At 45.7% G+C, this 144,179-nt stretch overlaps 2 protein-coding genes across 9 annotated transcripts in view; one reads left to right on the top strand and one right to left on the bottom strand.

The window, feature by feature from the left end:
• Positions 1-2,937: 2,937 nt before the first annotated feature.
• On the bottom strand, positions 2,938-99,451 carry LOC128702563 (longitudinals lacking protein, isoforms H/M/V). 8 transcript variants are annotated; one of them, XM_070105393.1, is made up of 6 exons: positions 99,329-99,451; positions 91,923-92,028; positions 88,363-89,328; positions 84,278-84,412; positions 21,078-21,714; positions 5,130-5,270 (listed from the first exon to the last, which is right to left on the bottom strand). In XM_070105393.1, exons 2-5 carry the CDS (start codon positions 92,001-92,003, stop codon positions 21,094-21,096), a joined length of 1,803 nt encoding a protein of 600 aa, XP_069961494.1. In that variant the 5' UTR covers positions 92,004-92,028; positions 99,329-99,451; the 3' UTR covers positions 5,130-5,270; positions 21,078-21,093. The 8 variants fall into 8 exon arrangements, with proteins under 8 accessions (XP_069961496.1, XP_069961494.1, XP_069961495.1 ...); XM_070105394.1 differs by having other exon boundaries at positions 99,232-99,421; XM_070105396.1 differs by lacking the exon at positions 21,078-21,714 and adding an exon at positions 50,397-50,663 and having other exon boundaries at positions 5,132-5,270.
• A 12,327-nt stretch (positions 99,452-111,778) lies between these two features.
• The window catches only part of LOC128702539 (lysine ketoglutarate reductase/saccharopine dehydrogenase), a 68,060-nt gene continuing 35,659 nt past the window's right edge, over positions 111,779-144,179 (top strand). The window contains exon 1 of the mRNA XM_070105416.1: positions 111,779-111,904. The gene's annotated coding sequence lies outside the window, so the exon portion shown is untranslated. The remainder of the gene's footprint in view (positions 111,905-144,179) is intronic.

A 144,179-nucleotide genomic window follows, 5' to 3' on the forward strand; every position in this document is an offset into this window, starting at 1 on the left:
TTGTATTACCATTGTCATCCTTGTATTACCATAGTTGTCCTTGTATTACCATTGTGGTCCTTGTATTACCATAGATGTCCTTGTATTACCATTGTCATCCTTGTATTACCATTGTGGTCCTTGTATTACCATTGTGGTTTTAGTACATGTATTACCATTGTGATCTTTGTATTACCATAGTCATCCTTGTATTACCATTGTGGTCCTTGTATTACCATTGTGGTCCTTGTATTACCATAGTCGTCCTTGTATTACCATTGTGGTCCTTGCATTACCATAGACGTCCTTGTATTACCATTGTGGTCCTTGTATTACCATAGCCATCCTTGTATTACCATAGATGTCCTTGTATTACCATTGTCATCCTTGTATTACCATTGTGGTTCTTGTATTACCATTGTGGTTTTAGTACATGTATTACCATTGTGATCTTTGTATTACCATAGTCATCATTGTATTACCATTGTGGTCCTTGTATTACCATAGTCATCCTTGTATTACCATTGTGGTCCTTGTGTTACCATAGACGTCCTTGTATTACCATAGTCATCCTTGTATTACCATTGTGGTCCTTGTATTACCATAGTCATCCTTGTATTAACATTGTGGTCCTTGTATTACCATAGTATCCTTGTATTACCATTGTGGTCCTTTGTATTACCATTGTGGTCCTTGTATTACCATAGTCGTCCTTGTATTACCATTGTGGTCCTTGTATTACCATAGTTGTCCTTGTATTAACATTGTGGTCCTTGTATTACCATAGTATCCTTGTATTACCATTGTGGTCCTTTGTATTACCATTGTGATCTTTGTATTACCACAGTCATCCTTGTATTACCATTGTGGTCCTTGTATTACCACAGTCATCCTTGTATTACCATAGTCGTCCTTGTATTACCATAGTCATCCTTGTATTACCATAGTCGTCCTTGTATTACCCTAGTCATCCTTGTATTACCATAGTCGTCCTTGTATTACCATAGTCATCCTTGTATTACCATAGTCATCCTTGTATTACCATTGTGGTCCTTGTATTACCATAGTCATCCTTGTATTACAATAGTTGTCCTTGTATTACCATAGTCGTCCTTTTATTACCATTGTGGTCCTTGTATTACCATTGTGGTCCTTGTATTACCATAGTCGTCCTTGTATTACCATAGTTGTCCTTGTATTACCATAGTCATCCTTGTATTACCATAGTCGTCCTTGTATTACCATTGTGGTCCTTGTATTACCATAGTCATCCTTGTATTACCATAGTCGTCCTTGTATTACCATAGTCATCCTTGTATTACCATAGTCGTCCTTGTATTACCATTGTGGTCCTTGTATTATCATAGTCGTCCTTGTATTACCACAGTCATCCTTGTATTACCATAGTCATCCTTGTATTACCATAGTCGTCCTTGCATTACCATAGTCGTCCTTGTATTACCATAGTCATCCTTGTATTACCATAGTTGTCCTTGTATTACCACTGTGGTCCTTGTATTACCATAGTCATCCTTGTATTACCATAGATGTCCTTGTATTACCATTGTGGTCCTTGTATTACCATTGTGGTCCTTGTATTACCATTGTGGTCCTTGTATTACCATTGTGGTCCTTGTATTACCATTGTGGTCCTTGTATTACCATTGTGGTCCTTGTATTACCATTGTGGTCCTTGTATTACCATTGTGGTCCTTGTATTACCATTGTGGTCCTTGTATTACCATTGTGGTCCTTGTATTACCATTGTGGTCCTTGTTCAGTACCAACAGATAAATGAACTAGCAAGTGTAACACCTAAATAACTAATCTGAAGTTATCTTACAAGTCAGTGGCCTTTTCAGTGCAATGCAGAATTCACTGCTGGTTGGGAAAAATATCTTTAAAACAAAGATTCCCAGATATTGCACTTGCGTCTGATGGCTGGTTGGTTGATTAATGGGGTTTAAAGTCTATCAACTACACTAGGCTCATTAACCGTTAAACTGTCCAGGCAGATCTACGTTTACATGCGTAGTGCGCCAAAAGTAGATCTATGTTTTTTAACATATTTTCAAATACTACAGTGGACCCCCGGTTAACGATATTTTTTCACTCCATAAGTATGTTCAGGTGCCAGTACTGACCGAATTTATTCCCATAAGAAATATTGTGAAGTAGATTATTCCTTTCAGACCCCCAAACATACACGTACAAACGCACTTACATAAATACACTCACATAATTGGTCGCATTCGGAGGTGATCGTTATGCGGGGGTCCACTGTATAACAAAAAAAAAAAAATAACGTAAATCAAAGTTTTTTTTACACTTTTTCAAATGTAAAAAAAAGAAAAGAAGATCTACTTTTTTTACATACTTTCAAATGTTGAAAAAACGTAGATCTACGTTTGGACAGTTTAAGGGTTAAAAAACCCAATGGAAACGAGTCACTTTGACATTTTTGGGTTATCCTGGTGGGTAATCTACACATACACTGCCATGTATGATTATGTATTTATGTGTACCTGTACCCATATAAACTTACTTAAGGCTGGATCTAACATTATAACCACCAGACAATAATACAGTGGGCCCCCGGATAACGATCAGCTCCCAACTCGACCAATTATGTAAGTGTATTTTTGTAAGTACTTTTGTAGGTGTATTTTTAGGGGTCTGAAATGGACTAATCTAATTCACAATATTTCTTATGGGAACAAATTCGGTCTATAACGGCACCTAAACAGACTTCTGGATTGAAATAATATCGTTATGCGGGGGTCCACTGTATTTTAATACCTAAAATTATGATTAGACTCTCAGTATATACATGCTGAGAGACTTACGGTACACGTCTCCGTGTATATATCCTGTTTATGACGTGTTTACAATCCTTCACAAAAATCCTATGGTTTCCTGTAGATAAAGATAATAAAACATAAATATGTTTTCATATATTTATTGATGAATGAAGTAAGTGAAAAGATTACAAAATGTGAGGATAAAAGTTAAGAATGTAAATGATACATGAGATATTGTGAACTTATAAACAGAGATCAACTTACAATTGGCTATGAAAAAATATATAAAGATTTATCTGTTAAATAAGAAACTTGGTAAGTTAGATTATAAACATGTACAACTGTGCTATAACAGCACACAATTATAGTTTCTATATTATTATTAACCAACCTTAAAATATTCCAGAATTGTTAACGTCCAACTGTCAACAATATTACTTGTGTAGTACGCTTAGAGATTTGCTAGCAACATTATAGGCAGGCTACCTGGCCACGCTGACGTCACGTCACCCCTGCAGGTAGGCCATCACTCTTAGGCCTCCCTCTCGGAATTCGACTAGGCATAGGAGTGAGCATAGTGTGAGCAGGTTCAGGCAGCAAGATGTTTGATGTGGGAAGGATAGAGATGTCGAGAGAAACTCTACTACTGAGATGTCTTATCTGTGGCCCAGGTGATTCAGTCTTTATTGACTGATGTGGCTTATCACAGGTGACACATCTGTGGCCCAGGTGATTCAGTCTTTATTGACTGATGTGGCTTACCACAGGTGACACATCTGTGGCCCAGGTGATTCAGTCTTTATTGACTGATGTGGCTTATCACAGGTGACACATCTGTGGCCCAGGTGATTCAGTCTTTATTGACTGATGTGGCTTATCACAGGTGACACATCTGTGGCCCAGGTGATTCAGTCTTTATTGACTGATGTGGCTTACCACATCCTGGTTATCCTGGCTGGCTAACCCTCCCTACCCTGGGTTATCCTGGCTGGCTAACACTCCCTGCCCTGGGTTATCCTGAGTGGCTAACACTCCCTACCCTGGGTTATCCTGGCTGGCTAACACTCCCTACCCTGGATTATCCTGGCTGGCTAACACTCCCTACCCTGGGTTATCCTGGCTGGCTAACACTCCCTACCCTGGGTTATCCTGAGTGGCTAACACTCCCTACCCTGGGTTATCCTGGGTGGCTAACACTCCCTACCCTGGGTTATCCTGGGTGGCTAACACTCCCTACCCTGGGTTATCCTGGCTGGCTAACACTCCCTACCCTGGGTTATCCTGGCTGGCTAACACTCCCTACCCTGGGTTATCCTGGCTGGCTAACACTCCCTACCCTGGGTTATCCAGAGTGGCTAACACTCCCTACCCTGGGTTATCCTGGGTGGCTAACACTCCCTACCCTGGGTTATCCTGGGTGGCTAACACTCCCTACCCTGGGTTATCCTGAGTGGCTAACACTCCCTACCCTGGGTTATCCTGGGTGGCTAACACTCCCTACCCTGGGTTATCCTGGGTGGCTAACACTCCCTACCCTGGGTTATCCTGGCTGGCTAACACTCCCTACCCTGGGTTATCCTGAGTGGCTAACACTCCCTACCCTGGGTTATCCTGGCTGGCTAACACTCCCTACCCTGGGTTATCCTGAGTGGCTAACACTCCCTACCCTGGGTTATCCTGGCTGGCTAACACTCCCTACCCTGGGTTATCCTGGCTGGCTAACACTCCCTACCCTGGGTTATCCTGGCTGGCTAACACTCCCCATCCTGAATTATCCTAAGTGGCCAGCCCTCCAGGTTAAAAATCCGAAAAAACCTTTAATCTTATACGGTGACGCTCCCAAAAATGTATCATTATAAGAGGGTTTACTGTAGCCTTGCCTTGCACCGTGCATACATATTAACCAGTTAGTGTAAAAGATTACTTTAATGTATCAGTTTTAACATATTAACATAACCGCTGGCAGAAAATTACAATTTAAAATGTAATTGATAAGTTATATACAGTCATTTTCACCTATGTTTTGAGTTCAATAATTTATCGCTTTGTACTCTTCAAAAATAACCTCCAACACATTAATGGTCGGTTCCGTCCCTTTTGCCTCCACAAACGTTAATAAATAATTACAAACTATGATCTGGACTTGTTAACTGCAATATAAACATTAGTTAATGCTACACTGGTAGTGATGACTCGTTACTTCGGAGTCGACTACGGGTTGTTAGGTTGGTTAGAGACATTGGTGGCAGCGGCAGTTGACACGTTTGGAAGATTGAAGATCTCGGCAAATTGGCGTGCGTGTTTGAATTTGACGTGTCTGATGACGGGGTCCTTCCTGGAGGCTCGGTACGGGCAGAAGGGGCACTGGAAGGGCTTCTCACCGGTGTGGATCAGTAAGTGACGATCTCTCTTGTAGCGGTCGGTGAAGAGACGAAAGCAGTGCGGGCACTGATGACTCTCCATACTGCTCTTCCAACTGTTGCCAACATCCTGCGGTGCAAACAACCAAACATGACTATGTGGTAGCTAGTACACTACTATAACAATCAAACATGACTATGTGGTAGCTAGTACACTACTATAACAATCAAACATGACTATGTGGTAGCTAGTACACTACTATAACAAACATGACTATGTGGTAGCTAGTAGAGTACTACAACAACCAAACATGACTATGTGGTAGCTAGTACAGTACTACAACAACCAAACATGACTATGTGGTAGCTAGTACACTACTATAACAAACATGACTATGTGGTAGCTAGTACAGTACTACAACAACCAAACATGACTATGTGGTAGCTAGTACACTACTATAACAAACATGACTATGTGGTAGCTAGTACAGTACTACAACAACCAAACATGACTATGTGGTAGCTAGTACAGTACTACAACAACCAAACATGACTATGTGGTAGCTAGTACAGTACTACAACAACCAAACATGACTATGTGGTAGCTAGTACAGTACTACAACAACCAAACATAACTATGTGGTAGCTAGTACAGTACTACAACAACCAAACATGACCTTGTGGTAGCTAGTACAGTACTACAACAACCAAACATGACTATGTGGTAGCTAGTACAGTACTACAACAACCAAACATGACTATGTGGTAGCTAGTACAGTACTACAACAACCAAACATGACTATGTGGTAGCTAGTACAGTACTACAACAACCAAACATGACTATGTGGTAGCTAGTACAGTACTACAACAATCAAACATAACTATGTGGTAGCTAGTACAGTACTACAACAACCAAACATGACTATGTGGTAGCTAGTACAGTACTACAACAACCAAACATAACTATGTGGTAGCTAGTACAGTACTACAACAACCAAACATGACTATGTGGTAGCTAGTACAGTACTACAACAACCAAACATGACTATGTGGTAGCTAGTACAGTACTACAACAACCAAACATGACTATGTGGTAGCTAGTACAGTACTACAACAACCAAACATGACTATGTGGTAGCTAGTACAGTACTACAACAACCAAACATGACTATGTGGTAGCTAGTACAGTACTACAACAACAAACATGAATGTGGTAGCTAGTACAGTACTACAACAACCAAACATGACTATGTGGTAGCTAGTACAGTACTACAACAACCAAACATGACTATGTGGTAGCTAGTACAGTACTACAACAACCAAACATGACTATGTGGTAGCTAGTACAGTACTACAACAACCAAACATGACTATGTGGTAGCTAGTACAGTACTACAACAACCAAACATGACTATGTGGTAGCTAGTACAGTACTACAACAACCAAACATGACTATGTGGTAGCTAGTACAGTACTACAACAACCAAACATGACCTTGTGGTAGCTAGTACAGTACTACAACAACCAAACATGACTATGTGGTAGCTAGTACAGTACTACAACAACCAAACATGACCTTGTGGTAGCTAGTACAGTACTACAACAACCAAACATGACTATGTGGTAGCTAGTACAGTACTACAACAACCAAACATGACCTTGTGGTAGCTAGTACAGTACTACAACAACCAAACATGACCTTGTGGTAGCTAGTACAGTACTACAACAACCAAACATGACTATGTGGTAGCTAGTACAGTACTACAACAACCAAACATGACCTTGTGGTAGCTAGTACAGTACTACAACAACCAAACATGACTATGTGGTAGCTAGTACAGTACTACAACAACCAAACATGACTATGTGGTAGCTAGTACAGTACTACAACAACCAAACATGACTATGTGGTAGCTAGTACAGTACTACAACAACCAAACATGACCTTGTGGTAGCTAGTACAGTACTACAACAACCAAACATGACTATGTGGTAGCTAGTACAGTACTACAACAACCATTAATATGTGGTAGCTAGTAGAGCACATTATTATTATTAGTGTTATTATAAAATTGTATTATCAAAATTATTATATTTCTCTGCCTTAACAGCTCTCTCACCTAGGTACGATGACCGTCCACAAAGTACACATTCACCAATAGCTGTCTTGTCAGAAGAGTGCTGTCAGTCAATAGCTGTCAGTCAATAGCTGTCTTGTCAGAAGAGTGCTGTCAGTCAATAGCTGTCTTGTCAGAAGAGTGCTGTCAGTCAATAGCTGTCTTGTCAGAAGAGTGCTGTCAGTCAATAGCTGTCTTGTCAGAAGAGTGCTGTCAGTCAATAGCTGTCTTGTCAGAAGAGTGCTGTCAGTCAATAGCTGTCTTGTCAGAAGAGTGCTGTCAGTCAATAGCTGTCTTGTCAGAAGAGTGCTGTCAGTCAATAGCTGTCTTGTCAGAAGAGTGCTGTCAGTCAATAGGTGTCTTGTCAGAAGAGTGCTGTCAGTCAATAGCTGTCTTGTCAGAAGAGTGCTGTCAGTCAATAGCTGTCTTGTCAGAAGAGTGCTGTCAGTCAATAGCTGTCTTGTCAGAAGAGTGCTGTCAGTCAATAGCTGTCAGTCAATAGCTGTCTTGTCAGAAGAGTGCTGTCAGTCAATAGCTGTCTTGTCAGAAGAGTGCTGTCAGTCAATAGCTGTCTTGTCAGAAGAGTGCTGTCAGTCAATAGCTGTCTTGTCAGAAGAGTGCTGTCAGTCAATAGCTGTCTTGTCAGAAGAGTGCTGTCAGTCAATAGCTGTCTTGTCAGAAGAGTGCTGTCAGTCAATAGCTGTCTTGTCAGAAGAGTGCTGTCAGTCAATAGCTGTCTTGTCAGAAGAGTGCTGTCAGTCAATAGCTGTCTTGTCAGAAGAGTGCTGTCAGTCAATAGCTGTCTTGTCAGAAGAGTGCTGTCAGTCAATAGCTGTCTTGTCAGAAGAGTGCTGTCAGTCAATAGCTGTCTTGTCAGAAGAGTGCTGTCAGTCAATAGCTGTCTTGTCAGAAGAGTGCTGTCAGTCAATAGCTGTCTTGTCAGAAGAGTGCTGTCAGTCAATAGCTGTCTTGTCAGAAGAGTGCTGTCAGTCAATAGCTGTCTTGTCAGAAGAGTGCTGTCAGTCAATAGCTGTCTTGTCAGAAGAGTGCTGTCAGTCAATAGCTGTCTTGTCAGAAGAGTGCTGTCAGTCAATAGCTGTCTTGTCAGAAGAGTGCTGTCAGTCAATAGCTGTCTTGTCAGAAGAGTGCTGTCAGTCAATAGCTGTCTTGTCAGAAGAGTGCTGTCAGTCAATAGCTGTCTTGTCAGAAGAGTGCTGTCAGTCAATAGCTGTCTTGTCAGAAGAGTGCTGTCAGTCAATAGCTGTCTTGTCAGAAGAGTGCTGTCAGTCAATAGCTGTCTTGTCAGAAGAGTGCTGTCAGTCAATAGCTGTCTTGTCAGAAGAGTGCTGTCAGTCAATAGCTGTCTTGTCAGAAGAGTGCTGTCAGTCAATAGCTGTCTTGTCAGAAGAGTGCTGTCAGTCAATAGCTGTCAGTCAATAGCTGTCTTGTCAGAAGAGAGTAGCTGTCAGTCAATAGCTGTCTTGTCAGAAGAGTGCTGTCAGTCAATAGCTGTCTTGTCAGAAGAGTGCTGTCAGTCAATAGCTGTCTTGTCAGAAGAGTGCTGTCAGTCAATAGCTGTCTTGTCAGAAGAGTGCTGTCAGACAATAGCTGTCAGTCAGAAGAGTGTCTGTCAGAAGAGCTGTCAGTCAATAGCTGTCTTGTCAGAAGAGTGCTGTCAGTCAATAGCTGTCTTGTCAGAAGAGTGCTGTCAGTCAATAGCTGTCTTGTCAGAAGAGTGCTGTCAGTCAATAGTGCTGTCAGTCAATAGCTGTCTTGTCAGAAGAGTGCTGTCAGTCAATAGCTGTCTTGTCAGAAGAGTGCTGTCAGTCAATAGCTGTCTTGTCAGAAGAGTGCTGTCAGTCAATAGCTGTCTTGTCAGAAGAGTGCTGTCAGTCAATAGCTGTCTTGTCAGAAGAGTGCTGTCAGTCAATAGCTGTCTTGTCAGAAGAGTGCTGTCAGTCAATAGCTGTCTTGTCAGAAGAGTGCTGTCAGTCAATAGCTGTCTTGTCAGAAGAGTGCTGTCAGTCAATAGCTGTCTTGTCAGAAGAGTGCTGTCAGTCAATAGCTGTCTTGTCAGAAGAGTGCTGTCAGTCAATAGCTGTCTTGTCAGAAGAGTGCTGTCAGTCAATAGGTGTCTTGTCAGAAGAGTGCTGTCAGTCAATAGCTGTCTTGTCAGAAGAGTGCTGTCAGTCAATAGCTGTCTTGTCAGAAGAGTGCTGTCAGTCAATAGGTGTCTTGTCAGAAGAGTGCTGTCAGTCAATAGCTGTCTTGTCAGAAGAGTGCTGTCAGTCAATAGCTGTCTTGTCAGAAGAGTGCTGATGTCACAAATGCGATTAACTCTTGACTACAACATAACCGCCTCTCCAAACAAATGTCGGCACTGTACTTCCCACCTCCAGGACTCAAGTCCAGTTAACTGATTTCCCCAAATCTCTACAAAATAGTTACTGTGCTCGCACTCCGACAGCACGTCCATTATAAACCACTTGTCTCCACTCACTCCTACGTAACACACACAAGTCTGCTGCTCTAAATCTGCATGTTGTGGAGCACCAGGGATTCCAGTAGAACCCCTATATCAATGGTTTCCTGTAGCTTTAAAATAAGCCTTAATTTTGCTTAATAGTGACCCCAAAATGCAAGAGAATTGATGTTGGAAGGTGTTCCGAGCCTAAGACAAGCCATGAAGCGCTTCCCATCAGTGAAAAAGTGTTAAATCTCAACTTACTGTGTATAATTTATCAAATAAACTTTACATAGGTATGCATATCAACAAAAAGTAACTTATAGTACATATGGCTTGCTACTATATGCGGTCCCTGGTATCCTCGGTATGTCTTGGAAGGTGTCACCTGCAGATACCAGGGAACTACTGTATGTATATGTGAAAGTGATACACCCATCAGGTGTAGCACTTTACTTTTAAAAACATCACTGGGGACCTCACAGTACCTGTAGCCCAGGGACCTCACAGTACCTGTAGCCCAGGGACCTCACAGTACCTGTAGCCCAGGGACCTCACAGTACCTGTAGCCCAGGGACCTCACAGTACCTGTAGCCCAGGGACCTCACAGTACGTGTAGCCCAGGGACCTCACAGTACCTGTAGCCCAGGGGCCTCACAGTACCTGTAGCCCAGGGACCTCACAGTACCTGTAGCCCAGGGACCTCACAGTACCTGTAGCCCAGGGACCTCAAAGTACATGCAGCCCAGGGACCTCACAGTACGTGTAGCCCAGGGACCTCACAGTACCTGTAGCCCAGGGACCTCACAGTACCTGTAGCCCAGGGACCTCAAAGTACCTGTAGCCCAGGGACCTCACAGTACCTGTAGCCCAGGGACCTCACAGTACCTGTAGCCCAGGGACCTCACAGTACCTGTAGCCCAGGGACCTCAGTACCTGTAGCCCAGGGACCTCACAGTACCTGTAGCCCAGGGACCTCAGTACCTGTAGCCCAGGGACCTCACAGTACATGTAGCCCAGGGGCCTCACAGTACATGTAGCCAAGGGGCCTCACAGTACCTGTAGCCCAGGGGCCTCACAGTACCTGTAGCCCAGGGACCTCACAGTACATGCAGCCCAGGGACCTCAGTACCTGTAGCCCAGGGGCCTCACAGTACCTGTAGCCCAGGTACCTCACAGTACCTGTAGCCCAGGGGCCTCACAGTACCTGTAGCCCAGGGACCTCACAGTACCTGTAGCCCAGGGACCTCACAGTACCTGCAGCCCAGGGACCTCACAGTACCTGTAGCCAAGGGACCTCAGTACCTGTAGCCCAGGGACCTCACAGTACCTGTAGCCCAGAGGCCTCACAGTACCTGTAGCCCAGGGGCCTCACAGTACCTGTAGCCCAGGGACCTCACAGTACATGCAGCCCAGGGACCTCAGTACCTGTAGCCCAGGGGCCTCACAGTACCTGTAGCCCAGGGACCTCACAGTACATGCAGCCCAGGGACCTCAGTACCTGTAGCCCAGGGGCCTCACAGTACCTGTAACCCAGGGGCCTCACAGTACCTGTAGCCCAGGGACCTCACAGTACCTGTAGCCCAAGGACCTCACAGTACATGTAGCCCAGGGACCTCACAGTACCTGTAGCCCAGGGACATCACAGTACCTGTAGCCCAGGGACCTCACAGTACCTGTAGCCCAGGGACCTCACAATACCTGTAGCCCAGGGGCCTCACAGTACCTGTAGCCCAGGGACCTCACAGTACACGTAGCCCAGGGACCTCAGTACCTGTAGCCCAGGGACCTCACAGTACATGTAGCCCAGGGACCTCAGTACCTGTAGCCCAGGGGCCTCACACTACCTGTAGCCCAGGGACCTCACAGTACCTGTAGCCCAGGGGCCTCACAGTACCTGTAGCCCAGGGACCTCACAGTACATGTAGCCCAGGGACCTCACAGTACCTGTAGCCCAGGGACATCACAGTACCTGTAGCCAAGGGGCCTCACAGTACCTGTAGCCCAGGGACCTCACAGTACCTGTAGCCCAGGGACCTCACAGTACCTGTAGCCCAGGGGCCTCACAGTACCTGTAGCCCAGGGACCTCACAGTACCTGCAGCCCAGGGGCCTCACAGTACCTGTAGCCCAGGGACCTCACAGTACCTGTAGCCCAGGGACCTCACAGTACCTGTAGCCCAGGGGCCTCACAGTACCTGTAGCCCAGGGACCTCACAGTACCTGCAGCCCAGGGACCTCACAGTACCTGTAGCCCAGGGACCTCACAGTACCTGCAGCCCAGGGACCTCAGTACCTGTAGCCCAGGGACCTCACAGTACCTGTAGCCCAGGGACCTCACAGTACCTGTAGCCCAGGGGCCTCCCAGTACCTGTAGCCCAGGGACCTCACAGTACCTGTAGCCCAGGGACCTCACAGTACCTGTAGCGCAGAGACCTCACAGTACCTGCAGCCAAGGGACCTCACAGTACCTGTAGCCCAGGGGCCTCACAGTACCTGTAGCCCAAGGACCTCACAGTACCTGTAGCCCAGGGGCCTCACAGTACCTGTAGCCCAGGGACCTCACAGTATCTGGAGCCCAGGGGCCTCACAGTACCTGTAGCCCAGGGGCCTCACAGTACCTGTAGCCCAGGGACCTCACAGCACATGTAGCCCAGGGGCCTCACAGTACATGTAGCCCAGGGACCTCACAGCACATGTAGCCCAGGGGCCTCACAGTACATGTAGCCCAGGGACCTCACAGCACATGTAGCCCAGGGGCCTCACAGTACCTGTAGCCCAGGGACCTCACAGTACATGTAGCCCAGGGGCCTCACAGTACATGTAGCCCAGGGACCTCACAGCACATGTAGCCCAGGGGCCTCACAGCACATGTAGCCCAGGGACCTCACAGCACATGTAGCCCAGGGACCTCACAGTACATGTAGCCCAGGGACCTCACAATACATGTAGCCCAGGGACCTCACAGCACATGTAGCCCAGGGACCTCACAGCACATGTAGCCCAGGGACCTCACAGCACATGTAGCCCAGGGGCCTCACAGTACATGTAGCCCAGGGACCTCACAGCACATGTAGCCCAGGGACCTCACAATACATGTAGCCCAGGGACCTCACAGCACATGTAGCCCAGGGACCTCACAGCACATGTAGCCCAGGGGCCTCACAGTACATGTAGCCCAGGGACCTCACAGCACATGTAGCCCAGGGGCCTCACAGCACATGTAGCCCAGGGACCTCACAGCACATGTAGCCCAGGGACCTCACAGTACATGTAGCCCAGGGACCTCACAGCACATGAAGCCCAGGGACCTCACAGCACATGTAGCCCAGGGACCTCACAGCACATGTAGCCCAGGGGCCTCACAGCACATGTAGCCCAAGGGCCTCACAGCACATGTAGCCCAGGGACCTCACAGCACATGTAGCCCAGGGACCTCACAGTACATGTAGCCCAGGGACCTCACAGCACATGTAGCCCAGGGACCTCACAGCACATGTAGCCCAGGGACCTCACAGCACATGTAGCCCAGGGGCCTCACAGCACATGTAGCCCAGGGACCTCACAGTACATGTAGCCCAGGGACCTCACAGCACATGTAGCCCAGGGGCCTCACAGCACATGTAGCCCAGGGGCCTCACAGCACAGGTAGCCCAGGGACCATGTAGCCCCGGGACCTCACACCACATGTAGCCCAGGGACCTCACAGCACATGTAGCCCAGGGACCTCACAGCACATGTAGCCCAGGGACCTCACAGCACATGTAGCCCAGGGACCTCACAGTACATGTAGCCCAGGGACCTCACAGCACATGTAGCCCAGGGACCTCACAGCACATGTAGCCCAGGGACCTCACAGCACATGTAGCCCAGGGACCTCACAGCACATGTAGCCCAGGGACCTCACAGCACATGTAGCCCAGGGACCTCACAGCACATGTAGCCCAGGGACCTCACAGCACATGTAGCCCAGGGACCTCACAGCACATGTAGCCCAGGGACCTCACAGCACATGTAGCCCAGGGGCCTCACAGCACATGTAGCCCAGGGACCTCACAGCACATGTAGCCCAGGGACCTCACAGCACATGTAGCCCAGGGACCTCACAGCACATGTAGCCCAGGGACCTCACAGCACATGTAGCCCAGGGACCTCACAGCACATGTAGCCCAGGGACCTCACAGCACATGTAGCCCAGGGACCTCACAGCACATGTAGCCCAGGGGCCTCACAGCACATGTAGCCCAGGGACCTCACAGCACATGTAGCCCAGGGGCCTACAAAATATTAATCCAGCTCTGGTAACCACCGCTAAAGAAAATTTTAACATCTAAATTAGTAATTAAAACAATTATCAGTGTACTATTGTGTGTCTGGAAAATAAATTATTATAATTATTATGATACACTGAAAAATACATTCATACACACACATACACAGGACCAGGAGCTGTGACTTGACCCCTGCAACCACATAGAGGTGAGGACACACACATACACAGGGCCAGGAGCTGTGACTTGACCCCTGCAACCACACAGAGGTGAGGACACACATACACAGGGCCAGGAACTGTGACTTGACCCCTGCAACTACATAGAGGTGAGGACACATACACAGGGCCAGGAGCTGTGACTTGACCCCTGCAACTACATAGAGGTGAGGACACATACACAGGGCCAGGAGCTGTGACTTGACCCCTGCAACCACATAGAGGTGAGGACACACATACACAGGGCCAGGAGCTGTGACTTGACCCCTGCAACTACATAGAGGTGAGGACACATACACAGGGCCAGGAGCTGTGACTTGACCCCTGCAACCACACAGAGGTGAGGACACATACCCAGGGCCAGGAGCTGTGACTTGACCCCTGCAACCACACAGAGGTGAGGACACACACATACACAGGGCCAGGAGCTGTGACTTGACCCCTGCAACCACACAGAGGTGAGGACACACATACACAGGGCCAGGAGCTGTGACTTGACCCCTGCAACCACACAGAGGTGAGGACACACATACACAGGGCCAGGAGCTGTGACTTGACCCCTGCAACCACACAGAGGTGAGGACACATACACAGGGCCAGGAGCTGTGACTTGACCCCTGCAACCACATATAGGTGAGTACACACACACACACACACACACACAGCTGTTACATTCAAGGGGAAGCTCTAAACCCGCAAGGCTGATACTGTGACTGGGAAGATGGAGGTATAGTAATCAATTTTGATCCAAGAGACAGCAGCTACTATCCCTTGGATCAAGAGCCCTTCCCCAACACCACAGCACTGAGAGGTGTGAACGTATATCTGAATGTGAGCACACGTGTGTACCTCTTTGTGTGTACACTGTGACCTTATATCACAGTGTATATACACTGTGACCTTATATCACAGTGTATATACACTGTGACCTTATATCACAGTGTATATACACTGAGACCTTATATCACAGTGTATATACACTGTGACCTTATATCACAGTATATACACTGAGACCTTATATCTCAGTGTATATACACTGTGACCTTATATCACAGTATATACAGTGAGACCTTATATCACAGTATATACACTGAGACCTTATATCACAGTGTATATACACTGTGACCTTATATCACAGTATATACAGTGAGACCTTATATCACAGTGTATATACACTGTGACCTTATATCACAGTATATACAGTGAGACCTTATATCACAGTATATACACTGAGACCTTATATCACAGTATATACACTGAGACCTTATATCACAGTATATACACTGAGACCTTATATCTCAGTGTATATACACTGAGAGGTGTATATCTCAGTGTATATACACTGAGAGGTGTATATCTCAGTGTATATACACTGAGAGGTGTATATCTCAGTGTATATACACTGAGAGGTGTATATCTCAGTGTATATACACTGAGAGGTGTATATCTCAGTGTATATACACTGAGAGGTGTATATCTCAGTGTATATACACTGAGAGGTGTATATCTCAGTGTATATACACTGAGAGGTGTATATCTCAGTGTATATACACTGAGAGGTGTATATCTCAGTGTATATACACTGAGAGGTGTATATCTCAGTGTATATACACTGAGAGGTGTATATCTCAGTATACATACACTGAGAGGTGTATATCTCAGTGTATATACACTGAGAGGTGTATATCTCAGTGTATATACACTGAGAGGTGTATATCTCAGTGTATATACACTGAGAGGTGTATATCTCAGTGTATATACACTGAGAGGTGTATATCTCAGTGTATATACACTGAGAGGTGTATATCTCAGTGTATATACACTGAGAGGTGTATATCTCAGTGTATACACTGAGAGGTGTATATCTCAGTGTATATACACTGAGAGGTGTATATCTCAGTGTATATACACTGAGAGGTGTATATCTCAGTGTATACACTGAGAGGTGTATATCTCAGTGTATATACACTGAGAGGTGTATATCTCAGTGTATATACACTGAGAGGTGTATATCTCAGTGTATATACACTGAGAGGTGTATATCTCAGTGTATATACACTGAGAGGTGTATATCTCAGTGTATATACACTGAGAGGTGTATATCACAGTGTATATACACTGAGAGGTGTATATCTCAGTGTATATACACTGAGAGGTGTATATCTCAGTGTATATACATTGGTAGTTTAAATTAATCAGTATTTTAGGTATTAAAGTATTCTTGACTGGTGGTGACCAGGTGACCTGCAGCCTTAATGACCCTGGTGTAGTAGATAGACTTTAAACCCCATTAACCAACCAACCAGTCTTAATGACCCTGGTGTAGTAGACTTTAAACCCCATTAACCAACCAACCAGTCTTAATGACCCTGGTGTAGTAGATAGACTTTAAACCCCATTAACCAACCAACCAGTCTTAATGACCCTGGTGTAGTAGATAGACTTTAAACCCCATTAACCAACCAACCAGTCTTAATGACCCTGGTGCAGTAGATAGACTTTAAACCCCATTAACCAACCAACCAGTCTTAATGAGCCTGGTGTAGTAGATAGACTTTAAACCCCATTAACCAACCAACCAGTCTTAATGACCCTGGTGTAGTAGATAGACTTTAAACCCCATTAACCAACCAACCAGTCTTAATGACCCTGGTGTAGTAGATAGACTTTAAACCCCATTAACCAACCAACCAGTCTTAATGACCCTGGTGTAGTAGATAGACTTTAAACCCCATTAACCAGCCAACCAGTCTTAATGACCCTGGTGTAGTAGATAGACTTTAAACCCCATTAACCAACCAACCAGTCTTAATGACCCTGGTGTAGTAGATAGACTTTAAACCCCATTAACCAACCAACCAGCCTTAATGACCCTGGTGTAGTAGATAGACTTTAAACCCCATTAACCAACCAACCAGTCTTAATGACCCTGGTGTAGTAGACTTTAAACCCCATTAACCAACCAACCAGTCTTAATGACCCTGGTGTAGTAGATAGACTATAAACCCCATTAACCAACCAACCAGTCTTAATGACCCTGGTGTAGTAGATAGACTTTAAACCCCATTAACCAACCAACCAGCCTTAATGACCCTGGTGTAGTAGATAGACTTTAAACCCCATTAACCAACCAACCAGCCTTAATGACCCTGGTGTAGTAGATAGACTTTAAACCCCATTAACCAACCAACCAGTCTTAATGACCCTGGTGTAGTAGACTTTAAACCCCATTAACCAACCAACCAGTCTTAATGACCCTGGTGTAGTAGATAGACTTTAAACCCCATTAACCAACCAACCAGTCTTAATGACCCTGGTGTAGTAGATAGACTTTAAACCCCATTAACCAATCAACCAATCTTAATGACCCTGGTGTAGTAGATAGACTTTAAACCCCATTAACCAACCAACCAGTCTTAATGACCTGCATAGTAGATAGACTTTAAACTCCATTAACCAACCAATTAGCCTTAATGACCCTCATGTAGTAGACTCTGAACCCCATTAACCAACCAACCAGTCTTAATGACCCTGGTGTAGCAGATAGACTTTAAACCCCATTAACCAACCAACCAGTCTTAATGACCCTGGTGTAGTAGATAGATTTTAAACCCCATTAACCAACAAACCAGTCTTAATGACCCTGGTGTAGTAGATAGACTTTAAACCCCATTAACCAATCAACCAATCTTAATGACCCTGGTGTAGTAGATAGACTTTAAACCCCATTAACCAACCAACCAGTCTTAATGACCTGCATAGTAGATAGACTTTAAACCCCATTAACCAACCAATTAGCCTTAATGACCCTCATGTAGTAGACTCTGAACCCCATTAACCAACCAACCAGTCTTAATGACCCTGGTGTAGCAGATAGACTTTAAACCCCATTAACCAACCAACCAGTCTTAATGACCCTGGTGTAGTAGATAGATTTTAAACCCCATTAACCAACAAACCAGTCTTAATGACCCTGGTGTAGTAGATAGACTTTAAACCCCATTAACCAACCAACCAGTCTTAATGACCCTGGTGTAGTAGATAGACTTTAAACCCCATTAACCAACCACAGAATAAACTTTAAACATAGCTAAGATAGGCTTTAAACCTGACAAACTATCCACAAGATAGGCTTCAAACCCAGCTAAGCACAGTGTTACAGCTATAATCCTAGGCCTTTGCACTACAGGCCTACTAGTTTTGTTAGTCTGCAACTCCCTACAATGAACAAATGATTTTGTGGTCCCTTTAAGTACAATATGTCTACAGCCTATTGTCATCTTAGATGGTATCAAGACACTATCCTTGAAGCAATCTTAGATGGTATCAAGACACTATCCTTGAAGCAATCTTAGATGGTATCAAGACACTATCCTTGAAGCAATCTTAGATGGTATCAAGACACTATCCTTGAAGCAATCTTAGATGGTATCAAGACACTATCCTTGAAGCAATCTTAGATGGTATCAAGACACTATCCTTGAAGCAATCTTAGATGGTATCAAGACACTATCCTTGAAGCAATCTTAGATGGTATCAAGACACTATCCTTGAAGCAATCTTAGATGGTATCAAGACACTATCCTTGAAGCAATCTTAGATGGTATCAAGACACTATCCTTGAAGCAATCTTAGATGGTATCAAGACACTATCCTTGAAGCAATCTTAGATGGTATCAAGACTATCCTTGAAGCAATCTTAGATGGTATCAAGACACTATCCTTGAAGCAATCTTAGATGGTATCAAGACACTATCCTTGAAGCAATCTTAGATGGTATCAAGACTATCCTTGAAGCAATCTTAGATGGTATCAAGACACTATCCTTGAAGCAATCTTAGATGGTATCAAGACACTATCCTTGAAGCAATCTTAGATGGTATCAAGACACTATCCTTGAAGCAATCTTATTTGGTATCAAGACTATCCTTGAAGCAATCTTAGATGGTATCAAGACACTATCCTTGAAGCAATGACACTATCCTTGAAGCAATCTTAGATGGTATCAAGACACTATTCTTGAAGCAATCTTAGATGGTATCAAGACACTATCCTTGAAGCAATCTTAGATGGTATCAAGACACTATCCTTGAAGCAATCTTAGATGGTATCAAGACACTATCCTTGAAGCAATCTTAGATGGTATCAAGACACTATCCTTGAAGCAATCTTAGATGGTATCAAGACACTATCCTTGAAGCAATCTTAGATGGTATCAAGACACTATCCTTGAAGCAATCTTAGATGGTATCAAGACACTATCCTTGAAGCAATCTTAGATGGTATCAAGACACTATCCTTGAAGCAATCTTAGATGGTATCAAGACACTATCCTTGAAGCAATCTTAGATGGTATCAAGACACTATCCTTGAAGCAATCTTAGATGGTATCAAGACACTATCCTTGAAGCAATCTTAGATATTATCAAGACACTATCCTTGAAGCAATCTTAGATGGTATCAAGACACTATCCTTGAAGCAATCTTAGATGGTATCAAGACACTATCCTTGAAGCAATCTTAGATGGTATCAAGACACTATCCTTGAAGAAATCTTAGATGGTATCAAGACACTATCCTTGAAGCAATCTTAGATGGTATCAAGACACTATCCTTGAAGCAATCTTAGATGGTATCAAGACACTATCCTTGAAGCAATCTTAGATGGTATCAAGACACTATCCTTGAAGCAATCTTAGATGGTATCAAGACACTATCCTTGAAGCAATCTTAGATGGTATCAAGACACTATCCTTGACGTAATCTTAGATGGTATCAAGACACTATCCTTGAAGCAATCTTAGATGGTATCAAGACACTATCCTTGAAGCAATCTTAGATGGTATCAAGACACTATCCTTGACGTAATCTTAGATGGTATCAAGACACTATCCTTGAAGCAATCTTAGATGGTATCAAGACACTATCCTTGAAGCAATCTTAGATGGTATCAAGACACTATCCTTGAAGCAATCTTAGATGGTATCAAGACACTCTCCTTGAAGCAATCTTAGATGGTATTAAGGCACTCTCTTTGAAGCAATCTTAGATGGTATCAAGACACTATCTTTGAAGCATCAAGACACTCTCCTTGAAGAGGCCTTTTTTAAAGGCAAGGTAGAAACTTGGTTTATGCTGCCATGAACTTTCAGAGATGAGCCCAAGATAAACATAATGAACAACTGTCAATGAACAATCAGAAGACTGGCTGAAGACTTGAACCGTCGTACAGGTCGACCATCACTAATCCGGCAACCAGCAATCTGGTTCCATCACTAATCCGGCAACCAGTTATCTGGTTCCATCACTAATCCGGCAACCAGCAATCTGGTTCCATCACTAATCCGGCAACCAGCAATCTGGTTCCATCACTAATCCGGCAACCAGTTATCTGGTTCCATCACTAATCCGGCAACCAGTTATCTGGTTCCATCACTAATCCGGCAACCTGTTATCTGGTTCCATCACTAATCCGGCACTAATTTCGGCTAGCATAATTTCAAATTTCATCATTACACTGACTCAGAAATTGTGCAGATGGTTGTAAACCCACAGCAACAAGCGAGTGGAGGAGAAAGCAGTGATGAAAATGAGGAAGATGTAGCAGAAAGTCTCTGTTGACAGGTTAATTAAGTGTATTCTAACCTAACCACTCTGTACTCCGGCAAACTCACTAATCCGCCACACTACAGGTCCCAATGATGCCGGATTAGTGATGGCCGACCTGTACTGGAAATGTCACAGGACCAGCACTGTACCACTTTAAGCTCTATGGCTGAGTAGTTACAATGTTGAACCCATTGAATGCTTGGACTTTGGTCAAGTCCCAGTTCATTCTTCTGTTTATTCGTAGAATGAATATATTTACACGGTTCAAGAGGGTTTTATTCCTGGTGTGAGGTCGGGGATAGGTGGGACGTCCCGTGCGGCGAAGATAGATGGGACGCCCCATGTGGCGAAGATAGATGGGATGCCCCATGTGGCGAAGATAGATGGGACGTTCCGTGTGGTGAAGATAGATGGGATGCCCCATGCGACGAAGACAAATGGGACACCACATGTGGGGAAGATAGATGGGATGTCCCGTGTGGTGAGGATAAGTGGGTAGTCCCATGTGGTGAGGATAAGTGGGACTCCCCATGGTCAGTATCCATCATAACTAAGTGCATCAAGCCCTGGTTGTGTACAGAGGAGGAGGAGGAGGAGGAGGAGATGGAGGCATCAGCTGTAGCAGCAGCAGGAGGAGGAGGCATTATCAGCGCTCCTTCAGTCCTGGGCTGCAGCTGTGGGTTATGTAGTTTCATGTGGCGAGCGACGTGGTATTTATAAGCCGAGCGGTAGTCACAGCTGGGGCACTCGTAGGGTTTCTCGCCAGTGTGAGTGCGCAGGTGGCGCTTGAGGATGGATTGGAACATGAAGGACTGTGGACAGTATGGACAGTGGTGGTGCGCCGCTACCTCCCGTGCCATTAACACCCCCGCCGACACGCCGCAGCCGTTTGTCGCCTAGAATGAGAATATCAGAACTGTCAGATATCTGCTCGCAAACTATGGCGCCACCTCCACCTCCTCTTAACTACTACTGATGGTGTTTTGTGTCTGTACAAGTGTCTCCTGACACAGGTATTGTTGGTAGTGTTTAGTGTGTCAGGACACAAGTGTCCCCTAACACAAGACAAGTGTCTCCTGACACAAGACAAGTGTCTCCTGACACAAGACAAGTGTCTTCTGACATGGGTATTGTTGGTAGTGTTTAGTGTGTCAGGACACAAGACAAGTGCCTCCTGACACAAGATAAGTGTCTCCTGACACAAGACAAGTGTCTTCTGAGGTATTGTTGGTAGTGTTTAGTGTCAGTACACAAGACAGTTAAAGATGCAACAACTAGCAGGTCACCACTGGTCTACTAGAGTTATCACTAACATATAAAAAAAATCGCTAGAGAGTGAATGGATTTGTAAGAAGATTTAGGATAGATACAACTCTCAATTACACCTACATAACAGTACCTGTACTGTCGTGCCTAAGCACACCTTTACCTAACTACACCACCTGACTCAGTTTAAACGCATGTGCGTGTGTGTGTACTCACCTATTTGTGGTTGCAAGGGTCGAGTCATAGCTCCTGGCCCTGCCTCTTCACTGACTGCTACTAGGTCCTCTCTCTCCCTGCTCCACGAGCTTTAGCAAATCTCGTCTTAAAACTATGTAAGGTTCCTGCCTCCACTACATCACTTTCTAGGTTATTCCACTTCCTGACAACTCTGTGACTGAAGAAATACTTCCCTTTGACTTTGTGTGTGTGTGTGCGTGTGTGTGTGCGTGTGTGTGTGCATGTGTGTGTGTGTGTGTGTGTACTCACCTAATTGTACTCACCTAATTGTGGTTGCAGGGGTCGAGACTCAGCTCCTGGCCCCGCCTCTTCACTGATCGCTACTGGGTTCTCTCTCTCTCTGCTTCCTGAGCTTTGTCATACCTCTTCTTAAAACTATGTATGGTTCCTGCCTCCACTACTTCACTTGCTAGGCTATTCCACTTGCTGTGTGTGTGTGTGCGCGCGCGTGCGCGCACGCAGATTTCCCGTTGTCTGTCCGATCACTTCACTCTTCTAGCTCCGGTCTTTTCAGGGGGAACTAAACAAATACAACACTTAAACCTTTATACATTTTCCACTCAATTCCAGTAAGAGTAACAACATTAACGAGCAAAAATGTCAACGAACAAACACAAATACAGCAACAAATGCAGGAGAGGAATTAACTCTAACACTTACAATAAAACTTAAGATTTAGCAAACAAAATGGGGATGATGAAGAAAGTCTGGAAACGAAGAACAAAGTTCAAACAACATGTGCAATATCTGGGTATCTTTACTGTAGACGTTTCGCCATCCAGTGGCTTTATCAATACAAATTCTAGGACATAACTTGAGTAGGTGCGAAGAGCACTAGTGCTCTTCGCACCTACTCCAAGGTTGAGGGACTGATTACCTCATCTTCTGTATATAGTTCTACTGTCTTCAAGTTATGTCCTGGAATTTGTATTGATAAAGCCACTGGATGGCGAAACGTCTACAATAAAGATACCAGATGTTGCACATGTGTCTTAATTTCATCTTGTCAGTATTATATACCATTCTTACACATGATCGATATCATTAACAGGATTTAACCCTTTCAATGTCCATCAGGCAGAACTCCATCACTGAGGTCAGGGTCCCTCACATAGTTCTATGTCATCATGAGAACTCCATCACTGACATCAGGGTCCCTCACATAGTTCTAGTCATCATGAGAACTCCATCACTGAGGTCAGGGTCCCTCACATAGTTCCATGTCATCATGAGAACTCCATCACTGAGGTCAGGGTCTCTCACATTGTTCTATGTCATCATGAGAACTCCATCACTGAGGTCAGGGTCCCTCACATAGTTCTATATCATGAGGTCAGCTCACTCAGATAAGCTGTGAGTGGTAAATTTTGGCCTAAATATGAGGGAAATGGGTCTATGCAGTGAGTGTGCACAGTATAAAAAAAAGTCGTGCCCCCAGTGCATAATGGGAAAACAAAACTGCGAATGTGTGTGTGGTTTAAAACAGCGACTTTGTGGTATCTTATTGGATTTTTTTTTATGGTTTTACTGATTGTTTCTTGGTATCGTACAACAGAAGACATATTACTGAAACAGATATGATGTTGACTGGTTTTAGGACTGGAGGTAGCTCGAAATTGAACTCAAAATAGCGGAAATATTTTTGTCGATATTCCGGAGGATAGGTAAGGCCCCGACAACCCCGACTTCCTTTTATGAAAATCAAAATGTTTATTTCCTTGCAAAGCTTACAATGTGTGGTTTACATATCATAAAATATAAATTACAAATTAGGCCACTAGCAGGCCTAGGCATTTTGAGCAGACTAATACTAATTCTTACTCTATACTGACATAAGTTATAGCCTCTCCTCAATGACACAATATAGCCTCTCCTCAATGACACAATATAGCCTCTCCTCAATGACACAATATAGCCTCTCCTCAATGACACAATATAGCCTCTCCTCACTTAATGACACAATACAGCCTCTCCTCACTTAATGACACAATACAGCCTCTCCTCACTTAATGACACAATATAGCCTCTCCTCAATGACACAATATAGCCTCTCCTCAATGACACAATATAGCCTCTCCTCAATGACACAATATAGCCTCTCCTCAATGACACAATATAGCCTCTCCTCAATGACACAATACAGCCTCTCCTCACTTAACCCTTTGACTGTCACAACCCCCAATCCTGAGGTGTCTCCTGGTGTCGCAAAATTTAAAAAAAAAAAAAAAATTATTTTTTCTTATGAAATGATAGAGAATCTTTTCCCGATTGTAATGGCACAAAAAAAAACGAAATTTGATGGAAAACTGACGGAATTATGCTCTCGCGAAGTTAGTGACCTCGGTGATATTTACAAATCGGCGATTTCGCCCACTTTGAGCCTTATTTTCGGCTAATTCCATTGTTCCAGTCGACCAAACTCATAGCTATTTCTTTAGAACTCCATTTTTTCTATCGATTGAGTACAAGAAACTGCCCATTTACCGATTTAATTTGCAACTTGGTCAATTTCACAAAAATTAAAAAATATGACAATTTCAAAATAAGGTCCAGAATGAACAATGCAGACATTCCTGGCTCTAAAATAACATTTTCTTTGTTCATCAGTCATGTCTCCAGGCCCCTCTGATATTACTCTTGCTTTCTATTTTGAATTTTTATTCAAACAAAAAATAGAAGACTTACTATTATGCAGACTACTGCAATACTGTAATAATTGTATAAATAACATCAACCCATTCATGACTGCATATTAGAATGGCTAGTTGGACATTTATTGGACAATGACATCATTTGTTAACTTTTGAACATCGGCAAAAATCAAACACTTCCCCTACTTTGAGCTCCATTTCTAGGTTCTTTTTATAGTAAAATCAATCAAAATCACCTCTATTTCTATAATATGTTTTCCATTCTATCAAATGAGACCAAGAAAACGAGAATACAACCATAAATACTATACGAAAATAGACCACAAAGTCGGCATTTTAATTAAAAAAAATGATCGGAGTTTTTTTTTTCTCATTATGCACTGCGTGCTCCAGGATTTTTTTTATATGGTGCACACTGACCACACAGACCCATTCTCTCACATGTGGGCCTACCAGCTTTCTCCTGCTTGATTTGAAGCCGCTAGAATTTATGAGTATATATACGTCAAACACGGTACCTCGTAAGACGTATATATACGGCCATGACAGTCAAAGGGTTAATGACACAATACAGCCTCTCCTCACTTAGTGACAGAGTTCTGTTCCTAAGACCTCGTTGGTAAACAAATTCACCGCTAAGTGAGGAGCGTACTATAATGGTAGTGGGTTTATGTCAACCATCTTTTATATTGTTTTAATGTCACCTTTACGCCATCTATAACATTTCTGGTATACAGTGGACCCCCGGTTAACGAATTTTTTTAATTCCAGTAGTATGTTCAGGTGCCAGTACTGACCGAATTTTTTCCCATAAGGAATATTGTGAAGTAGATTAGTCCATTTCAGACCCCCAAACATACACGTACAAACGCACTTACATAAATACACTTACATAATTGGTCGCATTTGGAGGTGATCGTTAAGCGGGGGTCCACTGTATTTTTAATTGTTTATACAGTAGTGCACTGTATATTGTAATAACCAGAACAGAGGAAATCAGCTCTAATATACGTACATTATTTAGGTATGCATACTGGTCAGAGAGCCCGTCGTACGTCCGAGTCGTAGGTAAACAAGTACGTCATTGAGGAGAGGCTGTATACATTATGGGTTTTTAATAGTTCAGATTCAATTACTACTGCGATGCTGTACACCATGAATCCCTCCAGGTTATATATTATCCGGAAAATAGAGTAAATCTTTAATTTTTGTGTAATTAAAAATTCAAGATGGAAGGCAAGTGTAATATGGGAGAGGCCTGAGGACATGACTAATGAACAGGGGAAATATTATTTTAGTGCCGCCAATGTTTACATTGTTTATTATGCACCCTATATTTAAATTGGTATTTAATTTTATCATTATTATAATCATGGGGGGAGAGCTAAACCAATTGGGATTATATAGCACCTGTGGGGGGGATGGATGGACCCCAATGGAAATAAGTCCCTCTGTCTGACTTTTTTGGGTTATCCCAGGTTCTCTACACATATGCTGCTATGTATGATAATTCTATGTAACTGTATTTGTGTATACCTGAATAAACTTACTTACTTATGGAAGACATTCAGGCTTAATTCAAGGAACTGGAGCACAGATCCAGTTCCCTAGATCAAGAGCCCCTCACCAGCATCAAGGAACCTCCCTTGAGAGGAGCTTAATTTTGTATAAAACTGGACAAATTACCATCTTCTGTGGAATTTATAGGGTAGTTGAAAGGATGGTTTCTTGTGCTCGACTGATGGAACGGAATGCATACTAGTGAAACAGCAAAGAATTTGGTCAAATGGAGCAATGGAAGTGCTTAAAATAGGACTCCAAGCAGGCAAAATAGGACTCCAAGTGGGTTAGACTCCAAGAGCGCTAAATGGGACTCCAAGTGGGTTAAATAGGACTCTAAGAGGGCTAATAGGACTGCAAGTGGGCTAAATAGACTCCAAGTGAGCAAAATAGAACTCCAAGTGGGCTAATCGCTGCTGACAATTCCACGCAGACTGCCAACTTTGCATCAGCGTAATTCTGTAAGCTTTCCATCAAATTTTGTACTTCTAGTGTCATTATCTTCAGTAAAAAGATCCTCTACCATTTCAGAAGTACTTTTTTTTAATTTATGGACACTGAGAGTACAGTGGTACCTTGAGTTACGAACTTTATTTGTTCCAGAAAGCTGTTTGAGTGCCGTTACCAAACAAATTTGTTCCCATAAGGAATAATGTAAATTAAATTAGTTCATTTCGGACCCCCAAAAATACACTTACAAAAATACTCTTACAAAAATACACTTACATAATTGTTCGAGTTGGGAGATGTTCGAAATTCGAGGTACCACTGTGTTTTCATTTCATGGGTCTGGATGGTGGAAGAATTAACCAAACAATATCATTAAGAGGGTTTAAATAACCAATATCATTAAGGGAAATTAACCACACAATGAGTATTGTCTTACATCCAGGTCCCACTGTACAGTGCCCAACACAGGTGTTGCATTAACCAGCACCATCACCTGAGGTTCAGCAACTGATTACTTTATCTTTCACTGTCTTGTGTGTATAGTTCTACAAGACTGAGGGACTGATTACCTATATATAGTTCTACAGTCTTCACATTATGTCCTTGTATTCCACTGATAAAGTCACCGTCCAGTGACTTTATCAGTGACTGTTCTTGTCTTCCTGTCGTATATATACTGGCTCCCCTACCTTCATGTGTCAGTGTGTAACTAGTTTATGGTCTACGTTGGACTGAAACAATGCCATAAGTTTCTCTCTCCTATGTACAAGTTATTCTTGTACGGACGGTCTGAAGTTCTACAAGACTGAGGGACTGATTACCTATATACAGTGGACCCCCGGTTAACGATATTTTTTCACTCCAGAAGTATGTTCAGGTGCCAGTACTGACCGAATTTGTTCCCATAAGGAATATTGTGAAGTAGATTAGTCCATTTCAGACCCCCAAACATACACGTACAAACGCACTTACATAATTGGTCACATTCGGAGGTGATCGTTATGCGGGGGTCCACTGTATAGTTCTACAGTCTTCACATTATGTCCTTGTATTGCACTGATAAAGTCACCGTCCAGTGACTTTATCAGTGATGGTTCTTGTCTTCCTGTTGTATATATACTGGCTCCCCTACCTTCATGTGTCAGTGTGTAACTAGTTTATGGTCTACATCGGACCGAAACAATGTCGTAAGTTTCTCTCTCCTATGTGCAAGTTATTCATGTACGGACGGTCTGAAGTGCAAGTGTATACCTGGAGAGTGTTTCAGGGATCAACGCCCCCGTGACCCCGTCTGTGACCAGGCCTCATAGTGGATCAGGGCCTGATCAACCAGGCTGTTCCTCATCAGCCTCATGACCCGTAGCCTGATCGCTAGTGCACTCGGCTCACACACAGGTCCAGAGATCGAATCACCGGTACGGCTGGAAAACATTAGGACGTGTTTCCTTAAGACACCCGTCCCAGTTCACCCGTCAGTATAAAATGGGTACCTGGGTGTTAGTGGACTGGTGTGGGTCACATCCTGGGTGTTAGTGGACTGGTGGTGTGGGTCACATCCTGGGTGGTAGTGGACTGGTGGTGTGGGTCACATCCTGGGTGTTAGTGGACTGGTGTGGGTCATCCTGGGTGTTAGTGGACTGGTGGTGTGGGTCACATCCTGGGTGGTAGTGGACTGGTGTGGGTCACATCCTGGGTGGTAGTGGACTGGTGTGGGTGGCATGCTGGGTGTCAGTGGACTGGCATGGGTGGCATTCTGGGTGTTAGTGGACTGGTGTGGGTGGCATCCTGGGTGTTAGTGGACTGGTGGTTTGGGTCACATCCTGGGTGTTAGTGGACTGGTGTGGGTCATCCTGGGTGTTAGTGGACTGGTGGTGTGGGTCACATCCTGGGTGGTAGTGGACTGGTGTGGGTCACATCCTGGGTGGTAGTGGACTGGTGTGGGTGGCATGCTGGGTGTCAGTGGACTGGCATGGGTGGCATCTTGGGTGTTAGTGGACTGGTGTGGGTGGCATCCTGGGTGTTAGTGGACTGGTGGTGTGGGTCACATCCTGGGTGTTAGTGGACTGGTGGTGTGGGTCACATCCTGGGTGTTAGTGGACTGGTGTGGGTCATCCTGGGTGTTAGTGGACTGGTGGTGTGGGTCACATCCTGGGTGGTAGTGGACTGGTGTGGGTCACATCCTGGGTGGTAGTGGACTGGTGTGGGTGGCATGCTGGGTGTCAGTGGACTGGCATGGGTGGCATTCTGGGTATTAGTGGACTGGTGTGGGTGGCATCCTGGGTGTTAGTGGACTGGTATGAGTCACATCCTGGGTGTTAGTGGACTGGTGTGGGTGGCATCCTGGGACAAAACTGACCTAATTTTTCCAAAATGTTCTGCGTAACAAGCGGCTTTCTATATAGCAGTACGTACGTTACTGATGTCAGCTATGACCTGTATACCTCGTACACGTACTTATAGAAGCAAATATTTTTGAAAAGAAAAAGAAAAATAGGCCGTATTTGTTAATTTGTTGAAGAAACAGGTGTTCAAGGACGATAAATTACCGTAGATTCTTCCTCGTCTTTCTTATATAATTTTGGGTTAAGTAAAACAGATATATACTGTATTTCTAAATAATTTATATAAAATAATGAGGATAAGACCTTACATAAAATATGGTTTGTGTTGACAATCAAGTACATACCAGGCGGTGGCTCTCTCCTTGCGCTCCAAACAACATGCATCATCACTATATACACTCATGTTATTATACAAGATTGATCTTATTTACAATACTAAATGTATGGTGTATGGAACATCATTATCTCTCACACACATTTATCACACACAAACAAGCACATACACACACACACACACACACACATAGAGGCCAGGAGCTGTGACTTGACCCCTGCAACTACAAAGAGGTGAGAACACATACATGTGCACACACATACACATACACACACACACACGTATAGGAGTACACACATACATATATATAGGTGAGGTGAGTAAACGCACACACTCACTCTCTTCTCTCACTCAACCTAATGTACGGTATGTGGGTGGAAGTTGTACTACAAGAACACTAACCTCCACACCACAACTGCTCCTCTATACACCTTGTACTAGACCCATTACAAAAAATAATAGTCTTGGTACTAGTTTGGCCAAAATGGGATTACTAATACAGTGGACCCCCGCCTAACGATCTGCTCCCAACTCGACCAATTATGTAAGTGTATTTATGTAAGTGTGTTTGTATGTGTATGTTTGGGGGTCTGAAATGGACTAATTTAATTCACAATATTTCTTATGGGAACAAATTCGGTCTATAACAGCACCCATACAGACTTCTGGATTGAAATAATATCGTTAGGCGGGGGTCCAATGTATTTTGCAACAATTTAAAATAAAAATTTTTAAGTTGAATCCAACAAGTCTGACATGGCAATGATGCCTCTCATTGCCAGGTAAATTTAAGTGGTTCACAATGTATTATATTTGCTTTCATGCATAGATAATGGAGGAAATCTCTTGAATCCCATGATCCACATGACAATCATGACACAATACAGCCTCTCCTCACTGAACGATGGAATTTCGTTCCTAAGACCACGTCGGTAAACAAACTTGTGGCTAAGTGAGGAGCATATTATAATGTCAACCACCTTTAATATTGTTTAAATGTATATTTTTAAAATGTTTATACAGTAGTGCACTGTATATTGTAATAAACAGAATAGAGGAAATCAGCTCTTAATATAGTATATTATTTAGGTATGCATACTGGTCAGGGAGCCTGTCGTAAATCCCAGGCATCAGTAAACGAGTACGTCGCTAAGTGAGGAGATGCTGTATACAGGTGGTCCTTGACTTACGATGAGGTTACGTTCTGATGAATCCATCATAAGCCAAGAATATCATAAGTCAACTATGATATGCTAAATAAATAAGTCAATAAATAACTACTGCCACTGAATAAGTAAGTAAAGAATTATTGTAACTAAATACCAATACTGAAAAGTAAATACAGTGGACCCCCGCTTAACGATCACCTCCAAACGCGACCAATTATGTAAGTGTATTTATGTAAGTGCGTTTGTACGTGTATGTTTGGGGGTCTGAAATGGACTAATCTACTTCACAATATTCCTTATGGGAACAAATTCGGTCAGTACTGGCACCTGAACATACTACTGGAATGAAAAAAGTTCGTTAACCGGGGGTCCACTGTAAATGAATACAAGTTAGGGACTTGTTGCCTTCAAGTTGGGTAATTATCTCAAGTTTCATCTCCACCGTAAAGTTAAAATATCCTAAGTCGAGGAGCACCTATATTGCCACCCATAACTTGACTTTTCTCACCCAAAAAATATAACACAGTCTTGTAAGTGTATCCCATAACTTTTTCCTTTAAAAGTCAACAAAATATTTAAAAATACTGCACAAATAACCCACACATAGGAGAAAGAAATTTATGACGATGTTTCGGTCCGACTTGGACCGAATGTCAGTGTGTGACTAGTTAACGGTCCATTTGGGACTGAAACATCATAAATTTCTGTCTCCTGTGTGTGGGTTATTTGTGTAATGTTCCAGTCACGGTATTGTGCCCTTTTTGTTATTTAAAAATACTCCGAACAACATTTTCAGGTGAATCCTGAAACGGCAAACTGTCGAACCACGATGACTTTGCCAGACTAACAATGAATTCAGCTAAAACAGAGCTGCAAATGCATATGTACAATCATGTTTGAATAAAAGCCAGTGAGAGCTTCCAGAGCGGTTAAAGTCATCATCAACGCCCATCACTGAGTACCTGGAACCAGCTTGGAGCCCAACATTGGTCAAGCATGTCATGCAGCTTGGAATGATCCAAATGTCTGCAAGCATGATTGTATGAGCTGGGAGATGAATGAATTATTAGAACTCAACCAGGATAGTATGAGCTGTGAGAATGAATAATGAGAACTCAACCAGGATAGTATGAGCTGTGAGAATGAATAATGAGAACTCAACCAGGATAGTATGAACTGTGAGAATGAATAATGAGAACTCAACCAGGATAGTATGAGCTGTGAGAATGAATAATGAGAACTCAACCAGGATAGTATGAGCTGTGAGAATGAATAATGAGAACTCAACCAGGATAGTATGAACTGTGAGAATGAATAATGAGAACTCAACCAGGATAGTATGAGCTGTGAGAATGAATAATGAGAACTCAACCAGGATAGTATGAACTGTGAGAATGAATAATGAGAACTCAACCAGCATAGTATGAGCTGTGAGAATGAATAATGAGAACTCAACCAGGATAGTATGAACTGTGAGAATGAATAATGAGAACTCAACCATGATAGTATGAGCTGTGAGAATGAATAATGAGAACTCAACCAGCATAGTATGAGCTGTGAGAATGAATAATGAGAACTCAACCAGGAGAGTATGAGCTGTGAGAATGAATAATGAGAACTCAACCAGGATAGTATGAACTGTGAGAATGAATAATGAGAACTCAACGAGGATAGTATGAACTGTGAGAATGAATAATGAGAACTCAACCAGGATAGTATGAACTGTGAGAATGAATAATGAGAACTCAACCAGCATAGTATGAACTGTGAGAATGAATAATGAGAACTCAACCAGGATAGTATGAGCTGTGAGAATGAATAATGAGAACTCAACCAGGATAGTATGAACTGTGAGAATGAATAATGAGAACTCAACCAGGATAGTATGAACTGTGAGAATGAATAATGAGAACTCAACCAGGATAGTATGAACTGTGAGAATGAATAATGAGAACTCAACCAGGATAGTATGAGCTGTGAGAATGAATAATGAGAACTCAACCAGGATAGTATGAGCTGTGAGAATGAATAATGAGAACTCAACCAGGATAGTATGAACTGTGAGAATGAATAATGAGAACTCAACCAGGATAGTATGAGCTGTGAGAATGAATAATGAGAACTCAACCAGGATAGTATGAACTGTGAGAATGAATAATGAGAACTCAACCAGGATAGTATGAGCTGTGAGAATGAATAATGAGAACTCAACCAGGATAGTATGAGCTGTGAGAATGAATAATGAGAACTCAACCAGGATAGTATGAGCTGTGAGAATAAATAAACAATGAAGGTTGAAGAAACTCAACCAGGATAGTATGAATCAATCATGATGATGCAAGATGAATGAACAATGAGGAAGGTCTGAAGACACCAAACTTGACATTCTTGTTAGTGTTCTTGAGGGCCCAAGAGCTAAGTTGCCAGAAGATCACTTCAACTTATCCTGCTTGATAAACATTGCTCTAAGTTTAAAATTTCAGCATCTATAAACTTTACGTCCCTCTTTCACATCAACATTATTAAAATTTGGTTTGTTAAATAAATACACAAAATATTTCCTAAGTCGAATTAACTTAAAATTGACTAAAAACAAATTTGATGAACGTCCTCGATTCAGCACAAAGTATAAATAACATCAAACAAGTGTAAACTAAATAACACGATGAACAAACTTACTACCACCAGAGTGAACAGCTCTCAGGAGAACGTTATTTGACTTACTCTCTCACGAGAACAAAAACAAACACACACAGCCAGGAGCTGTGACGTGACCCCGACAACCACAACTAGGCGAGTGCACACACACACACACACACACATTCCTACTCCCAGGCTTGTCTTCACCAGTGTCATTAAAGACCATAAAGCCCACAAGTAGACTAATATACTGACACTTACAGCAGAGTGCACTATCACACAGTATTTACCCTCGAGGGTAAAGTTTCTCAAAATTTGAAAAGCTCAAAATGTCCGATTACAAGTGATGCTGTTGTAAGTGTATAATGTCTTTGTAACGCACATCCCCGGTTTATCACAAAGACACTGCATCTGGTCGTCTATACAGGCGCTCATCAACTTACAATGGCATACATTCTGACAAACCCATCATAAGTCAAAAATATTGTGAGTGAAAAATATCGTGTCAAAAAATGTCGTAAGTCGTAATCTTGTAAATAAAAAATTTCGTAAGACGAAATGTGAATACAAGATAAATAAATAAGGAAATAAACAACTACTGCCACTGAATAAGTAAACAAATAATTAATGTAACTAACTAAATACAGTGGACCCTCGCCTAACAAAAGCATCGCATAACGTTAAATTCGCCAAACGATACATTTTAACACTAACATTTTGCCTCGGCTAACGCTAAAAAACTCGCCTAATGATATTCGTTCTCGGGTACCAATTAATATCATTAGGTGAGGGTCCACTGTACCAGTAATGAAAAGTCAATAAATGAATAAAAGTTAGGGATTTAATGCCTTCATGTTGGGTAATTATCTCGGGTTTCATCTCCAAATTGCTTTTGCACCATTGTAAAGTTGCAATATCCTGAGTTGAGGAGCACCTGTGTACAGTATACCATCACCTGTGTACAGTATACCATCACCTGTGTACAGTATACCAGCACCTGTGTACAGTATACCATCACCTGTGTACAGTATACCAGCACCTGTGTACAGTATACCAGCACCTGTATACAGTATACCAGCACCTGTGTTCAGTATACCAGCACCTGTATACAGCACCTACAGTATACCAGCCCCTGTGTACAGTATACCAGCACCTGTATAAAGTATACAGTATACCAGCACCTGTGTACAGTATAACAGCACCTGTGTACAGTATACCAGCACCTGTGTACAGTATACCAGCACCTGTGTACAGTATACCAGCACCTGTATACAGTATACCAGCACCTGTGTACAGTATACCAGCACCTGTGTACAGTATACCAGCACCTGTGTACAGTATACCAGCACCTGTATACAGTATACCAGCACCTGTATACAGTATACCAGCACCTGTATACAGTATACCAGCACCTGTATACAGTATACCAGCACCTGTATATAGTATACCAGCACCTGTATATAGTATACCAGCACCTGTATACAGTATACCAGCACCTGTGTACAGTATACCAGCACCTGTATACAGTATACCAGCACCTGTATACAGTATACCAGCACCTGTATACAGTATACCAGCACCTGTATACCAGCACCTGTGTACAGTATACCAGCACCTGTATACAGTATACCAGCACCTGTATACAGTATACCAGCACCTGTATACAGTATACCAGCACCTGTGTACAGTATACCAGCACCTGTATACAGTATACCAGCACCTGTATACAGTATATCAGCACCTGTATACAGTATACCAGCACCTGTATACAGTATACCAGCACCAAAACGTCTACCAGACTTATCTTACAAGATAAAAGTCATTATTTATTTCTGTGACAGTAAAGGCCCCTCATGGAAGGTTCTTTGATACTGGTGAGGGGCTCTTGATCTAGGGAATTGGATCTGTGCTTCAGTTCCCTAAATTGAGCCTGAATACCTTCCATCCCTCCCCCTCCCACAGGTGCTGTATAATTCCTATGGGTTTAGTGCTCCCCCATAACAATAATATGACTGAAGAAGTGTCGACTTAGGTACAACTCTGCTGGCACACCAGTGACCACACACTCCGAACACACTTTCTTCGGTAGAAAAACAAAACCTTCGTGATCTAACACACTCATACAAGGCTGCTGGATGTTCAAGTCCCTAGTGATAAAACCACCTCTACCCCAGACCTTCCTGGGGTGACCTCCACCCCAGACCTTCCAGGGGTGACCTCCACCCAGACCTTCCTGGGGTGACCTCCACCCCAGACCTTCCTGGAGTGACCTCCACCCCAGACCTTCCTGGGGTGACTTCCACCCCAGACCTTCCTGGGGTGACCTCCACCCCAGACCTTCCTGGGGTGACTTCCACCCCAGACCTTCCTGGGGTGACTTCCACCCCAGACCTTCCTGGGGTGACTTCCACCCCAGACCTTCCTGGAGTGACCTCCACCCCAGACCTTCCTGGGGTGACCTCCACCCCAGACCTTCCTGGGGTGACTTCCACCCCAGACCTTCCTGGGGTGACTTCCACCCCAGACCTTCCTGGGGTGACTTCCACCCCAGACCTTCCTGGGGTGACCTCCACCCCAGACTGAGACAATTATTACAATAATAATCAGTTACGTGCATCTGTCCGTCCTCACTAGTGGTAAAAAATTTAACAAGATATTCGCACATACACGATACCTTCAAAAAACTTTCTTCAGACTGATGAAGGGATCTTGATTCAAGGAATTGGAGATATTTTTCACCTTCCTAAGATCCCGCTGGATCACCTGCCAATTTCCAAGCATTGTATTACCCTTCGTGTTCTACAACTTCCTCTATCAATGGAATAATTGTCTCCCAAACCAAAGGTGCTTAACGACCCTAATAAGTTTAGTGCCGTAAGTCACAAAACTGTAATTTCGTGACTGTTTGAACCCATGGCATTCAAATTCCACCCATTCCATTGACTGTTCTTCACAGTGTATCTGTCAGTAATATGTACTCTTGTATTGACCTGTATGTGGGCCCTTCTTGTCCGGTACTCTATTATCACTACAGTAACAGACAGGGAAGACCCATATACAACTGAATACAGTAAATCCTCAACTTACTAACACATTGGGGGCTTCCTGGATTGTGTATAATATTACTAATACAGAAGTCTTCAAGTTATGAACACGTTGAGGACCTGTATTGTGTATAATATTACTAATACAGAAGCCTTCAAGTTATGAACACGTTGAGGACCTGTATTGTGTATAATATTACTAATACAGAAGCCTTCAAGTTATGAACACGTTGAGGACCTGTATTGTGTATAATATTACTAATACAGAAGTCTTCAAGTTATGAACACGTTGATGACCTGTATTGTGTATAATATTACTAATACAGAAGTCTTCAAGTTATGAACACGTTGAGGACCTGTATTGTGTATAATATTACTAATACAGAAGTCTTCAAGTTATGAACACGTTGAGGACCTGTATTGTGTATAATATTACTAATACAGAAGTCTTCAAGTTATGAACACGTTGAGGACCTGTATTGTGTATAATATTACTAATACAGAAGTCTTCAAGTTATGAACACGTTGATGACCTGTATTGTGTATAATATTACCAATACAGAAGTCTTCAAGTTATGAACACGTTGAGGACCTGTATTGTGTATAATATTACTAATACAGAAGTCTTCAAGTTATGAACACGTTGAGGACCTGTATTGTGTATAATATTACTAATACAGAAGTCTTCAAGTTATGAACACGTTGATGACCTGTATTGTGTATAATATTACTAATACAGAAGTCTTCAAGTTATGAACACGTTGAGGACCTGTATTGTGTATAATATTACTAATACAGAAGTCTTCAAGTTATGAACACGTTGAGGACCTGTATTGTGTATAATATTACTAATACAGAAGTCTTCAAGTTATGAACACGTTGATGACCTGTATTGTGTATAATATTACTAATACAGAAGTCTTCAAGTTATGAACACGTTGAGGACCTGTATTGTGTATAATATTACTAATACAGAAGTCTTCAAGTTATGAACACGTTGAGGACCTGTATTGTGTATAATATTACTAATACAGAAGTCTTCAAGTTATGAACACGTTGATGACCTGTATTGTGTATAATATTACTAATACAGAAGTCTTCAAGTTATGAACACGTTGAGGACCTGTATTGTGTATAATATTACTAATACAGAAGTCTTCAAGTTATGAACACGTTGATGACCTGTTTTGTGTATAATAATGATATTATACACAACAGAAAAGATTTTCAATATGTAAGTTGCGGACTTACTGTACATACGGAGTACATATTACTGATATACTGTTGTTACTACTACTATTACTACTACTATCATCTCTCCCCTCTTTCAAGAACTGTCTTCTGGCCTTCTTTGGGGTTTCTCACTCAGTTGTGACTTGACAATGGTGCAGGGTGGACTGAAATAATAGTTACACTTTCTTCTCTAAGTTCTCATTATATGTGAGTTATTCCACTTCTGCTTTGTAAAGTAAAAGGACACAAGTGCAACTAATGTGACATTTATTGTGGCAACGTTTCGCTCTCCAGGAGCTTTATCAAGCCATTACAAACAATACACGGACACAGAGGGTATATAAAGGCTCAGAGTGAGGTGAATACTAGTGAGGTACCATTTCGATGTTCACTAGTGGTAGTAGTAGTAGTAGTAGTAGTAGTAGTAGTGACAAAAGCAATTAATTCGTACATGAGTAAAAGCTATTACTTGGGTAACATAAAAATATTTTTATGTTACCCAAGTAATAGCTTTTATATCCTTTTACTCATGTACGAATTAACTGCTTTTGTCACTACCACTACTACTACTACTACTACTACTACTACTACCACTAGTGAACATCGAAATGGTACCTCACTAGTATTCACCTCACTCTGAGCCTTTATATACCCTCTGTGTCCGTGTATTGTTTGTAATGGCTTGATAAAGCTCCTGGAGAGCGAAACGTTGCCACAATAAATGTCACATTAGTTGCACTTGTGTCCTTTTACTTTACATGTTGTCGGTAATTCTACCAACTTTATTACACTTCTGCTTTCATGAAAATAATGATAATAATAATAATACCACTAATAATAATAATAATATCACAACTATTACTGCTACTACTGCTATTACTAATAATAATTGTAATAACATTGAGGTTGGGGTACAAGTTAAGAACTCTGGAAACTGGTCGTAGGTATATCAGAGGTCACACAGTGACCCACCAAGGTAGTGTCAACCAAAAAAAAAAAAGCATTCACCATCATTCACTCAACTGTCTTACCCGAGGTTCATGAATATCACAATTCAGATGATTCCATGAGCACTAACTTAGTAATATTTAACACACTGGCTGCCCCTCGTCTAGGCTGGGTGACCCAAAAAAAGAAGAAAACACTTTCACCATTACTCACTCCATATTATTATTTGTAAAGTGTTAAAACAGTTTTTGATGTACAAATGAGTGTTTAAGGTTCAAAGTTCCTCCAGTGTTCACTAATGTGGTTAATGACTATCCCCACCTCCCCACCACCTCCCACCCCACCCACCTACCCCACCCTACCTCCCCCCCACCCCACCTCCCACCTCCCCACCTCCCCACCCCACCACCTCCCACCTCCCACCTCCCCACTCCCCACCCCACCCACCCCTCCACCCACCCCACCCCACCTCCCACCACCTCCCTACCTCCCCACCTCCCACCACCCACCTCCCCACCCCACCCACCTCCCACCTCACCCACCCCACCTCACCCATCCCTACCCCACCACCCACTCCCACTTCATCCCCACCACCTCCCCACCCCTCCACCCACCTCCACCCCACCACCCACCCTCCCCCCCACCCACCTCCACCCACTCACCCACCACCTCCTCCCCCACCTCCCACCACCTCCCACCCCACCACCTCCCTCCCCACCTCCCCACCCCACCTCCCACCCCACCCCACTCCCCACTACACCACTCCTCCCCACCCCACCCACCTCCCCACCCCACCTCCCCACCCCACCCTCCACCTCCCACACCCACCTCCCCATCTCACCCACTCTCCCATACCCCACCACCTCACCCCACTCCACCTCCCACCCCACCACCTCCCCACCCCACCCACCACCTCCCCACCCCACCACTCCACCTCCATCCCACTCCCACCTCCCCACCCCACCCACTCCCACCTCCCTCCCACCCCACCCACCTCATCCACCCACCCTACCTCCCCACCCACTCCACCTCCCCACCCCACCCTACCACCCCTCCCCATCCCACCCCACCACCTCCCACCCCACCCCACCTCCCACCCCACCACCACCTCCCACCCCACCCCACCACCTCCTCACCCCACCCCTCACCTCCCCACCTCCACCCCACCTCCCCACCCACCTCCCACCTCCCCACCCCACCTCCCACCACCTCCCCACCCCACCCACCACCTCCCCACCTCCCACCACCTCCCACCCCACCCCACTCCCACCTCCCCACCTCACCCACCTCCTCCCCCACCCCACCCCACTCCCACCTCCCACCCCACCCACCTCCCACCTCCCATCCCACCCACCTCCCCACCCCACCACCCACCTCCCACCCACCTCCCCACCCACCTCCCCACCCCACCCACCTCCCTCCCCACCCCACCCACCCACCTCCTCCCCACCCCACCACTCCACCTCCCCTACCCCACCCACCTCCCCACCCCACCACCTCCCCACCCCACCCACCTCCTCACCACCACCTCCCCACCCCACCCACTCCTCCCCCCCCACCCCACCTCCTCCCCACCCACCACCTCCCCTCCCCACCCCACCACCTCCACCCCCCCCACCCACCCCACCTCCCACCCCACCCACCTCCCTACCCCACCACCTCCCACCTCACCCACTCTCCCACCCCACCCCACCTCCCACCTCACCTACCTCCCCACCCCACCACCTCCCCACCCCACCCCAACCCTCACTCACTCCCACTCCCTACCCCACCCACCACTCCCACCCCTACCACCCACCTCCCACCTCACCCCTACCTCACTCACTCTCCCTACCTCACTCACTCACTCTCCCTACCTCACTCACTCACTCTCCCTACCTCACTCACTCTCCCTACCTCACTCACTCACTCTCCCTACCTCACTCACTCTCCCTACCTCACTCACTCACTCTCCCTACCTCACTCACTCTCCCTACCTCACTCACTCTCCCTACCTCACTCACTCTCCCTACCTCACTCACTCTCCCTACCTCACTCACTCTCCCTACCTCACTCACTCTCCCTACCTCACTCACTCACTCTCCCTACCTCACTCACTCACTCTCCCTACCTCACTCACTCTCCCTACCTCACTCACTCACTCTCCCTACCTCACTCACTCTACCAACCTCACTCACTCACTCTCCCAACCTCACTCACTCTCCCTACCTCACTCACTCTCCCAACCTCTCACTCACTCACTCTCCCAACCTCACTCACTCTCCCTACCTCACTCACTCTCCCAACCTCTCACTCACTCACTCTCCCAACCTCACTCACTCACTCTCCCAACCTCACTCACTCTCCCAACCTCACTCACTCACTCTCCCAACCTCACTCACTCACTCTCCCAACCTCACTCACTCACTCTCCCAACCTCACTCACTCTCCCAACCTCACTCACTCACTCTCCCAACCTCACTCACTCACTCTCCCAACCTCACTCACTCACTCTCCCAACCTCACTCACTCACTCTCCCAACCTCACTCACTCACTCTCCCAACCTCATTCACTCTCCCAACCTCACTCACTCACTCTCCCCTCACTCACTCACTCTCCCAACCTCTCACTCACTCTCCCAACCTCACTCACTCCCTCTCCCAACCTCACTCACTCCCTCTCCCAACCTCACTCACTCACTCTCCCAACCTCACTCACTCTCCCAACCTCACTCACTCCCAACCTCACTCACTCACTCTCCCAACCTCACTCACTCACTCTCCCAACCTTATTCACTCACTCTCCCAACCTCACTCACTCTCCCAACCTCACTCACTCTCCCAACCTCACTCACTCTCCCAACCTCACTCACTCACTCACCCAACCTCACTCACTCACCCAACCTCACTCACTCTCCCAACCTCACTCACTCACCCAACCTCACTCACTCTCCCAACCTCACTCACTCACTCACCCAACCTCACTCACTCTCCCAACCTCACTCACTCACTCACCCAACCTCACTCACTCTCCCAACCTCACTCACTCACCCAACCTCACTCACTCTCCCAACCTCACTCACTCACTCACCCAACCTCACTCACTCTCCCAACCTCACTCACTCACTCACCCAACCTCACTCACTCTCCCAACCTCACTCACTCACCCAACCTCACTCACTCTCCCAACCTCACTCACTCACTCACCCAACCTTATTCACTCACTCTCCCAACCTCACTCACTCACTCTCCCAACCTTATTCACTCACTCTCCCAACCTCACTCTCCCAACCTCACTCACTCTCCCAACCTCACTCACTCTCCCAACCTCACTCACTCACTCTCCCAACCTCACTTGCTCTCCCAACCTCACTCACTCACTCTCCCAACCTCACTTGCTCTCCCAACCTCACTCACTCTCCCAACCTCACTCACTCTCCCAACCTCACTCACTCACTCTCCCAACCTCACTCACTCTCCCAACCTCACTCACTCTCCCAACCTCACTCACTCTCCCAACCTCACTCACTCACTCTCCCAACCTCACTCACTCTCCCAACCTCACTCACTCACTCTCCCAACCTCACTCACTCTCCCAACCTCACTCACTCACCCAACCTCACTCACTCTCCCAACCTCACTCACTCACTCACCCAACCTCACTCACTCACTCACCCAACCTCACTCACTCACTCTCCCAACCTCACTCACTCTCCCAACCTCACTCACTCACTCTCCCAACCTCACTCACTCTCCCAACCTCACTCACTCACCCAACCTCACTCACTCACCCAACCTCACTCACTCACTCTCCCAACCTCACTCACTCACTCTCCCAACCTCACTCACTCACTCACCCAACCTCACTCACTCACTCTCCCAACCTCACTCACTCACTCTCCCAACCTCACTCACTCACTCTCCCAACCTCACTCACTCACTCTCCCAACCTCACTCACTCACTCTCCCAACCTCACTCACTCTCCCAACCTCACTCACTCACTTTCATAAATTTTATTAAAATTTCCTACAATGACTTCTACTACTGTTGTTACTACTACTAATGGTGCTACTACTACTACTATTACTACTGCTACTACTGCTGCTGCTGCTACTACTACTAGTTACTACTACTACTATTGCTACTACTACTACTACTACTACTACTACTACTACTACTGTTGCTGCTGCTACTACTGTTGCTGCTGCTACTACTACTGCTACTACTGTTGCTGCTGCTACTACTACTACTACTACTGTTGCTGCTGCTACTACTACTGCTACTACTGTTGCTGCTGCTACTACTACTACTACTACTGTTGCTGCTGCTACTACTACTGCTACTACTGTTGCTGCTGCTACTACTACTACTACTACTGTTGCTGCTGCTACTACTGTTGCTGCTGCTACTACTACTGCTACTACTGTTGCTGCTACTACTACTGCTACTACTGTTGCTGCTGCTGCTGCTGCTACTACTGTTGCTGTTGCTGCTGCTGCTACTACTGTTGCTGTTGCTGCTGCTGCTACTACTACTGCTACTACTGTTGCTGCTACTACTACTGCTACTACTGTTGCTGCTGCTGCTGCTGCTACTACTGTTGCTGCTACTACTACTGCTACTACTGTTGCCGCTACTACTACTGTTGCTGTTGCTGCTGCTGCTACTACTGTTGCTGCTGCTGCTGCTGCTACTACTACTGCTACTACTACTACTACCACCATCTATACTACACTACCAGACCATACCCCGGCCGGGATTGAACCCGGGGTCATAGTCTCAAAACTCCAGCCCGTCGTGTCATTACGATTTCGTGAGTCATGTACACTACCAGAGAACTAAAAATGAATTTCACTTTGGGTAACTATTATATTCTCAACAGAATAATTTAAGGTGATCATAAATCTGTCAAAGATGACCACTCCAAGAATGTTATCATACATGAAGCACACAGTAACTAGAAATTAATTCCATGGGGAGGGAGGATGTTTCCCAATGTATATTTTCTTAAAATACTAGAGCATTCTGCAGTTCCCATATATCAGACTGCAGTACAGCTCTATATTCTGCAGTATCCATATATCACACTGCAGTACAGCTCTATATTCTGCAGTTCCCATATATCAGACTGCAGTACAGCTCTATATTCTGCAGTTCCCATACATCAGACTGCAGTACAGCTCTATATTCTGCAGTTCCCATATATCACACTGCAGTACAACTCTATATTCTGCAGTTCCCATATATCACACTGCAGTACAACTCTATATTCTGCAGTATCCATATATCACACTGCAGTACAACTCTATATTCTGCAGTATCCATATATCACACTGCAGTACAGCTCTATATTCTGCAGTATCCATATATCACACTGCAGTACAACTCTATATTCTGCAGTATCCATATATCACACTGCAGTACAGCTCTATATTCTGCAGTATCCATATATCACACTGCAGTACAGCTCTATATTCTGCAGTATCCATATATCACACTGCAGTACAGCTCTATATTCTGCAGTATCCATATATCACACTGCAGTACAGCTCTATATTCTGCAGTATCCATATATCACACTGCAGTACAGCTCTATATTCTGCAGTATCCATATATCACACTGCAGTACAGCTCTATATTCTGCAGTATCCATATATCACACTGCAGTACAGCTCTATATTCTGCAGTATCCATATATCACACTGCAGTACAGCTCTATATTCTGCAGTATCCATATATCACACTGCAGTGCAGCTCTATATTCTGCAGTATCCATATATCACACTGCAGTACAGCTCTATATTCTGCAGTATCCATATATCACACTGCAGTACAGCTCTATATTCTGCAGTTCCCATATATCACACTGCAGTACAGCTCTATATTCTGCAGTATCCATATATCACACTGCAGTACAGCTCTATATTCTGCAGTTCCCATATATCACACTGCAGTACAACTCTATATTCTGCAGTATCCATATATCACACTGTACTGCAGTGTGATATATGGGAACTGCAGAATATAGAGTTGTACTGCAACTCTATATTCTGCAGTATCCATATATCACACTGCAGTACAGCTCTATATTCTGCAGTATCCATATATCACACTGCAGTACAACTCTATATTCTGCAGTATCCATATATCAGACTGCAGTACAACTCTATATTCATTTCATGGGTAAGAGGATACGTCAGCTATATAATTTTACAAAGATACATCACTCTTGTGCGTTTACGATAAATTTCACTGTGGCAGATCACATCAAATTTGTTCCCCTGGGGGAAGGCTTTTCCAAATGTACATTTTATTACAATGGTAGACTATTCTGTGTGTTTAACCCTTAAACTGTCCAAACGTAGATCTATGTTCACATGAGTAGCGCTCCGAACGTAGATCCACGTTTTATTTTACATGTTTTCAAATGTAGAAAAAAAGTAGATCTATGTTTGGAGCGCTACGCACGTGAACGTAGATCTACGTTTGGACAGTTTAAGGGCTAATGTGTGGCAGATCACTTCAAATTTGTTCCCTGGGGAAAGGCTTTCCTAGATGTACATTTTTTTATAATGGTAGATCATTCTATATGTTCAATGTGTGGCAGATCACTTCAGGTTTATTTCCTGGTAAAGACTCTTCCAAATGCACATTAATTTAAAATGCTAGACAACTAGTAGTATATATTTTTCAATGCATATCACTGGGGCAGACTGCTACAAATCTATTTAACTGGGAAGATCATTGTAAAGTGACATTACTTGACAATGCTAGACCACTCTGTATTGTTCAATACATCTCACTGGGGCAGACCACCCCATATCTGGTGTTTCATTTTAGTGTGCCTAACAACGGAGTGTTTGGTGCTGGCTCGGAAGTCGCAGAGCGAGCAAAAGTACGGCTTCTCTCCGGTATGTATACGCAGGTGTCGCAGCCACTTGCTCTCGTACTGATCCACCCGGGGGCAATATGGACAGCGGTAGAGGCCAGTTTGATCAGGCACGCCACCCTATAATGGAACAAATCGTGTCAGATTCGTCAGATCTTTGAGACGTGAGCAGTGTTAAAAGTCTTATTCATTAAAAGCTAAACTTGAAATTTTTGTCAACATGGCAAGATATAATCTATATACAGGAGGACCTGACATACACATCACCACCTTTTCGCTGTTCCACATTTTCGTTGGTATCAAATTGAGCCACTGTTCAATATGTTCTACCTGCCTGAGATAGCAGCGGACAGAACAACGGCTCAATTAAAAGCCAATGAAAACGTATAACAATGAAAACAGGTGGTGTACATGCAGGGACTTCCTGTATTGAAAGATAAGAACAAGTTAACTTGTGGATGAGTGAGGAAGCTATGGCAGATGGCAGTCTGAATCGACCAGTGTGTCAGTCTTAGCATCTGCCCGAGATACAATGTTTCGCAGAGTGGTCAATCAATGGATTCAGCTCCTAGAGGAGGTAGTGTAGTGAGTGCTACAATCACTGCAAACTTTAATATATTTTATAATAGACTACCATTAGCAGGGGTGCCTTGAGTATTTTTATACAGGAGGAACTTAGGGTCGGACTCTGCTTGAAGGGCACTAGAGACCTTATTATTATCATTATTATTATTATTATATTGGGGAGTCTGATAAAGATTATGGGGGCTGCAGCCCCCTTGTTGCTGCCACTTTTCGTTACATTCACAACCTTGGCTCAACCCCCGTAACTACAAACAGGTCGTCACACTCGTTACAAAATACACAACAGCAAAGATGACACACAACGATCTTGGCTCGACCCCTATAACTACAAACAGGTCATCACACTCTCACTACTCGTAGTGTTAATATAACTGCATATTCATGGACAAGCACTAAACCTGTAGGGGGTCACACAGCACCTTGGGCACTAGAGGGTAATCATGTTTTAGAAATGCAACTCCAATTCCTTGAGTCAAGAACCCTTCACCAACATCAAGGAACCTGCCCGAGAGATTTCTTTAGCGAAATATTGTAAATCCCACACTGTGAGGTTGTAAATCTCCAATAAATCCCACACTGTAAGGTTGTAAATCTCCAATAAATCCCACAATGTAAGGTTGTAAATCTCCAATAAATCCCACACTGTAAGGTTGTAAATCTCCAATAAATCCCACAATGTAAGGTTGTAAATCTCCAATAAATCCCACAATGTAAGGTTGTAAATCTCCAATAAATCCCACACTGTCAGGTTGTAAATCTCCAATAAATCCCACACTGTCAGGTTGTAAATCTCCAATAAATCCCACACTGTAAGGTTGTAAATCTCCAATAAATCCCACAATGTAAGGTTGTAAATCTCCAATAAATCCCACACTGTAAGGTTGTAAATCTCCAATAAATCCCACAATGTAAGGTTGTAAATCTCCAATAAATCCCACAATGTAAGGTTGTAAATCTCCAATAAATCCCACACTGTAAGGTTGTAAATCTCCAATAAATCCCACAATGTAAGGTTGTAAATCTCCAATAAATCCCACAATGTAAGGTTGTAAATCTCCAATAAATCCCACACTGTCAGGTTGTAAATCTCCAATAAATCCCACACTGTCAGGTTGTAAATCTCCAATAAATCCAACACTGTCAGGTTGTAAATAAGACACCTGTGTAACACCAGGTTATCATTATTGATGAATAAGACACCTGTGTAACACCTGGATATCTTATTGATGAATAAGACACCTATGTAACACCTGGGTATCTTTATTGATGAATAAAACACCTGTGTAACACCTGGGTATCTTTATTGATAAATACTACTATCCACGGTAGGCCTTGGAAGGTACCTCCCGCGGATATCAGGCAACTATTTTAATGTTTGAGTTTATCTGATGTACCTGGAGGGTGTTCTGGGGGTCAACACCTCCTGCGGATATTTTGTAAATCCTCGCATATTACGTGTAGTGTGTAAATGGTCCTAGTGGGACCTACACATCATCGTAAGCTTCTCTTTCCTATGCGCGGGTTATATGTGTATTGTTCGTCATGATATTGTGCCTTTTTGTTTATTATGTATTGAGGTTGTGTAAAAGGCCAGGCTTCCAGGGTTGAAAAGGCCTGGAAATCAACAGTGCGTATATCGGTGTTTAAGGTATATGTCGAGAACCGCACCACACTGACCGAACCTCTCACACCATGCCTGGATGCAAGTAATTAATCTTTCATGAACAATGGGTCATTTGTAACCGTAGTAGCCTTGATATTGTGGGTTATTAGTAACTGTAGCAGCCTTGATATTGTGGGTTATTAGTAACTGTAGTAGCCTTGATATTGTGGGTTATTAGTAACTGTAGCAGCCTTGATATTGTGGGTTATTAGTAACTGTAGTAGCCTTGATATTGTGGATTATTAGTAACTGTAGCAGCCTTGATATTGTGGGTTATTAGTAACTGTAGTAGCCTTGATATTGTGGGTTATTAGTAACTGTAGTAGCCTTGATATTGTGGGTTATTAGTAACTGTAGCAGCCTTGATATTGTGGGTTATTAGTAACTGTAGCAGCCTTGATATTGTGGGTTATTAGTAACTGTAGCAGCCTTGATATTGTGGATTATTAGTAACTGTAGCAGCCTTGATATTGTGGGTTATTAGTAACTGTAGTAGCCTTGATATTGTGGGTTATTAGTAACTGTAGTAGCCTTGATATTGTGGGTTATTAGTAACTGTAGCAGCCTTGATATTGTGGGTTATTAGTAACTGTAGTAGCCTTGATATTGTGGGTTATTAGTAACTGTAGTAGCCTTGATATTGTGGGTTATTAGTAACTGTAGCAGCCTTGATATTGTGGGTTATTAGTAACTGTAGCAGCCTTGATATTGTGGGTCATTTGTAACTGTAGCAGCCTTGATATTGTGGGTTATTTGTAACTGTAGCAGCCTTGATATTGTGGGTTATTTATGAATTGTTGCAGCCTTGATATTGTGGGTTATTTATAAATTGTACCAGCCTTGATATTGTGGGTTATTTATAAATTGTAGCAGCCTTGATATTGTGGGTTATTCTTCAGTTCTCATACTGTCAATCCTTATCAATCCTACGGTCACGGCAAGTCTTATGTCCAGCCCTTTTCCCAGTCCCACTAAGGGGTTTACCATTCATTGAACCCTTAAGCAAACAGATCTCAACTTAAAATATTTGGTAAGCACAGGGACCAATCCACTAGAACAGCAATTCAGACAACACTGACCACAGTATACATCAATTGTAGAAGTGTTTGTCATTGTTACAATCGGGTATAATCTCGTCTCTTTCCACCACAATCGCCACTATCACTCACCCAATATTAGTTCACTGTATCAAGTGTTCACTGTACGGTTGTTTATAAGTCATCCACGGGGTTGATTTTCATTTCAATGGTAATGCTTGACCCTTTTTAGTGACTGGGGATTCACCCAGAAGCCAGGAGCTTGGACTCGACCCCTGCAAATAGGTGAGTACTGACTGATAACTGTATAGGTGCTTCTCAACTTATGATGGCGTTAAATTCTGACAAACCCATAGTTACCTGGGGTTTACCTGGGGAGAGTTCCGGGGGTCAACGCCCCCGCGGCCCGATCTGTGACCAGGCCTCCTGGTGGATCAGAGCCTGATCAACCAGGCTGTTGCTGCTGGCTGCACGCAAACCAACGTACGAGCCACAGCCCGGCTGGTCAGGAACCGACTTTAGGTGCTTGTCCAGTGTCAGCTTGAAGACTGCCAAGGGTCTGTTGGTAATCCCCCTTATGTATGCTGGGAGGCAGTTTAACAGTCTCGGGCCCCTGACACTTATTGTATGGTCTCTTACCGTGCTAGTGACACCCCTGCTTTTCATTGGGGGGATGGTGCATCGTCTGCCAAGTCTTTTGCTTTCGTAGTGAGTGATTTTCGTGTGCAAGTTCAGTACTAGTCCCTCTAGGATTTTCCAGGTGTATATAATCATGTATCTCTCCCGCCTGCGTTCCAGGGAATACAGGTTTAGAAACCTCAAGCACTCCCAGTAATTGAGGTGTTTTATCTCCGTTATGCGCGCCGTGAAAGTTCTCTGTACATTTTCTAGGTCGGCAATTTCACCTGCCTTGAAAGGTGCTGTTAGTGTGCAGCAATATTCCAGCCTAGATAGAACAAGTGACCTGAAGAGTGTCATATGAATATGAATATGAATAAGAATATGAATATGAATACGTGCTAAATAAATAAGTCAATAAATAACTACTGCCACTGAATAAGTAAACAAATAATTACTTTAACTAAATACCAGTACGATACAAGTTATGGACTTGTTGCCTTCATGTTGGGTAATTATCTTAAGTTTCATCTCCAAAGTAATTGCTGCCGCACCATAGTAAAGTTGAAACGTCGTCAATTGAGCCATCATAAGTCAAGAATCACCTGCGTAGCAGTAACTGGGTTATGCTTCTTGCTTTTCGTAAGTCATCTTTGGGCAGTCAGAAATTAAACTAAAAAATCCTCCTTACATGTGAAAAATGCCTCGCCTAACCAAAAATGCCTCACCTAACCAAAAATGCCTCACCTAACCAAAAATGCCTCGCCTAACCAAAAATGCCTCACCTAACCAAAAATGCCTTGCCTAACCAAGAACTTTTCACTTAACAAAAAACATAATTTGTCAACTAAAACTCTAGCGAAGAAGGGAGCTTAACTGTTTATCAAGTTTGTAACTGCACAAATCACATTGAGAAATATAAATAACTGCACCGAAGTCGAGTAGGGTTCGCCGTGGAGCATCTCCTAGAGTGCAACGCCCTCGACAGAATGTCTGAACTTGTCGTGTCGCACGACGGCATGTTTGGTAGTTGCGCGGTAAGGGCATTTGGTGCACTGGTAGGGCTTTTCGCCTGTGTGAGTGCGCAGATGTCGCCGCCACTTGCTCTTGTCGGAGTCAATGCGCGGACAGTAGAAGCAGCGGTAGCACAAGCGACCCTGCTCGTCCCGTATCACCGGCCCCTCGGTCATCACCAGTCCCTAAAATACAAGGGAAAACAGTTACTACTACTGGCCAATCACCAAGCGACGTTGCCATGCACACAAACTGCCCCGACAACGACTAGCGCAATATATACAGGTGCTCATTGATTTATGATGGTCTGACTTAAGATATTTCGACTTTACGATGGTGCGATAAAACTGTAAAACTTTTTTGTACCGTACAGTACAGTCGGGGACCCGCTTTATGGCATTTCGCTAATATGGACATTTCAAATTATACCCAAAAACTCATTTGTACGGCTCCTGATTCGCCATTACGGTATCCGCGTGATAGTGTTTATATCCTCCGTGAGCTCCGCGTCTCTCTCGATTACGTCTGGAAACTTTCCAAAGTAAGCATTTTAAAGGTACTGCATATTTTACATATACTCGTCTTATGTTACAATGACATCTCAGGGAAGTTGTGACGAAAGAGGAGCCGTAAGGCTCTTACTTTAAATGTAAGTTAAAAATAATTAAACTCAGTGGGCAGAGTATGTCGATGGCTGAGACAGCACTGAGATATATATGATAATTGTACTTATGTGTACCTGTACCTAAATATACTTACACACTGTGCTGGCTTGTGGCTACATTAAAATCACTATCTGAAGATGCAATAATAATAATAATAATAATAATAATAATAATAATAATAATAATAATAATAATAATAATAATCACGGGTGCTTTAAATGTCATTTATTACATTATTATACAGTCATATAGACATTTTCATTAATCCATCTATGACATTTTTTCAAAATTATATAAGAAACGTGCTACATATCATATAGACATAATATAAACAACCATACTAGAACAAATTAACGTAACTCTGAGGTGTGGTAGCAAGATGATGATCTCTCTCTTAGTACAACACCACCAGAGAAAATGTATAAAGTACACTGGGGATAACTGCAGAAAAACATTCCTTTTGCATGCTTTAACTCATAAATAGAGTCACTCCCTCTCAAAAAGCTGTGTTGCATGAGAATGGGAGTGTTGCTGTTGTATGTATTCTACTGCACCAACGTGAAGACAACTTGTACACAATGTACGGTGTTTGTATTGTGGGGAAAATACTTCACAATCGCATGCATAATGCCAGATGAACACGTATCAACCGACAGTGAACACGTATCAAATAGCACGTATAAATCTGGCCGCCCACCCAAAATACTAACACCACATACATGATATTTTATAATAGTAATAATAATCTTTAATTCTACAAGTGAAAAGTGAATCTGGGTGTGTTGCCATGAGCTCTGCATCTCTCAGTTCCATCTGCGAACTTTCCAAAGTTTTAAGTGTTTTAAAGTTACTACGTATATTATACATACTATTTTTGTGTTACAATAACATCTAAGGAGAAAATGTTGTAGGAAATTTAAGAGTGCTACACCAGTGAACACTAAAGTTACAAGAAAATATGATAACCTTATTGCTGACGTGGAAAACTTTTACTGGTGTGGACCGAAGATCAAACATATAGCCAAGAAAGTCTAGAAAACAGCAGGTAATCTTTCCAAGATACAGTACTGTGTACCCTTAATGGCACTCCTTGCACTATATCACACTATAATCTAACCTTACCTCACCTATGGTATTTGTATCTGGGGATCTACTACAACCAATATATATATATAGAATATTAAACTCCAATATAAACCTTCCTCTCAAACTTCTCCTTGATAGTTACAACAGAACAAGCAGGCACAACACGAGGCATAAAATTCTCTTCGGCATCCCTTGTGTCCGTCTCACTCTATGCAAAAATACAATGCATATAAAGGGCCCCAAGATCTGGAATTCATTGCTTGAACCAGCAAAAGGTACCCTGTCATCCAATCAAATTGGAGCTATAAATGAAAATCATCTTATCTCCCAAACTTAACAATACCAACACGGTTCAATGTTTGAAATCAATTAACCAGTCTGGAACTACAAGAAATCCCACTTAACTTATGGCCACTAAATCGGTCTACAATATTAATAGACACTTAAAATTGCTCTGTTGTAATATTGTAAATTACAGTGGTACCTTGAATTTCAAACATCTCCCAACTTGAACAATTATACAGTGGACCCCCGCATAACGATTACCTCCGAATGTGACCAATTATGTAAGTGTATTTATGTAAGTGCGTTTGTACGTGTATGTTTGGGGGTCTGAAATGGACTAATCTACTTCACAATATTCCTTATGGGAACAAATTCGGTCAGTACTGGCACCTGAACATACTTCTGGAGTGAAAAAATATCGTTAACCAGGGGTCCACTGTATAAGTGTATTTTTATAAGTGTTATCGTAAGTGTATTTTTGTAAGTGTATTTTTGGGGGTCTGAAATGGACTAATCTAATTTACATTATTCCTTATGGGAACAAATTCGTTCGGTAACAGCATTTGAACAGCCTTCTGGAACAAATTTCGGCCGAAATTCGAGGTACCACCGTATACCAATTGTAATATTTTTTCTCTCTATTATAAATCGTATTAACCTTTTGCTACCTCTCTTTTATAATTATTAAAAAATGTATAATTACAATTTACCACTCCTTGATCTATGTCTAGTTTTAACACCTAAACTGTCCAAATGTAGATCTACGTTTGCTCGCGTAGTGCTCCAAACGTAGATCTACGTTTGCTCGCGTAGTGCTCCAAGCGTAGATCTACGTTTGCTCGCGTAGTGCTCCAAACGTAGATCTACGTTTGCTCACGTAGCGCTCCGAACGTAGATCTACGTTTGCTCGCATAGCGCTCCGAACGTAGATCTACATTTGCTCGCATAGCTCTCCAAACGTAGATCTACGTTTGCTTGTGTAGCGCTCCAAATGTACATCTACGTTTTTTTACATGCTTTCAAATGGGGAAAAATCAAGGTTGGAGCACTACGCGCGTAAACATAGATCTATGTTTGGACAGTTTAAGGGTTAAGTAGTGTGTAAACATTAGTATTAGTCTGAGGGAAATACTCGGGCAAGTTAGTGCCTGTCTTTGTACTTAACAATATCTTATAAAATGTAAATCTCATATTGTTTATTATGCAAAGGAATAAATATAGCCTGTCCTCACTTAACGATGGAGTTGTGGTCCTAAGACCACTTCAGAAAATGAATCTGTCACTAAGTGAGGAGCATACTATAATGGTAGTGGGTTTGTGTCAACCATCTTTGATATTGTTTTAATGTCACTTTTGGACCATTTATAACATTTCTGGTATATTTTTAAATGTTTATACAGTAGTGTACTGTATATTGTAATAAACAGAATAGAGGAAATCAGCTCTAATATACATTATTTAGGTATACATACTGGTCAGAGAGCCCATTGTAAGTCCGAGCCGTCGGTAAACGAGTACGTCACTAAGTGAGGAGAGGTTGTAGCAGTGTTGTTCAATTATCAAAAGTAATACGTAATTCTAACAACAAGGAATATAAAAGTGAGGATGACTTCTATGCTTTTGAATATTTAGTGACAAAGTGACACTCAGGAAATATTGATGGAAACCCTGATGACCCTTGACCTGATGACCCTTGACCTGATGACCCTTGACCATCTACTTCTTGGGTTGGTCTGTCCAGCTTTACAACGCCATGCATAAATAAGTGTGTAGGTTTATTTAGGCACAGGTACACAAAAATACAATTATTATACATAGTGTAAACTACCCCACCAGGATAATCCAAAATAAGTCACTTTGACTTATTTAGGTTATCTTGGTGGGTAAGTTACACTCTGTATGATAATTGTACCTTTGTGTACCTGTGCCTATATAAACTTGGAAATAAATGGTATAAAATACTGACACAATGGAAATATAAACACATATGCAGTTTAATGTGATCCTTTATTGACAATGTTTCGCCCACACAGTGGGCTTTTTCAAGTCACAAACAGATCTACCTGGGGTGGAAGGTACGGGAGTATTTATAGTCAGGTTCAGAATGTTGAGGTCAGGTGGAGAATGCAGATCATCAGATGCAGCATTCTCCACCTGACCTCAACATTCTGAACCTGACTATAAATACTCGCATACCTTCCACCCCAGGTAGATCTGTTTGTGACTTGAAAAAGCCCACTGTGTGGGCGAAACGTTGTCAATAAAGGATTACATTAAACCGCATATGTGTTTATATTGCCTATATAAACTTACTGACTTACAGTATTGTATTATTATTATAAAGGGGGAAGTGCTAAACCCGTAGGATTAAACAGCGCCTGTGGGGTTATGTGGAAGATATTCAGGCATAATTCAGGGAACTGAAGCACAGATCCAATTCCCTAGATCGAGAGCTCCTCACCAGCGTCAATGAACCTTCCTTGAGGGGTTACAGCATTGTAAAGCTAAACATGTTCCAGACGGACCGTTCGAGAAATGGATGGTTGAGGCTCATCAGATTTTACATCAATATTTCCAATATCCTTAGAATTACTTTCAGTCCTTAAATGTTCAAAACCAGAGAACTGATCGTCATTTCCATATTCCTTGTTGTTAGAACTATCACTTGGGAAGAGATGATTCCCAATTCGCCTGCGAGTGAGATTTTGCCAACCATGAGGCATGGTAAATAGAGGGTACAATAAAAATACCCAGATGTTGCACGTGTGTCGAATTCTTTATCTTGTGGTACTGTATACCATACATGAACAACTTGTCAGACACAGCAACATCATGGAATCTTGGTTCAGAGGACATCTCCACATCCTACTTAGCTACTACTGACCCGTCCCTCGGGTATGACCTACTTCCACTGGGGTATCCCACCTACCTGTGGCAGTGTCTTCGTCTGCTACAACTCCTTCACCTGACGCCAGTATATAAGCACCAATCTTCATGCCTGTGCTTCAGATTCTTCACGGCTACGGTACTCTTCACCGACTCCAAGGCTGAGGGACTGAGTACCTCATCTTTTGCATATAGTTCTACTGTCTTGTATTGATAAGACCACTGGATGGCGAAACGCCTACAATAAAGAAACCCAGATGTTGCACATGTATCTAATTCTTTACAGAGGGTACCGAGTATGGTGTTGCCACAATGCAATCCAGGTGCCCCGATTTTGTGTATAATGCGCACACTGACCATGCAGACCCATTCTCTTATATGTAGGCCTACCAGCCTTCTTGTTTTAAATTTGAAGCCAGTAGAATTTGCTTGTAGTGCTATGGCATGGACCTGAAAAGGGTTACCAACAATCACAATACAAGTCTGTCAGCTCTCAGTTAACACTGGATGTTTTAACATCACAAGACTGTCAGCTCTCAGTTAATACTGGATGTTTTAACATCACAAGACTGTCAGCTCTCAGTTAACACTGGATGTTTTAACATCACAAGTCTGTCAGCTCTCAGTTAACACTGGATGTTTTAACATCACAAGACTGTCAGCTCTCAGTTAACACTGGATGTTTTAACATCACAAGTCTGTCAGCTCTCAGTTAACACTGGATGTTTTAACATCACAAGACTGTCAGCTCTCAGTTAATACTGGATGTTTTAACATCACAAGACTGTCAGCTCTCAGTTAACACTGGATGTTTTAACATCACAAGACTGTCAGCTCTCAGTTAATACTGGATGTTTTAACATCACAAGACTGTCAGCTCTCAGTTAACACTGGATGTTTTAACATCACAAGTCTGTCAGCTCTCAGTTAACACTGGATGTTTTAACATCACAAGACTGTCAGCTCTCAGTTAATACTGGATGTTTTAACATCACAAGACTGTCAGCTCTCAGTTAACACTGGATGTTTTAACATCACAAGACTGTCAGCTCTCAGTTAATACTGGATGTTTTAACATCACAAGACTGTCAGCTCTCAGTTAATACTGGATGTTTTAACATCACAAGACTGTCAGCTCTCAGTTAACACTGGATGTTTTAACATCACAAGACTGTCAGCTCTCAGTTAATACTGGATGTTTTAACATCACAAGACTGTCAGCTCTCAGTTAACACTGGATGTTTTAACATCACAAGACTGTCAGCTCTCAGTTAACACTGGATGTTTTAACATCACAAGACTGTCAGCTCTCAGCTAACACTGGATGTTTTAACATCACAAGACTGTCAGCTCTCAGTTAACACTGGATGTTTTAACATCACAAGACTGTCAGCTCTCAGCTAACACTGGATGTTTTAACATCACAAGACTGTCAGCTCTCAGTTAACACTGGATGTTTTAACATCACAAGACTGTCAGCTCTCAGCTAACACTGGATGTTTTAACATCACAAGACTGTCAGCTCTCAGCTAACACTGGATGTTTTAACATCACAAGACTGTCAGCTCTCAGTTAACACTGGATGTTTTAACATCACAAGACTGTCAGCTCTCAGCTAACACTGGATGTTTTAACATCACAAGACTGTCAGCTCTCAGTTAACACTGGATGTTTTAACATCACAAGACTGTCAGCTCTCAGCTAACACTGGATGTTTTAACATCACAAGACTGTCAGCTCTCAGCTAACACTGGATGTTTTAACATCACAAGACTGTCAGCTCTCAGTTAAAACTGGATGTTTTAACATCACAAGACTGTCAGCTCTCAGTTAACACTGGATGTTTTAACATCACAAGACTGTCAGCTCTCAGCTAACACTGGATGTTTTAACATCACAAGACTGTCAGCTCTCAGCTAACACTGGATGTTTTAACATCACAAGACTGTCAGCTCTCAGCTAACAGTGGATGTTTTAACATCACAAGACTGTCAGCTCTCAGTTAATACTGGATGTTTTAACATCACAAGACTGTCAGCTCTCAGTTAACACTGGATGTTTTAACATCACAAGACTGTCAGCTCTCAGTTAACACTGGATGTTTTAACATCACAAGACTGTCAGCTCTCAGTTAACACTGGATGTTTTAACATCACAAGACTGTCAGCTCTCAGTTAATACTGGATGTTTTAACATCACAAGACTGTCAGCTCTCAGTTAACACTGGATGTTTTAACATCACAAGACTGTCAGCTCTCAGTTAATACTGGATGTTTTAACATCACAAGACTGTCAGCTCTCAGTTAACACTGGATGTTTTAACATCACAAGACTGTCAGCTCTCAGTTAACACTGGATGTTTTAACATCACAAGACTGTCAGCTCTCAGCTAACACTGGATGTTTTAACATCACAAGACTGTCAGCTCTCAGTTAACACTGGATGTTTTAACATCACAAGACTGTCAGCTCTCAGCTAACACTGGATGTTTTAACATCACAAGACTGTCAGCTCTCAGCTAACACTGGATGTTTTAACATCACAAGACTGTCAGCTCTCAGCTAACACTGGATGTTTTAACATCACAAGACTGTCAGCTCTCAGCTAACACTGGATGTTTTAACATCACAAGACTGTCAGCTCTCAGCTAACACTGGATGTTTTAACATCACAAGACTGTCAGCTCTCAGTTAACACTGGATGTTTTAACATCACAAGACTGTCAGCTCTCAGCTAACACTGGATGTTTTAACATCACAAGACTGTCAGCTCTCAGCTAACACTGGATGTTTTAACATCACAAGACTGTCAGCTCTCAGCTAACACTGGATGTTTTAACATCACAAGACTGTCAGCTCTCAGCTAACACTGGATGTTTTAACATCACAAGACTGTCAGCTCTCAGCTAACACTGGATGTTTTAACATCACAAGACTGTCAGCTCTCAGTTAACACTGGATGTTTTAACATCACAAGACTGTCAGCTCTCAGCTAACACTGGATGTTTTAACATCACAAGACTGTCAGCTCTGCCTATAATACACCACAATGTTGCTGATGCAACTTTAAATTGATCCTCCGCTTCCAGCACAAATAACTTACCTTAACTTCTGACAGACACGACTCTCCAAGAAAATTCCCGCGACGTGAACTACCGACAGTTTTGTACTACACCAGCAGAGGCGGATCTACTATGAACATATGAACATAAGAACATAAGAACATAAGAAAGAAGGAACACTGCAACAGGCCTACTGACCCATGCAAGTAATGAAGCTTAAGCTTCAGGGCCCCTAACCCTGGAGGGGCCCCCAGAAGCCACTTTAGTCCACATTGTTTACAAATTTTTGGTCTACTGTATGAGATGGTTTTTAAAAAATAATAATATAGTGTAATTCAATACAAAGAAATAGTTAAAATAAAAATAAAAAATTTATTGAAGTATCATGTAGGCCTAGCTGTTGTTGGTTGCCATGGTGACCCCGTAACAGTTCCAGCTTCAGGGTCCCCATAACAGTTCCAGCTTCAGGGCCCCATGACAGTTCCAGCTTCAGGGCCCCATGACAGTTCCAGCTTCAGGGCCCCATGACAGTTCCAGCTTCAGGGCCCCATGACAGTTCCAGCTCCAGGGCCCCATGACAGTTCCAGCTTCAGGGCCCCATGACAGTTCCAGCTTCAGGGCCCCATGACAGTTCCAGCTTCAGGGCCCCATGACAGTTCCAGCTTCAGGGCCCCATGACAGTTCCAGCTTCAGGGCCCCATGACAGTTCCAGCTTCAGGGCCCCATGACAGTTCCAGCTTCAGGGCCCCATGACAGTTCCAGCTCCAGGGCCCCATGACAGTTCCAGCTTCAGGGCCCCATGACAGTTCCAGCTTCAGGGCCCCATGACAGTTCCAGCTTCAGGACCCCATGACAGTTCCAGCTTCAGGGCCCCATGACAGTTCCAGCTTCAGGACCCCATGACAGTTCCAGCTTCAGGGCCCCATGACAGTTCCAGCTTCAGGGCCCCATGACAGTTCCAGCTTCAGGGCCCCATGACAGTTCCAGCTTCAGGGCCCCATGACAGTTCCAGCTTCAGGGCCCCATGACAGTTCCAGCTTCAGGGCCCCATGACAGTTCCAGCTTCAGGGCCCCATGACAGTTCCAGCTTCAGGGCCCCATGACAGTTCCAGCTTCAGGGCCCCATGACAGTTCCAGCTTCAGGGCCCCATGACAGTTCCAGCTTCAGGGCCCCATGATGATTCCAGCTTCAGGGCCTCATGACAGTTCCAGCTTCAGGACCCCATGACAGTTCCAGCTTCAGGGACCCATGACAGTTCCAGCTTCAGGGCCCCATGACAGTTCCAGCTTCAGGGCCCCATGACAAGTTCCAGCTTCAGGGCCCCTTGACAGTTCCAGCTTCAGGGCCCCATGACAGTTCCAGCTTCAGGGCCCCATGACAGTTCCAGCTTCAGGACCCCTTGACAGTTCCAGCTCCAGGACCCCATGACAGTTCCAGCTTCAGGGCCCCATGACAGTTCCAGCTTCAGGACCCCATGACAGTTCCAGCTTCAGGGCCCCATGACAGTTCCAGCTTCATGACCCCCATAACAGTTCCAGCTTCAGGGTCCCCATAACAGTCCCAGCTTCAGGGTCCTATAAGAGTTCAAGCTTCAGGGCCCCTTAAGGACCCCCATAACAGTCCCAGTTTCAGGGTCCCATAACAGTTCAAGCTTCAGGGCCCCTTAAGGACCCCCATAACTGTTTCAGCTTCAGGGCCACAAAAATGTAGCTTCCCCACTGTTCACCAGTGTACAGTAGAAGTTGATTGATTGATCTACAGTAGTTCTCTGGTTTGTGTTGTTCCATGTCTTATGATACTGCAACTTAAGAACCAACTAGCGACTTACCAACGTTCACATCTTCGTATTGTCGCTGCAAATATTGAGTTAAGAAAAAATATTGCTAATACATCACACAACAAGTGGGATTTGAACCCATGTCAGGGGAGTCCTGAAAACTCACGGGACAGTGTGAGTTTGCAATTATGTTTTTTTACGATTCTGAGTCAGTGTTTATTATTTTTTATTATTAACACACTGGCCGATTCCCACCATGGCAGGGTGGCCCGAAAAAGAAAAACTTTCACCATCATTCACTCCATCACTGTCTTGCCAGAAGGGTGCTTTACACTACAGTTTTTAAACTGCAACATTAACACCCCTCCTTCAGAGTGCAGGCACTGTACTTCCCATCTCCAGGACTCAAGTCTGGCCTGCCGGTTTCCCTGAACCCCTTCATAAATGTTACTTTGCTCACACTCCAGCAGCACGTCAAGTATTAAAAACCATTTGTCTCCATTCACTCCTATCAAACACGCTCACGCATGCCTGCTGGAAGTCCAAGCCCCTCGCACACAAAACCTCCTTTACCCCCTCCCTCCAACCTTTCCTAGGCCGACCCCTACCCCGCCTTCCTTCCACTACAGACTGATACACTCTTGAAAGTCATTCTGTTTTGCTCCATTCTCTCTACATGTCCGAACCACCTAATTGTATAATCAGAAGATGTATAGACAATCAGATGTACAATCAAAACAGCTACACATAAGGTATCACGGAACCTAATACACCTACCATCCGACTTACGACAGAGTTCAGTTCCGAGAAACCGGTCGTAAGTCGAAATGGTCGTAAGTCGAACTTTACTACTGAATATCAACAAAACATTTTTGTAATGACTTTATTTTATTGTTTTATTTTGGTATTTCATGTTTTACTTTACTTTTTATGCTGTTAGTACTGTGTTTTATACTGTAAGGTTTAGCATAAACACTGTGTACAACACAAATACTGGTTTATTTCCCAGAAATTTGGCATAAAAAACACGGTCGTAAGCCGAGTGGTCGTAAGTTGAGCAGGTCGTAAGTCGGATGGTAGGTGTATTCTATTTGCTCGACTAAAAATGATAACGTGGCATCTATGCAGCCTAAAACCAGAACGGACATTCTGGTTACTGAGGTACACCAGCTCTGAAAGTTTGAAGCCAGTCTGACAGACCATTCTTCAGTTATCATGCAGAGTTAATAACCAAAATAATAGAGAACTTTCCAGCTATCAGTGTTGAAGGTCTGAAGTTGATCTGAAGAGTCATTCCCTAGATAATGCACCAAACTGCTTAATAAAACTGACATTAAAATTGACAGATTAAAACTGACGCAACCCAAAATCAACGTGAAACTTCCCTTGAGGAGAAAATATCAATACTAAAAGTTTGAAGCCTAGCAGAAGATACATTCTCCAGGCATTGTAAAAACTGCATCAAAAACTAGTTTACCATCTTAATTAACCGACATTAAGAAGTAACATCTTAATCGAGATACATCGGTCAATAAAGATTGGAACCCAGAGAACATCTTAAATAAGCATTGGTCAATAAAGATTGGAACCCAGAGAACATCTTAAATAAGCATTGGTCAATAAAGATTGGAACCCAGAGAACATCTTAAATAAGAAACATTGGTCAATAAAGATTGGTACCCAAACATCTTGATTTGACAAAAAACAATGTAATATAAAAAATTATTTTTTCACCCGTACAATCCAATGTTTTCTACTTGTAAATTGTTCCAATAATGGTACAATGACTTCTTCCACAGGTGGGTTAGTTGTAAATTGTTCCAATAATGGTACAATGACTTCTTCCACAGGTGGGTTAGTTGTAAATTGTTCCAATAATGGTACAATGACTTCTTCCACAGGTGGGTTAGTTGTAAATTGTTCCAGTTATGGTACAATGACTTCTTCCACAGGTGGGTTAGTTGTAAATTGTTCCAGTTATGGTACAATGACTTCTTCCACAGGTGGGTTAGTTGTAAATTGTTCCAGTTATGGTACAATGACTTCTTCCACAGGTGGGTTAGTTGTAAATTGTTCCAGTAATGGTACAATGACTTCTTCCATAGGTGGGTTAGTTGTAAATTGTTCCAGTTATGGTATTAAAGCCTGGTCTTCCATCAAGTCTTATTTTAGTTATCAAGCCTGGTCTGCCTTTAATCATCAAGCCTGGTCTGCCTTCAAGTCTTTAGTCATCAAGCCTGGTCTGCCTTTAAGTCTTACTCTAGCCATCAAGCCTGGTCTTCAAGCCTTACTCTAGCCATCAAGCCTGGTATTCAAGCCTTACTCTAGCCATCAAGCCTGGTCTTCAAGCCTTACTCTAGTCATCAAGCCTGGTCTTCCTTTATTACTCTAGCCATCAAGCCTGGTCTTCAAGCCTTACTCTAGTCATCAAGCCTGGTCTCCCTTTATTACTCTAGTCATCAAGCCTGGTCTTCCTTTATTACTCTAGCCATCAAGCCTGGTCTTCAAGCCTTACTCTAGCCATCAAGCCCGGTCTTCCTTTAAATCTTACTCTAGTCATCAAGCCTGGTCTTCCTTTATTACTCTAGTCATCAAGCCTGGTCTTCCTTTATTACTCTAGTCATCAAGCCTGGTCTTCAAGCCTTACTCTAGTCATCAAGCCTGGTCTTGTATGAACCACTTTCTTTAAAGAGTGAAAATCAAAGATAGAGGTAATATAAAACTCTTTATTTAAGAAGAGAAGAGTGCAGAGAGTGCATGTGATAATTCAGCGTACTCTTACGCGAAGTTTTAAAATTACAGAACTGGCACAGAAATGGTTTCTCGCCAGTGTGAATCATAACGTGTCTGGTGAGGGTTCCGCGGTGGTTAAAGAGGCGCCCGCAGAACATACACTCGTATTGTCGCTCCCCCGCGCCCTGACTTCTCTGTGCCTCATAGCGCAGATCGACGTCGTTCCCCCCGCTAAAGCCTTGACTAGATATCTGACGACTCTCACCTCCAGGGCCCTCCACCAAGTGGATCAAGGATGGTATCGGGTCCTGTAAACAGAGAAACACCCACTACAATACTGCCAAACACAGTGATGTTTGTTTACAGACTAGTGTGTGTGTGTGTGTGTGTGTGTGTGTGTGTGTGTGTGTGTGTGTGTGTGTGTGTGTGTGTGTGTGTGTGTGTGTGTGTGTGTGTGTGTGTGTGTGTGTGTGTGTGTGTGTGTGTGTGTGTGTGTGTGTGTGTGTGTGTGTATGTGTGTGTATGTGTGTGTGTGTGTGTGTGTATGCATGTGTGTGCATGCGTGCATGTGTGCATGTGTGCGTGCGTGTGTGTGCGTGCATGTGTGCTTGCATGTGTGCGTTCATGTGTGCATGCATGTGTGTGTGCATGTGTGCATGTGCATGGTGTGTGCATGTGCGTGGTGTGTATGTGTGTAGTGTGTGCATGTGCGTAGTGTGCATGTGCGTAGTGTGTGCATGTGCGTAGTGTGTGCATGTGCGTAGTGTGTGCATGTGCGTAGTGTGTGCATGTGCGTAGTGTGTGCATGTGCGTAGTGTGTGCATGTGCGTAGTGTGTGCATGTGCATGATGTATGCATGTGTGTGGTGTGTGTGAATGGTGTGTGTGTTGTGTGTGTGTGTACAAATGAGTATGTGCAACTGTCAACTAATCTTAGACAATGAGAGTAAGCAAGAGTGATCAACTACAGCGGAACGTCAACCTCAACCATCATATACTACATAAAGCAGATTACAAACAAAACAAAGGTAGCCCCATCTCTCTCTCTCTCTCTCTCTCTCTCTCTTTCTCTCTGCCTACTTCAAAAACTCACCTCCCTATTCTTACCCCTTACGAGATCATTCTTAATTCAGAGAAGATTTCCGTTGACATTTGAAGAACGTGGCAGCTTGTCCCCGTTCCTTAATTCTTATTATTAATACAAAACAAGAAATATACAACTCATCATAAGCTCTCTATTCTTACTCCTTACAAGACCATTCTTAATTAATTAAAAAAAGATTTCAGTTGACATTTTAAAGAACGCGGCAGCTTGTCCCCGTTCCTTAATGGTTATCTTTAATGCTAAACAAAAACAAAAGAGCTCATCCTGAACTCATTATAAGAGGTAGTTCCTCGTTGTTATTCATTACTCATAAAGCCATGTGTGTATGTATACATTTAAGTTCTTCGACTCATTTTCTGAGACAGCTGCATATGTGAGTCAGGACAGCTATGCAAGACTCACGAAAACGCAGTAGCATGATAACAAACAATGAAATGGTTGGGGACTGAAGCCATACTGAGGGAGTCCTACAACTCCAGGCTAGTGCATCAGCCACTCACTTGTCGTGGGTTCAATCTCCACCCGTTCCATGGTTTTATTAACAATAAAGATTAAGATACTTTCTTTCAGCATGATACAATATTAACAATGCAGAAAGCCCCTTAAAATACAATGGTGTATAGATCCTGGCTTGTCCGGTGCTTGCTGGTACATCATCAGCCCATTAAAAAAAATACATTAGTATAGCTTATTTTATAGTCCCTAAATTTTTGTATATTAGTCCCTAATTTTTGTATATTCCTTTTCTGCCTTATTTGTGTTGGTTTGTATGAAGAACATCACCAGATAACATGAGGGAAGAAAGTGACTTCATGGCTTAGTGAGAAAGTATGACTACGAATTATACAGTGGATCCTAGAGTTTAGAACTGCTCCCAACACGACCAATTATGTAAGTGTATTGTTGGGGGTCTGAAACAGATTAATTTAATTAACATTATTCCTGATGAGAAGAAATTCCTTCAGTAACAGCACCTGGACAGCCGTCTGGAATGAAGAACGTTCGAAACTCGAGGGTCCACTGTACTACACAAGTAATACTGTTGACATGACGAATAAAGAACCACTGGATGACGATGTTATACATATGAACGAGATTCTCAAGTAACCTTCGAGTTATAACTAAATTATCTGTTCCAGTTAAATTCATCTGTATAAACCCTTCAAACAAAACCTATTTCCCCCCAAAAAAAAATTATACATAAAAAAGTTATGAAATTTTTTGGTATACAAGTGATTACCAGTTAAGTCAATAATAACACAGTGTAAACTTTGTAAAGAAGTAAACATTTACATTTACAGTCGATCAGTCGAGCTACTCTGTGGGTGCTCCTTGAATTATGATAGTTGACTTACTGTCGCTTGATCTTCAGACTGTTTCAGACTATGGAAGAGAACTCTTCTCCAGGCTGAGAGACTGACGACCTCAAATCTGTGTCTTCAAGGGTAATGGACTGATTACATCATCTTCAGATCTCTACTGCTCCTACCTATTTTCTGTACTCGACTGAAAAAGCCTACTATGTAGACGAAACGTTTCGGAATAAAGTTGCCTAACTGTTGCCTATGTGTCTTACCTACCAGCATACATATACAGTGGACCCCCGGTTTACGATCACCTCCCAATGCGACCAATTATGTAAGTGTATTTATGTAAGTGCGTTTGTATGTGTATGTTTGGGGGTCTGAAATGGACTAATCTAATTCACAATATTCCTTATGGGAACAAATTTGTTCAGTAATGGCACCTGAACATACTTCTGGAATGAAATAATATTGTAAACCGGGGGTCCACTGTATATTCACATTGGACATACAATACTTTTGATTTACAATGAGTTTGAACATTAAAATGGTATAAAATACCGACAGGTTGTTAGGTAAGACACATATGCAACAGTTAGGTATCTTTATTTCGAAACGTTTCGCCTACACGGTAGGCTTCTTCAGTCAAGTACAGAAAAGTTGATAGAAGCAGAAGATACTTAAAGACGATGTAATCAGTCCATCACCCTTAAAGTTTAGAGGTGGTCAGTCCCTCAGTCTGGAGAAGAGCATTGTTCCATAGTTTGTTGGAACATAACCCCATCATAAGTCCAGGACCACCTGTACAGAACAATGTATCATAATTCCACATTCCTGTACCTTTAACAGTGATTTATCTACTTTGGCTTCATTTTTAAAATACTTGATCACGCTGGTGCTTCATAATAAACTTACTCACGAAATCGTTATGACAGGATTGCAAACAAACCATACCACAAGTGGGGATAGAACCCACGGTCAGAGAGTCATAAAACTCCAGACCAATGAGTTAGTTACTGGGCCAGCTGGCTATAATAATGTTCATCCAACTAGGTATATTTATACACCATAGGAAGGTTGGCATAGGCACCACTGTGGTCACAGTGGTGCCTATGCTAGCCTCCACTGTCTCCGGCTTCCTCTTCCACTGACTCCAGCCTCCTCCACCACTGACTCCAGCCTCCTCCACCAATGACTCCAGCCTCCTCCACCACTGACTCCAGCCTCCTCCACCACTGACTCCAGCCTCCTCCACCACTGACTCCAGCCTCTGCCACCACTGACTCCAGCCTCTGCCACCACTGACTCCAGCCTCCTCCACCACTGACTCCAGCCTCCTCCACCACTGACTCCAGCCTCCTCCACCACTGACTCCAGCCTCCTCCACCACTGGCTCTAGCCTTCTCCTCCACTGCCTGCAGCGTCCTCCACCACTGGCTCTGCCAGCGTCCTCCACCACTGGCTCTAGCCTTCTCCTCCACTGATTCCAGCCTCTTCCTCCACTGTCTCCAGCCTCCTCCCCCACTGACTCCAGCCTCCTCCACCACTGGCTCTAGCCTTCTCCTCCACTGCCTGCAGCGTCCTCCACCACTGGCTCTAGCCTTCTCCTCCACTGATTCCAGCCTCTTCCTCCACTGTCTCCAGCCTCCTCCCCCACTGATTCCAGCCTCCTCCCCCACTGACTCCAGCCTCCTCCTCCACTGCCTCCAGCCTCCTCCACCACTGACTCTAGCCTTCTCCTCCACTGACTCCAGCCTCCTCCCCCACTGACTCCAGCCTCCTCCACCACTGACTCCAGCCTCCTCCCCCAGACTCCAGCCTCCTCCTCTACTGACTCCAGCCTCTTCCCCCACTGACTCCAGCCTCCTCCACCACTGACTCCAGCCTCCTCCCCATCGCCTTAACCCTTTGAGGGTCAAGACCCCTGATCCTTAACTCACTCTCAGGGTCGAAAATTTACAAACAAACAAAAAAAAAAAAATTCTTATGAAATGATAGATATTCTTTTCCCGATGATATTGACACCAAACATATGAAATTTGATGGAAAACTTATGAAATTAAGCACTCATGAAGTTAGTGATATCGGCGATATTTACACATCGGTGATTTCACCCTCTTTGAGCCCTACTTTTGGTCAGTTCCATTGCTCCAGTCGACTAAAATCATAGCTATTTTGCAAGAACTCCATTTGTTCTATCAAGTGAGTACAAGAAACCACCCATTTACAGATTTCAACTACCCAATAGTCAGAAATTGGCAATTTGGCCAATTTCACACAAATTTCAAAAGATGCCAATTTCCAAATAGGATCCAGAATAAACAAGACAGACATTCCTGGCACTAAAATAACATTTTCTCTGTTTATCAGTTATGTCTCCAGGTCCCTCTTATATTACTCTTGCTTTCCATTTTGAATTTTTATTCTCACAAAAAATAGAAGATTTACTGTTATGCAGTCTACTGCATTAGTGTAGAAATGGTATAAATAATATCAGTGCACTTGTGAAATAATATTAGACCCACCAGATGACGAGTATTGGATGCGTGGCGTGATTTGTTTACTCTTGAACATCGGCAAAAATCGAACATTTCAGCTACTTTGAGCTCAACTTCAAGGTACTTTTCGTCGTGAAATCAATCAAAATCATCTCTATTTCTGTAATATATCTTCCATTCTATCAAATGAGACCAAGAAAACGAGAATATAGCCATAAATACCATAAGAAAATACGCTGCAAAGTTGCTGTTTTAAACCAAAAACACAGTCGGAGCTTTTCTTTTTTCTCATTATGCACTGCATGCTCCAGGATCTTTTTTATACTGCACACAGTGACCACACAAAGCCATTCTCTCACATGTAGGCCTACCAGCTTTCTCCCACTTGATTTGAAGGCACTAGAATTTTGGCATATAAGTATGGCACTGACCCTGGCTCTCAAGCCGTACATGTACGGCAACCCTGAAAGGGTTAAGGCTCCTCCACCACTATCTCCAGCCTCCTCCACCACTACCTCCAGCCTCCTCCACCACTGCCTCCAACCTCCTTCACCACTACCTCCAACCTTCTCCTCACTGCAACATTCACCACCCAAGTTTCACACACACATATAACAGTATTAGTACCACTCTACTCTCATACATTCCCTTCTTTGCTTCCATGGATAACATTTTTGTAATACAGTGGACCCCCGCCTAACGATATTATTTCAATCCAGAAGTCTGTTTGGGTGCCGTTATAGACCGAATTTGTTCCCATAAGAAATATTGTAAATTAGATTAGTCCGTTTCAGACCCCCAAAAATACACCTACAAAAGCACTTACAAAAATACACTTACATAATTGGTCGAGTTGGGAGCAGATCGTTAGTCGGGGGTCCACTGTATTATTCCTTGTTTTGATTTTATCAGATGCATTTATCTATAATATTTTGTTTGATATAGATGTGGCAAATTCTTCGTTTGTAAACGTAGATGTAATAAGTTGTAGATGAATGGTTCAGAGAACCGACACGTTGATAAATTAGACATGTGCAACTCTTGTATCGTTATTGAGGAAACGTTTCGCCACACAGTGGCTTCATCAGTCCATACAAGGAAGAGCCTTGAAGAACAGGAGGAAAATGAGGTAATCAGTCCCTCACTGACCACATCGACTCAAGGCTGAGGGACTGATTACCTCATTCTCCTCCTGTTCTTCAAGACTCTTCCTTGTATGGACTGATGAAGCCACTGTGTGGTGAAACATTTCCTCAATAAAGATACCCAAGAGTTGCACATGTGTCTAATTTATCAATGTAATAAGTTCCTTGTTTGTTCAGCAAAGATGTGTCGAGTTCCTTATGTTTGGTACAGTTTGGTAAAGATACAAACCTTTTATTTTTATTAATAATAAGGGTAGAATTACCAACAAAATGTCAGGTAAATGGACCCAGATGCAACTAATTTGAGATTTTATTGCAGCAATGTTTTGCTTTCCAAGAACTTTGTCAAGTCGTTACAGCTTAACAAAGTTTCTGGAGAGGGGATATGTTGCCACGACAAAATATCACATTAGTTACATCTGTGTTCATTTACGTAACGTTATATTTTTATGATGTTTACATGTACAAGTTGAGTGTCAGATGGTTAACTCTCCCACATGTGACTTAGCACAGCAGTATGTCTGATGGTTAACTCTCCCACATGTGACTTAGCGCAGTAGTATGTCTGATGGTTAACTCTCCCACATGTGACTTAGCACAGCAGTATGTCTGATGGTTAACTCTCCCACATGTGACTTAGCACAGCAGTATGTCTGATGGTTAACTCTCCCACATGTGACTTAGCGCAGTAGTATGTCTGATGGTTAACTCTCCCACATGTGACTTAGCACAGCAGTATGTCTGATGGTTAACTCTCCCACATGTGACTTAGCACAGCAGTATGTCTGATGGTTAACTCTCCCACATGTGACTTAGCGCAGCAGTATGTCTGATGGTTAACTCTCCCACATGTGACTTAGCACAGCAGTATGTCTGATGGTTAACTCTCCCACATGTGACTTAGCGCAGTAGTATGTCTGATGGTTAACTCTCCCACATGTGACTTAGCGCAGCAGTATGTCTGATGGTTAACTCTCCCACATGTGACTTAGCGCAGCAGTATGTCTGATGGTTAACTCTCCCACATGTGACTTAGCGCAGCAGTATGTCTGATGGTTAACTCTCCCACATGTGACTTAGCGCAGCAGTATGTCTGATGGTTAACTCTCCCACATGTGACTTAGCGCAGCAGTATGTCTGATGGTTAACTCTCCCACATGTGACTTAGCACAGCAGTATGTCTGATGGTTAACTCTCCCACATGTGACTTAGCGCAGCAGTATGTCTGATGGTTAACTCTCCCACATGTGACTTAGCGCAGCAGTATGTCTGATGGTTAACTCTCCCACATGTGACTTAGCGCAGCAGTATGTCTGATGGTTAACTCTCCCACATGTGACTTAGCGCAGCAGTATGTCTGATGGTTAACTCTCCCACATGTGACTTAGCACAGCAGTATGTCTGATGGTTAACTCTCCCACATGTGACTTAGCGCAGCAGTATGTCTGATGGTTAACTCTCCCACATGTGACTTAGCACAGCAGTATGTCTGATGGTTAACTCTCCCACATGTGACTTAGCACAGCAGTATGTCTGATGGTTAACTCTCCCACATGTGACTTAGCCTAGCAGGTCCACATTAACCTTCCCAACATTCTTCAAGTAACTACTAACATAATGAAAGATAAACTCTAGTACATTTTACTTAGTACAATATTTAACCCGTAAATGGTCCAAACGTATATATACGTTTTTTCAACATTTGAAAGTATGTAAAAAAAATAATCTTCTTTTTGTTTTTCTACATTTGAAAATGTGTAAAAAAAACTTTGATCTACTTTTGTAGCTCTACACATGTGAACGTAGATCTACTTTTGTAGCTCTACACATGTGAATGTAGATCTACTTTTGTAGCTCTACACATGTGAACGTAGATCTACTTTTGTAGCTCTACACATGTGAACGTAGATCTACTTTTGTAGCTCTACACATGTGAACGTAGATCTACTTTTGTAGCACTACACATGTGAACGTAGATCTACTTTTGTAGCTCTACACATGTGAATGTAGATCTACTTTTGTAGCTCTACACATGTGAATGTAGATCTACTTTTGTAGCTCTACACATGTGAATGTAGATCTACTTTTGTAGCTCTACACATGTGAACGTAGATCTACTTTTGTAGCTCTACACATGTGAACGTAGATCTACTTTTGTAGCTCTACACATGTGAATGTAGATCTACTTTTGTAGCTCTACACATGTGAACGTAGATCTACTTTTGTAGCTCTACACATGTGAACGTAGATCTACTTTTGTAGCTCTACACATGTGAATGTAGATCTACTTTTGTAGCTCTACACATGTGAATGTAGATCTACTTTTGTAGCTCTACACATGTGAACGTAGATCTACTTTTGTAGCTCTACACATGTGAATGTAGATCTACTTTTGTAGCTCTACACATGTGAATGTAGATCTACTTTTGTAGCGCTACACATGTGAACGTAGATCTGCTTGGACCGTTTACGGGTTAAAGAAGAAAAAAAAGAAGTTTGGGAAATTTAAAGAAGGAGCAGAACATAACTGTATTTTTCCCATATGTTCTTCACTTCACATAATGCTGATCTTGACACTGACGTGTGTGTGATGTATCCCACATGTTATGAGAGAATTTTCTGCACAACTGAGAGAGTACAGTAGTCCCCCCTGTATCCACGAGAATACATTAACCCGTAAACGGTCCAAGCAGATCTACGTTCACATGTGTAGAGCTACAAAAGTAGATCTACTTTTTTTTACATATTTTCACGTATAACAAAAAAAAAGTAGATCAAAGTTTTTTTACACATTTTCAAATGTAAAAAAACAAAAAGATGATCTACGTTTTTTTACATACTTTCAAATGTTGAAAAAACGTATATATACGTTTGGACCGTTTACGGGTTAAAAAACGTACCATGGATGCCCGAAGCCATGGATAGTAGCTAAGCCAATAAACTGTTTTTTGTTTACTTACATACATACCTTTGATCAAGTTTAATTGATAAATTATGCACAGTAAGTGGAGTATTATCACTTTTTCACTGACGGGAAGCGCTTCACGGCTTCTCTTAGACTTTGAAGAACTGTCACCATCGCAACTTTTGCATTAAGGGTTATTTTTGGGCCACAGTAAACTGTGGATAAATGAAACCATGGGAACCGAATCCAGTGATAAAGAGAGATTCCACTGTACTTCATGGGTGGCTATAACAGTCACCAGGTGGCACTTGCAATGTTGCAGCAGAGCCACAATATAACTGTGGATCAGGTGTGCAGAGATCAGTCAGGTTTAGTACTGATGGATCTGTTGAACAACCCATCAATACTAAAGTACAGGTACTGTACTTCCCACCTACACCACCATCCATCCTTCAGTACAGGTACTGTACTTCCCACCTACACCACCATCCATCCTTCAGTACAGGTACTGTACTTCCCACCTACACCACCATCCATCCTTCAGTACAGGTACTGTACTTCCCACCTCCACCACCATCCATCCTTCAGTACAGGTACTGTACTTCCCACCTACACCACCATCCATCCTTCAGTACAGGTACTGTACTTCCCACCTACACCACCATCCATCCTTCAGTACAGGTACTGTACTTCCCACCTACACCACCATCCATCCTTCAGTACAGGTACTGTACTTTCCACCTACACCACCATCCATCCTTCAGTACAGGTACTGTACTTCCCACCTCCACCACCATCCATCCTTCAGTACAGGTACTGTACTTCCCACCTACACCACCATCCATCCTTCAGTACAGGTACTGTACTTCCCACCTACACCACCATCCATCCTTCAGTACAGGTACTGTACTTCCCACCTACACCACCATCCATCCTTCAGTACAGGTACTGTACTTTCCACCTACACCACCATCCATCCTTCAGTACAGGTACTGTACTTCCCACCTCCACCACCATCCATCCTTCAGTACAGGTACAGTACTTCCCACCTACACCACCATCCATCCTTCAGTACAGGTACTGTACTTCCCACCTACACCACCATCCATCCTTCAGTACAGGTACTGTACTTCCCACCACCACCACCATCCATCCTTCAGTACAGGTACTGTACTTCCCACCTACACCACCATCCATCCTTCAGTACAGGTACTGTACTTCCCATCTACACCACCATCCATCCTTCAGTACAGGTACTGTACTTCCCACCTACACCACCATCCATCCTTCAGTACAGGTACTGTACTTCCCACCTACACCACCATCCATCCTTCAGTACAGGTACTGTACTTCCCACCTACACCACCATCCATCCTTCAGTACAGGTACTGTACTTCCCACCTACACCACCATCCATCCTTCAGTACAGGTACTGTACTTCCCACCTACACCACCATCCATCCTTCAGTACAGGTACTGTACTTCCCACCTACACCACCATCCATCCTTCAGTACAGGTACAATACTTCCCACCTACACCACCATCCATCCTTCAGTACAGATACTGTACTTCCCACCTACACCACAATCCATCCTTCAGTACAGGTACTGTACTTCCCACCTCCACCACCATCCATCCTTCAGTACAGGTACTGTACTTCCCACCTCCACCACCATCCATCCTTCAGTACAGGTACTGTACTTCCCACCTCCACCACCCTCCATCCTTCAGTACAGGTACAGTACTTCCCACCTACACCACCATCCATCCTTCAGTACAGGTACTGTACTTCCCACCTACACCACCATCCATCCTTCAGTACAGGTACTGTACTTCCCACCTCCACCACCATCCATCCTTCAGTACAGGTACTGTACTTCCCACCTCCACCACCATCCATCCTTCAGTACAGGTACTGTACTTCCCACCTACACCACCATCCATCCTTCAGTACAGGTACTGTACTTCCCACCTCCACCATCCATCCTTCAGTACAGGTACTGTACTTCCCACCTACACCACCATCCATCCTTCAGTACAGGTACTGTACTTCCCACCTACACCACCATCCATCCTTCAGTACAGGTACTGTACTTCCCACCTCCACCACAATCCATCCTTCAGTACAGGTACTGTACTTCCCACCTCCACCACCATCCATCCTTCAGTACAGGTACTGTACTTCCCACCTACACCACCATCCATCCTTCAGTACAGGTACTGTACTTCCCACCACCACCACCATCCATCCATCAGTACAGGTACTGTACTTCCCACCTCCACCACCACCCATCCTTCAGAGTACAGGCACTGTACTTCCCACCACCACCACCATCCATCCTTCAGTACAGGTACTGTACTTCCCACCACCATCCATCCTTCAGTACAAGTACTGTACTTCCCACCTCCACCACCATCCATCCTTCAGTACAGGTACTGTACTTCCCACCTCCACCATCCATCCTTCAGTACAGGTACTGTACTTCCCACCTCCACCACCATCCATCCTTCAGTACAGGTACTGTACTTCCCACCTCCACCACCATCCATCCTTCAGTACAGGCACTGTACTTCCCACCTACACCACCATCCATCCTTCAGTACAGGTACTGTACTTCCCACCACCACCACCATCCATCCTTCAGTACAAGTACAGTACTTCCCACCTCCACCACCATCCATCCTTCAGTACAGGCACTGTACTTCCCACCTCCACCACCATCCATCCTTCAGAGTACAGGTACTGTACTTCCCACCTCCACCACCACCCATCCTTCAGAGTAAAGACACTGTATTTCCTACCTCCACCACCATCCATCCTTCAGAGTACAGACACTGTATTTCCTACCTCCACCACCATCCATCCTTCAGAGTACAGACACTGTATTTCCTACCTCCACCACCATCCATCCTTCAGAGTACAGACACTGTATTTCCTACCTCCACCACCATTCATCCTTCAGAGTACAGACACTGTACTTCCCACCACCACCACCACCCATCCTTCAGAGTACAGGCACTGTATTTCCCACCACCACCCATCCTTCAGAGTACAGGTACTGTACTTCCCCCACCACCACCACCCATCCTTCAGAGTACAGACACTGTACTTCCCACCACCACCCATCCTTCAGAGTACAGGCACTGTACTTTCCACCTCCACCACCACCCATCCTTCAGAGTACAGGCACTGTATTTCCCACCTCAACCACCCATCTTTCAGAGTACAGGCACTGTACTTCCCACCTCCACCACTACCCATCCTTCAGAATACAGGCACTGTACTTCCCACCACCACCCATCCTTCAGAGTACAGGCACTGTACTTCCCACCTCCACCACTACCCATCCTTCAGAGTACAGGCACTGTACTTCCCACCACCACCATCACCCATCCTTCAGAGTACAGGCACTCTACTTCCCACCACCACCATCACCCATCCTTCAGAGTACAGGCACTGCACTTCCCACCACCACCCATCCTTCAGAGTGCAGGCACTGCACTTCCCACCACCAACACCACCCATCCTTCAGAGTACACATACTGTACTTCCCACCACCACCCATCCTTCAGAGTGCAGGCACTGTACTTCCCACCACCACCCATCCTTCAGAGTGCAGGCACTGTACTTCCCACCACCACCCATCCTTCAGAGTGCAGGCACTGTACTTCCCACCACCACCCATCCTTCAGAGTGCAGGCACTGTACTTCCCACCACCACCCATCCTTTAGAGTACAGGCACTGTACTTCCCACCTCTAGGACTCAAGTCCAGCTAACCGGTTTCATTGAATCCCTTCATAAATGTTACCTTGCTCACACTCCAACAGCATGTCAAGTCATAAAAGTGTACAGATCAAGATAATGTCTTAGCACCATCAAGAGACGACATAAAATGAGAACAAATCGAAGTGCCAAATGTATTCAACAGTTTTTAACTGTTCGTAGATCTAATTATATCAAGAGCCCATAGTCCAGCATCACACTATGTCCCATGGTCCACTCTTTCACCAGAACTCATGTTAGTGTACATGGCTGTGGTTCCAAGGACCATGGCCTCTGTGACCCAGTTACACACCAGGACAACTAAATTGTCAAAGAATGTCACAAGAATAAGAGCCATTACAAAACAGTGGAAAGTAAGTGTACAGTGCGTGTTAGAAGTCTGCAAGATTTACCTGTTCTTCCTTTGCATGTTTATGAAACAGAAAGATCAAGACTCCTACCAGAGTGCATAAACACTGGTATAACAAAATGATGGTAAAGTTACTCTCTAGATGGTTTCTACTTAAAACCTGTTTGCTAAAACACTATTATGGGATCTATCGTATTTTCCGGCATATAGAGCAAGTTTTCCCCCCCCCCCCAAGAAAGTCTTCGAAAAACATCATGCGCCTTATATGCTCCAGGTGAGGGGTCAAGGTTACGCTTTGTGTTAGTCTTTAGAAGTTGTTTACTAATGTTACGTTACAGCTGTTTGGAAACATTGTCTTATACTGTATGCTCGAGTGCATCACATGTCCGAAAATACAACAAGTGCAAAGTGTAAGTGCTTACACTCTTAAAACATCTGGAAATAACAAATACTGTATACATAACAAACTGAAGATGGACCACCATAATCATAACTCTGCTCCTGTGGCTACAAATGAGTAATCACAGTTTAATAAATGAAGGTATTGCAGCTGCTAGCAAGTCACATGTACTATACACAAGTAACCAGGATATACCAGGTGGAAACTTGTCACCACATTGTGCTGCCATCTTATGCACTTTTCTGTATTAATGTGGAGTTTCTAAGATAAAGTGTTTATAGTGAAAAAACACCCACAGACTGATGACATTATTTATAAATTTATGGAGCACTTTTTTTACTAAAAAAAAAAGCCAATCTGTGGGAGTTTTTTTTTCACTATAAACCTTTTTTTTATAAATTTCAAATTAAAGCAATAACCTGCATAATATCTGACCTGAACCAGTAAGAAGTCACACAGAGGGATCAAAAACAGTCGTAAGTTCCAGTCTCCTAAGTGCCGGGTATCTGTGTATTGTTCCAGTCAGGGCATTGTGACCTGTCTTTACATGTAACATAGCAGAGCTGCAGTAGTGGTGTAACACCGTCGTCCACAGTGAAAACTGTGGGTATTTGTATATTGTTCCAGCCAGGGTTTTGTGATCTGTCATTCTTTACATGTAACATAGCAGAGCTGCGGTAGTGGTGTAACACCGTCGTCCACAGTGAAAACTGTGCAGGTAGGAAGATGGTGGCCTGGTCCCTGCCACCGACTAGCTCCACTACAAACGTTACACTAACATCCACCCACATATACGTACAGTTATGACAATAACAATGCCACATGAATAAGACACATGTACAACACTCGGGTATGTTTACATATAAGACACAAGCGTAGCCAGCTTCTTCAGTCAGATATGGAGGTGAATTTTACACCGCAGATGGTGGAAAAAAGTGGAGAGATATGGAGATTAGTCCCTTAGCATCAACAGGTGATCAGTCCCTTAGCATCAACAGGTGATCAGTCCCTTAGCATCAACAGGTGATCAGTCCCTTAGCATCAACAGGTGATCAGTCCCTTAGCATCAACAGGTGATCAGTCCCTTAGCATCAACAGAAGGTGATCAGTCTTAGAATACATATGTACACCTTTACTTTTGGTATATCTCTCATGATTTTCGAGAGTCCTTCTACCCTTGGAGCCCGGCAATGGGCCAGGCTTGTCTGTTGCTTGTCTGGTCAACCAAGCTGTAGCTGCTGGAGGCCCAGTGTCCCACATATCCATCACAGCCTGGTTGATCTGGCACCTGGTGAAGATACTTGTCCAGTTTGCTTCTGAATGCTTCTACATTTGTTCCAGCAGTGTTTCTGATATCTTCTGGTGTGATGTTGAATAATCTGGAGCCATGAATGTTGATATAGTGTTCTCTTATTGTGCACACCACACCCCAGCTTTTCACTGGGTTTATTTTCCATTTCCTCCCATATCTCTCACTCCAGTACTATGTTGTGGCTAGCTGGTCTAGTGGCTAACGCGACGGGCTGGAGTTTTGAGACTCTATGACCGCGGGTTCAATCCTGGCCGGGGGTATGGTTTATTTGCAATCGTGTCATTACGATTTCTTGAGTCATGTTGTTATGGCAGTGTGCAGATCTGGTACCAAGCCCTCAAGTACTTTCCAGGTACAGTGGAACCTTGATCCACTGTATATATTATCATGTATCTCTCTCCCCTTTGCTCCAGTGAGTACATGTTCAAGACTTTAAGGCATTCCCAGTAATTTAAATGTTTTACTGACTCTGTGTGTGCAGTAAACAATCTCTGTACAGTGGACCCCCGCATAACGATCACCTCCAAATGCGACCAATTATGTAAGTGTATTTATGTAAGTGCGTTTGTACGTGTATGTTTGGGGGTCTGAAATGGACTAATCTACTTCACAATATTCCTTATGGGAAAAAATTCGGTCAGTACTGGCACCTGAACATACTACTGGAATGAAAAAAGTTCGTTAACCGGGGGTCCACTGTATTTGGTCCAGGTCTGATATTTCTCCTGCCATGAACGGGGCCGTTAATACTGAGCAATATTCTAAGGGAGGGAGCATTAGTGATTTGAAGAGTGTCATCACAGGCATTATGTTCATTGTTTTGAAAGTTCTCAATACCCATCCCATCCTCCTCCTGGCTATCCTGACCTTTGTCTTACTATGGTCTTTGAAAGGTCAGCTGATGTAATTATTCCCAAGTCTTTTACATGTTCCTTTTGTTCTATTTGGTGACCCTTTGAGTTTTGTATATAGTGTTCCTTTTGAGTCCTTCATTTTTTCCATACCTAAGTTGCTGGAACTTATTGCGTCCAGTCCCTCAGCCCAGAGCTGCTGTGATCAGTCCCTCAGCCCAGAGCTGCTGTGATCAGTCCCTCAGCCCAGAGCTGTTGTGATCAGTCCCTCAGCCCAGAGCTGCTGTGATCAGTCCCTCAGCCCAGAGCTGCTGTGATCAGTCCCTCAGCCCAGAGCTGCTGTGATCAGTCCCTCAGCCCAGAGCTGCTGTGATCAGTCCCTCAGCCCAGAGCTGCTGTGATCAGTCCCTCAGCCCAGAGCTGCTGTGATCAGTCCCTCAGCCCAGAGCTGCTGTGATCAGTCCCTCAGCCCAGAGCTGCTGTGATCAGTCCCTCAGCCCAGAGCTGCTGTGATCAGTCTATCAAGATTGATGGACTGATTACATCAACTCCAGGTAGATGGACTGATTACATCAACACCAGGTAGATGGACTGATTACATCAACACCAGGTAGATGGACTGATTACATCAACACCAGGTAGATGGACTGATTACATCAACTCCAGGTAGATGGACTGATTACATCAACACCAGGTAGATGGACTGATTACATCAACACCAGGTAGATGGACTGATTACATCAACACCAGGTAGATGGACTGATTACATCAACTCCAGGTAGATGGACTGATTACATCAACTCCAGGTAGATGGACTGATTACATCAACACCAGGTAGATGGACTGATTACATCAACACCAGGTATTTGGACTGATTACATCAACACCAGGTACTTGGACTGATTACATCAACACCAGGTAGATGGACTGATTACATCAACACCAGGTACTTGGACTGATTACATCAACACCAGGTACTTGGACTGATTACATCAACTCCAGGTAGATGGACTGATTACATCAACACCAGGTAGATGGACTGATTACATCAACACCAGGTACTTGGACTGATTACATCAACACCAGGTAGATGGACTGATTACATCAACTCCAGGTAGATGGACTGATTACATCAACACCAGGTAGATGGACTGATTACATCAACACCAGGTAGATGGACTGATTACATCAACACCAGGTAGATGGACTGATTACATCAACACCAGGTAGATGGACTGATTACATCAACACCAGGTAGATGGACTGATTACATCAACACCAGGTACTTGGACTGATTACATCAACACCAGGTAGATGGACTGATTACATCAACACCAGGTAGATGGACTGATTACATCAACACCAGGTAGATGGACTGATTACATCAACACCAGACTGTAGATGGACTGATTACATCAACACCAGGTAGATGGACTGATTACATCAACACCAGGTAGATGGACTGATTACATCAACACCAGGTAGATGGACTGATTACATCAACTCCAGGTAGATGGACTGATTACCTTAAATTCCTCCTTACCTTCCACCGTTCTTCTCTGCATCGAACTGAAGAAGCCGTTGACTGGTAGAGTGTTTTCCTCAATAAAGATTCCCAAATGTTGTACACCCCACCCAGTGTTGCATACCACACCCAGTGTTGCATACCACACCCAGTGTTGTACACCCCACCCAGTGTTGCACACCACACCCAGTGTTGCACACCACACCCAGTGTTGCACACCACACCCAGTGTTGCACACCACACCCAGTGTTGCACACCACACCCAGTGTTGCACACCACACCCAGTGTTGCACACCACACCCAGTGTTGCACACCACACCCAGTGTTGTACACCCCACCCAGTGTTGTATACCACACCCAGTGTTGTATACCACACCCAGTGTTGCACACCACACCCAGTGTTGCACACCACACCCAGTGTTGCACACCACACCCAGTGTTGCACACCAAACCTAGTGTTACACATATGTCTTATTCATCATGTTGGTACTAACATTAACATAACTACACCACAGTTAAATGGAAGTTCTGACCTCTCTTGAGATGCCGTCAGTGTCCCTTAGTACATAATGACTCTACTGAACACAGTAACTCTACAGTAATTAGTAATTTACAAACTTTCATTCATGTTTGCATCTGCATTTGCATTTTAAACCACTAGTGACCCAGCCACTGCAAATTCTACACAAGCTATTGTATTAGGGTCCGTGAGATGTGAACCCTGGAAGGGCTTTCAGGTTCAATTCCTGGAGGGTCGTTCGGGTTTAAGGAGTGATGGAGGTTCAATCCTTGGTCCACTAAACACAACCCAGTCACTATTCTGTTAAGACTTAGTAGCGTTCTTGACAAGTAACTCACATTTTGTCTATCTTGGGCCAATATACAGTCATGACTTGATAATGTTTTATTACAGTGCTCCTTGACTTACAATGGTTCAACTTATGACGGCTCAACTCACAATGGTTCGATTAATGATAGTTCAACTTACAATGGTTCAACTTACGACGGTTCGACTTGCAATGGTTCAACTTACAATGGTTCAACTTACGATGGTTCGACTTCCAATGGTTCAACTTATGATGGTTCGACTTCCAATGGTTAAACTTACAATGGTTCAACTTACAATGGTTCAACTTATGATGGTTCGACTTCCAATGGTTCAACTTACGATGGTTCGACTTACAATATTTCAATTTTACGATGGTGCGGCAGCAATTACTTAGATGAAACTTAAGATAATTACCCAACATGAAGACAACACGTCCATAACTTGTATTTACTGACTTTTCAATACTGGTATTTAGTTAGTTACAATAATTATTTATTTACTTATTCACTGACTTATTTATTTAGCACATCACATTCGGCACGATATTTTCTACTTACGGTGCGTTCGTCAGAACGTAACCCAATCGTAAGTAAAGGACAGGCTATATATTCATATTTATTATTTTCGGTGCTTTGGTGACTCTGAGGTGAATCGAGTGAGTTGATGCACCTCCATTATCCTCTGAAGACTTTCTTTAATAATCTTCTAATATTTTTATTTACTTAATATATGATAGTACAAACATGTTTTTATAGTAAGGAAAGAGTAAGGTAATGAGGATAACAAAAAGATTAGGTGATGAAAGATTGGATATCAGATTGGAGGGAGAGAGTATGGAGGAGGTGAATGTATTCAGATATTTGGGAGTGGACGTGTCAGCGGATGGGTCTATGAAAGATGAGGTGAATCATAGAATTGATGAGGGGAAAAGGGTGAGTGGTGCACTTAGGAGTCTGTGGAGACAAAGAACTTTGTCCTTGGAGGCAAAGAGGGGAATGTATGAGAGTATAGTTTTACCAACGCTCTTATATGGGTGTGAAGCATGGGTGATGAATGTTGCAGCGAGGAGAAGGCTGGAGGCAGTGGAGATGTCATGTCTGAGGGCAATGTGTGGTGTGAATATAATGCAGAGAATTCGTAGTTTGGAAGTTAGGAGGAGGTGCGGGATTACCAAAACTGTTGTCCAGAGGGCTGAGGAAGGGTTGTTGAGGTGGTTCGGACATGTGGAGAGAATGGAGCAAAACAGAATAACTTCAAGAGTGTATCAGTCTGTAGTGGAAGGAAGGCGGAGTAGGGGTCGGCCTAGGAAAGGTTGGAGGGAGGGGGTAAAGGAGGTTTTGTGTGCGAGGGGCTTGGACTTCCAGCAGGCATGCGTGAGCGTGTTTGATAGGACTGAATGGAGACGAATGGTTTTTAATACTTGACGTGCTGTTGCAGTGTGAGCAGAGTAACATTTATGAAGGGGTTCAGGGAAACCGGCAGGCCGGACTTGAGTCCTGGAGATGGGAAGTACAGTGCCTGCACTCTGAAGGAGGGGTGTTAATGTTGCAGTTTAAAAACTGTAGTGTAAAGCACCCTTCTGGCAAGACAGTGATGGAGTGAATGATGGTGAAAGTTTTTCTTTTTCGGGCCACCCTGCCTTGGTGGGAATCGGCCAGTGTGATAATAAAATAAAATAATACTAATATTTATTTTGACATGATATACAGTTACACATACTGTAGTTATAACTTGCACTGGCAAGCTAAAAAAAAAAAAAAGGGCTGTGATTTTCTTTACGGCGATATTGGCTTTATGGAGGCGGTCTGGAAACTAACCCACCGTATTGTTAGGTGCACAGGACGAGCCTGGCCCATGGCTGGGCCAGTGACAGTAGCTATTTATTTATTTATCATGCATTCATATTTGACTTAAGTTTTCAACTTACAATGAGTTTATCGGAACATAACCCCAATAGTTATTTATCATACCATACTCAACTTATGATATTTTCAGCTTATGATACGTTCATTGGAACAGCCCCAGTAATTATTTTTATTATTTTTTTTAATACCATATTGGCTGTTTCCCACCAAGGCAGGGTGGCCAGAAAAAGATAAACTTTCACCATCATTCCCTCCATCAATGTGTTGCCAGAGGAATGCTTACACTGCAGTTATAAAACTGCAACATTAACACCCCTCCTTCAGAGTGCAGACACTGTACTTCCCATCTCCAGGACTCGAGTCCGGCCTGCCAGTTTCCCTGAATCCCTTCATAAAAGTTACCTTGCTTGCACTCCAACAGCACGTCAAGTCCTAAAAACCATTTGTCTCCATTTGCTCCTGTCTAACACGCTCACACACGCTTGCTGGAAGTCCAAGCCCCTCACACACAAAACCTCCTTTACCCCCTAACTCCAACCTTTCCTAGGCTGACCCCTACCCCGCCTTCCCTCCACTACAGATTTATACACTCTCGAAGTCATTCTATTTCATTCCATCCTCTCTACATGTCCAAAACATCTCAATAACCCCTCCTTAGCCCTCTGGATAACAGTTTTGGTAATCCCACATCTCCTTCTAATCTCCAAACTACTGATTCTCTGCATTATACTCACACCACACATGACATCTTCACTGCCTCCAGCCTTCTCCTTGTTGCAACATTCACAAACTATGCCTCACCTCCATACAAGAATGATGGTATAACTATACTCTCATACATTCCTCTCTTTGCTTTCATAGACAAAGTTCTTTGTCTCCAAAGACTCCTCAGTGCATCATTCACCTTTTTACCCTCGTCAATTCTATGATTCACCTCATTCTTCATAGACCCATCTGCTGATACGTCCACTCCCAAATATCTGAACACACTCACCTCCTCCATACTCTCTCCCTCCAGTCTGATATCCAATCTTCCATTACTTAAGTATTTATTTGCTTATTTATTTATCATAATACAGTGGTACCTCAAGTTACGAACTTAATTCGTTCCAGAAGACTGTTCGAGTGCCGATACTGAACGAATTTGTTCCCATAAGGAATAATGTAAACTAGATTAGTCCATTTCAGACCCCCAAAAATACACTTACATAACTGTTCGTGTTGGGAGCTGTTCGAAATTTGAGGTATGCACCACTGTATTTGACTTACGATATTTTCAACTTACAATGGGTTCACTGGAACATAACCCCAAGGTACGTCAAGGAGCACCAACTTGGCAATACTGTACTGTTGTCATTTAATTGGACATCGCGGGCTACTCTCAAGAGTGACTGAGCTCCCATCTACATACATCCAGAGGGCAAGACTCACCGACTGGTTGGAAAGCGTCGCCGCGCCCTCAGGAGCGATGTCCCCCAGCAGGTGAGAGGGGTACATGCTGCCGCCAACACCACCTCGGTTGCCACTGCCATCTTCCCCGCTGACTTCCGAGCTGCTGTCTCGGCCCTGCAGGAGACAACCAATCACCTTCAGTCTCACCTCAAACTCGAAAAAAATGAGTAGAAATATAATAATATCTTTATTTCTACATGTACAAGGTATACATACCATAGCTGACATCAATAATATACTACTATATAGAGAACCGCTTGTTATTCAGAGCATTTCCTGCAAATTAGGTCAGTTTTGTCACAGGATGCGACCCACACCATTCCACTAACACCCAGGTACCCATTATTACTGATGGGTGAACGTGGACAACAGATGTAAGGAAACATGTCCGATGTTTCCACCCTCACTAGGAATCGAACCCAGACCCTCACTGCATGAAGCGAGAGCTTTTGCCACCAGGCCATGGGGCACCGTATTTAGTTAACTGGAACATAACCCCAGCACAAGTACTAGTACTACTATTACTCTGACTAACACCTCCACCCTTCCTTCAGAGTGTAAGTACATACTGTACTTCCCACCTCTAGGACTCAAGTCTGGTTAACATGTTTCCTTGAATCCCTTCACTCCAACAGCATGTCAAATCATTCAAACCACATGCCTCCACTCACTCCCATCTGACATGCTCACACCAACAAAGATTCACAGAAGAATTCAAAGCAAGTTACTGGGTCAAGTCTGGCTCATCATTTCTCATTTTCAAATCTTAAAACATTTTTGGTGGTATTAAAAAAAGTGTAGGGTCTGGGCACCGTGCCTACTATGCTCAGTGGGTTATGTACAAGAAACTGCCCATTTACCAATTTCAACTACCCAATAATGTGGTCAGAAATTTGCAATTTGGCCAATTTCACGAAAATTAAAAATATATGACAATTTCAAAATAAGGTCCAGAATGAACAATGCAGACATTCCTGGCTCTAAAATAACATTTTCTTTGTTCATCAGTCATGTCTCCAGGCCCCTCTGATATTACTCTTGCTTTCTATTTTGAATTTTTATTCAAACAATAAATAGAAAATTTACTGTTATGCAGACTACTGCAATACTGTAATAATTGTACAAATAATGTCAGCCCATTCATGACTGCATATTAGAATAGCTACTTGGACATTTATTGGAAAATGACATTATTTGTTTACTTTTGAACATCGGCAAAAATCAAGCATTTCCGCTACTTTGAGCTTCATTTCAAGGTTCTTTTCATAGTAAAACCAATCAAAATCACCTCTATTTCTATAATATGTTTCCCATTTTATCAAATGAGACCAAGAAAACGAGAATATAACCATAAATATTATACGACAATAGACCACAAAGTCGGCATTTTAATTAAAAAAAAAGAACGGTCGGAGTTTTCTTTTTCTCATTATGCACTGCGTGCTGCAGGATTTTTTTTATATGGTGCACACTGACCACACAGACCCATTCTCTCACATGTGGGCCTACCAGCTTTCTCCTGCTTGATTTGAAGCCGCTAGAATTTATGAGTATATATACGTCAAACACGGTGGCTCGTAAGACATATACATACGACCAAGTCGAAGGGTTAATTGTAATTACATTAATTCTCATGGGAAATATTTTGGTTTTCGGCCATTTCAGTTTTAGGCCAAGCTTCTGGAATGGATTACGGCTGATAACCAAGGGTCTACTGTACTTGAATCTCTGAAGGGTTTCAAGCTTTCCTACTACAGCATTCCAGCCTTGGAACAGGCTGAAGTACTACTCTAGGCATGGTTATTTATTTACGTTCATGGGAGAGTGCAAAACCCACAGGGGTCGTACATTGCTGCGGTAGCGGGGGGAGGGTAATTAGCTATTATCCAAGGATAAGGGTAGCTCAAATACCTTGGATAAAGAGCCCTTTATCAGCATCAACACATTGCCCTTGAAGGGAAATGCTCTCGCCTCACACACTGTGTGTCTGGGGTTCAATCCCCGGTACGGGTGGAAATACTGGTCGTGTTACCTTACACCTGCTGTCACTGTTCACCTAGCAGTAAGTAGGTACCTGGGTGCTAATGGACTGGTGTGGGTGGTATCCTGGGGGACAAGATTGAAGGATCACAATGGAAATAAGACAGCCCTCAATGACTCACTGATTTTCTTGGGTTATCCTGGGTGGCTAACCCTCCCTACCCTGGGTTATCCTGGGTGGCTAACACCCTACCCTGGGTTATCCTGACTGGCTAACACTCCCTACCCTGGGTTATCCTGGCTGGCTAACACTCCCTACCCTGGGTTATCATGGCTGGCTAACCCTCCCTACCCTGGGTTATCCTGGCTGGCTAACACTCCCTACCCTGGGCTATCCTGGCTGGCTAACACTCCCTACCCTGGGTTATCCTGGCTGGCTAACACTCCTTACCCTGGGTTATCCTGGCTGGCTAACACTCCCTACCCTGGGTTATCCTGGCTGGCTAACCCTCCCTACCCTGGGTTATCCTGGCTGGCTAACACTCACTACCCTGGGTTATCCTGAGTGGCTAACACTCCCTACCCTGGGTTATCCTGGCTGGCTAACACTCCCTACCCTGGGTTATCCTGGCTGGCTAACACTCCCTACCCTGGGTTATCCTGGCTGGCTAACACTCCCTACCCTGGGTTATCCTGAGTGGCTAACACTCCCTACCCTGGGTTATCCTGGCTGGCTAACCCTCCCTACCCTGGGTTATCCTGGCTGGCTAACACTCCCTACCCTGGGTTATCCTGGCTGGCTAACACTCCCTACCCTGGGTTATCCTGGCTGGCTAACACTCCCTACCCTGGGTTATCCTGAGTGGCTAACACTCCCTACCCTGGGTTATCCTGGCTGGCTAACACTTCCTACCCTGGGTTATCCTGGCTGGCTAACACTCCCTACCCTGGATTACCCTGGCTGGCTAACACTCCCTACCCTGGGTTATCCTGGCTGTCCAACACTCCCTACCCTGGGTTATCCTGGCTAGCTAACACTCCCTACCCTGGGTTATCCTGGCTGGCTAACACTCCCTGCCCTGGGTTATCCTGGCTGGCTAACACTCCCTACCCTGGGTTATCCTGAGTGGCTAACACTCCCTACCCTGGGTTATCCTGGCTGGCTAACACTTCCTACCCTGGGTTATCCTGGCTGGCTAACACTCCCTACCCTGGGTTATCCTGGCTGGCTAACACTCCCTACCCTGTGTTATCCTGGCTGGCTAACACTCCCTACCCTGGGTTATCCCGGGTGGCTAACACTCCCTACCCTGGGTTATCCTGGCTGGCTAACCCTCCCTACCCTGGGTCATCCTGGCTGGCTAACACTCCCTACCCTGGGTTATCCTGGCTGGCTAACACTCCCTACCCTGGGTTATCCTGGCTGGCTAACACTCCCTACCCTGGGTTATCCTGGGTGGCTAACACTCCCTACCCTGGGTTATCCTGGCTGGCTAACACTTCCTACCCTGGGTTATCCTGGCTGGCTAACACTCCCTACCCTGGATTACCCTGGCTGGCTAACACTCCCTACCCTGGGTTATCCTGGCTGTCCAACACTCCCTACCCTGGGTTATCCTGGCTAGCTAACACTCCCTACCCTGGGTTATCCTGGCTGGCTAACACTCCCTGCCCTGGGTTATCCTGGCTGGCTAACACTCCCTACCCTGGGTTATCCTGAGTGGCTAACACTCCCTACCCTGGGTTATCCTGGCTGGCTAACACTTCCTACCCTGGGTTATCCTGGCTGGCTAACACTCCCTACCCTGGATTACCCTGGCCGGCTAACACTCCCTACCCTGGGTTATCCTGGCTGTCCAACACTCCCTACCCTGGGTTATCCTGGCTAGCTAACACTCCCTACCCTGGGTTATCCTGGCTGGCTAACACTCCCTGCCCTGGGTTATCCTGGCTGGCTAACACTCCCTACCCTGGATTATCCTGGGTGGCTAACACTCCCTACCCTGGGTTATCCTGGCTGGCTAACCCTCCGGGTTAAAAATCTCAACAAAGCGTCATTATAACTCACAAGCAGCGAGACTCACCGCCGCTCTGTGTACACCAGAGGGTCCTGCCTGGTGTGCAGTTTGAAACATGTGGTGTGCCAGGTTCTCTTCCACCGAGAGGAAATGCGAGAAGTCACCACCACCCCCAGACGACTCGTTCATGGGGTCACCCTGTATCTCCGATATTTCGCTTTTTAATCCCCCGTTCTCCATCTCCTCGTTAATATCACAATGTTCGGTTTTGATTTCGGCCGCATTTTGCGAGTACACTTCTATGTCGTGTTGCACGTGCGATTCGTGTTGAATCCGTGGCTCAGGTTGCGAGCGGGAGTCATGAGCCCGCATGTCATGTTGCATCCGAGAGTCGTGGTGCATCCGCACATCGTGTATTCGTGTGGGCGACACTTCTGACTCCTGTTGTACATGGAGGCTGTCCGTACGCTGGACGACTGATGCTTCCTGAGTGGTGAGGTGAGAGGCGTCATCATCCGCCTGAGGTATAATGCACTTATTGGAGGTTTCGACTTCGCCACCCCCCTGCATCACCTCCGTTCGGTGGTGTCCATACTGCGTCACCTCTTCGGAGGGCGTTCCATGGCACCCTCTGTCCCCACTGTGAGATCTCGTGGTTCCCCGGTCGCTGTCTCTCGCCTCCCGATCTTGTCTCCGCCGTTTTGCCGGCCGCTCCCCTCCCATCGGAGCCTCCGGTCTGAGGGGTTGGGAAGGGTCCTCGTCCGGAACGGCCAGACCCTTTATTCGAAGACATTCCGCAGCCTTAATTAGACCCGGAAGGTCCGTCTGCTGAACATCAACCTCACCCAGGTACATATAGTCCAAGAGAGCTTCCAGCTCGTGACTCTTAATATCCTTCAGCACGATCACAGGTTTTTGGCACTGGGTGTGTTCAAACACCTCGGTGAAGAAGTCACTACACGCCATCAGCACCAGACGATGGACGGCGAAGAACTTTGCGCCACAGGCCAGGGTTACGTCAGTATAGCATCCCTGAAATACACAAAAGTATCATTGAGGACGGAATCAAGAATGTTGTAATGTTGAATTTATTGGCTAAGAGATGCTATGCTGCCTAAGATCACTTGAAGAACTGCTATGCTGCCTAAGATCACTTTAAGAACTGCTATGCTGCCTAAGATCACTTTAAGAACTGCTACACTTTCTAGGTTCACTTCAAGACCTGCTACACTTCCTAGGTTCATTTCAAGACCTGCTACACTACCTAGGTTCACTTCAAGACCTGCTACACTACCTAAGCATGTTTGGGGGACCTTGACACATAGCTCTTAAGCTGAAAATTCATCGATTTTCCCTCGAATACTCTAATTTAACAATGCACAAATTTCTATTCTGGCAACTCCTACTTATGAATTTCAGCATTAATCTGATTCAACTGATGTTTGGAGATTATCTCTGAAACAATTAGCCTAAATCTGAAATGAAATTTCACATTTTCACAGATTTTAGATTTGCTAAAGCTTTAGGGAGACAACCCTGATAAATCTGAGGGATACCATGTATGACATATTGTATCTAGTTTTTCAGTGAAACGCCCGTATCCCACCGAGTCAGGTCGACCTAAAGAGAAAAACAATAGTTTTTTCTTTTTAACCCGTAAACGGTCCAAGCAGATCTACGTTCACATGTGTAGAGCTACAAAAGTAGATCTACGTTTTTTTTACATATTTTCAAATATAACAAAAAAAAAGTAGATCAAAGTTTTTTTACACATTTTCAAATGTAAAAAAACAAAAAGAAGATCTACTTTTTTTACATACTTTCAAATGTTGAAAAAACGTATATACAGTGGACCCCCGGTTAACGATATTTTTTCACTCCAGAAGTATGTTCAGGTGCCAGTACTGACCGAATTTGTTCCCATAAGGAATATTGTGAAGTAGATTAGTCCATTTCAGACCCCCAAACATACACGTACAAACGCACTTACATAAATACACTTACATAATTGGTCGCATTCGGAGGTGATCGTTATGCGAGGGTCCACTGTATACGTTTGTACCGTTCACGGGTTAAATTTAGTGGTTTAGAGAGAAGGGGTTACTAGCTCCTTGCTCTGTAACTAGTTATATATGAGGTATATGATGAATTATACAGTAATACTATCAAGGTGGTCCTCGACTTACGATTGTAAGGTGAAAATAATGTAAAGATGAATATAAATGTGATGTGATAAATAACTAGTGTCAGTAAATATGTAAATATATAATTACTGAAACTAAATACAGTGGACCCCCGGTATTCGATGGCATCGGTATTCGATAAATCTGGTATTCGATGCATTGTAACGCAAAATTTTCGCCTCGGTATCCGATCGAAAACCCGGTATTCGATACGATTCGTACGAGACGTGTCCACGTGTGGGCTGAACTGCCCCGTGTGTGCCAGTGTTTACAAGCCAGCCAGTGTGCGCGCATCTAAGGATACATTCGGTACATTCCATATTATCATTGTTTTTGGTGCTTGTTTCTGCAAAATAAGTCACCATGGGCCCCAAGAAAGCTTCTAGTGCCAACCCTGTCGTAAAAAGGGTGAGAATTAGTATGGAAATTAAGAAAGATTTTGAAGGGTTTGGGGCTAACCCTGAGAAGCCTATGCCAGTTGTGGAATCAATTGTGCCTACTCCAAAAATTAAGGAAATGTGTGCACAGTGGGTTGAAGTGCAAACCTTTATGGATGAAAATCACCCTAACACAGCTATTGCAAGCCGTGCTGGTGACTATTACAATGACAATGTTGTGGCCCATTTTAGACAAATCGTAAAGGAACGGGAGGTACAGAGCTCTATGGACAGATATGTTGTGCGACAGAAGTCCAGTGACTCAACCTGGTCCTAGTGGCATTAAAAGAACAAGGGAAGTAACCCCGGAAAAGGACTTGCTACCTCAAGTCCTAATGGAAGGGGATTCCCCTTCTAAACACTAACACCTCTCCCCTCCTCCCATCCCATCAATCACCACCAGATCTTCATTAAAGGTAAGTGTCAATTATTCTATTGTTATTGTAATTATTTTATTGTATTAAACTTAATATTTCATGTGGTAAAATATTTTTTTTCATACTTTTGCGTGTCTTGCACGGATTAATTTGATTTCCATTATTTATCGGGAAAATTGATTCGCTTTTCGATATTCGATGAGCTCTCAGGAACGGATTAATATCGAATACCGGGGGTCTACTGTACCAGTACTGAAAATGAAATATATGAATATACGTTTATCCAATCAACAAATGTACAATATTTACAAAGTCACACTCCATTGTGTGGGTTATTTGTGTACTGTATCATGTGGAAAAAATCTTTGAATATGATTTTGAAGACAAGGACTATGAAAATCCTGAGTGGAATAGAGCCCCGTTCTGTGGTGGAACAGATGAAGGTCCTCCACGACTCACATTCAAATTTTTATTCCTCAGCATAGTATACAATCTGTAATTTACACATTATAAAACAAACTAAACCTAATGCTTACACATTACTTAAAACTAGACATAGGTTATAGACTGGAAAATTTGAATTATTCATTATTTTACATTATCGCAAAAGAGGCAGCCAAAACGCTGACCTTTTCCCGAAGTATTCGCAGGAGGTGGAAGAACGCAGGTTTGTGGTTGTTCCACTTGAGAGAGAGGAAATCTTCCCCCATCGTGGATAATATCAAACACTCGAACCTGCAACAATATTGATGTTAATGATGACCTTGGCACGTGGACTCTTGACACAGTTAATAAAAGCTTCTAAAGTCTACTCAGGTACAGGTACACAATTATCATAGTGTAAACTCACCTAGGGTAATCTAAGTGAACCATTGGTACTAGTAATAACAATGGTGATGACCTAAGACCTAAGTGAACCAATGGTACTATTAAAGAAACCTGTGATAACAATGGTACTATCACTAACCTGTAATAACTGACACCTGACTCACAACTGTCACCTGACTCAGCTGACACCTGACTCAACTGACACCTGACCCACAACTGACACACCTGGCTCACAACTGACACCTGACTCAACTGACACCTGACTCAACTGACACACCTGACTCACAACTGACACACCTGACTCACAACTGACACCTGACTCACAACTGACACACCTGGCTCACAACTGACACCTGACTCACAACTGACACCTGACTCAACTGACACCTGACTCACAACTGACACACCTGGCTCACAACTGACACCTGACAACTGACACACCTGACTCACAACTGACACCTGACTCACAACTGACACAAGTGACTCACAACTGACACCTGACTCAACTGACGCAAGTGACTCACAACTGACACAAGTGACTCACAACTGACACCTGGCTCACAACTGACACACCTGACTCAACTGACACACCTGACTCACAACTGACACACCTGACTCACAACTGACACCTGACTCACAACTGACACCTGACTCAAGTGACACCTGACTCACAACTGTCAACTGACTCAACTGACACCTGACTCACAGACACACCTGACTCACAACTGTCACCTGACTCATAACTGACACCTGACTCAACTGACACCTGACTCACAACTGACACACATTGACTCAACTGACACATGACTCACAACTGAAACACACACCTGACTCAACTGACACGTGACTCACAAATGACACCTGACACATACCTGACTCACAAATGACACACCTGACAACTCACATATGACACACACCTGACTCAACTCACATGACACACTTGACTCAACTCACATGACACACACCTGACAACTCATATGACACACACCTGACTCACAACTCACATGACACACCTGACTCACAACTCACATATGATTCACATCTGACACAAATGACACACGGCTCACACCTGACTCACAACTCACATGACACACCTGACTCACAACTCACATGACACACCTGACTCACAACTCACATGACACACACCTGACTCACAACTCACATGACACACACCTGACTCAACTCTCATGATTCACCTCACAACTCACGTGACTCACAAATTACATATGACTTACATCTGATTCAACTAACATGACACACACCTGACTCACAACTGACACACCTGACTCAAGTCACATGACTCACAACTGACACACCTGATTCAACTCACATATGACTCACAACTCACACACCTGACTCACAACTCACATGTCACACATGACACACACCTGACACCTGACTCACACAACCGACTCACAACTCACATATGACTCACCTGACACCTGACTCACAACTCACACAACTGACTCACAACTCACATATGACAACTCACACAACAGACTCACACATATGACACACACCTGACTCAAAACTCACATGACTCACACTGACTCAACTCACATGACTCACACACCTGACTCACAACTCACATGACTCACAACTCACATGACTCACACCTGACTCACAACTCACATATGACTCAACTCACAACTCAACTCACATGACTCACACTGACACAACTGACTCAACTCACATGACTCACAACTGACTCAACTCACATATGGCTCACACAACTGACTCAACTCACATGACTCACCTGACATACACCTAACTCACACATCTGACTCACAACTGACTCACACAACTGACACACCTGACTCACACAACTGACTCACACACCTGACTCACACAACTGACTCACACACCTGACTCACACAACTGACTCACACCTGACTCACAACTGACACACAACTGACACACCTGACTCACAACTGACTCACACAACTGACACACCTGACTCACACAACTGGCTCACACTGATTCACACACCTGACTCACACAATTGACTCACAACTGACTCACACAACTGACACACCTGACTCACACAAGACACACCTGACTCACAACTGACTCACGCACCTGACTCACACGACTCACACCTGACTCACACAACTGACTCACAACTGATTCACACACCTGACTCACACAACTGACACACACCTGACTGACTCACACACCTGACTCACACTTAAATCACACACACGACTCACACACCTGACACACACCTGACTAACACAACTGACTCACACCTCACACAACTGACTCACACAACTTACACACCTGACTCACACTGACTCACACACTTGACTCACACACCTGAATCACACACACGACTCACCTGACTCACACAACTCACACAACTGACTCTCACACCTCACACTTAAATCACACACACGACTCACACACCTGACACACCTGACACACCTCACACAACTGACACAACTTACACACCTGACTCACACTGACTCATACTTGACTCACACCTGAATCACACACACGACTCGCCTGACACACACGACTCACACAACTGACTCACACAACTGACTCACAACTGACACACCTGACTCACACAACTGACACACATGACTCACAACTGACTCACACATCTGACTCACACACCTGAATCACATACAACTCACATACCTGACACAATGACTCACACCTCACACAACTGACACACACCTGACTCACACAACTGACTCACACACACGACTCACGCCTGACACACACATGACTCACACACCTGACTCGCACACCTGACTCACACAACTGACTCACACGACTCACACAACTGACACACCTGACACACCTGACTCACACGACTCGCATAACTGACTCACACACCTGACAACTGACTCACACAACTGACACCTGACTCACACACCTGACTCACACAACTGACTCTCACGCCTGACTCACACAACTCTCACGCCTGACTCACACAACTCACACCTGACTCACATACCTGACACACACATGACACCTGACTCATACCTAACTCACACACCTGACTTACATACCTGACTCACGCACATGACACACCTGACTCACATACCTGACTCACACACGACTCGCACACCTGACTCACAACTCACACACGACTCAACTCACACACCTGACTCAACTCACACACATGACTCACACCTGACTCAACTCACACACCTGACAACTCACACACATGACTCACAACTCACACCTGACTCACAACTCACACCTGACTCACCTGACTCACAAATCACACACGACACACCTGACTCACAACTCACACACCTGACACACCTGACAACTCACACACGACACACCTGACTCAACTCACACACCTGACTCAACTCACACGACTCACACCTGACTCACAACTCACACATGACACACCTGACTCACAAATCACACACATGACACACCTGATTCACAACTCACACACCTGACTCACAACTCACACACATGACACCTGACTCAACTCACACACGACACACCTGACTCACAACTCACACACATGACAAACACCTGACTCACAACTCACACACCTTACTCAACTCACACACATGACTCACAACTCACACACGACTCACAACTCACACACATGACTCAACTCACACACGACTCAACTCACACACATGACAACTCACACACCTGACTCACAACTCACACACGACTCAACTCGCACACCTGACTCAACTCACATGACTCACAACTCACACACCTGACTCAACTCACACATGACACACCTGACTCAACTCACACACATGACACACCTGACTCACACACATGACACACCTGACTCAACTCACACACATGACACACCTGACTCGCAACTCACACACGACACCTGACTCAACTCACACACATGACTCACACACGACACACCTGACTCAACTCACACACCTGACTCACAACTCACACACCTGACTCAACTTACACACATGACTCACACACCTGACTCACAACTCACACGACACACCTGACTCAACTCACACACATGACTCACACACATGACTCACAACTCACATGACTCACGAAACACATGACTCAACTCACACACATGACACACACAAGACTCAACTCACACACATGACACACATGACTCACAACTCACACACATGATTCAGAACTCACACCTGACTCACAACTCACACATCTGACTCAACTCACACACATGACTCACAACTCACACATCTGACTCAACTCACACACCTGACTCACAACTCACACATGACTCACACCTGACTCACAACTCACATGACACACACCTGACTCACAACTCACACACCTGACTCAACTCACACCTGATTCACAACTCACACCTGACTCACACATGACACACCTGACTCACAACTCACACACCTGACTCACAACTCACACACCTGACTCACAACTCACACCTGACTCACAACTCACACACATGACTCACAACTCACACATGACTCACAACTCACACACCTGACTCAACTCACACCTGACTCACAACTCACACACATGACTCACAACTCTCACATGACTCAACTCACACATGACTCACACCTGACTCAACTCACACATATGACTCAACTCACACACCTGACTCAACTCACACACATGACTCACACACCTGACTCACAACTCACACATGACACACCTGACTCAACTCACACCTGACTCAACTCACACACCTGACTCACAACTCACACACCTGACTCACAACTCACACACCTGACAACTCACACACATGACCACATGACTCACAACTCACACACATGACACACCTGACTCAACTCACACACCTGACTCACAACTCACACCTGACTCACAACTCACACACCTGACTCACAACTCACACCTGACTCAACTCACACACGACTCACACCTGACTCACAACTCACACACATGACTCACAACTCACACACCTGACTCACAACTCACACATGACTCAACTCACACACCTGACTCAACTCACACACCTGACTTACAACTCACACACATGACACACCTGACTCACAACTCACACACCTGACTTACAACTCACACACATGACACACACCTGACTCACAACTCACACATGACACACCTGACTCACAACTCACACACCTGACCCACAACTCACACACCTGACTCAACTCATACATGACACACCTGACTGACAACTCACACCTGACTCACAACTCACACAAATGACTCACAACTCACACACATGACACACACCTGACTCAACTCACATGACACACACCTGACTCACAACTCACACCTGACTCACAACTCACACACCTGACACAATGACTCAACTCATACACGACTCAACTCACACACCTGACTCACAACTCACACCTGACTCACACACATGACTCACAACTCACACATGACTCACAACTCACACCTGACTCACAACTCACACACATGACTCACAACTCACACATGACTCACAACTCACACACCTGACTCACAACTCACACACATGACTCAACTCACACATGACTCACAACTCACACACCTGACTCAACTCACACACCTGACTCAACTCACACACATGACTCACAACTCACACACATGACTCACAACTCACACCTGACTCACAACTCACATGACTCAACTCACACACACATGACTCACAACTCACACACATGACTCAACTCACATGACTCACAACTCACACACATGACTCAACTCACACACATGACTCAACTCACACACGACTCAACTCACACACGACTCACAACTCACGACTCAACTCACACACCTGACTCACAACTCACACGACTCAACTCACATGACTCACAACTGACTCAACTCACACACATGACTCACAACTCACATGACTCACAACTCACACACATGACTCACAACTCACACACATGACTCAACTCACACACATGACTCAACTCACACATGACTCAACTCACACACATGACAACTCACACACATGACTCACAACTCACACACCTGACTCACAACTCACACACATGACAACTCACACACATGACTCAACTCACACATGACTCAACTCACACACATGACTCACAACTCACACATGACTCAACTCACCTGACTCACAACTCACACACATGACTCACAACTCACACATGACTCACAACTCACACACATGACTCAACTCACACACATGACTCAACTCACACACATGACTCACGAGTCACACACATGACTCAACTCACACACGACTCACGACTCACATGACTCACAACTCACACCTGACTCAACTCACACACCTGACTCAACTCACACACGACACAACTCACATGACTCAACTCACACACATGACTCAACTCACACATGACTCAACTCACACACATGACTCAATTCACACACGACTCACAACTCACACACGACTCCTCACATGACTCACAACTCACACACATGACTCATAACTCACACACGACTCACACACCTGACTCACAACTCACACACGACTCACAACACACACCTGACTCACAACTCACACATGACTCACAACTCACACACGACTCACGACTCACACATGACTCACAACTCACACACATGACTCAACTCACACATGACTCACAACTCACACACATGACTCACAACTCACACACGACTCACACATGACTCACAACTCACACACGACTCACAATTCACACACATGACTCACAACTCACACACATGACTCACAACTCACACACATGACTCAACTCACACACATGACTCACAACTCACACACGACTCAACTCACACACGACTCACAACTCACACACGACTCAACTCACACACATGACTCACAACTCACACACATGACTCACAACTCACACACATGACTCACAACTCACACACATGACTCACAACTCACATGACTCACAACTCACATGACTCAACTCACACACATGACTCAACTCACACACATGACTCACAACTCACACACATGACTCACAACTCACACACATGACTCACAACTCACACACATGACTCACTAATGCGGGTTTGTCACCCGCATCCCTCCAAAACACATTTTTCCATATTTTGGGTGTTTTTTGACGTCCGTTTGGACCGCAGGTGTGTCAGACCGGTCACGAACAAGGACGGACAACTACCCACGGACGGACAAACACGAACAAACACGGACAAACACGACAAAAACAGAGAAAAGTGAGAATTTGCAGCTTCCATTACCTCCCCTGGGCTGACAACGGCTCTATTCTCCCTCCATTATCTCCCCTTTTAGGCCTATTAGGATTTATTTCTGGAGGCCTATGGGGGCAATACGAACCTATGGACACCTCGGCTTGCCTATCATCCACTTGGAGTCGTCGGGAACTTTATAAATTAACCGAAAACAACACAAACTTATAACCAGTTGTTCCTTTTGCGTCCAGGACAGAACACATCTGTGTGTCCGAATGCCTCGACACGGACAAAATTATTTAGATTTCCAATTATATCACCAATATAAATCTCTATATGTATTTAAAATGAACATTTGAATGGAGATTTATATATGTGGTGTCATTGTAGGGTTGTAAAATATTTAGTTTTGGAGATATATGGGTTTAGGGAAGTTGAAGTTAAGGTCAAAATGGCGAACGCTAGCGTGCTACGGAAGGGCATCTGGCGGCGAAAGTCGGAGTTAAAAACCGCAAATTCCCGCGAAATTTAAAATAGACTTAAGCTGAGAACTAAGCTTTAAACCAAGCTAATAAAGCTGATAAAGCTGAGAAAGCTATTGTAGGTAAAGTCTAAGTCAAAATGGAGGAACGAGAAGTAAAAACAGTACCTGAAAGTAAGATAAAGCTGAATAATCAAATGGAAATTATAAACACTCTCTGTCTATCTGTTTGTCTATCTGTCTGTCTCTCTATATATCTATCTATATCACTGTCTGTTTCGCTATAAATCTGTCAATATGTCTATCTGTCTGTCTGTATTTATATCTGTCAATATATCTATCTGTCTTTCAATATATCTCTCAATATATTAATCTGTCTGTCAATATATCTATCTGTCGGTCTGTCTATATCTCTCGGTCCCAGACCTACATGTTGTCTTGGTCCCAGACCTACATGTTGTCCATATGATATTGTATAAGAGGTAGACACTGTGCCTCAGTTGGTAGACACTGTCTCAGTTGGTAGACACCGTGTCTCAGTTGGTAGACACTGTGCCTCAGTTGGTAGACACTGTGCCTCAGTTGGTAGACACTGTGTCTCAGTTGGTAGACACTGTGCCTCAGTTGGTAGACACTGTCTCAGTTGGTAGACACTGTGCCTCAGTTGGTAGACACTGTGTCTCAGTTGGTAGATACTGTGCCTCAGTTGGTAGACACTGTCTCAGTTGGTAGACACCGTGTCTCAGTTGGTAGACACTGTGCCTCAGTTGGTAGACACTGTCTCAGTTGGTAGACACCGTGTCTCAGTTGGTAGACACTGTGTCTCAGTTGGTAGACACTGTGTCTCAGTTGGTAGACACTGTGCCTCAGTTGGTAGACACTGTGTCTCAGTTGGTAGACACTGTGCCTCAGTTGGTAGACACTGTGCCTCAGTTGGTAGACACTGTGCCTCAGTTGGTAGACACTGTGCCTCAGTTGGTAGACACTGTGCCTCAGTTGGTAGACACTGTGCCTCAGTTGGTAGACACTGTGCCTCAGTTGGTAGACACTGTGCCTCAGTTGGTAGACACTGTGCCTCAGTTGGTAGACACCGTGTCTCAGTTGGTAGACACTGTGCCTCAGTTGGTAGACACTGTCTCAGTTGGTAGACACCGTGTCTCAGTTGTTAGACACTGCCTCAGTTGGTAGACACAGAAACCAAGCTTACAGGTATGATAACAGATGCCATCTTTCCAACGGGATACCAAATCCTGAGGAAAGACAGAGGGAACAGGGGGGGTGGAGGAGTGGCATTGCTGATCAAAAATCGCTGGAATTTTGATGAGCTGGAGAGAGGAGACAACGGAGAAGAAAGTGACTACATAGCGGGAACACTTCACTCTGGAGGTCCCAAGGTGGTAATAGCAGTGATGTATAACCCACCACAGAACAGCAGGAGGCCAAGGCAAGAGTACGACGAGAGCAATAGAGCGATGGTTGACACACTGGCTAGAGTGGCCAGAAGAGCTCATGCATGCAGGGCAAAGCTCCTGATCATGGGTGACTTTAACCACAAGGAGATCGATTGGGAGAACTTGGACCCACATGGGGGCCAAGATACATGGAGGGCTAAGATGATGGAGGTGGTACTGGAAAACTTCATGTACCAACACGTAAGGGACACTACAAGAGAGAGAGGAGAGGATGAACCAGCAAGGCTGGACTTAGTATTCACCTTGAGTAGTGCAGATATCGAGGACATCACATATGAAAGACCCCTTGGGGCCAGTGACCATGTGGTTTTAAGCTTCGAATACACAGTAGAGCTACAAGTGGAGGGAGAAGCAGGAAGGCCAGGACGAATGAAGCCAAACTACAAGAAAGGGGACTACACAGGAATGAGGAACTACCTGAACGGGGTTCAGTGGGACAGAGAACTGGCAGGGAAGCCAGTTAATGAGATGATGGAATATGTAGCAACAAAATGCAAGGAGGCTGAGGAGAGGTGTTGTGATAGAAACACAGGCCTTATCTCTAGGCTTTATTGAACATAGAATCTTCATAGTACTTCTGCAACAAAATATAATGACTAGTACATCTAATAATGGCTTCTACAGGGATGGTGATGTCTTGCATATGTCAAGAGAAAAGTTATAACTACAGGCCACATATTTAAACTCACCATGTAATCTGCATCGGTGATAAATGGATAAAGTAGGAGAGAATCACACACCATATGTTGGTGCCCATGACGCACGCCAAACTGTTGTTGTTGTTAAGGGCCCCTAGAGGTGGTGCAGTATTATCCTGCTGCTGCTCCCCACAGGACCAGTATCACTACAATCTCCCCCTTCTAAAATATCAGAGACAGTAATCTCCCAAACTGTTAGGTGGGCGACGTACACGTCCCGACCTTCGTAGCCCTTGAGCCTCTTCACCAGGTTCGATATTTTCCAGCGGGGTTTGATTAACTGCTGGAGCAGAATCCTCTATTTCCATAGGGGTAGTCTCAAGGGGCTTTCCAGGAGAAAACGAAGCATCTTTCACATCTATTGGTGTATCTTGAGATTCCACACTAATAGGGATTTCAACTGGGGCTAAATGTCTTGTAGATACTGTAGTCTCTTCACCATTTTGGTAGCGAATGTGGGCGTAATGTGGATTAGCTTGCAGGAGCTCTACCTCTTCCACTAAAGGATCCGTCTTGTTCATCCTACGGTGACTCTTCAGGAGAACGGGTCCAGGATGACATAACCAAGTGGGCATGGAGGCTCCCGTAGAGGAACGACGTGAATAGTTGAGGAGTCTTTCATGAGGGGTTGCATTAGTAGCTGTGCACAGCAGTGATCTAATAGAGTGAAGTGCATCAGGTAGGACAGTTTGCCAGTGTTGAACAGGTAGATTGCGCGACTTTAATGTCATTGTAACTGCCTTCCATATAGTACCATTGAACCGCTCCACTTGACCATTGCCTTGAGGGTTGTAGCTTGTTGTTCTGCTGCAGGCAATACCTTTGCTAGCCAAAAACTCCTGAAGTTCGTTACTCATGAACGAGGATCCCCTGTCTGAATGAATATAAGCTGGCATACCAAAAATAGAGAACAACTGTGAAAGACAACTAATAACAGTTGAAGCAGCCATATTTGCACAGGGGAATACAAAGGGAAACCTTGAATATTCATCTACTATGTTAAGGAAATACCTATTCTGATTTGTGCTTGGTAGAGGTCCTTTGAAATCTATATTCAATCTTTCGAAAGGCTGGGTGGATTTTATGAGATGAGTCTTCTCTGGCTGATGAAAGTTTGGCTTGCACTCTGCACATACTCTGCATGCTCTGATCACTTGTCGCACATCTTCCACTGAGTAGGGCATGTTCTTTGATTTGACAAAATGGTACAGGCGTGTAACTCCTGGGTGACACAAAGCCTTGTGGAGCGCTGAGAGTGATTGCAAATCATGACATGCTGCTCCACAGTGGGACCTAGAGAATGCATCAGGTGAGATGTTCTCTTGACCCGGTCGGTACAGAATATCAAAGTCATAACACGATAGTTCCATCCTCCAGGGTAATATCTTGTCATTCTTTATCCTACTTTTGTGCCTCTTGTCGAACATATACATCACGGACCATTGGTCAGTCCTTATGGTGAAATGTCTACCAGTTAAATAATGCCTCCAGTGGCGAACTGCTTCTATGATGGCCTGGGCTTCCTTTTCTACAGCAGCATAACATTTCTCTGATCCTTGAAAAGTTCTCGAAAAGAAGGCTACTGGTCGTCCTGCCTGAGATAAGACTGCAGCAATGGCGATGTCAGATGCATCCGTTTCCACTTCGAATGGTAGGGACTCATCAATGGCTTGAACTACTGAGTTTTCAATGTCCTGTTTGAGAGTATGGAAAGCGGCTTCTGCTTCCTTTGTCACAGGAAATGTGGTAGCACTCAATGGGCGGACTTTACTTGAATAGTTGTAGATCCATTGTGAGTAATAAGCAAAGAGACCAAGAGTTCTTCGGAGTGACTTTTTGTCTTGAGGCATTGGAAGTTCCCGTAGAGGTCGTAGTCGTTCAGGGTCTGGGAATATTGAACCTCCTTCCACTACATAACCAAGGATGCTAAGCCTTTTAGTTGAAAAAGTGCACTTTTCCTCATTGTAACTGATATTTTTCTTCTTGGCGGCTTCCAAAAACTTATCAAGGTTTGCATCATGTTCCTCCTGGGTCTTGCCACAAATGGTAACATTATCTAAATACGCGTAAGTTCCCATGAGTTGCTCTTCCTGAATGAGTGAATCCATAATTCGTTGGAAGCAGGCTACCCCATTGGTGACTCCAAAAGGGACTCTGGTAAACTGATACAGGCCATCACTAGCCTGAAACGCTGTGTATGGTTTATCTTCATTCCTTATAGGGACTTGATGATAGGCACTCTGCAGATCAATTGTGCTAAACACGTAGTACTGAGCAATTTTGTTCACTGTATCGTCAATTCGAGGTAGAGGGTACCCATCAAGAAGTGTAAATTTGTTGATTGTCTCAGAGTAATCGATAGCCAGTCTCCGTTTCCTATAACCATCTTTAACAACAACAACCTGTGCACGCCAAGGGGAATCACTCGGTTCTATAATACCCTCCTTCAGCAGCCTCTGAGTTTCTTTCTCAATGAACATCCGATCCTCATAAGAATAGCGGCGTGACTTAGCTGATATAGGATGGCAATCCGCGGTAAGATTTGCAAACAGCTTTGGTGGGTCTACCCTTAAAGTGCTAAGCCCACAGACAACAAGAGGAGGCAGTTCACCTCCATATGTTAAGGTGACACTACCATGCAGCTTCTGAAAGTCCTGACCAAGGATAACATCAGAGCACAGTTGTGGCAGAATAGCTAAATGTACATCTTGATAATCCTTTCCATTAACTCTGAGATTTACCTTACAAAACCCTAAGGTCTGAATAGAGAGAGATGTTGATGCCATGGAAACGGTACCTGATGAGTGATGTAGAGTCAAGGAGAGCCGTTTAACTAAGTCAAGGTTGATGAAACTCTCTGAGCTGCCACTATCAATAAGACCATCTACTTCTGTTCCTTTGATGAATACTTTCACAACTGCCTTTGACAGTGAATTTGGAGTAGCCGCAGAAGTCACTGTTGCTAGAGTCGCATGATCACTGGAATGTGTGGAGGCACTAGCTCTTGTTGATACATTAGCACGACATACTTTAGCAAAGTGACCTTTCTTGTGGCATTTATGGCACATTGCTTCACGAGCAGGACACTTTGGACGTGGATGTCTTGAAAAACCACAAAAGAAACACACCGTACCTGCTGCTGCTGTCACTGAGGCAGGTTCCCCAGTAACTTCATTGCAAGAGTCTTGGTCAGGAATTGCAGCACTTACCACTCGAGAAGGCTGAGTGGTACTGTATACTTCAGAATTCTTCTGGGCTGAATCTAGAGCTCTTGCCTGGTCAAAGGCAGCGGCTAAGTCGAGAGTTTTATTCTCCAATAAACGCTGCCTTATTATTGGTGATTGCAGGCCACTGATAAAAGCATCCCTGATGGACTCTTCACAATACTGAGCAGCTGTCACTGCTTGGAAGTGACAGTCCTTACCTAAAATTTTCAGTGCTTGAAAGTATTCCTCTAAGGACTCATCAATCTGCTGGCGGCGAGTTGCAAGGCGATAGCGTGCAAAGATTTCATTTGTAGGTTTAATATACTGAGACTTGAGGGTTTTGATAGCATCTTCGTAGGTATTACACTCAGAAATAGCCTCATATATCTTAGGTGACACAAAATTGATGAGCAGACTTAGTTTATCTAGATCTTCTTTAGGAAGGGCTCCCAAGAAGTTTTCGAAAGTCTTAAACCAGTGCTTCCATTCCTGAGCAGCCGTTGATAAGCTGGGGTCACAGTCTAGCCTCTCAGGTTTCAGTAAACGCTCCATGTTGTGATGTAGTCTAGCGCAGGATCACCACCAGGTAGCCCGGGATTCTATGTTCAATAAATTGTTGTGATAGAAACACAGGCCTTATCTCTAGGCTTTATTGAACATAGAATCTTCATAGTACTTCTGCAACAAAATATAATGACTAGTACATCTAATAATGGCTTCTACAGGGATGGTGATGTCTTGCATATGTCAAGAGAAAAGTTATAACTACAGGCCACATATTTAAACTCACCATGTAATCTGCATCGGTGATAAATGGATAAAGTAGGAGAGAATCACACACCATATGTTGGTGCCCATGACGCACGCCAAACTGTTGTTGTTGTTAAGGGCCCCTAGAGGTGGTGCAGTATTATCCTGCTGCTGCTCCCCACAGGACCAGTATCACTACAAGAGGTTTGTACCCAAGGGTAACAGGAATAATGAAAAAGCCAGGATGAGCTCATGGTTCACCCAAAGGTGCAGGGAGGCAAAAACCAAGTGTGCTAGGGAATGGAAGAAATATAGAAGGCAAAGGACCCAGGAGAATAAGGAGAACAGTCGTAGAGCCAGAAACGAATATGCACAGATAAGAAGGGAGGCCCAAAGACAATATGAAAATGACATAGCAGCGAAAGCCAAATCTGACCCGAAACTGTTGTACAGCCACATCAGGAGGAAAACAACAGTCAAGGACCAGGTAATCAGGCTAAGGAAGGAAGGAGGAGAGACAACAAGAAATGACCGTGAAGTATGTGAAGAACTCAACAAGAGATTCAAAGAAGTGTTCACAGAGGAGACAGAAGGGACTCCAGAAAGACGGAGAGGTGGGGCACACCACCAAGTGCTGGACACAGTGCACACAACCGAGGAAGAAGTGAAGAGGCTTCTGAGTGAGCTAGATACCTCAAAGGAATGGGGCCAGATAACATCTCCCCATGGGTATTGAGAGAGGGAGCAGAGGCGCTATGTGTACCCCTAACAACAATATTCAATACATCTATCGAAACAGGGAGATTGCCTGAGGCATGGAAGACAGCAAATGTAGTCCCAGTCTTTAAAAAAGGAGACAGACATGAAGCATTAAACTACAGACCAGTGTCACTGACATGTATAGTATGCAAAATCATGGAGAAGATTATCAGAAGAGTGGTGGAACACCTAGAAAGGAACGATCTCATCAACAGCAGCCAACATGGTTTCAGGGATGGGAAATCCTGTGTCACAAACCTACTGGAGTTCTATGACATGGTGACAGCAGTAAGACAAGAGAGAGAGGGGTGGGTGGATTGCATTTTTTTGGACTGCAAGAAGGCGTTTGACACAGTTCCACACAAGAGATTGGTGCAAAAACTGGAGGACCAAGCAGGGATAACAGGGAAGGCACTACAATGGATCAGGGAATACTTGTCAGGAAGACAGCAGCGAGTCATGGTACGTGGCGAGGTGTCAGAGTGGGCACCTGTGACCAGCGGGGTCCCGCAGGGGTCAGTCCTAGGACCAGTGCTGTTTCTGGTATTTGTGAACGACATGACGGAAGGAATAGACGCTGAGGTGTCCCTGTTTGCAGATGACGTGAAGTTGATGAGAAGAATTCACTCGATCGAAGACCAGGCAGAACTACAAAGGGATCTGGACAGGCTGCAGACCTGGTCCAGCAATTGGCTCCTGGAGTTCAATCCCACCAAGTGCAAAGTCATGAAGATTGGGGAAGGGCAAAGAAGGCCGCAGACGGAGTACAGTCTAGGGGGTCAGAGACTACAAACCTCACTCAAGGAAAAAGATCTTGGGGTGAGTATAACACCAGGCACATCTCCTGAAGCGCACATCAACCAAATAACTGCTGCAGCATATGGGCGCCTAGCAAACCTCAGAACAGCATTCCGACATCTTAATAAGGAATCATTCAGGACCCTGTACACCGTGTACGTTAGGCCCATATTGGAGTATGCGGCACCAGTTTGGAACCCACACCTAGCCAAGCACGTAAAGAAACTAGAGAAAGTGCAAAGGTTTGCAACAAGACTAGTCCCAGAGCTAAGAGGTATGTCCTACGAGGAGAGGTTAAGGGAAATAAACCTGACGACACTGGAGGACAGGAGAGATAGGGGGGACATGATAACGACATACAAAATACTGAGAGGAATTGACAAGGTGGACAAAGACAGGATGTTCCAGAGATTGGACACAGTAACAAGGGGACACAGTTGGAAGTTGAAGACACAGATGAATCACAGGGATGTTAGGAAGTATTTCTTCAGCCACAGAGTAGTCAGTAAGTGGAATAGTTTGGGAAGCGATGTAGTGGAGGCAGGATCCATACATAGCTTTAAGCAGAGGTATGATAAAGCTCACGGCTCAAGGAGAGTGACCTAGTAGCGATCAGTGAAGAGGCGGGGCCAGGAGCTCGGACTCGACCCCCGCAACCTCAACTAGGTGAGTACAACTACGTGAGTACTGTGTCTCAGTTGGTAGACACTGTGTCTCAGTTGGTAGACACTGTGTCTCAGTTGGTAGACACTGTGTCTCAGTTGGTAGACACTGTGCCTCGGTAGACACTGTGCCTCAGTTAGTAGACACTGTGTCTCAGTTGGTAGACACTGTGTCTCAGTTGGTAGACACTGTGCCTCAGTTGGTAGACACTGTGCCTCAGTTGGTAGACACTGTGCCTCAGTTGGTAGACACTGTGTCTCAGTTGGTAGACACTGTGTCTCAGTTGGTAGACACTGTGCCTCAGTTGGCAGACACTGTGTCTAAGTTGGTAGACACTGTGCCTCAGTTGGTAGACACTGTGTCTCAGTAGGTAGACACTGTCTCAGTAGGTAGGCAATGTGTCTCAGTAGGTAGGCACTGTGTCTCAGTAGGTAGACACTGTCTCAGTAGGTAGACACTGTGCCTCAGTAGGTAGGCACTGTGCCTCAGTAGGTAGGCACTGTGCCTCAGTAGGTAGACACTGTCTCAGTAGGTAGGCACTGTGCCTCAGTAGGTAGACACTGTCTCAGTAGGTAGGCAATGTGTCTCAGTAGGTAGATACTGTCTCAGTAGGTAGGCACTGTGCCTCAGTAGGTAGACACTGTCTCAGTAGGTAGGCACTGTGTCTCAGTAGGTAGACACTGTCTCAGTAGGTAGGCACTGTGCCTCAGTAGGTAGACACTGTCTCAGTAGGTAGGCACTGTGTCTCAGTAGGTAGACACTGTCTCAGTAGGTAGGCACTGTGCCTCAGTAGGTAGACACTGTCTCAGTAGGTAGACACTGTCTCAGTAGGTAGACACTGTGCCTCAGTAGGCAGACACTATGCCTCAGAAGGTAGACACTGTCTCAATAGGTAGACACTGTCTCAGTAGGTAGACACTGTGTCTCAGTAGGTAGACACTGTCTCAGTAGGTAGGAACTGTGCCTCAGTAGGTAGGCACTGTGCCTCAGTAGGTAGACACTGTGTCTCAGTAGGTAGACACTGTCTCAGTAGGTAGGCACTGTGCCTCAGTAGGTAGACACTGTCTCAGTAGGTAGGCACTGTGCCTCAGTAGGTAGACACTCTGTCTCAGATGGTAGGCACTGTGTCTCAGTAGGTAGACACTGTCTCAGTAGGTAGACACTGTCTCAGTAGGTAGACACTGTCTCAGTAGGTAGGAACTGTGCCTCAGTAGGTAGACACTGTCTCAATAGGTAGACACTGTCTCAGTAGGTAGACACTGTCTCAGTAGGTAGACACTGTCTCAGTAGGTAGACACTGTCTCAGTAGGTAGACACTGTCTCAATAGGTAGACACTGTCTCAGTAGGTAGACACTGTGCCTCAGTAGGTAGACACTGTCTCAGTAGGTAGACACTGTCTCAGTAGGTAGGAACTGTGTCTCAGTAGGTAGGAACTGTGCCTCAGTAGGTGGACACTGTGATGGATTCCCCATTACCACAAGGGTATGTGGTAACTACCACCCACACATCATGGGTATGTGGTAACTACCACCCACACATCATGGGTATGTGGTAACTACCACCCACACATCATGGGTATGTGGTAACTACCACCCACACATCATGGGTATGTGGTAACTACCACCCACATATCATGGGTATGTGGTAACTACCACCCACACATCATGGGTATGTGGTAACTACCACCCACACATGGGTATGTGGTAACTATCACCCACACATCATGGGTATGTGGTAACTATCACCCACACATCATGGGTATGTGGTAACTATCACCCACACATCATGGGTATGTGGTAACTACCACCCACACATCATGGGTATGTGGTAACTACCACCCACATATCATGGGTATGTGGTAACTATCACCCACACATCATGGGTATGTGGTAACTATCACCCACACATCATGGGTATGTGGTAACTATCACCCACACATCATGGGTATGTGGTAACTATCACCCACACATCATGGGTATGTGGTAACTACCACCCACATATCATGGGTATGTGGTAACTACCACCCACACATCATGGGTATGTGGTAACTACCACCCACATATGGGTATATGGTAACTACCACCCACACATCATGGGTATGTGGTAACTACCACCCACACATGGGTATGTGGTAACTACCACCCACACATCATGGGTATGTGGTAACTACCACCCACACATCATGGGTATGTGGTAACTACCACCCACACATCATGGGTATGTGGTAACTACCACCCACACATCATAGGTATGTGGTAACTACCACCCACACATCATGGGTATGTGGTAACTACCACCCACACATCATGGGTATGTGGTAACTACCACCCACACATCATGGGTATGTGGTAACTACCACCTACACATCATAGGTATGTGGTAACTACCACCCACACATCATGGGTATGTGGTAACTACCACCCACACATGGGTATGTGGTAACTACCACCCACACATCATGGGTATGTGGTAACTACCACCCACACATCATGGGTATGTGGTAACTACCACCCACACATCATGGGTATGTGGTAACTACCACCCACATATGGGTATGTGGTAACTACCACCCACACATCATGGGTATGTGGCAACTACCACCCACACATCATGGGTATGTGGTAACTATCACCCACACATGGGTATGGGTATGTGGTAACTACCACCCACACATGGGTATGTGGTAACTACCACCCACACATGGGTATGTGGTAACTACCACCCACACATCATGGGTATGTGGTAAATCATCGTAATTAAACATAAAAGGGATCAATGAGTTCCCTTGGGGAACTCCCACCGCCATTTCTGATTGCAGAATTCCCCCATTTCCTGCATAGGCAAATGAAATTTGCCAACCTCGGGGCATAGTGTCCCCCGCCAACATGATGTTGGCAAGCTGTCAACATTATGTTGGCAGGGAACACCTAGAGTGGGAATTTTTTTATATGTGGTGTCAAATATTCTGAAGACAAGGCTACCATTGTCCCTTCTCCCGTCTTCGTTGCCTATTTTAGACGCCATTTTTTTGTATTTTTCTCCCCTGGCTGCTGTATTTTGTTGTATTTTTGGTGGCAGATTCGTTGTATCCTCCCAGAAAAACTCCAGAATGTGATAAATTAGTGAAAATAGCGCAATAACTCTGCGCTATTAATAGTAGGGCCCCACTAGGCTGTGATTGGTTAGATCTGGAGGCCAGACAGGACGCTAACCAATCACAGCTCGTGTAGCTATGGTCGGGCGGTCTCGGGGCTGTCATTCGTCAGCTCCGGAGGCCAGACTCGCCACCAGCCAATCACAGCTCAGGTAACAAGAGTAATCACTCACTCATGTGGTATGAATATTTTTGTCAACTTTATTTATTTTACTCCAACAAAAATAATATTGACTCCATTAATTTACTTTTTTACCTAAAAATACACTAAAAAAAATCACAGGTTTATAATATGAAATAAAATAAATTGAAAACTTAAAATATTTATTTTCAGTATTTATAAGAATGTTTAATATTTTATATATATTGAAAAAGCGTTAAAGATATTATTTTTATATTTATTTATTATATGGGAAAGATTTATAACAAATAAATAAATAATTAAACGCCTGGCAGGCCAGTCAAAGAATTTATTTTTGAAATAAATTTCCATGTTTCCCGCTAATAATAAAGAAAATATATATAATATACACATTAAACACTCCTATAATTCATATAAATTATAATATAAATTATAATTTATATATAAATTATAATATAAATGAGAGAAATACGATCATTCGAGTCAGTGTGTGACTGGAGGTCGACGAGGGAGGACGTAGTCGCTCCTCATTTAACTTCATTATATAACCTAATTTAACAAGTTTTCAACATAACGTCGTCCAGCGCCTCACCTCAGGTGATTATTAACATTTTAACTCATGTTAAACACCTGAAATACGTCTGATAACAGCCTCCTGTGTTGAATATAATTCATTTTTTTTCCCCCAAAAGGGCGGATTTTTTTTTTTTTGGGGGGGGGGGGGGTTAAGAGGCTCTTGATCCGAGGAACTGGATGTGTTCTTCCCCTTCCCTCAGGGTTAACTTCAGTGTCTGCCGCTTGTAAGATACTCTGGGACCCCTACGGGTTTATGTCCTCAAAATCATTATAGTGATAATGCTGATAATTATTATAATAATGATAATTATAATAATTATACTTCTGTTGATAATAATTACTATTAATGCTAATAATAATAATGATAATTCTACTACTACTAATAATGATAATTCTACTACTAATAATGATAATTCTACTGCTAATAATAATGATAATTCTACTGCTAATAATAATGATAATTCTACTGCTAATAATGCTGTATAGCCCTTGTGGCTTAGCGCTTCTTTTTGATTATAATAATAATAATAATACTGCTAATAATAATAATAATAATGATAATTCTGCTACTACTAATAATAATAATGATAATTCTACTGCTAATAATAATGATAATTCTACTGCTAATAATAATAATAATGATAATTCTACTACTACTACTAATAATAATGATAATTCTACTGCTAATAATAATGATAATTCTACTGCTAATAATAATAATAATAATAATGATAATTCTACTACTACTAATAATAATAATGATAATTCTACTGCTAATAATAATGATAATTCTACTGCTAATAATAATAATAATGATAATTCTACTACTACTAATAATAATAATGATAATTCTACTGCTAATAATAATGATAATTCTACTGCTAATTATAATAATAATAATGATAATTCTACTACTACTAATAATAATAATGATAATTCTACTGCTAATAATAATGATAATTCTACTACTAATAATGATAATTCTACTGCTAATAATAATGATAATTCTACTGCTAATAATAATAATAATAATAATGATAATTCTACTACTACTACTAATAATAATGATAATTCTACTGCTAATAATAATGATAATTCTACTGCTAATAATAATGATAATTCTACTGCTAATTATAATAATAATAATGATAATTCTACTACTACTAATAATAATGATAATTCTACTGCTAATAATAATGATAATTCTACTACTAATAATGATAATTCTACTGCTAATAATAATGATAATTCTACTGCTAATAATAATAATAATAATGATAATTCTACTACTACTACTAATAATAATAATGATAATTCTACTGCTAATAATAATGATAATTCTACTGCTAATAATAATGATAATTCTACTACTAATAATAATGATAATTCTACTACTACTACTACTAATAATGATAATTCTACTACTACTAATAATAATAATGATAATTCTACTGTTAATAATAATGATAATTCTACTGCTAATAATAATGATAATTCTGCTGCTAATAATAATGATAATTCTACTACTAATAATAATGATAATTCTACTACTACTACTAATAATAATGATAATTCTACTACTACTAATAATAATAATGATAATTCTACTGCTAATAAGAACATAAGAACATAAGAACGAAGGAACACTGCAGGAGGCCTACTGGCCCATGCGAGGCAGGTCCAAGTCTCCTACCGGCTTAAGCCAATGCACCCAACCTAGTCAGGTCAGGTCACATTGACTTAAGGGAGGAACACGGCAACCGACCTGGTAGCACAAGCTATCAGGTCTAACTCACACCCACCCACATCCACTCATGTATTTATCCAACCTATTTTTAAAGCTACACAACGTTCTGGCCTCTATAACGGTACTTGGGAGTTTGTTCCACTCATCCACAACTCTATTACCAAACCAGTACTTTCCTATATCCTTCCTGAATCTGAATTTTTCCAACTTAAAACCATTGCTGCGAGTCCTGTCTAGGCTAGATATTTTCAGCACACTATTTACATCCCCTTTATTTATTCCTGTCTTCCATTTATACACCTCAATCATATCCCCCCTAATTCTACGTCTTTCTAGAGAGTGCAGATTCAGGGCCCTTAGTCTATCCTCATAGGGAAGGTTTCTGATACATGGGATCAACTTTGTCATCCTCCTTTGTACATTTTCCAGAGAATTTATATCCATTCTGTAATAAGGTGACCAAAACTGTGCAGCATAATCTAAATGAGGCCTAATTCTACTACTACTAATAATAATAATGATAATTCTACTGCTAATAATGATAATTCTACTAATAATAATAATTCTACTAATAATAATGATAATTCTACTATTAATGCTAATAATAATTCTGCTACTACTACTAATAATAATAATTCTCCTACTGTTTTAATGAAACACGTCGTAATGTTTGCAGCCGTACCGGGGATCGAACCCCGGGCCTGAGTGTGAGTCGAGTGCGCCACCAACCTAGCCACGGGACACCCGGATAAAACCTTTAAAATGTAACAGCTGCTGTGTAACAGTAATTACCACATAAGTGGACCACTATGATGGTCGTAGTAGCCTCGTGTCCGTACTAAACAGTAATTACCACATAAGTGGACCACTGTGATGGTCGTAGTAGCCTCGTGTCCGTACTAAACAGTAATTACCACATAAGTGGACCACTATGATGGTCGTAGTAGCCTCGTGTCCGTACTAAACAGTAATTACCACATAAGTGGACCACTATGATGGTCGTAGTAGTCTCGTGTCCGTACTAAACAGTAATTACCACATAAGTGGACCACTGTGATGGTCGTAGTAGCCTCGTGTCCGTACTAAACAGTAATTACCACATAAGTGGACCACTATGATGGTCGTAGTAGCCTCGTGTCCGTACTAAACAGTAATTACCACATAAGTGGACCACTGTGATGGTCGTAGTAGCCTCGTGTCCGTACTAAACAGTAATTACCACATAAGTGGACCACTGTGATGGTCGTAGTAGCCTCGTGTCCGTACTAAACAGTAATTACCACATAAGTGGACCACTATGATGGTCGTAGTAGCCTCGTGTCCGTACTAAACAGTAATTACCACATAAGTGGACCACTATGATGGTCGTAGTAGCCTCGTGTCCGTACTAAACAGTAATTACCACATAAGTGGACCACTATGATGGTCGTAGTAGCCTCGTGTCCGTACTAAACAGTAATTACCACATAAGTGGACCACTATGATGGTCGTAGTAGCCTCGTGTCCGTACTAAACAGTAATTACCACATAAGTGGACCACTATGATGGTCGTAGTAGCCTCGTGTCCGTACTAAACATATGTAACTCCGGATAACACATCTCTACACACTCCATAGCCCTTGTGGGTTTACCTCTTAAGTTTTTTTACCCACAGCTACACATAATTACAATTATTATACATAGTAATATATATGTAAATTACCTAAGTGACATTGTTTTTCTTATATTGTGATAATAATAATAATAATAATGATAATATAATATAATAATAATTAATAATGATAGTAAACGCCATATTAAACTTATTCTCAAATGTCGTTTTTTTAAATATTTTATGTACATTTTTATAATTACGATTTTTTTTCTTCTCAATTTTTAAGCTAATGATGGTAACAGATGTTCCTGGAAACATGGTAATAATAATAAACTGTTATATATATGTAGATACACTCACATATATGTAGATACACTCACATATATGTAGATACACTCACATATATGTAGATACACTCATATATGTAGATACACTCACACATATGTCTGGGCGAAGGTCCAACTTTTTTTAGGCACGTGGTACCGTTGTCAGTTTTTCCCGCCAAGTTGAGTTGGCGGGAAAATAACCCGGGAAAAAACTTGTGCGGTTGTTTCCTGATGGATTCCCTCAGGAATGTTATGTTGTACTTGTTGAAGAATGTAGTGTGTTGATTACTGTGTGGTGGTGGTGGAGGCTTGGTGGTGGTGGTGGAGGAGGCTTGGTGGTGGTGGTGGAGGAGGTGGTGGAGGAGGCTTGGAGGTGGTGGCGGAGGAGGCTTGGAGGTGGTGGCGGAGGAGGCTTGGAGGAGGTGGTGGAGGCTTAGAGGTGGTGGAGGAGGCTTGGTGGTGGTGGTGGAGGAGGCTTGGTGGTGGTGGTGGAGGAGGCTTGGAGGTGGTGGTGGAGGCTTGGTGGTGGTGGAGGAGGAGGCTTGGTGGTGGTGGTGGAGGAGGCTTGGTAGTGGTGGTGGAGGAGGCTTGGAGGTGGTGGTGGAGGCTTGGTGGTGGTGGTGGAGGAGGCTTGGTGGTGGTGGTGGAGGAGGCTTGGTGGTGGTGGTGGAGGCTTGGTGGTGGTGGTGGAGGAGGCTTGGTGGTGGTGGTGGAGGAGGCTTGGAGGTGGTGGTGGAGGAGGCTTGGTGGTGGTGGTGGAGGAGGCTTGGAGGTGGTGGTGGAGGCTTGGTGGTGGTGGTGGAGGAGGCTTGGTGGTGGTGGTGGAGGAGGCTTGGAGGTGGTGGTGGAGGAGGTGGTGGAGGAGGCTTGGAGGTGGTGGTGGAGGTGGTGGAGGAGGCTTGGAGGTGGTGGTGGAGGAGGCTTGGAGGTAGTGGTGGAGGCTTGGAGGTAGTGGTGGAGGCTTGGAGGTAGTGGAGGAGGCTTGGAGGTAGTGGAGGAGGCTTGGAGGTAGTGGAGGAGGAGGAGGCTTGGAGGTAGTGGAGGAGGCTTGGAGGTAGTGGAGGAGGCTTGGAGGTAGTGGAGGAGGAGGAGGCTTGGAGGTAGTGGAGGAGGCTTGGAGGTAGTGGAGGAGGCGGCTAGGAGGTAGTGGAGGAGGCTTGGAGGGTGGAGGAGGCTTGGAGGAGGCTTGGAGGTAGTGGAGGAGGCTTGGAGGTAGTGGAGGAGGAGGCTTGGAGGTAGTGGAGGAGGCTTGGAGGTAGTGGTGGAGGAGGCTTGGAGGTAGTGGAGGAGGCTTGGAGGTAGTGGAGGAGGCTTGGAGGTAGTGGAGGAGGCTTGAATGAAGTGGAGGAGGCTTGGAGGTAGTGGAGGAGGCTTGGAGGTAGTGGAGGAGGAGGAGGCTTGGAGGTAGTGGAGGAGGCTTGGAGGTAGTGGAGGAGGCTTGGAGGTAGTGGAGGAGGCTTGGAGGTAGTGGAGGAGGCTTGGAGGTAGTGGAGGAGGCTTGGAGGTAGTGGAGGAGGCTTGGAGGTAGTGGAGGAGGCTTGGAGGTAGTGGAGGAGGCTTGGAGGTAGTGGAGGAGGCTTGGAGGTAGTGGAGGAGGCTTGGAGGTAGTGGAGGAGGCTTGGAGGTAGTGGAGGAGGCTTGGAGGTAGTGGAGGAGGCTTGGAGGTAGTGGAGGAGGCTTGGAGGTAGTGGAGGAGGCTTGGAGGTAGTGGAGGAGGCTTGGAGGTAGTGGAGGAGGCTTGGAGGTAGTGGAGGAGGCTTGGAGGTAGTGGAGGAGGCTTGGAGGTAGTGGAGGAGGCTTGGAGGTAGTGGAGGAGGCTTGGAGGTAGTGGAGGAGGCTTGGAGGTAGTGGAGGAGGCTTGGAGGTAGTGGAGGAGGCTTGGAGGTAGTGGAGGAGGCTTGGAGGTAGTGGAGGAGGCTTGGAGGTAGTGGAGGAGGCTTGGAGGTAGTGGAGGAGGCTTGGAGTGGAGGAGGCTTGGAGGTAGTGGAGGAGGCTTGGAGGTAGTGGAGGAGGCTTGGAGGTAGTGGAGGAGGCTTGGAGGTAGTGGAGGAGGCTTGGAGGTAGTGGAGGAGGCTTGGAGGTAGTGGAGGAGGCTTGGAGGTAGTGGAGGAGGCTTGGAGGTAGTGGAGGAGGCTTGGAGGTAGTGGAGGAGGCTTGGAGGTAGTGGAGGAGGCTTGGAGGTAGTGGAGGAGGCTTGGAGGTAGTGGAGGAGGCTTGGAGGTAGTGGAGGAGGCTTGGAGGTAGTGGAGGAGGCTTGGAGGTAGTGGAGGAGGCTTGGAGGTAGTGGAGGAGGCTTGGAGGTAGTGGAGGAGGCTTGGAGGTAGTGGAGGAGGCTTGGAGGTAGTGGAGGAGGCTTGGAGGTAGTGGAGGAGGCTTGGAGGTAGTGGAGGAGGCTTGGAGGTAGTGGAGGAGGCTTGGAGGTAGTGGAGGAGGCTTGGAGGTAGTGGAGGAGGAATGGAGGTGCAGGAGGTGGAGGAGGCTTGGAGGTAGTGGAGGAGGCTTGGAGGTAGTGGAGGAGGCTTGGAGGTAGTGGAGGAGGCTTGGAGGTAGTGGAGGAGGCTTGGAGGTGGTGGAGGAGGCTTGGAGGTAGTGGAGGAGGCTTGGAGGTAGTGGAGGAGGCTTGGAGGTAGTGGAGGAGGCTTGGAGGTAGTGGAGGAGGCTTGGAGGTAGTGGAGGAGGCTTGGAGGTAGTGGAGGAGGCTTGGAGGTAGTGGAGGAGGCTTGGAGGTAGTGGAGGAGGCTTGGAGGTAGTGGAGGAGGCTTGGAGGTAGTGGAGGAGGCTTGGAGGTAGTGGAGGAGGCTTGGAGGTAGTGGAGGAGGCTTGGAGGTAGTGGAGGAGGCTTGGAGGTAGTGGAGGAGGCTTGGAGGTAGTGGAGGAGGCTTGGAGGTAGTGGAGGAGGCTTGGAGGTAGTGGAGGAGGCTTGGAGGTAGTGGAGGAGGCTTGGAGGTAGTGGAGGAGGCTTGGAGGTAGTGGAGGAGGCTTGGAGGTAGTGGAGGAGGCTTGGAGGTAGTGGAGGAGGCTTGGAGGTAGTGGAGGAGGCTTGGAGGTAGTGGAGGAGGCTTGGAGGTAGTGGAGGAGGCTTGGAGGTAGTGGAGGCTTGGAGGCTTGGAGGTAGTGGAGGAGGCTTGGAGGTAGTGGAGGAGGCTTGGAGGTAGTGGAGGAGGCTTGGAGGTAGTGGAGGAGGCTTGGAGGTAGTGGAGGAGGCTTGGAGGTAGTGGAGGAGGCTTGGAGGTAGTGGAGGAGGCTTGGAGGTAGTGGAGGAGGCTTGGAGGTAGTGGAGGAGGCGTGGAGGGTAGTGGTGGAGGCTTGGAGGTAGTGGAGGAGGCTTGGAGGTAGTGGAGGAGGCTTGGAGGTAGTGGAGGAGGAGGAGGCTTGGAGGTAGTGGAGGAGGCTTGGAGGTAGTGGAGGAGGCTTGGAGGTAGTGGAGGAGGAGGAGGCTTGGAGGTAGTGGAGGAGGCTTGGAGGTAGTGGAGGAGGCTTGGAGGTAGTGGAGGAGGCTTGGAGGTAGTGGAGGAGGCTTGGAGGTAGTGGAGGAGGCTTGGAGGTGGTGGAGGAGGCTTGGAGGTGGTGGAGGAGGCTTGGAGGTAGTGGAGGAGGCTTGGAGGTAGTGGAGGAGGCTTGGAGGTAGTGGAGGAGGCTTGGAGGTAGTGGAGGAGGCTTGGAGGTAGTGGAGGAGGCTTGGAGGTAGTGGAGGAGGCTTGGAGGTAGTGGAGGAGGCTTGGAGGTGGTGGAGGAGGCTTGGAGGTAGTGGAGGAGGCTTGGAGGTAGTGGAGGAGGCTTGGAGGTGGTGGAGGAGGCTTGGAGGTAGTGGAGGAGGCTTGGAGGTAGTGGAGGAGGCTTGGAGGTAGTGGAGGAGGCTTGGAGGTAGTGGAGGAGGCTTGGAGGTAGTGGAGGAGGCTTGGAGGTAGTGGAGGAGGCTTGGAGGTAGTGGAGGAGGCTTGGAGGTAGTGGAGGAGGCTTGGAGGTAGTGGAGGAGGCTTGGAGGTAGTGGAGGAGGCTTGGAGGTAGTGGAGGAGGCTTGGAGGTAGTGGAGGAGGCTTGGAGGTAGTGGAGGAGGCTTGGAGGTAGTGGAGGAGGCTTGGAGGTAGTGGAGGAGGCTTGGAGGTAGTGGAGGAGGCTTGGAGGTAGTGGAGGAGGCTTGGAGGTAGTGGAGGAGGCTTGGAGGTAGTGGAGGAGGCTTGGAGGTAGTGGAGGAGGCTTGGAGGTAGTGGAGGAGGCTTGGAGGTAGTGGAGGAGGCTTGGAGGTAGTGGAGGAGGCTTGGAGGTAGTGGAGGATGCTTGGAGGTAGTGAAGGAGGCTTGGAGGTGGTGGAGGAGGCTTGGAGTGGAGGAGGCTTGGAGGTGGTGGAGGAGGCTTGGAGGTAGTGGAGGAGGCTTGGAGGTAGTGGAGGAGGCTTGGAGGTAGTGGAGGAGGCTTGGAGGTAGTGGAGGAGGCTTGGAGGTGGTGGAGGAGGCTTGGAGGTAGTGGAGGAGGCTTGGAGGTAGTGGAGGAGGCTTGGAGGTAGTGGAGGAGGCTGGTGGAGGAGGTGGAGGAGGCTTGGAGGTAGTGGAGGAGGCTTGGAGGTAGTGGAGGAGGCTTGGAGGTGGTGGAGGAGGCTTGGAGGTAGTGGAGGAGGCTTGGAGGTAGTGGAGGAGGCTTGGAGGTAGTGGAGGAGGCTTGGAGGTAGTGGAGGAGGCTTGGAGGTAGTGGAGGAGGCTTGGAGGTAGTGGAGGAGGCTTGGAGGTAGTGGAGGAGGCTTGGAGGTAGTGGAGGAGGCTTGGAGGTAGTGGAGGAGGCTTGGAGGTAGTGGAGGAGGCTTGGAGGTAGTGGAGGAGGCTTGGAGGTAGTGGAGGAGGCTTGGAGGTAGTGGAGGAGGCTTGGAGGTAGTGGAGGAGGCTTGGAGGTAGTGGAGGAGGCTTGGAGGTAGTGGAGGAGGCTTGGAGGTAGTGGAGGAGGCTTGGAGGTAGTGGAGGAGGCTTGGAGGTAGTGGAGGAGGCTTGGAGGTAGTGGAGGAGGCTTGGAGGTAGTGGAGGAGGCTTGGAGGTAGTGGAGGAGGCTTGGAGGTAGTGGAGGAGGCTTGGAGGTAGTGGAGGAGGCTTGGAGGTAGTGGAGGAGGCTTGGAGGTAGTGGAGGAGGCTTGGAGGTGGTGGAGGAGGCTTGGAGGTAGTGGAGGAGGCTTGGAGGTGGTGGAGGCTTGGAGGTAGTGGAGGAGGCTTGGAGGTAGTGGAGGAGGCTTGGAGGTGGTGGAGGAGGCTTGGAGGTAGTGGAGGAGGCTTGGAGGTAGTGGAGGAGGCTTGGAGGTAGTGGAGGAGGCTTGGAGGTAGTGGAGGAGGCTTGGAGGTAGTGGAGGAGGCTTGGAGGTAGTGGAGGAGGCTTGGAGGTAGTGGAGGAGGCTTGGAGGTAGTGGAGGAGGCTTGGAGGTAGTGGAGGAGGCTTGGAGGTAGTGGAGGAGGCTGGGAGGGTAGTGGAGGAGGCTTGGAGGTGGTGGAGGAGGCTTGGAGGTAGTGGAGGAGGCTTGGAGGTGGTGGAGGAGGCTTGGAGGTAGTGGAGGAGGCTTGGAGGTGGTGGAGGAGGCTTGGAGGTAGTGGAGGAGGCTTGGAGGTAGTGGAGGAGGCTTGGAGGTAGTGGAGGAGGCTTGGAGGTAGTGGAGGAGGCTTGGAGGTAGTGGAGGAGGCTTGGAGGTAGTGGAGGAGGCTTGGAGGTAGTGGAGGAGGCTTGGAGGTAGTGGAGGAGGCTTGGAGGTAGTGGAGGAGGCTTGGAGGTAGTGGAGGAGGCTTGGAGGTAGTGGAGGAGGCTTGGAGGTAGTGGAGGAGGCTTGGAGGTAGTGGAGGAGGCTTGGAGGTAGTGGAGGAGGCTTGGAGGTAGTGGAGGAGGCTTGGAGGTAGTGGAGGAGGCTTGGAGGTAGTGGAGGAGGCTTGGAGGTAGTGGAGGAGGCTTGGAGGTAGTGGAGGAGGCTTGGAGGTAGTGGAGGAGGCTTGGAGGTAGTGGAGGAGGCTTGGAGGTAGTGGAGGAGGCTTGGAGGTAGTGGAGGAGGCTTGGAGGTAGTGGAGGAGGCTTGGAGGTAGTGGAGGAGGCTTGGAGGTAGTGGAGGAGGCTTGGAGGTAGTGGAGGAGGCTTGGAGGTAGTGGAGGAGGCTTGGAGGTAGTGGAGGAGGCTTGGAGGTAGTGGAGGAGGCTTGGAGGTAGTGGAGGAGGCTTGGAGGTAGTGGAGGAGGCTTGGAGGTAGTGGAGGAGGCTTGGCGGGAGTGGCGGAGGCTGGGAGGTAGTGGAGGAGGCTTGGAGGTAGTGGAGGAGGCTTGGAGGTAGTGGAGGAGGCTTGGAGGTAGTGGAGGAGGCTTGGAGGTAGTGGAGGAGGCTTGGAGGTAGTGGAGGAGGCTTGGAGGTAGTGGAGGAGGCTTGGAGGTAGTGGAGGAGGCTTGGAGGTAGTGGAGGAGGCTTGGAGGTAGTGGAGGAGGCTTGGAGGTGGTGGAGGAGGCTTGGAGGTAGTGGAGGAGGCTTGGAGGTGGTGGAGGAGGTGGAGGAGGCTTGGAGGTGGAGGAGGTGGAGGAGGCTTGGAGGTGGTGGAGGAGGCTTGGAGGTAGTGGAGGAGGCTTGGAGGTGGTGGAGGAGGCTTGGAGGTAGTGGAGGAGGCTTGGAGGTAGGCTTGGAGGTGGTGGAGGAGGCTTGGAGGTGGTGGAGGAGGCTTGGAGGTAGTGGAGGAGGCTTGGAGGTAGTGGAGGAGGCTTGGAGGTAGTGGAGGAGGCTTGGAGGTAGTGGAGGAGGCTTGGAGGTAGTGGAGGAGGCTTGGAGGTAGTGGAGGAGGCTTGGAGGTAGTGGAGGAGGCTTGGAGGTAGTGGAGGAGGCTTGGAGGTAGTGGAGGAGGCTTGGAGGTAGTGGAGGAGGCTTGGAGGTAGTGGAGGAGGCTTGGAGGTAGTGGAGGAGGCTTGGAGGTAGTGGAGGAGGCTTGGAGGTAGTGGAGGAGGCTTGGAGGTAGTGGAGGAGGCTTGGAGGTAGTGGAGGAGGCTTGGAGGTAGTGGAGGAGGCTTGGAGGTAGTGGAGGAGGCTTGGAGGTAGTGGAGGAGGCTTGGAGGTAGTGGAGGAGGCTTGGAGGTAGTGGAGGAGGCTTGGAGGTAGTGGAGGAGGCTTGGAGGTAGTGGAGGAGGCTTGGAGGTAGTGGAGGAGGCTTGGAGGTAGTGGAGGAGGCTTGGAGGTAGTGGAGGAGGCTTGGAGGTAGTGGAGGAGGCTTGGAGGTAGTGGAGGAGGCTTGGAGGTAGTGGAGGAGGCTTGGAGGTAGTGGAGGAGGCTTGGAGGTAGTGGAGGAGGCTTGGAGGTAGTGGAGGAGGCTTGGAGGTAGTGGAGGAGGCTTGGAGGTAGTGGAGGAGGCTTGGAGGTAGTGGAGGAGGCTTGGAGGTAGTGGAGGAGGCTTGGAGGTAGTGGAGGAGGCTTGGAGGTAGTGGAGGAGGCTTGGAGGTAGTGGAGGAGGCTTGGAGGTAGTGGAGGAGGCTTGGAGGTAGTGGAGGAGGCTTGGAGGTAGTGGAGGAGGCTTGGAGGTAGTGGAGGAGGCTTGGAGGTAGTGGAGGAGGCTTGGAGGTAGTGGAGGAGGCTTGGAGGTAGTGGAGGAGGCTTGGAGGTAGTGGAGGAGGCTTGGAGGTAGTGGAGGAGGCTTGGAGGTAGTGGAGGAGGCTTGGAGGTAGTGGAGGAGGCTTGGAGGTAGTGGAGGAGGCTTGGAGGTAGTGGAGGAGGCTTGGAGGTAGTGGAGGAGGCTTGGAGGTGGTGGAGGAGGCTTGGAGGTAGTGGAGGAGGCTTGGAGGTAGTGGAGGAGGCTTGGAGGTAGTGGAGGAGGCTTGGAGGTAGTGGAGGAGGCTTGGAGGTAGTGGAGGAGGCTTGGAGGTAGTGGAGGAGGCTTGGAGGTAGTGGAGGAGGCTTGGAGGTAGTGGAGGAGGCTTGGAGGTAGTGGAGGAGGCTTGGAGGTAGTGGAGGAGGCTTGGAGGTAGTGGAGGAGGCTTGGAGGTAGTGGAGGAGGCTTGGAGGTAGTGGAGGAGGCTTGGAGGTAGTGGAGGAGGCTTGGAGGTAGTGGAGGAGGCTTGGAGGTAGTGGAGGAGGCTTGGAGGTAGTGGAGGAGGCTTGGAGGTAGTGGAGGAGGCTTGGAGGTGGTGGAGGAGGCTTGGAGGTAGTGGAGGAGGCTTGGAGGTAGTGGAGGAGGCTTGGAGGTAGTGGAGGAGGCTTGGAGGTAGTGGAGGAGGCTTGGAGGTAGTGGAGGAGGCTTGGAGGTAGTGGAGGAGGCTTGGAGGTAGTGGAGGAGGCTTGGAGGTAGTGGAGGAGGCTTGGAGGTAGTGGAGGAGGCTTGGAGGTAGTGGAGGAGGCTTGGAGGTAGTGGAGGAGGCTTGGAGGTAGTGGAGGAGGCTTGGAGGTAGTGGAGGAGGCTTGGAGGTAGTGGAGGAGGCTTGGAGGTAGTGGAGGAGGCTTGGAGGTAGTGGAGGAGGCTTGGAGGTGGTGGAGGAGGCTTGGAGGTAGTGGAGGAGGCTTGGAGGTAGTGGAGGAGGCTTGGAGGTAGTGGAGGAGGCTTGGAGGTAGTGGAGGAGGCTTGGAGGTGGTGGAGGAGGCTTGGAGGTAGTGGAGGAGGCTTGGAGGTAGTGGAGGAGGCTTGGAGGTAGTGGAGGAGGCTTGGAGGTAGTGGAGGAGGCTTGGAGGTGGTGGAGGAGGCTTGGAGGTAGTGGAGGAGGCTTGGAGGTAGTGGAGGAGGCTTGGAGGTAGTGGAGGAGGCTTGGAGGTAGTGGAGGAGGCTTGGAGGTTGTTGCGGCCCCTGCCAAACTAGCGGTTAAATAGTTAACCTGCCGGCCGGCAGTACCACTGGGTGCGTCATCAAACCCAATGTGGGGGCTGCTGAGCCGGCCTTAGAGCAGTAAGAGCCTGAGTGCCTCACGGTACACACCTAAGCAGTAGGTACCTGACCACCGAAGGGTACACGTCTACTGGCTTTAGTAACAGTATGTACCAGAGCGCCTCGCTGTACACACCTAAGCAGTAGGTACCTGACCACCGAAGGGTACACGTCTACTGGCTTTAGTAACAGTATGTACCAGAGCGCCTCGCTGTACACACCTAAGCAGTAGGTACCTGACCACCGAAGGGTACACGTCTACTGGCTATGGACCTGAGCGCCTCGCTGTACACACCTAAGCAGTAGGTACCTGACCACCGAAGGGTACACGTCTACTGGCTTTAGTAACAGTATGTACCAGAGCGCCTCGCTGTACACACCTAAGCAGTAGGTACCTGACCACCGAAGGGTACACGTCTACTGGCTTTAGAAATATTATGTACCTGAGCGCCTCGCTGTACACACCTAAGCAGTAGGTACCTGACCACCGAAGGGTACACGTCTACTGGCTTTAGTAACAGTATGTACCAGAGCGCCTCGCTGTACACACCTAAGCAGTAGGTACCTGACCACCGAAGGGTACACGTCTACTGGCTTTAGTAACAGTATGTACCAGAGCGCCTCGCTGTACACACCTAAGCAGTAGGTACCTGACCACCGAAGGGTACACGTCTACTGGCTTTAGAAATATTATGTACCTGAGCGCCTCGCTGTACACACCTAAGCAGTAGGTACCTGACCACCGAAGGGTACACGTCTACTGGCTTCAACATTAAGTACCTGAACTCCTCAGGGTACACGTCTATGCAGTAGGTACCTGACCACCGAATCGTACCTATCTACTGGCGTTAGAAGAACCGCTCACCGCAGCTCACTGAGTCTGTTGGCCTCAGTTACTTGACGGCCGCATTCAGTGAGCTTGCAGCATGGTGTTCGGCTAGCGGTGTGTCAACCGCCTTTGGAGAGGATTTACTGGACTACCGGTGATGTCTGTGGACTCACCGTCTACGTTGATCAACTGTGGGCCGGAGTCGTCAGATGCTGTTTAGTGGGACATTACATGAAGAAAAGGTTGGAGTGTTACACTGAACTGGGCCAGGACCGTAGTGTGACACTGAGGGACGTACGATGGAGTGGAACACTGAGATATGCACAGGACCGTAGTGGAACACTGAGATGAAAAGGGTGTCGTGGGACACTGAAGATGGCCTGGTTGTAGTGTACACTGAACAGTGTCGTGTGACTGACTTCGTGTCGTGAGAGGCAGTTGATTGTAATTTATTATTATAAAAATGTTATTTATAATTTATTGTTTTAGCATAGAGATATATATATATAGTGACAGTAGTGTCAAGAGTTGTACCCTGTGTAGGGTTATTAATTATATTTTAGTAAAATGCTGATTATAATTTATTATAGTAACATGTACATATTATTATATATCATAGTTCAAATACCTCTAGACCAAAGATAGTTGATTTTTATATATTAAAGATTAATTTATATTAATGTGTGTATTTATGTATCCCGAACTCTTTATTACAAAAGGAGTAAATCTTGCCGTCTTCATTTTAAAAAATACTTTTTTTGTAATATATGAGTGGCCTGTCCGGGAGGATAATGATTATCTAGAATGATTTCTGGACGATCAGATCCGGAATGACGGTTCGGGATACATATTACATTGATCTTTGTGTGTCGGTCCTTTTGTGGTGGGGGTGTTGCGGCCCCTGCCAAACTAGCGGTTAAATAGTTAACCTGCCGGCCGGCAGTACCACTGGGTGCGTCATCAAACCCAATGTGGGGGCTGCTGAGCCGGCCTTAGAGCAGTAAGAGCCTGAGTGCCTCACGGTACACACCTAAGCAGTAGGTACCTGACCACCGAAGGGTACACGTCTACTGGCTTTAGTAACAGTATGTACCAGAGCGCCTCGCTGTACACACCTAAGCAGTAGGTACCTGACCACCGAAGGGTACACGTCTACTGGCTTTAGTAACAGTATGTACCAGAGCGCCTCGCTGTACACACCTAAGCAGTAGGTACCTGACCACCGAAGGGTACACGTCTACTGGCTTTAGAAATATTATGTACCTGAGCGCCTCGCTGTACACACCTAAGCAGTAGGTACCTGACCACCGAAGGGTACACGTCTACTGGCTTTAGTAACAGTATGTACCAGAGCGCCTCGCTGTACACACCTAAGCAGTAGGTACCTGACCACCGAAGGGTACACGTCTACTGGCTTTAGTAACAGTATGTACCAGAGCGCCTCGCTGTACACACCTAAGCAGTAGGTACCTGACCACCGAAGGGTACACGTCTACTGGCTTTAGTAACAGTATGTACCAGAGCGCCTCGCTGTACACACCTAAGCAGTAGGTACCTGACCACCGAAGGGTACACGTCTACTGGCTTTAGTAACAGTATGTACCAGAGCGCCTCGCTGTACACACCTAAGCAGTAGGTACCTGACCACCGAAGGGTACACGTCTACTGGCTTTAGAAATATTATGTACCTGAGCGCCTCGCTGTACACACCTAAGCAGTAGGTACCTGACCACCGAAGGGTACACGTCTACTGGCTTCAACATTAAGTACCTGAACTCCTCAGGGTACACGTCTATGCAGTAGGTACCTGACCACCGAATCGTACCTATCTACTGGCGTTAGAAGAACCGCTCACCGCAGCTCACTGAGTCTGTTGGCCTCAGTTACTTGACGGCCGCATTCAGTGAGCTTGCAGCATGGTGTTCGGCTAGCGGTGTGTCAACCGCCTTTGGAGAGGATTTACTGGACTACCGGTGATGTCTGTGGACTCACCGTCTACGTTGATCAACTGTGGGCCGGAGTCGTCAGATGCTGTTTAGTGGGACATTACATGAAGAAAAGGTTGGAGTGTTACACTGAACTGGGCCAGGACCGTAGTGTGACACTGAGGGACGTACGATGGAGTGGAACACTGAGATATGCACAGGACCGTAGTGGAACACTGAGATGAAAAGGGTGTCGTGGGACACTGAAGATGGCCTGGTTGTAGTGTACACTGAACAGTGTCGTGTGACTGACTTCGTGTCGTGAGAGGCAGTTGATTGTAATTTATTATTATAAAAATGTTATTTATAATTTATTGTTTTAGCATAGAGATATATATATATAGTGACAGTAGTGTCAAGAGTTGTACCCTGTGTAGGGTTATTAATTATATTTTAGTAAAATGCTGATTATAATTTATTATAGTAACATGTACATATTATTATTATATCATAGTTCAAATACCTCTAGACCAAAGATAGTTGATTTTTATATATTAAAGATTAATTTATATTAATGTGTGTATTTATGTATCCCGAACTCTTTATTACAAAAGGAGTAAATCTTAACATCTCTCTTCTTTTAAAAATTACTTTTTTTGTAATAGAGGTGGTGGAGGAGGCTTGGAGGTAGTGGAGGAGGCTTGGAGGTGGTGGTGGAGGCTTGGAGGTAGTGGAGGAGGCTTGGAGGTAGTGGAGGAGGCTTGGAGGTAGTGGAGGAGGCTTGGAGGTAGTGGAGGAGGCTTGGAGGTGGTGGAGGAGGCTTGGAGGTAGTGGAGGAGGCTTGGAGGTAGTGGAGGAGGCTTGGAGGTGGTGGAGGAGGCTTGGAGGTGGTGGAGGAGGCTTGGAGGTGGTGGAGGAGGCTTGGAGGTGGTGGAGGAGGCTTGGAGGTGGTGGAGGAGGCTTGGAGGTGGTGGAGGAGGTTTGGAGGTAGTGGAGGAGGCTTGGAGGTAGTGGAGGAGGCTTGGAGGTGGTGGAGGCTTGGAGGTGGTGGAGGAGGCTTGGAGGTGGTGGAGGAGGCTTGGAGGTGGTGGAGGAGGCTTGGAGGTGGTGGAGGAGGCTTGGAGGTAGTGGAGGAGGCTTGGAGGTAGTGGAGGAGGCTTGGAGGTGGTGGAGGAGGCTTGGAGGTGGTGGAGGAGGCTTGGAGGTGGTGGAGGAGGCTTGGAGGTGGTGGAGGAGGCTTGGAGGTGGTGGAGGAGGCTTGGAGGTAGTGGAGGAGGCTTGGAGGTAGTGGAGGAGGCTTGGAGGTAGTGGAGGAGGCTTGGAGGTAGTGGAGGAGGCTTGGAGGTAGTGGAGGAGGCTTGGAGGTAGTGGAGGAGGCTTGGAGGTAGTGGAGGAGGGTTGGAGGTAGTGGAGGAGGCTTGGAGGTAGTGGAGGAGGCTTGGAGGTAGTGGAGGAGGCTTGGAGGTAGTGGAGGAGCCTTGGAGGTGGTGGTGGAGGCTTGGAGGTAGTGGAGGAGGCTTGGAGGTAGTGGAGGAGGCTTGGAGGTAGTGGAGGAGGCTTGGAGGTAGTGGAGGAGGCTTGGAGGTGGTGGAGGAGGCTTGGAGGTAGTGGAGGAGGCTTGGAGGTAGTGGAGGAGGCTTGGAGGTAGTGGAGGAGGCTTGGAGGTAGTGGAGGAGGCTTGGAGGTAGTGGAGGAGGCTTGGAGGTAGTGGAGGAGGCTTGGAGGTAGTGGAGGAGGCTTGGAGGTGGTGGAGGAGGCTTGGAGGTAGTGGAGGAGGCTTGGAGGTAGTGGAGGAGGCTTGGAGGTAGTGGAGGAGGCTTGGAGGTAGTGGAGGAGGCTTGGAGGTAGTGGAGGAGGCTTGGAGGTGGTGGAGGAGGCTTGGAGGTAGTGGAGGAGGCTTGGAGGTGGTGGTGGAGGCTTGGAGGTAGTGGAGGAGGCTTGGAGGTAGTGGAGGAGGCTTGGAGGTAGTGGAGGAGGCTTGGAGGTAGTGGAGGAGGCTTGGAGGTAGTGGAGGAGGCTTGGAGGTAGTGGAGGAGGCTTGGAGGTAGTGGAGGAGGCTTGGAGGTGGTGGTGGAGGCTTGGAGGTAGTGGAGGAGGCTTGGAGGTAGTGGAGGAGGCTTGGAGGTAGTGGAGGAGGCTTGGAGGTAGTGGAGGAGGCTTGGAGGTAGTGGAGGAGGCTTGGAGGTAGTGGAGGAGGCTTGGAGGTAGTGGAGGAGGCTTGGAGGTAGTGGAGGAGGCTTGGAGGTAGTGGAGGAGGCTTGGAGGTAGTGGAGGAGGCTTGGAGGTAGTGGAGGAGGCTTGGAGGTAGTGGAGGAGGCTTGGAGGTAGTGGAGGAGGCTTGGAGGTAGTGGAGGAGGCTTGGAGGTAGTGGAGGAGGCTTGGAGGTAGTGGAGGAGGCTTGGAGGTGGTGGAGGAGGCTTGGAGGTAGTGGAGGAGGCTTGGAGGTAGTGGAGGAGGCTTGGAGGTAGTGGAGGAGGCTTGGAGGTGGTGGAGGAGGCTTGGAGGTGGTGGAGGAGGCTTGGAGGTGGTGGAGGAGGCTTGGAGGTGGTGGAGGAGGCTTGGAGGTAGTGGAGGAGGCTTGGAGGTAGTGGAGGAGGCTTGGAGGTGGTGGAGGAGGCTTGGAGGTAGTGGAGGAGGCTTGGAGGTAGTGGAGGAGGCTTGGAGGTGGTGGAGGAGGCTTGGAGGTGGTGGAGGAGGCTTGGAGGTGGTGGAGGAGGCTTGGAGGTGGTGGAGGAGGCTTGGAGGTGGTGGAGGAGGCTTGGAGGTGGTGGAGGAGGCTTGGAGGTGGTGGAGGAGGCTTGGAGGTAGTGGAGGAGGCTTGGAGGTAGTGGAGGAGGCTTGGAGGTGGTGGAGGAGGCTTGGAGGTGGTGGAGGAGGCTTGGAGGTGGTGGAGGAGGCTTGGAGGTGGTGGAGGAGGCTTGGAGGTAGTGGAGGAGGCTTGGAGGTAGTGGAGGAGGCTTGGAGGTGGTGGAGGAGGCTTGGAGGTGGTGGAGGAGGCTTGGAGGTGGTGGAGGAGGCTTGGAGGTGGTGGAGGAGGCTTGGAGGTGGTGGAGGAGGCTTGGAGGTGGTGGAGGAGGCTTGGAGGTAGTGGAGGAGGCTTGGAGGTAGTGGAGGAGGCTTGGAGGTAGTGGAGGAGGCTTGGAGGTAGTGGAGGAGGCTTGGAGGTAGTGGAGGAGGCTTGGAGGTAGTGGAGGAGGCTGGGAGGTAGTGGAGGAGGTAGTGGAGGAGGCTTGGAGGTAGTGGAGGAGGCTTGGAGGTGGTGGAGGAGGCTTGGAGGTAGTGGAGGAGGCTTGGAGGTAGTGGAGGAGGCTTGGAGGTAGTGGAGGAGGCTTGGAGGTAGTGGAGGAGGCTTGGAGGTGGTGGAGGAGGCTTGGAGGTAGTGGAGGAGGCTTGGAGGTAGTGGAGGAGGCTTGGAGGTAGTGGAGGAGGCTTGGAGGTAGTGGAGGAGGCTTGGAGGTAGTGGAGGAGGCTTGGAGGTAGTGGAGGAGGCTTGGAGGTAGTGGAGGAGGCTTGGAGGTAGTGGAGGAGGCTTGGAGGTAGTGGAGGAGGCTTGGAGGTAGTGGAGGAGGCTTGGAGGTAGTGGAGGAGGCTTGGAGGTAGTGGAGGAGGCTTGGAGGTAGTGGAGGAGGCTTGGAGGTAGTGGAGGAGGCTTGGAGGTAGTGGAGGAGGCTTGGAGGTAGTGGAGGAGGCTTGGAGGTAGTGGAGGAGGCTTGGAGGTAGTGGAGGAGGCTTGGAGGTAGTGGAGGAGGCTTGGAGGTAGTGGAGGAGGCTTGGAGGTGGTGGAGGAGGCTTGGAGGTAGTGGAGGAGGCTTGGAGGTAGTGGAGGAGGCTTGGAGGTAGTGGAGGAGGCTTGGAGGTAGTGGAGGAGGCTTGGAGGTAGTGGAGGAGGCTTGGAGGTAGTGGAGGAGGCTTGGAGGTAGTGGAGGAGGCTTGGAGGTAGTGGAGGAGGCTTGGAGGTAGTGGAGGAGGCTTGGAGGTGGTGGAGGAGGCTTGGAGGTGGTGGAGGAGGCTTGGAGGTAGTGGAGGAGGCTTGGAGGTGGTGGAGGAGGCTTGGAGGTAGTGGAGGAGGCTTGGAGGTAGAGGCTGGGAGGTCGGGGAGGAGGCTTGGAGGTAGTGGAGGAGGCTTGGAGGTTGTGGAGGAGGCTTGGAGGTAGTGGAGGAGGCTTGGAGGTAGTGGAGGAGGCTTGGAGGTTGTGGAGGAGGCTTGGAGGGTGGAGGAGGCTTGGAGGTAGTGGAGGAGGCTTGGAGGTGGAGGAGGCTTGGAGGGTGGAGGTGGCTTGGAGGTAGTGGAGGAGGCTTGGAGGTAGTGGAGGAGGCTTGGAGGTGGTGGAGGAGGCTTGGAGGTAGTGGAGGAGGCTTGGAGGTGGTGGAGGAGGCTTGGAGGTAGTGGAGGAGGCTTGGAGGTAGTGGAGGAGGCTTGGAGGTAGTGGAGGAGGCTTGGAGGTGGTGGAGGAGGCTTGGAGGTAGTGGAGGAGGCTTGGAGGTAGTGGAGGAGGCTTGGAGGTAGTGGAGGAGGCTTGGAGGTAGTGGAGGAGGCTTGGAGGTAGTGGAGGAGGCTTGGAGGTAGTGGAGGAGGCTTGGAGGTGGTGGAGGAGGCTTGGAGGTAGTGGAGGAGGCTTGGAGGTAGTGGAGGAGGCTTGGAGGTAGTGGAGGAGGCTTGGAGGTAGTGGAGGAGGCTTGGAGGTGGTGGAGGAGGCTTGGAGGTAGTGGAGGAGGCTTGGAGGTAGTGGAGGAGGCTTGGAGGTAGTGGAGGAGGCTTGGAGGTAGTGGAGGAGGCTTGGAGGTAGTGGAGGAGGCTTGGAGGTAGTGGAGGAGGCTTGGAGGTAGTGGAGGAGGCTTGGAGGTAGTGGAGGAGGCTTGGAGGTAGTGGAGGAGGCTTGGAGGTAGTGGAGGAGGCTTGGAGGTAGGGGAGGAGGCGTGGAGTGAGTGGAGGAGGCTAGTGGAGGAGGGTAGTGGAGGAGGCTTGGAGGTAGTGGAGGAGGCTTGGAGGTAGTGGAGGAGGCTTGGAGGTAGTGGAGGAGGCTTGGAGGTAGTGGAGGAGGCTTGGAGGTAGTGGAGGAGGCTTGGAGGTAGTGGAGGAGGCTTGGAGGTAGTGGAGGAGGCTTGGAGGTAGTGGAGGAGGCTTGGAGGTAGTGGAGGAGGCTTGGAGGTAGTGGAGGAGGCTTGGAGGTAGTGGAGGAGGCTTGGAGGTAGTGGAGGAGGCTTGGAGGTAGTGGAGGAGGCTTGGAGGTAGTGGAGGAGGCTTGGAGGTGGTGGAGGAGGCTTGGAGGTAGTGGAGGAGGCTTGGAGGTGGTGGAGGAGGCTTGGAGGTAGTGGAGGAGGCTTGGAGGTAGTGGAGGAGGCTTGGAGGTGGTGGAGGAGGCTTGGAGGTAGTGGAGGAGGCTTGGAGGTAGTGGAGGAGGCTTGGAGGTAGTGGAGGAGGCTTGGAGGAGGCTTGGCTGGGGTGGAGGAGGCTTGGAGGTTGTGGAGGAGGCTTGGAGGTAGTGGAGGAGGCTTGGAGGTAGTGGAGGAGGCTTGGAGGTAGTGGAGGAGGCTTGGAGGTGGTGGAGGAGGCTTGGAGGTAGTGGAGGAGGCTTGGAGGTGGTGGAGGAGGCTTGGAGGTAGTGGAGGAGGCTTGGAGGTGGAGGAGGTGGAGGAGGCTTGGAGGTAGTGGAGGAGGCTTGGAGGTAGTGGAGGAGGCTTGGAGGTAGTGGAGGAGGCTTGGAGGTAGTGGAGGAGGCTTGGAGGTAGTGGAGGAGGCTTGGAGGTAGTGGAGGAGGCTTGGTAGTGGAGGAGGCTTGGAGGTAGTGGAGGAGGCTTGGAGGTAGTGGAGGAGGCTTGGAGGTAGTGGAGGAGGCTTGGAGGTAGTGGAGGAGGCTTGGAGGTAGTGGAGGAGGCTTGGAGGTAGTGGAGGAGGCTTGGAGGTGGAGGTAGTGGAGGAGGCTTGGAGGTAGTGGAGGAGGCTTGGAGGTAGTGGAGGAGGCTTGGAGGTAGTGGAGGAGGCTTGGAGGTAGTGGAGGAGGCTTGGAGGTAGTGGAGGAGGCTTGGAGGTAGTGGAGGAGGCTTGGAGGTAGTGGAGGAGGCTTGGAGGTAGTGGAGGAGGCTTGGAGGTAGTGGAGGAGGCTTGGAGGTAGTGGAGGAGGCTTGGAGGTCGTACAGGCGGCTTGGAGGTAGTGGAGGAGGCTTGGAGGTAGTGGAGGAGGCTTGGAGGTGGAGGGAGCGGAGGAGGCTTGGAGGTAGTGGAGGAGGCTTGGAGGTAGTGGAGGAGGCTTGGAGGTAGTGGAGGAGGCTTGGAGGTAGTGGAGGAGGCTTGGAGGTAGTGGAGGAGGCTTGGAGGTAGTGGAGGAGGCTTGGAGGTAGTGGAGGAGGAGGTAAATGTGAAAGTTTAGACACATGTACAACCCCGGAGGGTTAACCACCCAGGATAACCCCGGAGGGTTAACCACCCAGGATAACCCCGGAGGGTTAACCACCCAGGATAACCCCGGAGGGTTAGCCACCCAGGATAACCCCGGAGGGTTAACCACCCAGGATAACCCCGGAGGGTTAACCACCCAGGATAACCCCGGAGGGTTAACCACCCAGGATAACCCCGGAGGGTTAGCCACCCAGGATAACCCCGGAGGGTTAGCCACCCAGGATAACCCCGGAGGGTTAACCACCCAGGATAACCCCGGAGGGTTAACCACCCAGGATAACCCCGGAGGGTTAGCCACCCAGGATAACCCCGGAGGGTTAACCACCCAGGATAACCCCGGAGGGTTAACCACCCAGGATAACCCCGGAGGGTTAACCACCCAGGATAACCCCGGAGGGTTAGCCACCCAGGATAACCCCGGAGGGTTAGCCACCCAGGATAACCCCGGAGGGTTAACCACCCAGGATAACCCCGGAGGGTTAGCCACCCAGGATAACCCCGGAGGGTTAAGCCACCCAGGATAACCCCGGAGGGTTAGCCACCCAGGATAACCCCGGAGGGTTAACCACCCAGGATAACCCCGGAGGGTTAGCCACCCAGGATAACCCCGGAGGGTTAACCACCCAGGATAACCGCGGAGGGTTAGCGACCCAGGATAAGGATACCACCCCGGAGGGTTAACCACCCAGGATAACCCCGGAGGGTTAGCCACCCAGGATAACCCCGGAGGGTTAGCCACCCAGGATTACCCCGGAGGGTTAGCCACCCAGGATAACCCCGGAGGGTTAGCCACCCAGGATAACCCCGGAGGGTTAACCACCCAGGATAACCCCGGAGGGTTAACCACCCAGGATAACCCCGGAGGGTTAACCACCCAGGATAACCCCGGAGGGTTAGCCACCCAGGATAACCCCGGAGGGTTAGCCACCCAGGATAACCCCGGAGGGTTAGCCACCCAGGATAACCCCGGAGGGTTAACCACCCAGGATAACCCCGGAGGGTTAGCCACCCAGGATAACCCCGGAGGGTTAACCACCCAGGATAACCCCGGAGGGTTAACCACCCAGGATAACCCCGGAGGGTTAGCCACCCAGGATAACCCCGGAGGGTTAGCCACCCAGGATAACCCCGGAGGGTTAACCACCCAGGATAACCCCGGAGGGTTAGCCACCCAGGATAACCCCGGAGGGTTAACCACCCAGGATAACCCCGGAGGGTTAGCCACCCAGGATAACCCCGGAGGGTTAACCACCCAGGATAACCCCGGAGGGTTAGCCACCCAGGATAACCCCGGAGGGTTAGCCACCCAGGATAACCCCGGAGGGTTAGCCACCCAGGATAACCCCGGAGGGTTAGCCACCCAGGATAACCCCGGAGGGTTAGCCACCCAGGATAACCCCGGAGGGTTAACCACCCAGGATAACCCCGGAGGGTTAGCCACCCAGGATAACCCCGGAGGGTTAGCCACCCAGGATAACCCCGGAGGGTTAACCACCCAGGATAACCCCGGAGGGTTAGCCACCCAGGATAACCCCGGAGGGTTAGCCACCCAGGATAACCCCGGAGGGTTAGCCACCCAGGATAACCCCGGAGGGTTAACCACCCAGGATAACCCCGGAGGGTTAGCCACCCAGGATAACCCCGGAGGGTTAACCACCCAGGATAACCCCGGAGGGTTAGCCACCCAGGATAACCCCGGAGGGTTAACCACCCAGGATAACCCCGGAGGGTTAGCCACCCAGGATAACCCCGGAGGGTTAACCACCCAGGATAACCCCGGAGGGTTAGCCACCCAGGATAACCCCGGAGGGTTAACCACCCAGGATAACCCCGGAGGGTTAGCCACCCAGGATAACCCAAGAAAGTCAGTGCGTCATCGAGGACTGTCTAACTTATTTCCATTGTGGTCCTTAATCTTGTAGACGTTTCGCCCTCCAGTGGCTTTATCAATACAAATTCCAGGACACAATAAGAAGACAGTAGAACTATATACAAAAGATGAGGTAATCAGTCCCTCAGTCAGTGTTGACAGCATCGTGTTGGAGGAGAATCTGCAGCAAAGGCAAGAAGACTGGCGCTTATATAGGCGTCAGTGGATACGGAGTTAGTTTAATGTTTATTATGCACCCCATACCCATCCTGTAGGCGGTAGTCACCCCATACCCATCCTGTGGGCGGTAGTCACCCCATACCCATCCTGTGGGCGGTAGTCACCCCATACCCATCCTGTGGGCGGTAGTCACCCCATACCCATCCTGTGGGCGGTAGTCACCCCATACCCATCTTGTGGGCGGTAGTCACCCCATACCCATCCTGTGGGCGGTAGTCACCCCATACCCATCTTGTGGGCGGTAGTCACCCCATACCCATCCTGTGGGCGGTAGTCACCCCATACCCATCCTGTGGGCGGTAGTCACCCCATACCCATCCTGTGGGCGGTAGTCACCCCATACCCATCCTGTGGGCGGTAGTCACCCCATACCCATCCTGTGGGCGGTAGTCACCCCATACCCATCCTGTGGGCGGTAGTCACCCCATACCCATCCTGTGGGCGGTAGTCACCCCATACCCATCCTGTGGGCGGTAGTCACCCCATACCCATCCTGTGGGCGGTAGTCACCCCATACCCATCCTGTGGGCGGTAGTCACCACATACCCATCCTGTGGGCGGTAGTCACCCCATACCCATCCTGTGGGCGGTAGTCACCCCATACCCATCCTGTGGGCGGTAGTCACCACATACCCATCCTGTGGGCGGTAGTCAAAAGATTACAGAGGTACATAATTGGTCCAGGGACTGGACTCCAAAGTTTTGATAGCTGAGCAAGTTACAGAGGTAATGAACTCACAATTTACAAAGGTAATGAACTCACAAGCAGATGAGAGCATAGTCAGTGGTAGGTGGGATTCCCCAGTGGAAGTAGGTCCTACCCGAAGGGATGGGTTAGTTGTAGCAGCATTGAAGGTCTGGTAGATGTCCTCTGAACCAAGTAGGTGGTGGTGGAGGAGGCTATGAGGTGGTGAAGGAGGTGGAATGCTGGAGGTGAAGTTTTTTGTTACGTATATTCAGGTTCAGGTATACATAAACACAGTTACATAACCCAAGAATAAGGTCGGACGAAGTGATTTATTTCCATTATGGACCTTTAATATTATTTACTCTTGAGTTTATAATGATATTGTGAGTAAGAAGGAGCACTGCAGCAGGCCTACTGGCCCAAGCTGGTCAAACCATACCACGGGTGGGGATAGAACCCGCGGTCAGAGAGTCATAAAACTCCAGACTCTCCGACCGCGGGTTCTAGCCCCACCCGTGGTATGGTTTGTAATCGTGTCATTACGATTTCGTGAGCCAAACTGGTCAAGTTCAACTCACACCTACTCATGTATTTGTCTAACCCATTTTTAAAACTACACAACGTTCTAGTCTCAGTGACGTTACTTAATAATAATAATAATAATAATAATAATAATAATAATAATAATAATTATTATTATTATAAAAATAAGATGCTAGGTAAACACTGGTCGGCCTCATAACAAAAGAAGTCACTTATGTGACCCTGTGTCTAAATAAACTTAGTTCTGGCCTCGCCCGGTAATCGAACCCGGTTGCTTTGGTTATGCAGCGAGCGCCCTTGAGTACCAGTCTTACATAAGAGTGTTATTGCATTGCAATAAGTGCATCCTTTATACTTATCACGTACTGTCGCTATATTACAATCTACTCACACTTCAGACAACCTTGGTACGTACCAGTAGGATCTGAAGCCGGGCCACTGATACCCAGCACCGGTACCGTACTGTTACACATTGGAAACATAAACATATGTAGTTTAATGTGGTCCTTTATCGACAACGTTTCGCCCACACAATGGGCTTTTTTAAGTCACAAACATCTGGTGTGGAAGGTACGGGAGTATTTATAGTCGGGTTCAGAATGTTGAGGTCAGGTGGAGAATGCTGCATCTAATGATCTACCGGGTGGGGTTATAGAGTCCGAAACGTTGTCAATAAAGGATCACATTAAACTGCGTATGTGTTTATGTTTCCATTGTGTCGGTATTTTATACCACTTATTTTCACTGTTACATAGTACTTATTTATGAATGGGTAGGTTTGGGTAGTGGTGGTTTTGATAATATGGGCCAGCAGGCCTTCTGCAGTGTTCCTCCATTCTTATGTTCTTAAAGTGAAGAATTAGATACATGTACATCTGTGTATCTTTATTTGTAAACGTTTCTCCATCCAGTGACTTCATCAGTACAAATTTTAGGACATAATTTGAAGACAGTAGAACTGTATTACCTGGAGTTTACCTGGAGAGAGTTCCGGGGGTCAACGCCCCCGCGGCCCGGTCTGTGACCAGGCCTCCTGGTGGATCAGAGCCTGATCAACCAGGCTGTTACTGCTGGTTGCACGCAAACCAACGTACGAGCCACAGCCCGGCTGATCCGGAACTGACTTTAGGTGCTTGTCCAGTGCCAGCTTGAAGACTGCCAGGGGTCTGTTGGTAATCCCCCTTATGTGTGCTGGGAGGCAGTTGAACAGTCTCGGGCCCCTGACACTTATTGTATGGTCTCTTAACGTGCTAGTGACACCCCTGCTTTTCATTGGGGGGATGTTGCATCGTCTGCCAAGTCTTTTGCTTTCGTAGTGAGTGATTTTCGTGTGCAAGTTCGGTGTTGCAACCCCTGAATGGGTTACAATGATTATGTATATATATAATGTATATTACCTTTTCATATAATTTTATATTGCTTATATTTGCGATAATAGCTAAATCGTAAATATATTGCTTTATATTCTTATTTGACTTATGTTGTTAGGATGTACATAATATGTGCTCAGTTCAAGTCTTGATTGTCAAACTACTGTAATTATCGCTTGTCGCTCGTTATACTGCCGGCTTCTGAGCTGTGCTGTCCACGGGGCTATCACGTGATCGAGGGGGGGGTGTCCTCACCTCTCGTGAAGTATTCAGTCTGCTCGAGACTCGCTTGGTGGTTGGACAGATTGTCTGTCTCATTATTCTTGTTAGTTCTGTAGAACTCTGTTCACAGAATATTGTATAGACTTAGTGATTTTCGACGTTGTACTGAGGTTGTGTGTCGCTTAAACACTCTGAACATCTCAGGTCCTCAGCTATAGCTTCTGACCTAATTTTGTACTGGTTTCTGTGTATTGTCACAGTCGGGTTTTTCCTATGCTGAACTTAGATTCAGTAGTATGGGAGTTTTATAACTTTTGTGGAGGATCTGCTGATGGTCCCTACTTAGTGTCGTTATATTATCTCCCAGTTCCTGATTCTGTGTCGCAGTCGCATATTGCATTGCTATTGGGCTTAGCATTCTTTGTTGTTCAAGCAGACTGTTCGGGTTGCCAGTCGGTCACGAAGTTAGTTTATTTGAGGACTTTGTCGGTCACTTGTTTAAGTCTTATTCGAGTCTTGAGACATAGCGAACTGTTTAAGAGCACTTACACACTTACTTGTACATATTTGTAATATCTTATTAAATGTTAATGTACCTGACGGTACTTAAGAATTATAAATGTGATATGTGCTTTCAGCACAATAATATTGAACTCGAGAGATTGATTTTATTTTGATTGCTGTGATTGATTTAATTTACTTTGATAATATACCTCTAGACTTAATAAATTTATTAAATTTTAATTTCTCTAGTTAGTAGCGTACCAGTTGTAATCCTAAAGAACTATTGAATTATATTGATTTCTAATGGATAATTGGACAAGGATACTGACTACTTGTTACGAAAACCCAGTAACAGGCTGGATGCTAGAAGGGCAGTCCTTTCTAGTATTCACTGGAGATCTCTAAGCTTTTAGAATCGCGTTTTTTGTAACAAATGGGGGCCTGTCCGGGATGCTCTTGATCCAAGGTGTTGGAGAAATTGTCTATTTTGACATAATAGTAACTATGATCAAACACTTTGAGTACTTTCCTAATCTGAAGACTTTGAGTTTAGTCTTGTACAACATACCAGGTGGATGTATGTACCTGACTGAGTCTCTTGATCCAAGGAGATGGAAATACTGTTTATGAGTTCTAACTCTAAGACAACTAACACTAAAATTCCTATTAGGATTATAGTTTCCCATAATCACTCTCTCGTAGTACAATTATTTTTGTGATGTATGCCAAAGTGAAACAGTTAATTGATACTCTGACTTTGTCTGAGTTAAGTACATTAAAACTTCAGACATGTTGGCGAGTAGCCAAATATCTCGGTGTGACGTATAACAGGAATTACACCGCAGAAACTGTCAGAGCATTAATTAAAGATATATTGTTTCCTGCTCATACAGAGATGTCTGATTATGATTCAGATTCAGAAAGCCTAGTGTCACAATTAGGAAGTAAGAAGGAGGAGCAACTAAGGCAGAAGTGAGCCTAGTGTAGCTCAGTTCTCGCTCATGCCTTCCCTCCTAACTGTTAGCATGACACAGCCTAATACTAGTACAGTGTATGTTACACCTGTATCTACTTATCCTAGACCAGATCTAGACTCTCTAGAGACGGCTGGACGAAGTGTCCGACCTAAGGACCGTCCAGACCACGTTAATTTTCTTACTCCTCCATTACCCACTGGTCCTATCTCTCAGGAACAGTTTGAGAGGTTAGAACGCCTCATTATGTTACAGACTGCACAAATAGAGGCACAGAGGAAATTGAACGAAGAAGATTTCCAAAGAGAAAATGTTCGTCTGGGAAGACAACAGACTGATAGATCACAGGACCCATTTAATGTGCAGAAAGCTGCATCCATGGTTCCTAAGTTTTTTGAAAGTGACTTAGACACCTATTTTGATGTGTTTGAGAACCAGGCTCGTGCTATGAACTGGCCACGTAAGCACTGGGCAACATTGTTGCATACTGCTTTGACGGGAAGAGCTCAAACCTGTACTGCAGCCTTACCATTTGCCAAGTACATTAGTTATGATGCTGTCAAACAAACAATTCTAGAGACGTATAACTTGTTACCTGTAAGTTATCAAAGAGCATTCCGTACGTTACAACGACGACAAGATCAAACTTGTGTAGAGTTTGCTCGTGAGAAAAAAGTTGCATTTGAGAGATGGACTAGAGCTGCTAAATGTACCAACTACGACAGCCTTGTTCAGTTGTTACTACACGAAGAGTTTAACAACTGTATGTCTGCGGACATACAAGAATATCTGATCGATCATACTACCTCGGATATTCTGGAAACTGCAGCATTAGCAGACAATTACGAAATTTCTCACAAACTTGTACATACTAAAACACAGAGAAACAAGGTAACTAAAAATTGTCCTAGAAGTTGGCAACCTAAATCAGCTGCTCATTGCCGGCCTGATGTACCTGCTACTGTAACTTCTCGTACCTTTACCAGGAAAACTCACAATCCTGAATCTGTCTCTGTGGCTAGACAGAAATCTGATATCGAGAAGAAGAAAGTTAAATGTACCTATTGTAACAGAAAAGGACATGCTAGAGAGTATTGCTATAAGTTGGAAAGAGATACGAGAAACAGTCGTGCGGCTGGCGCCCCCACTCAAGTCGTATCCTCTTCCGAGCAACAAAGGCACCAAAATCCTAGTAATACCTCTGATCCTACTGTTTTAGATAATGTTACTCAGGACAGATGACTAGCGTCAGAAAGTGTATCTGACGAAAAGATTCGTTCAGCAATGAGTCCTTACTTTTCAAGAGGTAGAATAGGATTTGACGAATCTCATCTAACTGAGATAATTACTTTCAGAGACACTGGCAGTTATCTCACCTTATTAAGAGAAGATGCACTGCCCATAACTGACGACACCTATTGCAAGATAGATGTATTGTTAGAAGCCTATGGAGGGGCTGTTATAAAAGTGCCTCTGCACAAAGTTTATATTGAAACAAGCTATTATACTGGTTATATTTCAGTGGGTATATCCAGTGGTGTATTTCCCATCAGGTCAGTGGACTTGTTGATAGGGAACGATATCCTTCATGCTGGTATATGTAAAGAACCACTTGTGATTGATGATAACACTGATGATAATTATGCCATTGAAGCTTGTAGAGAGAAGCCTATTTTATTTCCTCTCAGCACAATTACTAGAGCTATGTCAAAGATACAACAACCATCCTTGTCTCCTGTTGAGTTAGTTGATGACAATAATTTGGGCTTGAATATGTTGTTTAGTGACGCTCTGCACCCAGGATCATTAACACCAACTCCCCCCTGTCATCAACCTAGTCAGGACACAACTGACGTTAAATTTCTAACTCATGATGATTTAATCAAGGATCAGTTTGTTGATCAGTCACTGGAAAGACTGAGAGATATAGCAGTTACTGAGAGTGAAGCAAAGGATCTCGATAATTGTTACTATTATAGTAACGGTGTACTGATGGAGAAAAACACATGTAAGTTGTCAGCTGATAGTGTTTCCACCACAGTCAAGCATCTAGTAGTGTTACCTGGAGTTTACCTGGAGTTTACCTGGAGAGAGTTCCGGGGGTCAACGCCCCCGCGGCCCGGTCTGTGACCAGGCCTCCTGGTGGATCAGCGCCTGATCAACCAGGCTGTTGCTGCTGGCTGCACGCAAACCAACGTACGAGCCACAGCCCGGCTGATCAGGAACTGACTTTAGGTGCTTGTCCAGTGCCAGCTTGAAGACTGCCAGGGGTCTGTTGGTAATCCCCCTTATGTGTGCTGGGAGGCAGTTGAACAGTCTCGGTCCCCTGACACTTATTGTATGGTCTCTTAACGTGCTAGTGACACCCCTGCTTTTCATTGGGGGGATGGTGCATCGTCTGCCAAGTCTTTTGCTTTCGTAGTGAGTGATTTTCGTGTGCAAGTTCGGTACTAGTCCCTCTAGGATTTTCCAGGTGTATATAATCATGTATCTCTCCCTCCTGCGTTCCAGGGAATACAGGTTTAGAAACCTCAAGCGCTCCCAGTAATTGAGGTGTTTTATCTCCGTTATGCGCGCCGTGAAAGTTCTCTGTACATTTTCTAGGTCGGCAATTTCACCTGCCTTGAAAGGTGCTGTTAGTGTGCAGCAATATTCCAGCCTAGATAGAACAAGTGACCTGAAGAGTGTCATCATGGGCTTGGCCTCCCTAGTTTTGAAGGTTCTCATTATCCATCCTGTCATTTTTCTAGCAGATGCGATTGATACAATGTTATGGTCCTTGAAGGTGAGATCCTCCGACATGATCACTCCCAGGTCTTTGACGTTGGTGTTTCGCTCTATTTTGTGGCCAGAATTTGTTTTGTACTCTGATGAAGATTTAATTTCCTCATGTTTACCATATCTGAGTAATTGAAATTTCTCATCGTTGAACTTCATATTGTTTTCTGCAGCCCACTGAAAGATTTGGTTGATGTCTGCCTGGAGCTTTGCAGTGTCTGCAATGGAAGACACTGTCATGCAGATTCGGGTGTCATCTGCAAAGGAAGACACGGTGCTGTGGCTGACATCCTTGTCTATGTCGGATATAAGGATGAGGAACAAGATGGGAGCGAGTACTGTGCCTTGTGGAACAGAGCTTTTCACCGTAGCTGCCTCGGACTTTACTCTGTTGACGACTACTCTCTGTGTTCTGTTAGTGAGGAAATTATAGATCCATCGACCGACTTTTCCTGTTATTCCTTTAGCACGCATTTTGTGCGCTATTACGCCATGGTCACACTTGTCGAAGGCTTTTGCAAAGTCTGTATATATTACATCTGCATTCTTTTTGTCTTCTAGTGCATTTAGGACCTTGTCGTAGTGGTCCAATAGTTGAGACAGACAGGAGCGACCTGTTCTAAACCCATGTTGCCCTGGGTTGTGTAACTGATGGGTTTCTAGATGCGTGGTGATCTTGCTTCTTAGGACCCTTTCAAAGATTTTTATGATATGGGATGTTAGTGCTATCGGTCTGTAGTTCTTTGCTGTTGCTTTACTGCCCCCTTTGTGGAGTGGGGCTATGTCTGTTGTTTTTAGTAACTGTGGGACGACCCCCGTGTCCATGCTCCCTCTCCATAGGATGGAAAAGGCTCGTGATAGGGGCTTCTTGCAGTTCTTGATGAACACAGAGTTCCATGAGTCTGGCCCTGGGGCAGAGTGCATGGGCATGTCATTTATCGCCTGTTCGAAGTCATTTGGCGTCAGGATAACATCGGATAGGCTTGTGTTAATCAAATTTTGTGGCTCTCTCATAAAAAATTCATTTTGATCTTCGACTCTCAGTCTGGTTAGCGGCTTGCTAAAAACTGAGTCATATTGGGACTTGAGTAGCTCACTCATTTCCTTGTTGTCATCTGTGTAGGACCCATCTTGTTTAAGTAGGGGCCCAATACTGGACGTTGTTCTCGATTTTGATTTGGCATAGGAGAAGAAATACTTTGGGTTTCTTTCGATTTCATTTATGGCTTTTAGTTCTTCCCGCGATTCCTGACTCCTAAAGGATTCTTTTAGCTTAAGTTCGATGCTTGCTATTTCTCTGACCAGTGTCTCCCTACGCATTTCAGATATATTGACCTCTTTTAGCCGCTCTGTTATTCTTTTCCGTCGCCTGTAAAGGGAGCGCCTGTCTCTTTCTGTTTTACATCTACTCCTCCTTTTTCTTAGAGGAATAAGCCTTGTGCATACATCGA

This window comes from Cherax quadricarinatus, chromosome 98, assembly GCF_038502225.1.
Source record: "Cherax quadricarinatus isolate ZL_2023a chromosome 98, ASM3850222v1, whole genome shotgun sequence".
Lineage (NCBI taxonomy): Eukaryota > Metazoa > Arthropoda > Malacostraca > Decapoda > Parastacidae > Cherax > Cherax quadricarinatus.

Bases quoted from the DNA above. Each gene is read 5' to 3' on its own strand.
- LOC128702563 (XM_070105393.1), bottom strand. From the start codon at position 92,003: ATGGGGGAAGATTTCCTCTCTCTCAAGTGGAACAACCACAAACCTGCG. The intron at 89,329-91,922 runs GTCAGCGTTTTG...TGTGTATTTCAG, and splicing joins TGCGAATACTTCGGGAAAAG to GGATGCTATACTGACGTAAC. The intron at 21,715-84,277 runs GTGAGTCTTGCC...TTCTCATTCTAG, and splicing joins CGACGCTTTCCAACCAGTCG to GCGACAAACGGCTGCGGCGT.